We start from the raw sequence: 122,188 nt of genomic DNA, 5'->3' as shown, positions 1-122,188 counted from the left end.
TTGGGTTTTGCCTTTAATTTTTTGCTGAGAGAGAAGATTCTGCAGAGTTTTTTTTCCTCCTTTTTCCTACTCAATTGCTAACCTTGCTGTTGCATGTGTTTCTGCTGCTTCTAGCACTTTTCATTCTGATGGCAGTTTTTCATCTCTTCACTAGCTTATGGCTAAAACAGTCCTTGTAACAGGAATTTCAGTTGCTCACTCTCCAGAATAATTATTTCCATTTGTTCCCGCTCCGGTCCTGGGGCAAAGGGCTTCCTCGTGTCTTGCCGTGGGATCTGTCCTCCCAATTCCTCTGTTTTGTACAAATGTCTTTTCTGCAGGTGTTAACACCAGGTGACAGCACATCCCTGAGATGTATTTTAAGTCATTCTTAGCTAATACGTGGCCTTTACACATTAGGACTTATTACTAGGACTGGAATTTCCTACTCAATTAATAAAAATGCAGCAGCATACACATGCATAATTATGGAAACGTGTATAATTCTGTGACTTATTCAGTCTGAAAACTTTGCAGAATGCTTCACAGACGGGCTGTGAAGTACCGCTAATCACAGCGCAGACTCCAAACACGCACAGGGAATGGAGTGGGTTCTCCTCACAGTTACTCAACAAGTCCCTAAAATAACCAGGGAGACACATGCAAATCGGGATCTCCTCACCCACTGTTCTTTGTGTTAGCTACTACCTAGATCCAAGGTGGTGTTTCTGTAGCAAAAGATAGAACAGAAAATTGCAACTCAGACATTTTTACTGAAGCAAAGTCATTTGTATACTGAGTGATCGTCTAACAGCACAGACCCACAGCTTTATATGGTGCCTAGAGCTTTTCAAATCACATGTGTTAATGAATCTGAAGGATCTGAAGCTGATAGATATCAATTAATGAAAGAATCACTAAAATTAGAGAAAGAGTAGTAGCTTCTTATCTGCTCCCCCCACCTAACAGCTGAACACTGTTCTGTACAATCTTCTTTCCCATCAAGGTGTGTGGGGTGAAGGTAAAACCACGGCCGTTCTGTAAAGGCAGAGGTTGGGGTACAGCATGAGCACCTCCATGCCAACCAAACAGCCACGAGCCAGGGAAAGGAAGAACATTTGGAGCACAGGACAAGGCGCTGCAGAGGTGGCAGAGAATCCCTCTGGAGACAGAGCTCCCTGTGCTGTCCTCAGCCACACAGCTCGGAGATCATCTACAGGAGAAAGACACCTGCTACACCTAATCTCTAAATTTCAATCAATTCAAGTTAATATCAATTTTTCCTGGGTTGGTTGGGGCCACATTTGACTAACCTATAATGAGCCACTTTATATGGAAATCAGTGTCAGCGCAGTCCTCGCTCCAGTCAAACTGTATCAGTTTATGGATTCACATTAAGTTCTTCAGCAATACAACTTCCTTCTGCAGCAAACCCTCCGAGAGTCATCAGCTTCCTATGGCATCAAGGCGTGGAAATATAAAGTGAAGGCTTAGGACATTTCAGCTGTATCAAAGTTATGAATTCTGCCTGAATTCATGAGGCTGCTGTATTATTTAATGCCTCACTGTATAAAGACTCAGAGCTTTGTTTCAAAATTTATGTTGTCTGCTTCAGGTCTGAGCTTAAAGGGTTTTGAGAGGAACAACCCACTGTAATGATCTGCCGGAGGGAGGTGAGGATGCTGACCTGGGCAAAAGGCAGAGCGAATCGGGGCTCTGCAAGCGACTGACAGCAGTGGAAAAGCCCCAGCAGAAAGGAGTAAAGGCAGATGTGTGCTTAAGGGCTGTGAAGAGGGGATGTGTCTGGTGATGGGAGGAGTGGTTACAAACATGTTGCGGGCAGGAATCGTGACGCAGCCCGTGCCCATGGAGGCCAGGAGGCAAATGACAAAATTAAAGCAGAAACCAAGTGATGGTGTGGGTTCTGAAGGGCTCAGAATGCCTGGAGACATTTAATATGCCACTTAAATCTGTGTGCACACTCAGGCTGTGAGTGAGTAAATGCCTCATGAGCCTTTCTGCCTTCCTCTGAGAGCCCCGTGCACAGCGCGCTGGCTCGGGCTTTATTCCTCAAGGCTTAAACTGGAAACTGAAGGACCCTTGACTCAGAGCTTAAGTGAGGGTAGTTTTGAGTCTCCAGCAGTCTTATGGCAGCTGGAATGTGGAGTCTCGTTCCTGAGCAGTAATACCCTGCACAGAAACCGTGTCTGCAGAGACCCATTTACAGCAGCTCCGGGTTTATGTTGGTCATAAGCCCTCCAGTATTGATCAGAGGGGTTTCAAGGGTACTAACCTGCATGAAAGGAAAAGTGGTCTTTAAATACTAAATAAAATATCCATTTAGAGTTTCACCACTACGAGGATTTTTTGCTTGCTGGGAGCAATGTCTTGGCGCTCATGGACTATAGAGCTGCTTGAGGAATGAGCCACGATGGATGAGCACACACAAATAAAATACTGACCCCAGCTCTGGGCTTCTAAATTCTACCAAAATCCCTCTGGCTGGTGTTTTACACTGGTCAGGCTTTGCTGGCAATGGGCACAGGACCAGAGCAGACACTCCACACTTCGTGAGAAGTAAAATGAAAGGAGAAAGACTTCGCCCTTATGAGAAGTAACCACGTGAAGTCAGAATATTCCAAGAGCTCAGGCCTCCTTTGGCCATTTCCAACCAATTAATATTGTATAAATCAGCGCAGGCATCTTGGGTGGGAGATCTTCCTGGGGTGCAGGAGCTGGGCACTGACCTGTCCACACCCATCAGGAGCCAGGGCTGCTCACAGCCTCAGAGCTCACTTTACGTCTGGCCTCCATAAGACACCGATACAGAGGTACCCATAAAACCATCTGTCAGGTTATATTCAGTGAAAGGATGGTTTTCCTTCACCCTCCAGGGCTCACAGTGGGGATTTACACACCTAGGATGGAGAACAGCACGTTGTGTGACCCTGTTCACCAACACATCCACACATACAGACCAGATTTCTTTATTTTTGGCTGCCTTGTGGCCTTTTTTTGTCTGCAGTCTGCTGACTCTGTCCTGCAAAGGAAGTGTTTAGGGAGGTACATCTATAGCTGCAGCCTTTTCATCATGATCACATTCCCCTGTAGAGAATATTTAACTGCTACTGCTGGAATGATTCTCCAGTGGTTCACATTACTAATTATTGAACACCCATTACAAATCAAGTACTCTCCTCTTTGCAACCCTGGGGATAAACTTCAGAGTATTAAGATTTTTTTATTCTTTTTTTCAAAACCACTCTAAAGCTGAACTTTCTGTATTGCCCCTGGGTTTCACACTGTAAACTTGGTCAGCCAAGCATGCAAAAATCTGGTGAAATAAGCCCTGGAGACCAAGTTTTTAAATGGCCCTTTCACAATCCAGAATTCTCTTCTGCTGAAAGCCATTGCCCAAACTCAGCATACAAGGTTCAATAATAATTAATCACTTAAAGGCAGATAATGAAAAAAGTGGTATGGACAGACTCCATGTACACATACCAGTTGATAGCATTAAATTTATTTTCTTCTGTTGCAAACCATCAGTAATCAAATTCCCATTACCCAGTGATGGGTGTGAATGGTCAAGAAAAATACTTAGTCAACAAAATTCCAATTAGAGATCTGTGAGTATCCTGTTTTAAATATGGCAAAGTAAAGAAATATTTTCCCAAGAGGATGGTCCTCTGATGAGTAAGTGTGGTTCTGAGTATTTCACTGTAGCAAGAATTTGGCAGGAACAAGATCAGTGAAACAAACCTCTCTCAAGTGCCTGAAGAGAGGAGGAGAAGTGGTTTTCCTTTGTAAATGAGTCAGTCTTGCTCTGAAATTGTTCTATAAAACATGGAGAGGCTTAAAAGTATGGTGAGACTGCCAAACATGACTTTTCATGCTGTATTTACAGCACAATACTCTTTATTCCATTTCTTCTGATTTGGAGGTACTGCTCAGCTTTGGATGGTTGGTTGTGCCAGGTGAAGGATGCTATGAGAAGCTACAGAGCATAATCATTCCTTGGGAACACGTGAGCAGCCATCCTTGCAGCTGGGGAGGAGGCAGGGTTGGGTCTGGTCCCAAAGATGAGGGCGTCAGGAGAGGGGAGTTCTTCTGACTTCACTGCAATCTTCATGCCTTTCACAATCATTTAACTGAGGTTTGCCTCAAAACTGCACGTCTTAGCTACATCACACGTGAGTTTGAGACATAATTAATATTAACAAAGCCCATTATGTAAAATTAGCCATAGACAGGAGATTCTTTAAAAGGTGAAATCATAATAGTCATGATCGGAGCGTCTGTGTTGCTGGGAAACTGGGAGCTGTCCTGGGCTGCTCCTCAATATTTGCCTTTCATTACAGGTCTTTCCTCTCTGCTTGTGGAAAAGCAGTTTTACAAGACAGAAACAAAGATGACTACAAAGAAAAGTCTTTCTCTGAGCTTTGGTATTTTTTGCAGCTGGTCCCGGGTCTGGCAGGTAAAAGACATGTGGAGATTCCTTAGCAATGGTGTCCTGCAAGGAAAACCAGCAGCAGCACAGGCAGGTGTAGGGCACAATGCTTGTTTGTTTGGGAGTATTTTGGGGGGTATCCTCATTCTTCCATTTCGTTTTCAGAAACTGTGGGGTTGGTTCCCAATCAGGTGTCGTATCTGCAAATCCTCCATTTCCCAGCACAGACTCTGGCCATTGACCCGTGAGCACATCCTTCAGCCACTCCAGCATCTGTAGATCTGCCATGAGCATTGAGGTGCAGCCTCCAAATAAAGCAGCTACACACTCTTGAAAAATCTGCAGCAAAAGTACACAAGCTTAAAAATAATCACACAAGTGGCGTATCCAGCTAATCAGGAGCTGCGATTGTCTCGGTGTTTCTGCGCTCAAATCAGTTGTATTTCGGAGGCTGAGGCAGGGAGTCACCACTGGAGCCTGATTACATATTTTAAGTGCTGCCTGATTAAATTAAACTTGGTGCTGTTTATGGCTGATTTTGAGCAAATGGGAAAAATCAGAGATGCAATCCTGGCGCTTTAAGCTGATCCAGACTTTGAGAATTAAAAATTCAAGACTCAGACCTAGATCCAAGTTTTATCCTGAGGCCCCTGTCATCAGAGCGGACTGATTCAAAATCTTGCAAGAAAAGTCTCTGGGCTATTCCCCTGTAGTAAACTTATATTTGCTTAGAAATAAGTGACTTAATTCTTAAGGCCTCTGGAAGGCTTCTGTCCTCGGCACTGAGTTCACCAGAACAAAGTGCTAAACCCCTGAGTGGTTTACTTAGACACAGAAATAGGCATCAGAAGGTATTTCATCAGTTCCTACAGTACAATCCAACCTTTGCAGGTTGGCACATGTATTCTCTTTCAGCCTTTTGATTAACTGCATAGTACCAAAACCATACGTATTTATAGCTCGCAGAATTAGATAAATTCTCCAGATGTGGCTTCCTTTTAGTTATGCTGAGATGACTGGAGATCAAAGCCTTTGATCTTTAGCCTGACTGAAACCTGCTGCTGATATAAGTCTAGAAAATGATGCAGTGAGGGGAACTGGCCACTCTCAACTTGCCCCAGAAGCATCTCAAACAAAATGTATGGGAAGAAACCTTGTGAAGGATATTTCTATACATACCATTGTGTCTCTACTCCTGAAAGTGCAAGGCAGTTTTCAATGAACGTTTTAACTACATGTTTAAATAGATTGATTTTCTATTCCAGCTCAGAAATGATTTAAGACTTTTCAGTGCATGCATATCCTCTATGATACACAGGACTGGCAGGAAATGTCATCATGAGCTAGTTTATAACCTCAATTAAGGCCATTTCCATTGCTCCAGATGTGTAAAGCAGACTAATAGCTGAGTTCCTGGTATAGTGAACTCCCTGATGCATCCTAGGCTCAGCACTGCCAGCTCAACAACATCTTCTTCGTGACCCTTGGAAAAAATGATGAATAGCCAGGGAATTGGAAATTCAGACTGAATTCTGGCAACATGAACACTTTATACGAGTCTTAGCTGGTCAGGCAGATAGCACAGTCTGAAAACCCTTATCTGGTACCACAGGCTCTTCTCAGCCCCAGCTGCAGAGCAATGCAAAGTTCTGTGTGGCCACTTCTGCCTGTCCCACAGCAAGGCCAAAAACCCTCAGCTCTTTGGGTGATACTGCCAAGAGGGTTCTGACTCCCACGGCCACTTGCATGAGCTGTTTGCTGTAAAAGAAGCCGATAACAAAACAAAACACGCACAAAATAAACCCCAACCAACCATCTACAACAACAAAAAAAACCCACTCAAAAACCTTACATTGATGAGCACAGTAGAAAGAGTCAGCAGTAAGCAGAAAGATAAATGACAAGTGCACAGCTTACAAGCCAAAATATGGCCCTCTGGAGCTGTACAGAGTGAGTGATGGGCACTTGCACCAGGCATAATGTGTGGTCTGAGCCCTCTGACCTCTCTGGGCTGCTCAGCTGAACTGAAGCCAAGAGCAAGAGTGGTTTGTTGTCTTCTGCAGAGCTCAGGTATTGCCCTCAGCCTGCTGTTCAGCCAGCGCTCCTCTCAATGGAGCAGACTTTGCCCTTCAGCCTTTACGTGATGTCCTGCTGTCGTGCCAGACCCAGCAGCGTGCAATCACCTCTTGCGATTTTATCTCCCTGTATATTTTTATGGCATCACCCTCTGTCCCACTCCACCTGTCTGTCCTCATCCCTCTTGGCCTGCAGCTCTGGAGCACACAGCTGCCTCATCATTACCTCTATCCGTAATGAAAAAAGTTTACAGTCTCAAAAAGGCCCAAACCCATATGGTTCAACATCTGATTTGTTTCAAGTCACATAAGTCACAAGCAGCAAACCCTCCCTTGCACATATGCCTAGGAGTCAGGGTGTGGATTTCTCCAGAAAAAAGTCTCCTGTCTGCCTTTGAAGGGAGCAGCTTTGCCTTTGATGTAGCCATAAGCGAGGAGCTGGCCCTGTCTCACCGTGTGCTTCCTTCACTGACAGATCCCTTGTCTGCTGGGCATTATTTACAGTTCATACAGAAAACTAGAAGCAGAGTCTTACAACGCACTGCTAACCCTGCCCAGGCTGGATTTAGTAACATCTGAAGCACCGTACACATGCAGGTTTGGGTATTGTCACATATGACAGTGTCTACACTGTCACATATTCTTCACTTTTAAGGAAAGGGAATGTTCTCGCTGTTACAGGCACTAACAGACATCAGTGACCCGGAGCAGCTGGGTCCCTCTCAGCTGGGGATACCCCTCACCCTCTGCCAGGAGCCCACTTAACTCAGCCCAGGAGCCTCCATCTCCCCCTGAGCTCTGTCAGGGTGGTGCTGGGCTCCAGCTCAGCCACAGGCTGCACATCCCCTCCCTCAGGGTGATGGACCTTCTGCCACGATGGACCTTCTGCCATGATGGACCTTCTGCCACGATGGACCTTCTGCCACGATGGACCTTCTGCCACGATGGACCTTCTGCCATGATGGACCTTCTGCCACGATGGACCTTCTGCCACGATGGACCCTCTGCCATGATGGACCTGCCTGGGAATTGCTGCATGGTGTCTGACCTGGATCACCTTCCCTGGATCTCACCCTGACCTGTGGCTCGTCCTTTGAGCTGCCCCATCTCCAGGAACTTGCCTGATGCTGTGGGCTCTTGGTGGAGCCTGGCTGTGACCTGTGGGTCTGCTCTGCTCCCCTTGCTCAGGTCCTGAGGGCTTTGCTGGGTGTCTTACCAGGCTGGGCTCCTGCCTTCCACTCCTACAAGCACTTTTAAACCTTAAATCACTTGGTTTAAAGTTAAGTTTAGTAAAATGCCTGGTGGCAGAGGCAGAAGAACTCAGTAAAATATGACTCTTCTCCAGGACTACAGGGCTTGTGCTGGGGAGATGATGTTGTCCAGGGCCATCTTCTAGCTGGTAAATGAAAGTTTTATTTTTGGGCATAGGTGGATTAGGTTTGCTACTTCAGTGTGGGGTATGACATGCTCTTTTTTGGGTGCAGAAGGGCAATGGGAAGTTCAAAGGGGTGTGGAGTGTTCAGATACACCCACAGACTCCAGCTGACACAGGACCAGCACCTGCACCCAGAGCCCTGCACTCCTGAAGTATTATGAATTTTTAAAAAAACATTAAAATTATATTTATAGGTGATATGAATGGTTAAAACCACAGCTACTGTGTGTCTAGGTTGTCAGTCTGGAAGATGTTGCCTGACCCCCTGGCATCCCACCCAAGCCTGAAACCCAGGGATGCTGGTGGTACCAGGAAGGGAGGCAGAGTCAGTAACACCTGTGAAGCAGTCATCAAATGTCTGATATTTTCCTAAAGAAGGCTACATGATACAAAAGCATTGCATTTTATTTTGCTGGATGGTTGAACTGATCAATCCAAATAACTGAGGGTTTATCCCAAACTGAAGTTGAGTCTAAATCCTGACAGGTACTGCTGCCCACAGCTTGCTTTTATACTTTCAACTATTTCTATTTCTGCTGCCTTTGCTCCCCTCCCAAGCAGAGGCTTTCTCTGTGAGCACTGCACTGTTGTCTTGTGGTTAGTCAGTTGAGCGTTGCTCCCATCTTTCTGCACCTGATACACACCCAGTATTTTGTCTGGATTAATCACTAGCTGTAAGTTACAGTCTTCTGCATCCTGACATCGGCACTGAGCTCTGTCAGGGGGGAGAAAAACCTCTTTTCTGCTTATCAAATTGTCTATCCGAAGTTGAAAAGTGTTTTGCAGCTGAAATGCTGATAAAAGCACTAAATGTGGAGCTCGCTATAGCAGCAATTTAGCTCGTTATCAGGCAGTAAATAAGACTTACCTGCTCTTCTTTGATCAGCCGTTTTTCTGTTATGAACTGCATGTGTTGACAAATTATGCCACCAAAAAGAAATCCAAGTCTTTGATGAAATAACAGGAAACATGCACGTACTGGAAGTTTAAAAATGCATTGAAATAAACTGCTTTAGGATTTTGGATAGTGGTGGTGGATTTGCTTAAGGTGCAGGAAGAAGGGCTGAGCTGGACATGGGGGGCCAGGAGAAGCTGGAGTGGCCTCGAAGTCACCCTGAGCCCCACACGGGTTTTGAGCAGTGTTTCCAGAACACTGGAACTGCAGCCACCAGATGTGACTGATTCTGCTTCGGGTTTGTAACAGTAAACTGGCAGTTTCTGTAATGGGTGGGAATGGGTGCCCCTTCAGGGGAGCCCCGAAGAGAGCCGCACCGCGCAGTACCTCATTGTGATGAGCGACTCTTTAAGGGTGAGATTTGGATCCACGGCTCTGACGTGTGAAACTTTATCATTATTAGAATGCTAACAGTGGTGCTTGAAGGGTCCAGTGGAGCTTAGACATGAGTCTTGGTCAAATTCCAGCTTTCTGAACTGTTTCCCAGAATATTAGACAGAACTGAAACCAATAGGTTTCCACGGCTGCTTCTTGAAAAACACGGCTGGAGAGCCAAGTGAAACAAGATCCCACAACAAGGGAGAAGTGTGAAGTTGGAAAGCAGAGATTTGGACCTGGACTCCCCCAGAGTCTGGAGGCTTTTAGATCCAAATGCTTCATTTGCTCCATCTCAGAATGTGAAGCTGCCCCTTGCATCCTCCCTGCCTGGAATTCTTCCCAAGTGCAGGAGAGAGGCTGGGACTCTTTCTGAGGTCAGTTTTTTCTGCTGTAACTGAACTCTGCAGTCAAAATCTCTGAAAGCTGGTTCTTCCCTAACGATAGGCATGTGATTGAGATGGGCTTCTGTCAAGTGTGAAAGGTCTCAGACTGCACCAAGCTGGGGTCCAGCTGGCTCCTTAGCCTGTCTCCAGCAGGCTCAGTCTCACCCTGCCTCAGAGGCTGCAGAAGAGGACTCAGGAGATGTGGCGGGTGTGTGCACAAAAGCCTGGTCCCCAGGAATATTTTCTGCCCCCAAACATGTTAGTCTAATACTTAGGGGCACTGGCTCAAAACTTGATCTTTTCCCAGGCTGTGGCTCTGGACATACCGTTGTATTTACCCACACAGGGCTCGGGGCTCTCCTTGGCTGTTGCTCATTTATGAGCATCCAGGATTTCTTCCAGCAGAACTAAGAGCGTACTTTATCAGTTTTGAGTTCACCTCTTCACCTAAATGAACATTGATTGACCACTAGACCAGATATTAGAAAGAAATTCTTTCCTGTGAGGGTGGTAAGGTGCTGGAAGAGGCTTCCCAGAGAAGCTGTGGCTGCTCCACACCGGGAAGTGTTCAAGGCCATGTCGGAGCAACCTGGTCTAGAAGGAAATGTGGCAGAAGGGTTGGAAGAAGATGGGCTCTAAGGTCCTTTCTAGCCTAAACCATTCTATCATGATTAATTAAACAATATTACAGTTAAATTATCCTTTATGTAGTAATATATTCAAATTAATAAGAATTAAGCCCAGAGGAATTAAACAGGAATCTTTCACATATTTTTCCAGTGGCTCCAGCACTCACTGATCTGTGCTCTCATCCCCTTCTACTGAACATTTCCCATGTGAATGGGAGCTACTCTGCCAGAGTAGCACTTCAAATTGACCTTGTCCTGCACATTTTAACCATGGCTGCTTAGGAGTAAATTAATTTCTCCTTCCCCACTGACTGGCACATGCAGGATGGTCAGGTAGACCCTGCAATTAACAGGGAGAGACTTACAATTCATCTTAATCTCTCTCACATATAGTGCTCAATAAATACATTTGATTGCAGCTTTGATGGAGCTGCTGGAGCTCTAGAAGGCTCATGAAATCAGTGTGTTCAGTCAATTTTTAACCTGCAGAAGCAACCAGTGAAAGGTGTCGATCCATTTGTTGTGAAAACAGCTGAATTGGAGAAATGAAACATCTCACCGGGAACAAATATTGTTTGACAAGGTCGGGGGTAGCGGAATACTTTTCACGGTATTTTTCTGCCTGAGGCACCTCCCTTTTGCTGCCAATACAATATAGAGGAGGGATGATGGCAACGGTGGTGAGATGGGGTTATTGACAGCTTTCCCCTGTACTTTCTTCTTTGCCTCTCATCACAGCCACCAGTACAGCATGGGGGAAAAAAAAACCTCAATGGGAAACTCCTTTGCTGCCTTTTTGCTAAATTAACCTGCACAGAAGTGATTGCCATGGAGGAGGAAGGGGATTAGCCTTTCCAAATTCCTCTGATCTCCAGCTCTGCAGGAGTCCTGACATTCCTCTGGAGACATTTTTCACTTGCAGTATGTGCAGAGACATCCATGGGCTCCATCCAAAGGTCTGGGAAGGGTTACAAGGGAAGCCAACCTACTGCAGCCCCTTAGGGGAGATTCTGGGGGTTTCTAAGCTGGAGAGGATGCTGACCACCCCCTTGGGAGCAGAGGTACAACCAGGTGGAGCTGTGCCCCTGCCTGAGCCTGCTTCCTCCTGCCTCCGGCCCCGGGCTGGGCTGCACAGACTTGCCAGCTGTGGCTGCCCACAGAAACAGGCTCTATAACCTAAAGGGAGCTTTGTGATTCCAGACAAGCCTCGCTGCACCACCTGCGCTGGGGCAGGTCTTTCTCCTCCCTTCTCCTTAGAGTTCACCCATTTGTTTTGTCTACATCTGCTGGATCTGGCAGGAGAGTCTCTGAAAATCTGAGGAGTAGGTCACAGCTATGCAGGAACTGAGCACCTTTTCAATTTAGGAAAGGGCTGGAACTGCCGTGGGAAGCCTGGGATGGATTTCTTCTAAAGTTTTTTTGTACCGTTTGGGTGATGTGAAGAGGACTTGACACAAGCTGACTTCATGAGAAAGCCAAGAGACCAGCCCAACAGTGGGAAAATGTCTGTGGTCTCCGTCTCCAAATCTGCCCTAATTTGAACTTGAAAGTGAGCTCCAAAGCCCTGCTGCTCACCTTTGAAGCTACAACCTTCTCTTTGTGCAAGTGAGGTTCAAGCAGTCGCCAGCTTGAAGGCTCGTAGATCCCCATCCCTGTAAAGAATAAACTCTGCCTTCCCACCACCCTGCTCCACAGGGGAACATCAGCTCCTGTGGACGAAGCTCTGGGAGGATTTCTTTTTTAGCTCCCTGTAGTTATCTCAAACCTTCATCTCTAAAATACGAAGGCTTTTATAGACTTTGTATTCTATTAGTGTAACACCGAATGCCCTCGTTCTTCAGGTATTTATAGCAACTTCTGCAGCTCCCATAATAACTCTTCGTGGCTCAGCACCTCGCAACATGATGTCTTGTTATCCCCATTTCACAGATGTGGAAATAGGGCACACGGAAATCAAGTGATTTCTGCAGGATCTCCTATAGCCCACTGCAGTGCCTTGGCTGCAACACCACCTTCATCTGAGTTTCAGCTCAGGTAGGATATTGTGGGCTTCTGCTATTCTCTTCATTTAAGATTAAATAAAGAGACATAAATACTAATTCTAGAGCAATGCCCTGATTTTTAGCGGTTCTGAGAAACCTCAGATGTCTCTGGACTCAATGCAGACACCCAGGAACTCGGAAAATTAGGCTGGGTTTTAGGAGCTTAAATGCTGGTGGTGCACTTGCTGGCAGAGCAGGAGATTAGCAGGAGGTGGAGGGTCTGATTAATTCTCCCAGATGCCCTTGGTCTCAATCAGGAATTGAGCTGCAGGGGAGCCAGAGCCAGGCCCTGTGAACCAGGACAGAAGTGGAGTGCAGGGCTCCCCAGGAGCTGTGTGGGCACACCTGGGATCATGGGATGGAGCAGCAAGGCTCTTCCACCTGGCCTGATGAGGCTGCAGGATCTGCAGGATCGATAAACTGCTGCTGTGGGATGGTTTGATGCATCCAGACACGTTTCCTTCTTTTGTTGTGCACAGCAGGCCAGCGCAAAGCTTGTGCATCACCAATGTCCCTGCTTTGTTTGTGCCATCAGGAACAACTCTGGCTAATCACAGAATCCCAGAGCGGTTTGGGTGGGAGGGATGTTAAAGATCATCTAGCTCCAAGCCCCTGTACTGGGAGACTTACACTGACCAGGTGAAAAGTCTAATGAATGGCACTGGGCAGAGCTGGATCAGCAGGTGCTTAGCATCAGCCCTATCCTCCTCAAAAAACCATCCAATACTGAATCTTCAGCTTTTTGAGAAGGGTTTGCCTTGTCCTGAACCACACTGCACTTGAGGCTCTGTGGGGAAACTCCAGGAAAATGGCTTCTCCCAATAAAACGATATGAAGACGGCCGTTCGTAAGGTTTTCATTAACCTTGCTCTGGGAACGCTCATTGCTTCCAGCCACGGTGTCTGGTGCTGCTCGGTACTGAGCACACGTGGAACAAACCATTCCTGCCCCAAAAGAGCCGGCAGTGCAAAGCTGGGCCTGCTTTGGAGACCTTTGCTGCACACACAAACATCAAAGCTCTGCAAAACCTTCCGTGTCGGTGTGTTAGACAGATGGAATCTCGGAAAACTGGCAGGTACCAGCACAGGACGTTTTAAGAAGGATTACATTTGGTACAGCACAATGGTCCTTTGTAGCCAGGGCCTTAATGTGCTGCTGGTTCACGATGGCAATTAGTTGGATTAAGTTGTACCAATATTACAAAAAGTATTAATGAGACAGTTACAGTAAATGGAATGAGCAGCACTCATCCTGTGCCAGCTGCAGGGGCACTGTCAGACATTTGGGATGCAAAGCCTTGAGTGTTTGTGGCACTGGGGAGGACATTCACAGCCAAGCCATGAACATCCACCTGCTGTGGTGGCCTCTGCTGCTAAGTAGAGCAGAATGGGGACCAGCAGCACTGCTGGCATCCCAGCAGGCAAGCTGGTTCCAACCCCCAAACAGGCAATGACGAATACTTCATCGTGGGAGAGATGAAGGGCTCAGAGGAAAAGGTGAAGCAGCAAGGCTAGAAGCAGGACATAAAATCAGATTACAGCTTTGCTGTGTTTGAATTGCATTGCTTAATTCCAGTTTCTACTGCTCTAAGACTAGACATCAAATAGAATGTTAAAATTATTTGAAACCAAGCTACAAGTCTCAACATCAGAATGCCTATTATACTTATCTGTGACCTTCTTACCATTAAAACCACCATATTATCATTATTGTACATTTTCAGATTATTATTAGGCTTCTGAACTCTGCTGCAGCTTGATTTATAGAAACTGCTTAGTCACTGGCAGCAGTGCTGTGCTGGGAGTGGGAGAGATGCTCGCTTGCGTTTCAGCAGAGGCTCCTGCCAAGAAGCAGACACTGCCCTTGACAGATCATTGAGAGCTGGTGAGCATTCCCCTCTCATGTAAAACTTCTGGAATGGCTGCAAACCAAACCAACCTTCTTCCCCTACCAAGAGCAGGGGTGAAAAACTCAAGGCTCAATTAATGCATCCCCTCCAATGCTTTTGGGCACATTTACGTTGCCCTTTGCGTGGAAAGCGACCTTCTGGTTTGCTGTGTGCATTGCTGGGAGCCCTGCTCTGGATTTTGGGGAGGTAGAGCTCCTGTGAAATTGGGATTTAGGCTTTGGAAGGAGCAGTCTGAGGGCACAGAAGCCGTCAGCAATGTGGGAAGGAGCCAGGTCGGGATGGGAGGTGGGGGGGCTCAGCAGGTCCAGGCACCAGAGCACTGAAGAGCACATCCAAAATTAAATACAGTGGGAGGGCACCTGCTGCTTCATGACATTAATGAGGGTGATGGTTTCTGTGACCTCACTCATGGAGCAAACGCTCTGAGCACAAGGTGCAGGACAGGCCCTTACATGAAGGGTGTTTTCCCTGGGTTGCACATGCACCAGGGCATAGTAAATGCTAATAATTTACAATCCTCTGAACAAACCAAATTAAAAACCTGTTTCTTTTAGTTAACTGCTGAGTAATGACTATGCTGAGCTCTTTATAGAGTGTAGACAAAATCAGAGTCCTCATCCCTGTGTGCCCTGAACAGGTAGGGAGTGATGGCTTGCTCACCACTGCTTCAGTCAAACTGCACCATCCCTGGTGCTGGTGCTCCAGCAGCCCAGCAGGTCTGAGCCCTTTGAAACCTGCAACTGAATTGAACTGAAAATAAAACAATAGGTATCAAACATTTCCATCCCGATTTCTTTTGAGGAAATGTTTCAGCATCACTAATGAAGTGTGCCTGTTTGCAATATGCTGGTATCCTGGAGATTTAAATCCAATACTTCAAAGGACACACATTGGTTAAGTAGCTTAGTCTTTAGTTTTATTCACGCTGGAGTAAACCACTGCCAGGTATTTTCATGGAGCTAACAGGAGAGAAACAATGGGTCTATTTGGCAGAGTCCAGTGGGTGAAAAGTATCAAAGTATAAAGTTCTGAACTGCTGAAAATAGTGAAAAAGAATGAATTGGTTCTTCTCTCCTGACTCAATACCTTTATTATTTTTGACATTTATTTTTTTATTGCCTTTTCTCCTCTAATGCATTATGGTGACTCATGTGAAAGGTCTCTAATAACATTTCCTTGCTGTGAAGTCACTGGATAACCACTACTCCTGCTCAGGCCCTACAGAGTCATGTATGTTCAGAATATAGCCAGAAATGGGCTGACATTAATAGAACAGGGTAAAAGAAGAGGTAGAAAGAGCATTGAAGGAGTTCACACCTAGAAAACAATGATTTATATATCTGTTGGAAATCAGAAAGTGCGTGCAATAATCTGGGTGATATACAGAGCTATTTCATGGGATAGCTGGTGCCACAGCAGCTCACTTCTGTCTTTCTGCTGTTCAAATAATTGCACTTGCTCACAGATACAATGCTTGAGTCAATATTGTCAGAAACTTTGCAACTCCCTTAGGTCCAGACCATATCTGTCACTTTTTGCTCTCTCAAAGGGCAAGGACTGTTCCATGTGATCCTGCAGATGTGCAGGGCTGTGCTGCAGAGGCAGGGCTGAGCTGGGATGAGGCTCTGGAGAAGGGATCCATTGCTTGGTTCAGCCTCGGATTTGGTGCTCAGGAGGGAGGTGCCACCTCCCTTAAAGTCTCTGGGCCCAGTTCTGAGTTTTCTGGCCCGTTCAGATGCCTGGGCGCTGCTGTAAGGAGCAGAGAGCCAGTTCCCAGGGACTGACTGAGTTTCCTCTCCTTGCAGGGACATCCGAGGGCCATATTCCAAGTAAAGACATCATGGCTTTGCCTAATAGTAAACCTATTCACTTTGGGCATTTGGGAGCATGAATTCAATAAATCTGTGTTTTACCGAACATAGAGTCGGCCAAGTCCCTGCTAGCCAAAGGCCATCTCTTCTGAAGCAATCAGGGCCCTAAATGCAGCAAAATATAAAATTTATAACTAAAAAATATGAGTGAGGAGTGCTGGTTTGACAATGTTGCAGTCCTGTCCCAGTCTGCATCCAGTTCTCAGCTATTCTCTGCCCGCAGTCCAATAGTAAAGTCATATTTATTTTCTTGGCTCTGCTGTGTTAATGAAAAAGCCACTTAACAAAACAAATAGAAGGAAGGACATTTGCAACCAATTATGGTATTGCTGATCAGTCACATTGTGCTGGAAATTACACACTGAAGTTCAGCCCAGGCAGCTGATCAATGACCTGGTAGCTTGGCACTGGTGCACGCCATCAACTTAATAAATCAATGTAATTCCAGTCCCCGTGCCAGCATATATATGTGCAGTCAATATGACATCAATATTATATAATGATGGTTCAAACTAATTGCCCAAACACCGTGGTCTCTTACCTGCTGTGCAACCACACCAGAGCCTGAGAGTGCTCCAGCAGGCAGGGTGGAATTTGGTGCTGGCTGTTCCTTGAACTTACCCCTGGGGATCACTTAAAATCATGGGTTTAAACCCCTGGGCATCACTTAAAATCATGGGGTGAAACTTTTTTTTTTTCCCTTTCTTTCTTGTTTTCTTTTTTTCTTTTTTTTTTTTTTTTTAAAACCACAAGGGAAGTCAGCACTCCAGCATGTCGTTCGGGGCTGACCAAATTGCCAGCCAGCTCTCTGCCTCTGGGAGGACGTGGTGTGCACGCCGGGTCCTGGCACGCGCTGCAGGAACGGGGTTTCTCCTTGGTGGCAGATGCACATCTTGGCTGGTTTATGCATGGCTTCCTCTTCTTAATTAGCTCTGACATTTCAGCTGTTGTCATTCGGGTTTGGCTTAGGAGTTAAGGCTGAAAGCTCTGGGAGTTTTTTGTTGGAAACGAAGTTTGGTTTAAGTACAGGGAATCTGGGATGTTTCTAACTGTGTTTAAGCTTTGTGATGGGCTGGACCAGGGAACCAGAGGAGCTTCTGAGGATGCTGGTGGTCACTTCCTCCCACACCTGATGCCACTCTGTTCTTGGATTTCACTCTTGTCACAGAATCTACAAAGAACACAGAAACGACATCATTTTGTATTAACTGAGGTTTGTATTAGCTATTTAGAAACAGCTTTTTAAAGTGTACCTGGACACTGAAGGCATCCTAATAGGATATTTGTAAGTCCCAGTCCTCTCCAGCCAAGTGATTCACTCGTCTCCCCACCTCTAATGTTTTGTGCACAGCATTTTACCTGGAACCACAGCAGTATCCACTCTGGCACATACTCCAAGCCTCTCACTTGGCCATGGCTTCAGCTTTTCTGGGGACACACCTGGCCCTGTGTTATGTGGGACCTGCTGTTTGTTCCCACATCATGACAACAGGAAAAGGGACATTTGGGCAGTACAGACACAGAAATTTTGGTTGTGTCCTCCCACCTCAGCTGCATTTCTCAGATTCACCATGCCTGGAATCACTGGAAAGATATGTGAGGGATTTCGATCTCATTCCTCAGTGCTCAATTCTTAGTAATTCAAGTGTTTTACTACATAAAGGATACTTTGTAATATTGATTAATCAACCATCAATGAATCATGATAGAATGGCTTGGGTTGGAAGGGACCTTAAGGCACACCCTGCCATGGCCAGGGACACCTTGCACCATCCCAGGTTGCTCCAAGCCCTGTCCAATCTGGCCTTGGACCAGGGATGGGGCAGCCACAGCTTCTCTGGGCAACCTGTGCCAGGGCCTCACACCTCTCACAGAGAAGAATTTCTTGTAATAACCAAACTCTGCCAGTTTGAAGCCATTCCTCCTTGTCCTGAACACTCCAGGCCCTTCTCTGATCAGTCTGATCTCCTTTCCCCCTCTGCTCCGAGCCAGTGACAGCTGCAGTTCACTGCTGGTTCCCAGCTCTGCTGCTCCTTTCCTCCAGGGAATGCTCTGTTATCAGCACATGTTTATAGTCTGGGAGCATGTACAGGAACTGAGCCATGGCTCTGCCAGGTGCTCTGCAAGAGTGGAGGGGAAAAGGCAACACCTGCCCTGAGTGTCTCAGGTTCTGCAGGCACCAGGAGCCAAGGAGATACACAGCATGTGCACACACAAAAAATATTTCTCTGTGTGTGTGTGTGTGTGTGTGTGTGTGTGTGTGTGTATATATATATATATATATATATATATATATATATATATGGCAGTGACTTTTCTTTGGTAGCACAATTTGCTTTGGCTGAGAGCACAGATAGGGAGCAAAGGAAGGAGGGAAGAAAATCCTGATTCATGTTGCCCAGCCAGAGCCAAAGCTAAGTTTGGCTGGGATTTTGGCAGAGGTGAGTTGTAAGGATAGTTTTGAAGGAGGAGAAAGGAGTGGCTGCTCAGATTTTATCGGGAAGGTTTTCCCAGGCTTGAAAGAAAGCTGGGCAGAATGTGAGTCTGTGCTTTGGGAAGGAGCTGACAGAAGGATTATAGAGCCTGGTGGGGTAAAGGTTGTGGGCTGGCTGTATGTAGGCATGTTGTTGGTTCAGCCAGGTAAGAGGAGATGTGCAAAGGTAACAGGAATAAAGAGCAGAAGGCAAGAAGCTCATAAATTATGTAACTGAAGGACTGGTATGGCTGCGCAGTGAATTGATGTGGCCTTGGGGGGAGCTGCTAAAACTGAAGTTTGTAGTAACTGGTGTAAAAAGAAGGAGGCTTGGAGGAGATCATTTTAAAATAATAAAGTTTTAGGCGTGATAAAAAGAGTAAATTTGAGACTCAGTTCCAAAAAATCCTGCCTGGTATCACTTGGGTGAGAAAGAAATGGAGAAAAGAAGGAGGATGGCAGAAAACAACCTATTCCTGACAGATTGTGGCATAGGGGCTGATTGGGCTGCTCTGTAGAGCTCTTGCAGTCTTTTTGAATTATCTGGGTATTTCCCCAGTTTATTTTTTGATTAATGGATTTTTTTAAACATTATTACTGATTCTGGTAACTCACCCAGTGTCACAAACCATTGGTGACTGTGGGTGTACCCAGCCTGGTTCTTCCTCATGGGACACCAGCTTCACACAAACTAGGTTTCTTTCGATATTTCCAGAAGTTCAGAGTAGAAAAATACTCTGAGAAAATTTTGTCTTGTGGTGGCTTATCCTTTATAACTCTGGCCATCACTCAAATAAAAAATGGCAGTGGTCTGTGGAAAAAAAGAAAAATAATTGAAAAATAGGTTCTTACTTCTGTTTTTCCAAACCACCAGAGCAGTTTACCATTTCTGGGAAAACATGCAATCAGGCAGCATTTCCCTTAATGTCAGAATGTAGAATAATGCTCAGATGAATTTTTCAAAGAGACACTTTTATATTTGTCATGTCAAACGGAGAAGATAATCAGCTTTTTCTTTCTCTTACCTTAAATATTTACATCTAGAAATGTTAAGTAGATTTGTTTTCCTTCCTTAGTTTGCTTGGTTTGGGAAAAAAAAAAGGGGGGGCGTGGATTTTATTTTATTTTATTTTATTTGGTCTGTTTGTGTTGGAATATAAAACCAAGATGTAGAACAGTTGGAAATTGGGTTGGGGGATTTATCAGTTACACTTGGAGGGCAGCATATCTCAGTATGGTACGGTGGGAAGAAGGTGTGAAATCCTGGATCCAGTAGCATCAGCGGCGATACTTCCTTCAGCTTTCATTTCCTTTACTGGATAAGAATAATAGAATAATTTGTACTCTTTCAAGTTTTCTCCAAAGTAGGTGACCTCTTTGTGATCCCCTTCAAATCAGAAGCTGTTTTTTTCTCCAGGTGAGCTCCGCAGCACACCGGTAACAAGGGTGTTTCTGTCTGGAGGAACCTCCAGCGCAGCCCGGCGCAGGGCGCTTGTGTCTGCACGGGGAGAAGCCGGCTCCTGGCGCAGATGGGCGGGATGCTGGGGAGCAGCGCTGCTCCCGGTCTCCGGCGGGTGATGTGGATCACCCTGAGCTCCTGCGGCCTCGCTGAGCGGGGAGCAGCTCTGTGTGCTCGGGGCATCTCCTCCCGGGAGCTCTCCCCAGGTCTGCAGCAGTCTCGGCACCTGTCCCGCGGCTGTGACACACGTTTCCTCTCTACAGACGGCTGCAGGGGGAGCGCTCAGGAAGGCGAAGGGATGCAGGCTCAGACTCTGGTCCCCACCAAAGGCGCAGCTCCAGTTTAACAGTGACCCCACAGACGTGCAGGAGCACTGTCTGCCGGGAAACACGGCCCAAAGGAACCCTGTGGCTGTCCTTGGTCCCGGGGGACACGCACAGACACCGGGCGGCATCCCCAGCAGCCTGCATCCCAGCTCCTGGCTCTGCTGTCCCAGCGACGGCAGCACATCTGCATCAGGAGCCACTGCGTGAGGAATACCTGCCGCTGCAGACAGCAAAGCCTGCAAACGCTTTGCGGTAAACCTGCTGCTGCTCGGGCAGGGAGGATGCACTTTACTCCGAAAGCGGAGGATGAAAGGCTCTGTGGCAAGGGCTTCCTTTGAAAGGGCTGAGCCCAACGCTCTGCACAAGCAAGCGCTCATTATCAGAATCGCTCATCTCCAGAGCGCTCACTGCCCCTGCAGCTCACCCTCGCAGCCCTTCGCTGAGTGTCTCGGTCTAACTTCAGCAATCTTGCCGCTAATTGCAATGAAGTAGCGGATTTAAGGGATTCGCCTGCTTCAGTCACTCGTTCAGGTAGGCTCGGGACGGTACACGGTGACAGTAACAACGTGAAAAGGCAGTATTTGCCCAATTCCTAAGCTACAGGTGTAGCTGTGCCTGTCAGCGCAGAGCTGTCTAAGAATTAACCAGATTTGCACCTTGCCTATCTGTCTGCAGATAAGAGCTTTACCTCAGGGACAGCGGTGGATGTTGCTGACAGACTGAACCTGGGTGCTGGGTAACTCCTGACTTTGACCTTGGCCACTTCTATCACAGGAGCAAAATTCTGCATGCTTCTGTTTGCTTACGTGGAGATAAGGATATTGGTCTCTGGATTAAAAGTGTCATTAAGGAGGCACATTATGATTATAATTATTATTTTACAAGCTGAACAGTGTGCAGAAGCTGGCAGGGCTGCTGCTGAAGTTCTTCAAGGAGCGTGTGCCTTTGCAAAAGGCTGGAAGAAATTGTACAGGAGGATTTTCTCATACATAAGCTGAGGAAAAGGATTATCTGTGAAACAGCCAACAGTTTTTATTTACTGTGAAAATCTGAGTCTCACTCTCAAATTCCCATCAAGATAAAATGCAGGCATTTGGTTAAAATGGTAACTTAATGCTCCAGAGGTTTAATTACCACCACTCTATAATCAAAATCAACACAGAGTGCAAGCTGTAGCTCCCAACTCCAACAAGAAATGCAGCTTCCCACAAAGCAGTCAATAAAAAGAAGATATATTGCATGTGCTTAGATTTTGGGGTCCTTCCCAGCGCTGAACTTGCAAATCTGCTATTGCAAATGGTTTTCTTTCAAACCTCAGGTTCTCCTTTAGCTTTCATCAAACTCCAGAGCTCCTTACTTCTACATTTTAACTTTCTCTGTGTATAATATCTACATATAAGCTACTGAATTAAGGGAGTTCGCAGTGCTGGAAGGTAAATTTCAATATTTTTTTTTACCTGTACCAACAGAAAGCACTGAACTAATCTCAGTAGTGGTCATTATTGAAACTTTATAAGGGCCTTGGTTGGAGAAAGTGTCATGAAAGCAGGCATGTCTTCTGGGCTGGGGCTGGTGTGCTCCCTGGCATGGACCTCCACAGGTCAAACTATCCATCCTCCTCCACTGCAGTTCCTTCCTCCTGCAGCTCTTTAGGGATTTCAGGACTTCTGGATCATAGAACCAGCTTGGGTCTTGCTTAGGACAGCTCTCCCTCTGCAAGCTGAGATTTCTTTTCTCCAGTGCCTTCTCCCAGTGCATTTTCTGAATGAGGCCGTTGTGCTGTGCCAAGTGATGATCCCTGTGAAAACTGCACGTGCTCCATATTTTGGCTGTTCCCCTGCAAGTCGGGTTTCTTGTGAGCAAAGCTTTTACCTGTCCTGCAGCCACGCCCCTGCCAGGCACCAGGGCAAAGGTGTCCAGCACAGGTACAGGTAACAATGCAGTCCTCTGTCCTCTGCCAGGGGCTGAGCCCTGAATTTACATCCTGGGATGCTCCCAGGTGCTGCAATAGCAAACACAGATGTTGCTCTCCAAAAAAACTCTGCTATGGTTTCTGCCCTCTAAGCAAGGGTTAATTTTCCTCCTCATCAGCCCTCCATAAAAAGCAGCACATTTTGTGACCTGCTCCTACTGACTTGTGGAAATAAGAGATACCCTATTAGCAATCCTTGTCCAAACAGTGTTGGACTGGTTAGTGCCAGCACTTTCCATCCAGCACTAGTATTTGTTTTTCCATGCTCTTAATCTTAGAAATTGAATTGAGTCTGATAAAAGTGACTTCCTGAATATTGCATAACAGTTTACGTCTGTCAGGAGGGAAGACAAACAGACCTGACCTTGAACTCGGAAAGTTTCCTCCCAGCAGGTAAAAGCTTCCAAAAGTCTGAGCAAGTGCTCCTTGTCTCCTCACTGTCCTGGGACAGCAAGGAGGCTTCCCTGGCAGCCTTTCTCTCCGTAAAAAAAGCTCTGTAAAATGCTTTGGATCCTCCTCTGGGACCTGAGAATCCCCCAAAAAGAGCTGCAGCAGGAAGGCAGCTTCACGTTCTTGCTCTGAAAAGGAGGCAGAGGAGAAATCCTGTCCCTATCTGGCAGGTTTTAGCCTCCAGGGATTAATTAAAGGCTTTTTCAGTTTTTCTTTCAAACCTCACAACATTCATCCCCGCCTCACTGAATAGGGAAAAAGGAGAGGCATTTTCTCTGGTGAAGCACCAGCCTGTTTCAATCTTCAGTTTTACACTGCAGTAATATGCTTTTCCTAAGGGAATACCACAGGAAAGGCAAACTTTGGCTTCTCGCCATTGGAGCATTACGTCATTAAAACGAGCTGGATATCTGAGCAGCGGGCAAAACAAATTCCCTAAACTTAATAATTCCCCCTTTCCCTGGTGCTTCTGTCCCCTCTTCCCTGCCCACAGGCAGGGCAGGTGGAGGTAGAGCCTGTGTGGGATGGGGACCAGTGAGCAGGGAGTGGGGAGATGTCCTGCATCTTCTGAGCTGCTGGCACTAACGGAGCTCTGGGGCTGCAAAATCCTTTATTCATTGACTCAGGCTTTTGGTGGTGGTTGCACTGTGGGGAGAAGGTGCCACCTGACTGTCAGAACTCCCTGTGAAACATTTTGCACAGCTTTCCCACTACCAGAAAAGTGCAGGGCTCGGGACACTCTGGGTTTGGGGCAGCATCCTGAGGAAGCACCACAGTTCCCAGCTCAGCCCACCCCGAGTGCATGCGTGGTGCCCTGCAGTGTTTGTTTTCTGACCCCGTTACCTATTCCAGTTTGGTTTTCAGCTGCTTAGGCTTGATTGTTTTAAACCCCTCTATCTGATTATCAGCAGCCCAGCCAGGCCAGATCCTGGGGGATCCCCGGCAGTGTTACAGAAGGATAACTCGCCTCTCATTCATGCTTCTGAGGGTGCTGGTCAGCTGAGAGGGCAGGGGGAAGGGTCACAGGGATAACCCAAACGGGGTGAAGGCAGCTCCCTGTGCACCCCCTGTGCCACAGCCTCACAAATCTCAAACTCTGCTGCAGGATGGAGCACCTTGCTGCCGTGGCACATGTGTGGGGAAATGTGTCCTTGGCAGCACTCCCAGGAGATCTCAGTGATGGGCACCACAGCACACACTAACCCACGCTGGCAGGGCAGGATGCTTCTGGAAGCAGAGCAGCCCAGGGACACACTGGCATGGCAGGGAGCCGCAGATTGGTACCCAAAGCTCCCTGTGAAACCTTTCCAGAGCTGCCTTGCTCTTGCTTTTCAGCTTTCTATTGTTGTCCTAGAGCTGTTTTCCTCCTCCTCCCCCCAGCAGGATGAAGAAGCCTCCAGCTGGCCTAGGAGGCTTATCAGCTCTGTCTGGCTGGGTGTTAACAGTTTATTTGCATAAGTACCTGTCCCCGTCATATGCTGCTTGCCTTTGTGACTCACTGGAGTTGTTTGTTTTTCCTCCAGCAGCCAGGCTTTCGGCTGCTGCTCCCTGAGGTATGCCAGGGCAGATGCCACCACCCCAGGGCACTGCGGGATGCCTGGCACGCTTGGGGCAGCAGTTCACCCTCCCCGGCTCAGCCGGCTTGGAAATTAAATGTGTAACTGGTCGGGTCCTGATTTCTCCTGGCTGTCGAGATAAAATTAAATGGAACCCCCCCATTTCAGACCTCAGCAGCTGTCCGTGGCTGGGGAGAGCCAGGCTTCACCTGGGACCACAGTCCCAGCTCCTGTCCCGTGTTGCATCACGGAAGGGTGATGGGTAGCTACCTCCTCCCTGCTGACAGCACTCACAGAGTCACAGAATGCCCTGAATTGGAAAGGACCCACAGAGATCAGAGTCCAGCTCCTGGCCCTGCACAGAACAACCCCAGGAATCCCACCATGTGCCTGAGGGTGTCCGAGGGGAATTTGGACATTGTCCAAATGCTCCTGGAGCTCTGTCAGTCTTGGTGCTGTGACCATTCCCAGGGGAGCCCGTTCCTGTGCACAACCACCCTCTGGGGGAAGAACCTTTTCCTGATCCCTTTATCTCAAGGAGCTGAGATCCTTAAAGCGTTTTCTGCACTCATGTCTCAGCTCCCAAGGCAGAGGCAGTGTAACCTGCCAGACCAACTCTTGGGGCTGTGCTAAAGCAGGCAGTGTACAGCTCTGCTCCAAGTGTTGGTCGTGACCGCAGAGTCACCTCCTCAGCTAGGAGCCAAGCAATCTTGTTTCTGCTCATTAGCTCTGAGAGGTTTTCCCATCCATAATAAGAAAGTCATTAATGTTAAACTTCCGCTGCCAGGTAGGATTGATTTGAAGATTATAACCACTGTAAAGGGGGGATGCATTGCATATACAACGTGTTAAAGTCCTGGCATGCAGGAATTGTTGCTTCAATGGTCGCCTGTCATCCACGGAGCTCAGACAGACGTGGGGCTGCTCAGCAGCCTGGAAGGGCTAACGAAGGGTGGCCACTTTTAAAGGAAAAGGTAAATTTGAATCAGTAGCATCCTCTGCAGAAGGGCTGTAATCCTGTCCCAGGAGATGACAGAATTGGTGATCTAGCACATCTCCATGCTCTTGTTGCTGTGATATTTTACTAATATGGTGCATAGCCCAGAGGTCCTCAGTGCTCAGGGATGTGAAATGCTCAGTGTGGGACCCCCTCTCCAAAGCCCTACCAAGGCTGACATATCTTCTGAACGTGGCCCAGAAACCTGGGTGCTGCTGTGTGGTGTGTTCTGCTGATGTGTTCTGCTTCCCCTCCATGGCTGACGTGTCAGTGAATCAGCTGTCCATCCATCCAGACACTTCTTGGATGTAAAAGTTACTTCAGACAGGTATTTTTTGTCTTCATCATATCATTCATCATATAAAGTGCTTTGGACAAGCAGCTTTGTGCCAGATGAGCTGTGCCAGGTGTGCTTGGTGTGCTTTGCTCCTCTGACTGGGAGACAGGATGGATGGATGGATGGATGGAGGGATGGATGGATGGAGGGATGGATGGATGGAGGGATGGATGGATGGATGGATGGATGGATGGATGGATGGATGGATGGATGGATGGATGGATGGATGGATGGATGGATGGATGGATGGACGGATGGATGGATGGAGGGATGGATGGAAGGATGGATGGATGGAAGGATGGATGGATGGAGGGATGGATGGATGGATGGATGGATGGAGGGATGGATGGATGGATGGATGGATGGATGGATGGATGGATGGATGGATGGATGGATGAACTTGGTGAGAAGAATGAGGGATTTGGCTTAGCTCAGCACATCCAGCCTCAGCTCTGACTGTGTGATATTACAGGGCAGACCAAAGTGTGTGAGAAAGAAGTGAGCATGGAAATGCAGATAACCAGTAATTTGCTATGGGTACGAGCATTGAAGAGGATCAGCGGATTTGGTGTGTCCAAAGAAAAGTGCAGAGAAAACAGAGAGAGAGAAAGAAGCAACCAATAGACCATGTGCACCATTCAAAAAGTGGTTAGGATAAATTCATGAAGCCAGGAGAGTGCTGCAGGAATCTCATTACAAATATCATGTTCAGTTGTATATCAAGAAATCCCCGACTTTCCATCTTTATCTCTTTTCCTTAAATGCATTAGCAGCTGACTTGTCCTTCTGGCTACTCTCAGGTCTTTCTGAGATGTTGTTTCCCATTCCATGTGCATCCCTAATCCAGGCTGGGTTTGCTGCATGGGAACACTGATGGAGTGTCCATGTCAGCCCCCCTATGGTTAAAACCAACCCCGTAAGCAAACCTTCATAATTTTATTTATGACTTTTGGATGAGATAATGGTTTTCCACTTTGAAAAGAAAGCTCGCTACTTCAACATTTATTTTCTATAAATGCCGTGGCATTTATATTGCAACAGGAGACTATTCAGTGACATTATCTGATAAATATCGTGCTATACAGCTGCAATTTACAATGCATATATTTTTAACGGTGCTTCTAAGCTAAATTAAATGCTTCTAAAATACGGTACTTAAGGAAAACAAATGTCTGTTCTAGCAATTTTGTTTTTCAGAGTGCACTATTTTTTTAAAACCAGATACCATCTTCATCCTGTCAGGCAGTAAATTATGCACTTGCACTTTCATAAACTCTCCCCTTGGGAACTTAGTCAATGAAATGGAAATGTCTTTTTCATACCCTCCAACTCCAGAGAAATATAGGGAAATAGCCAACTTGGTTATAAACTGAATGTCTAGAGGGAATCCATATAAAATGTGGATTAATGCAGTCCTGATGCATGTATTGTTTAGCATATGTACCATTCACTCAAATGGTGCATTGAGTTGTGACTGGGATCAATAATGTCTCCCTTTATTTTTAATTTCATAGTCTGTGGTGGGATCTGCAGGTACAAAGACGTGCACTGGCACTGGACTGTGAAGCTCCCTGCCAAGGCAGGGCACGTGCAGGAGGAGGAAAGCTCTGCTGGCCTGCTCAGGGAGTAAAGCACTTGCACTTCAGTCGATCTTCGCTGTGGGGTGGGAATGGGCAGGACAAGGGTTTGCAAAGGTGTGTCCTGCCCATGGGATAGCCCTTCGTGAGGGAGAGCAGAGTTACTGAGGCAGCTGAATTCAATGCTCCTTGTAGATCCCTTCCAACTGAATTATTCTAAATCTACTTCTACTTTCACCATCCATCACCCAGAACATCACACAGAGTTTTGCCTGTAGCAGTCAAATGTCCTCACATGAAGCCCTGTGTGGTCCAAGGAGCTGTGTTATCCCCTCATCGCATCGTGTGTGGAAAGTGTGAAAAGCCAGAGAAAGGCAGCAAAGGAAAGAAAGCCAGGAAGGGAGCTGCAGAGGAGTCTGCTGAGATGCCCAAGGATCCCCCAGAAGCAGGAGGAGCTACAGCAGCTCTCTGTCCCAGGAAGGGCACTGAAGCTGTTCACCTGACTACTGATGGTCCTCCTTTCCCCCAGTCTACCTTTAAGAGCCCTCTAAAAGCCCCAGCTCCTCCAGTCCGGGGAATGCATGAAATGCAAGATGTATTAGGTGCATTCGGCAATAGCAGCAAACTTAGAGAAAACAGGAAAGTCAACAACAAGAAAAAAGGAGTCTTGAAATTTGGCAGAAAAAAATGCAGTGCAAACCCCACAAGAACAGGAGCATCTTTGCAAAAAGCCACTTGCGGATGCATTCCTTAAAGGTAATCCCTTCAGACAGTGTGAGGCTGCCATTTCTTTGAAAGATATTAAAGCAGCTGTTGCTAGAACACTGGAAATTACTGAGCTATCTGTCAAGGGATGGACATTTGTAATGCTATATCTACTTTTATTTTTTTTAATTTACAGTTTATTTTGATATGCAATTTCCAGCTACTGAAGGTAATTGAGACTGCAAACAAAATCTCACTATCCACTGATCTGCCAAATCAAATTTTTTTCTCCTGTAAGTATAGTTTTTTCCTTTGCTTCAGAGAGGAAAAGAATTATGCAGAATGAATGAGAAAGAAAAGGGATTAGTTTATATAATGACCATAGCAGCCATCTCTCCCTTGATCTGTCGTAGTTCATTCTCGAAGATGCGAATGATTATTATTGTAATTTAGAACAGAGCTTGTTCATTCTCCTTCTGCTGCATCTGCTTACTACTCTCCAAATTAACACATATTTTAATAAAAACTAAATATCCTGACTATAGCTGGGATATTGGATGACCCCAGCTGGGATATGGATGCAGCAAGATTCTCATCATCTTTGTGCTGCCCTCCTGGAATGCCTGTGCACTGCCCTGGTCCTCAAAAGGATTTAAAGTAGCCATGAGGCTATTTTTATGACTTCTGGCCACCAGAGGCCTCAAAAGAGGGCATCTAAGGCAGTAAATTAGCAGCTGTGTGTCTCCAGTGCTGTTTTTAAGTTGTGTGGTGTTTCGGAGGGATCTCTAGGATCTCTCTGTCACTGGAGCAGCTCCCTGCTCCATGATGGTCCTCCCACACCCAGCACCAGAGCTGGGTGGGTGTCACAGGAACCGGCTGAGCTGAGCTTCCCTCGGGTTTTTTCCACTAGGTAATGTCAGAAGATAGGATAGTTACAAAGTTCTAAGGTTCTGTTTCTCCTGTCCTATGGAAATCAAATTTGATGCCAACATGGGCAACTGGGCTTTCCTCCTTCTCTCTCTTGTCTGCACTGAGATTTTCACTGGTCTCAGCTCTTAGTGAGAGGGTTTTTTTAAATCAAAGTGTTGAAGATGAACTTTTTCATATGCCTGTTCTCCTGAAGTTGCTTTAACATTTTTGTAGCTCTAAGGTGAGCCTAAAATCCGGGTATTCACACCCAATCACTCCAGCAGGATGCTCCTCCAAGGCGGGAAAGCAGCCCTGAGGTGACAGCTCTGCAACATTTTGGGGGACTCAGGGTAAGTGATGCGATTAAACTCTGCAGAACTCACACAAAACTCAGAGACTCTGTCCTTCACTTCAAAACATCTGTTAATTCTACTTGTGTGCTCATCATCGAAAGGCTGCCTATATTTTTCCTTTCAGGTTTGAGAAAATAAGCGCCAGTGAATGAAGATGAAAGAGAAATGTTGCTGGTTTCTTCCCTGGAGATCGTATTTCTTACTTGTTGCATAACTGCTTATTTTAGCATCAATCAGCCAAGCCTTTGTTGTGCAGACAATTCTGTCCTTTTAAAGGATTTGTGCAGCATTGTTTCTTCCAAAATGCGCTTTTTTTTGTTTTTATTATTAGATTTATTTCCTCTCTTAGCAAACGCCAACTGCCAACACCCTGCAACACCCGTCAGAGCTCTTCATAAGTGTAACATAAATGTCATAGTATGTAAACTGAGCGTTGGATACAACATATACATGACCTTTCTGGAGAACCATCCATCAGGTGCCGTCTCTGTGTGTGTCACGTTTATGCATTTGTACACAAGCTGTGTTTAAGTGTGCATATATGGTAGCCAAAAACCTATCAAAAGGAGTACTCAGAAAGCAGAAATGTCCCAACTCTCGTCAGTGCAACTCATCTACACCCTCTTGTCGAAGCAGAACAAGACTTTAATTGCATGTTCAGATACTCTTTTCCTTCTGCATCGCCGTGTGTGCAGTGAGATGGTCAGCGAGGGGCTCAGCAATGCCTATTGTTCAGCACATGAGCCCAGGCAGAGCGCATTATTCAGCGCATTATTCACACGTCTGACCACTTTGGGATTTCACAATAGCAATAGGAAATACAGCTCCAATACTTCTCTGTGCAGTTTTCAAAGCAGAGCAAGGTGCTCATGCTCTGGATGGTAAAAATGCACTGAGGCTGTGACCAGGCACGCTGTGGACCTGCCGTGCCGTGCCGTGACCTTCTTTAGAGGGTACTCCAGAAATCCTGGAGTACAGAGGGTGGTGAGGCTGTAGCACACCGTACAGGACCAGAGCAGGGACCTGCAGGTTCCTCAAGACAGAATTATTAATTTCCTCATGGTTTTTTCTATAGCACTTTCCACTACACTGCCTCAGTGCTTCAGCACCTTCATTAATCTTCCCCAAACACTCATTCTGAAGATGGGTCAGAGTGACACATGGATGGATGAAGGTCAGTTTTGACTAATTCAGGGTACTCCATCTGAAAAGCATAACGTCTGCGTTTTCAGAGCATTTAACATGATACAGCACTTCATACGTGCAAGCACAGCACCCACTGCTTCCAGCTGCACAAAGATGGATGCCAGCAATTCAGGCTAAAGGTTTCCAGCCACGAATACGCAGTGTGGGCAATACAGCCATCAGCAGCCAAAAGTTTGGCTTAATGACTTGTAGTGTTACACAGCCTGTGGCAAGGGCACAGAAAGAATCTGTTTCTTTGGGAGGGTTTTATCCTTTTGTCACAGTCTGTCTGTGTCATGCAGCCCTTGCATGGCTCCTCAGGCAGTCCTTGGTTATGCAGATAAAACGAGGATCTGGCCAAAATTTGTTTCCTTTTTGACTTACAGAGCAGGTCTGTGCTGTGCAGGTGTCACAGAGAAATCAGATTGTGAGTGTAACTAAGAACTGCATTAGAGCCTGTGTGCACAGGAAAATCTCCAGAAATTGGTAGGGAATGCCTCACTTTGAACACTTCTGATGTCCGGACGGGGTAACACAGTGACCTTCACAATATCCCTCAAGGCAGACTGTGCTATAGATGAGGTGGGTTCTGTAGGAGAAGTCCTGTGAAGGACTTAAAGACAGGGGCTGTGCTCATGAATCCCGTCACTCTTGTAATCCCAGGAAACGCTTTTTAGCCATAGCTGATGTTTCCTGTTCCCTGGGGGCTGCTGAGGGGGCTCTGAGCACCTGAAGCAGCAGCTGCCCCAAGAGCAGCATTCTGAGATTTCAGCTGCCAGAACTGGGCATGTATATTGCTGTGTGGTGAACTGCTCTTCAAAACCCAGTAACATGACTGATTTGGGTGGATTTATCTAAAAGTCCATAAAAGGCTGCTTCATGCCAAGTTTCAAGACCCTGTTTCCAGTGTTAGTCCCAAGAACCACAGCAAGTCCAAGAATGACCAAAATGATGCTCTTCTCCTACTCTGCCTTCATCCTTGGAAGTGCCAAAGGACTCTGAACGTTCGGAAAACATCCAGCACAGGCTGCCAAGGCAGAAAGTTACAGCCTAATTCATTCAAGTTTGGTCATTTATAAAGAGCCACAACAGGGATGCAAGTTGGGGAGCATCTGGCTATTGTAGCTCTGCTTCCTAATGGTTTATAATTGGTAGTTTACAGTTTTAGGGCTGACCAGCTTAAGGAATTGTAAGAGATGACGGCAGATTGTCCCTGAAAGAGAGTCTTTAACTCGAGTTTTAATCTTCTGCAGCAATGGTTTAAAACACTGCAAGCCAACTTCTGAAGGGCCCCTGGGAGTTGGGGAAGACGTATGCTCTACATCCAATTATTATTATTATTATTTTAATTTAAGAAGCCGTTTCTATCCCGACAGCACGGCTGTCGTTGTTTTTAATCCTGCGGAAAACAGCTGGCAACAGGCAGCCCTGAAGCACCCGGAGCCCAAAGCACCCGTCTGGGGAGCGCCCAGCAGGGTCATCCCGCGCGGAGCTGGGCGGCAGCCGCGCCGCTCCGCACCTCTCCGCGGAAACTCTGCCAAGTTTTTTGGGGGGAACACGCACATACACACACACGCACGGCTCGGGGGGGCTCTGCTTTTGCAGTCGCATCCCCAGCCCCGCCGTTCCTCGCCCCTCCGGAGTGGCCGCGGTGCCGGCGCGGAGGCTCCGCGTCCCCCCCACACCCCCCCGGCGGTTCCCACGCCCCGCGGCCGCGGAACTTCGCTACGCGGGTGCGGGAGGGAGGGAGCGGCTCCGCACCGCGGCCCCCGCCCGCCCCGCGATGGGCAAGAGCCGTCTTTTTGACGCAGGAGAAATGGCAAATTTTAAGTACGTCATTAATATGGCGCCAAAAGCCTTGGTTTCTTTTTTTTTTTTTTTTTTTAAGTGTTAGCTTTTTTTTTTTTCCTTTTATTTTTTTTTTAAGGTTGGCGAAGCCGCCCAGTGTACGCGTGTGCACAGCGCGGAGAGGGGGAGCGGGCGGGCGGGCGGGGGGGGGCGGAGAGCGTGAGTGTGTGTGCGAGTGTGAGTGCGTGTGCAGGGCCGGGCTGCGGGGCGCCGGGGCTGCGGGCGAGCGGCGCTGGGGCTCCGGGCAGCGCCATGGGGCCCCGGCGGCCGGCGGGGGGGTGACGCGGGGCGGGCGGCGGCGGCGGCGGCGCGGCCCGCGATGGGACCCGCGCTGCCCGCACCTGGCCCTGCCGCGGCGCCCGGGGAGGGGAGAAGGCAAAGAAATTGAAGATTTGGGGCGGCCGAGGAGGGGGGTGGGGGGGGGTGGGTGGGGGGGGGGTGGAAGCACCGCCACCATTATCCGTCCCCGCTCCGAAAGTCGCTTCCCCGCCTCCCTGCCGGAGCCGGAGCCCGGGCGGCGGCGGGGCGCGGAGCGCCGGAGGAAGTGCGGGGTGAAAAAGAAAGAGAAACAGGCGGGCAGGGCTTTGCCCGGCCGCGGCGGAGCGGCCATCTCGGCTTGGGAGCGGGGCCGCATCCATGGAGTTACCGGGCGGGCGCTCCTAAGGAGGGCCCGGGCGGCGCGGCCCCGGCAATGACACCGTATTGAGCCGCCGAGGGGGCTCTCCCGGCCGGGGACTGCGGGAGCATCCCCCGCCCCCGCCTCCTCCCGCCTGTCACCCCAGAGACCGGCGCAACTCCGGGCGGACACTCCTGGCCAAGGTAAAGGCTCGGCGGGGTGGCGGCGGGAGCGGGCTGGCTTTGCAGCGGATGGTTATTTTGCAGCTCCCCCTGCTTTTGCCGTATTTCCCTCTCTCTCTCTCTCTCTCTCTTTTTTTTTATTAATTTTTTTCCCTCCCTCCCCCGGCTGCCGGGCGGGGGATGCGCAGCATTCCCGGGGCGGATGGCGCACGGCGGTCACTCTCCTTTGGAAGTGCGGGAGGGAGGCGGCGGGGACGTAAACAAGAACTTTTCAAGCCTCGGTTCGCCGCTTCGTCCCTTTATTCCCCGAATTAATGACTGCGGCAGCGGCCCCGCGCCCTGCCCTGCCCGCCGGGAGCGGAGGGGACGCCCCGCGGGGCCGGCGCGGGCGGCGGGGGCTCGGCGGGCGGCGGCGCGGGGCCGGGCGGCGCGGCCGGGAGCGGCGCGGCCGCGGGCGCGGAGCGCTGCGCGGGGCCGGGATGGCGGTGCCCGGGGGCGTGGCGGCTGCCGGCTCCCGCCTGCCCTCCCCTTCCTCCCCCCTTCCCTCCCCACCGCGGGGCTTTCCCCGCCGCCTTTCCTCGCCGCGCCGCACGGCCGGGTCCCGGGGCTGCCGGGCCCGGAGGCACCGCCGCTCTCTCCCCCGCGGCATCGCCCGCGCTCGGGAAGATCCCGCGTGTCGTCGTCCCCCCCCCCCCCCCGCGCCGTTGTCCCTTCGGGCCGCCCTCCCTTCTCTGCCCGGCCACCTGCCCCCTCGCCAGGCTCCCTGCTGCATCCTGCGGGGAAGCCGGCGGCGCCCCTGCCGCGCCGCTGCCCCTTCCCCACCTGCCGAGCCGCTCCCCAGTCAGGATGCGGGGCTGGGAGCGCCCCCCCGGCTGCCCCGAGCCCGGGGTGGGAGCAGCGAGCAGCAAGTTGGGAAGCGCTGCAAAGGCGGGAGGCTGCTCGATTGTCAACCTCGATCGCAATTAGGGGGGAAAAATTTTTTTCTGTCTCCATACGTATACATTTTGAGCGCTTTTTGAGTGGGAAGAGAAGGATGGTATGGCGTTCACAGGGAAAATTCTCAGTGCCTTTTCAGCCCCCACAGTGAAAATTGTTTTGAGGGGCTTGAGAGAGGACCCTCCGACCACTTGGACATTTCTAAGAGTAGATTTTGCTTGGGAGGGAAGAAAAATTATCTGATCTCTGCCTTCTCCCCAGGGATAAGGAGCCCAGCTTTTAGGAATGGTGTTTGACCTTTAAGCATTTATTGGCTACTGGGGTTAAAATAAGCTTGAGATAGGAGTAAAAATAGCTTGCAGAAAGGTTAAATCGAAGGTTAAATTTGTTTTTCTTAGGAAAATTGAGGCTGATGTTCAAACATGTAGGCTTGGAGCAAAGGATGGAGGGTACACGTTAGGGGGTCTGTAGGCAAGGACGTGCAATTCCTTTAAAGTATCGATGGCTGCGAATAGTGTTTGACACCCAACTTCTGAAAGTCGGTGGGTGGGTGGTCTTCAGATCGGGTCTGCTCTTTGCCTTTCTGTGGGCTTTCATCTTTCGCCGAGATTGGAGTGTCTGTAGCTCCTGTTGATTTCCTCTTGAGTTTTTGATACTCAGGAGACCTGCAGGATGGGGCAGCCAGCTGTGGGCATGGAGCTGTGCCCAGTGTCCCTCCTCATGCCCTGTGTCCCTGCCTGCACCTTCCTCCACAAAGGCAGGGGTGGCCCCAGTGCCCTCAGTAACCTTTCTGATTACCTGTGCTCTGTCTGGGCTTGCCAAAGAAAAAATAGATAATTAGAGGGTAACGAGTCAGAAGAGGCAAGTAAAGTTATAAATATGAGTAGCGAAGGGAAAAAAAAAAAAAAAAAAGATGTGGAGAAAGGCAAGGCACAGGAAGTAAACGAAGGCTTGTTTTGTTTTAAATTGAAATGAGATTAAATATTGCCCTGGGGAGCCAAGACAGCAGAGTTTGTATGGAGGAGAGGAGAGATGGCTTGCTCCTCACCTGGGCACCTGAGCTGTTGCTGGAAAGCTGGGGCTGGCAGCAGCCTGTTGAGGAGGCGAGGGACAGGCGAGCCCCGGCAGGCAGGGGCAGGCTCTTGCTGCCCAGAAAATGGTTATTCTAGGTACCAGATCCTGCCCTTTAGCTTTTACACTTTGCAGGGCTACCGGGGAGCTTAGGAAAAGCTTCCTCCCAGATGTAGGGGCTGAGCGGCACGATTTGCTGTGAGTCGTGTTGGCCCCGCTGCTGTGCATCCTTTGGTCCAAAAGTTTGTTCGTCTGTTACTATGAAATTGGGGCTGTGCCAATTTGGGGGATGCTGCTGCTCTCTCAGAGCCTCCTTTAGCAGCGCTTGGCTCCGGAGTTTGTTCGTGGGAAAAGGCGATGGGACGAGGACAGCCCTCCCACGGTGTTACCGGCCGGGATGTTCCAGCCCTCCACCCTTTTTATTACACTTTCTAACAACTGGCTGGCGTTCCTAGACAGAGGGAGAAGCGCATTTCGGGCGGGGGGGCAGCGCCGAGGGGAAGCGCCGGGAGCAGCCGCGGGGCTCGGTGTCAGCCGGCGGGCACAGGCACCGCCACGAGCCCGGGACGGGGTCCCCGGAGCGGGGTCGGTGACCGGAGCCGCGTGCGTGCCGCTGGGGGCACTATGTTCTGTTTGTGTTCCTATTTCTGGGCTGGAAGAACAAACAGGGAAGTGGTTTTTCTGCAGTCTCATTGCAGCTCACAAACAGAGCACATCATTCAGCCGGTGTTGCTCACAGCGTCAGAGGTGACGGCGCGGGGACCGAGCGCGGCGCATCCCTCAACCTGCGGGGAGGCTGGGAAGAGGTGATGACCAAATCCTTCTCCTTTTTTTTTTTATTTTTTTTTTTCCCCTTTCCTGCAACTTATGCAGGTTTCTGTGCCTATTCCCCGTGGAAGTGGGGAGCACAGGCATGTATGAATTTCTTTTATTTACTTGCCACAATTCAGACTGCTTCGTTCTCGGAAACGAACGGTGGAAACAGCCTCTGCACAGGGTGCCGGGATGCCTCTAAAAATCTCCAAATCGCACGTGGACCTGATGTGCTGAAGAGTTTGCGGGGAGCTGTGAAACGTCAGGGGGTTTCCCAGAGCACAGGGCTGCTGGAGGGGTCTGCAGAGAGATTTCTGTACTAGCTGAAGGCTGCATGAGGCATTTGGGTTTAGTGTGGATGGGAGCTGGTGCCTGTCCCTGGCGGTGTGCCCAGCTGAGCTCAGGATCTGGGCACAGGCATCTCTGTGTTCCATCAGTAGTTGCCTCCACCTCTGCCAGGTTGCATGGGCTGGGCAAAATTGCATTCCCAAGAGCTCCTTTCCAACCTTCCCCTGCTGTGAGGCAGGACCAGACAGCCTCAGGCTATCATCTCCCTTTTAACACCAATGGTGGTGCTAATTTGTCCAAGGACGTAGTGATTTACATTTGTTTAGGCTGATGAAGGGCCATCATCTTCCTTGGTTTAGTATTTATCTGCCTTGCTCGGCTTGAACAATGGCAGTGCTAAACGTGTTGGTTTGCAGGCAGTTCAGTTTTTGGTTTCCAGGCATTAGCCAGGGCTGTGCCTGTGGATTTGAGTTGCAGACACTTCAGGGGGATGTTCATTTGTTTATAAAAGAAACCCACATCTGTTTCTGTTTGAATTTTTTAAGCAAGCCTACATAGAAACCTTTCACTTGGTTTCTGGCTCTGTAAAAACTAGATTTTGGGCCAAGTTTGACCTAACAGTGACCTTTTCAAAGTATTACAAATTTTTTTGGTATTTGTTTATGACTTTATTAATGATGCCATGTGGGGAATGGGTCAATTAAAGGTGAAATTAACTTATAATGTAAACAAAGATTAATTTTGGAGCAGAGACCAGATTTTGTGGGGACTTCAGTTGCTCAGTAGTTCACCAGCTGAATTGCTCCTGAGAGCTTTTGGGAGCAGGAGTTCCAGCCCTGGGAGGGATGTGGGCAGTGGGTCCGACACCCTCCCCCTCCACGGGTGCCAAAAGGGTGGTGGGAGCTCAGCCACCATCAGACTTTATAACTCTGGCATACAGATGGGGAAATGGCCCCATTACCCCTCTACAGTAAATTCCTCTCCTAAGTGCCATGCGGTTTACTACTGTCTGGCTGCTCAAGATGAGTCCCTCAGAAACAACAGCATCTTCTTAGCATGGCCTGCAGTGTGACCATTTTCTGGAATGGCCTGGTTTTGGCCAGCACTTTTGCTCCCTTCAGGCACAGTGCCTTGTGTGCCATCCCCTGCCCAGCCTTTCAGCGCTGCTGTTCAGAGCTGTCCCTACTTTGCTCAAGCCAGAAATTCATTCAGAAATTTAATACAGTTTGGTTTGGAGGATGCTGCCTTGGATCCCGCCAAACAGTGGCAAAGTGATTTACTGAGGTACAGACGCTATTTTTACCTGCATTGTGAACCACTTCTGTATGTGGATATCAATTCATCTTGTTACGTAGTGAGTGTGTTAATTCTGTAGGACAGAAGCAGGATGCAGGGACCAAGTTCAGTCAGAGGGATGATCGGGGCTTCTCCTCATATATATCAGCCAAAACCAGTGGCAGCCTCCTGCTGCCTGTGCTGAGCATTGACTGTAAAGCTCTTTCCCTGCCTGGGAAGTAGAGTGATGTCAGTGATGCTGTCTTGCTCTAAAAGCAGAGATGGGAAACCTGGGAAATCTCATTGGCTATCAGTAGCAGTCCTTTGCTTCAGCTCAGGTGTTTATTTTCCTCCTCTTGGCTTTGGTTTATTTAATCTCTGTGATTAGGAGCTCAAGAATCAATAAAAACATTGCTCTCTCTTTCTGCTCCAAATGTCTGTTTGCCACTTCAGACCAGTAGGAACCAGTTTAAAAGGCTGAGGTAGGATTTTCACTAAAAGTAAGCTGCAGTTAGAGCTATCTTCAATTTCATTTCCCCCAAGCAAAATCTAATGGCTACTTGGAACAAGGCTGGTTTAATAACATCTGTTTCCCCTTGAATCACCAGGGGAAAAGTATTGATATTGCCATATTCTTAGGGAGTATTTTAAGTCACATTTTGGCAGGGCAATGCCTTACCACAACACTTGATAGTTAAAATGTTTAGGATATTTTGTAGTATTTTCCCTTATGATGCTGTGATAGCACATATGTTGTAAAATAGAGCTATTACAGGGTTTTTATATGCTTCTGTGGAACGTTTCCTGATCTTTGGGGGAAAATGTCATGCTCTAGCTTACTATCCCAGTCCGTGTGCTGCTTGTACCTGCTGTGACCACACAAACCCAGTCTTCCATTACCATTCCCACTTAATATTTGTGGAACCAATAGTGGATATGACGTATGAACACATTCAGATTCTTCAAAAATATCACAGAAAGTACTAGGAAGATTTCCAGGAGGTTAAGATTGTTTTCTGTGGATGTATTTTGGCTTGCAGCCTGTTGGATAGTTGTTTGGTCCACAAGTAGCCCTTTTCATCCAGAAGAGCCCAAGCCCTGTATTGGGGGCCACGTTGATCAGCCACCACCCACACTGGTAAAATTTGGATCCTCAAAAGTTAAAGTACCTTTCTTCTTTTTTTTCCCTGAAGCACCTACTTTGAGTTCCGAGCGCTTGGCTCCCAAGGGGTGAGTTCAGGAGAACCTGCTGATTTCAGGCACTCCTGTGGCTTGTTCAGAGTCTCAAAGCAAATCAGCTGAGCTTGAAACGGGTCTCCTCATCCGTGCAGCGGTACCCACTGCTGTGATTTTGGCTCTGAGAGGGTGGAGAAGTCACTTGCTCAGCCCCGGCGGCTCTGGTGCTGCCGGGGGGAGCTCCCAGCAGGGCAGGGCACAGTGATGGGAAGTGCTTCGGGCTGGCCCGTGTGACAGATACTGCCAGAGTCTTAAAAGAAGTAGATACCGGCTGGATGGGAAGATGGGTCAGAGGGTAAAACCCCGGGCTCGTGGTACACGGGGTTCCCTTCGGCTCTGGGATGCTCGTACTTCCCCCTGCAGACATACCGAGAGTGTGCAGTTTCCATTCTTCCGTCCTTGCGCTTCTCAGCTTCGCAGCTCAGATGGGTGGTTCACAGGACAGCTTTTCTCCCATCCAGCAGCACCACAGTCCCTGGTAGGGCATCCTCTGGTCCGTGCTGGAGCTTCCTCCCTTGGCAGTGCTCTTGCAGGGGAAGGGACATTTGGATGCAAATCCTGCATAGACAAATTTCTGTGCAAAGCTGAGCGATCCAGATGCACTCACTGTAACTACTGGGAGCGGGAAAAGCTGGTAGAAAGACAATTAATTTTTTTTTAAATCTGTGGAATTCTTTTCTTTTTTTTTTTTTTTTAATTTTTTTTTTATTTTAGCCTCTGGGTAGTTGTCTGTCCTGAGGGTGAGGACTGACAGATGCTGGGCTAAAAGGATGTGCAGATATTCAGATAGCCTTGCTTTGGTGCTGAGCTGGGTTTTCTGGACATGAAGTGTAATGTTCAATTTCTTTTGTTACAGATGGAAGAAAAACGACGCAAGTACTCCATCAGCAGTGATAACTCAGACACCACTGACAGTAAGACCTTTAATTCAAAGCTTTGAACAAGATTCACCTCCAGCAGTCAAAATGCTTGAATAATTACTTCCCAAAGCGTGGAGGAAACTGCATTTACTGGGAGGCCTCTGCGCAATGAATAGTGTGCAGGGCTGGGTTTGTCAGAAGTGCAGCAACAAGCTGATATCAATTTATTTAAACACTTGGCTGTGGCTCCTCTTAACTGATGAGAGTGTCTCCCTCGTGTGAGGAGTCTGGGCGAGGAGAGCTGCTGATTGCAGATCTGCTAACGAAGCAGCAAACACCCTTTGTAGATGAGTTGTCCTTTCCTGTGAGCTGCAGCCTGAGACTAGTTTGCTCTTGATTTGGGTTGCACCAGGGGAAAGGGAAGTTTTTACTGGAGTCAAACTGGAGCCGCATTGTTCCCTTCTTGCAGACTGAAGAGTGATGTGGGAAAAGGGATAAGGCTCAAACCAGCAAAACTTGCAAGCCCACGCTTGCTTTTCAACATCTACCTCACTTCATCCTCACTCAGGAAGGCACAGAAGCATGTGTTCAACAATAAACATGTGCAAATGTGCTGAATTTTGTCTATAAATAGAGCACTCTCCTCTCCCACTTACCCTGGGTTTCACCTGCTGCAGGCACACCGCAGTGCTTCGGTGTTCAGCACCCTCGAGGCACCAGCCTAATCCCTTGTCTGGACTCTGGAGTTTCTTACTAGTTACTCTTGGTTTCTTACAAATGTCACAGTAATTTCATCTGGGCCGTGCTGGGAATTTGCTCTCCACACTTTACGGGATCTGGCTGCTGGATATCGGAGAACGAAAGGGACTTTAGTAAAGACACTAAACTTCTGGGCTTTTTCCTAACAGGATGATGGAGAGATTACAGGGGGTTATGGAAAGGCTGATCTTGCTGGGTTTGGCTGCTGTTCCCACAGCTTTAGCCAAAAAGATTGTCAGTGTGAGTGGAGTTTGCACCACAACTGCTGATGGGAACCTGCTGTTGTGCTGCCAGCGGTGTCCCCCGTCCTGCCGGGGGGCTGGGGGACGAGCTGTGCCTACAGAAAGTGTTTCAGGCTCTGTCAACACCGCTCTCTTCTCGTAAAATGAAACACCTCTGTCTCAGAAAGGGGTTTGTTTTGGAAGCCATGCTCCAAACTTCCCATCTCCTAATCCCCAGATGCTCAAAGGCTTATGGAGCCGAGCTGTGCTCGCTGGCTTCACTGCCTTTCGGGGGTAAGGCATCTTTAATCATGGTATTAAACAACATGGCCTTATCTCTGTGGGGCTTGGATATTTATGCTGCAGGTGATATCTAAGCTGTTGACAAATGCTCTCCTGCAGGATAGTTGTAAACAGAGTGGTGACCTTCTTTTTCATGCCTCTGCCAGGAAAGGGTAGTTGTGGTGCGTTATCCAAGCCTGTGTAGCTGTAGCATCATATTGTAGCTTGAGAAGAGGGGGCAAGGTGGAAATTAGTGATGATCTCTCCATGAAAGCTGCTGCTGCTGCACTCCTTGGAGCAGCTTGATGAGTAAAGCAGCGTGGTCCATGGGCTGCAGCACAGGATTGTGTGCTCTGGGCTTCGTCTACACAGTCCTGTTACGCTCTGAAATGTTATAAAGAATTTCATTTATTTGGAACCCTCTTTAATAACATCTGGCCTGACACTCCAAAAAACAACCTGTCTTCATTTGCTCTTCATTTTGTGAAGTACAAGAAAGTGCACTGCACGTGAAGAATACAGGCTGAGCTGGTGCCTCTTCCCCTGCCAGGAAAAACAGGCATGTGAAATTCACCTGGGCCGGAGCTGGTGGAAGAACAGATGTTTCCCACTGCAGTGGTACCACCTCCTGGTCCCTGAGTCAGCCCAGCTCCTGGCCAGAGCCCTTCCTGAGATCCACATGTACATGGCTCCGTCAAGTTTGGATGTTGCTTGTGTGCACAGTGTTGTTTCCTCCTATTTAGCCCTCCAAGAATAAAACCAGTGTTTAATAGGCCTACTGATAGTTATTTTGTTGCAACATCACAGAAACATTTTTATATACTGGAATATGGAGGGGTCCTCCTATACAGAAGACTGAACTGTCATAATTATTGTACAGAAATTCCAATAATCAGTTTGTTATTTATTATTAACAAATACAGTCTTTCATTTAAGTGATAATGACGCAAATAGGTTGGAAGTCAAGAGCAGTAATGCAGTGGTTCCAGCACATTTCAGGCTTTAGCTACCCTTCCCTTTTGGGGGTGGCAGCAGTGATGATACTGCACAAAAAACAATTCATGTCAAGGTATTGCTTCACCTTAGTGCTGACCCAAAGCGTTGGTTGAGGCTGGAGCAGTGGGGCTGGTGGCAAAGGCAAGGAAAAGCTTTGACTCTTTCCCAGCTAACCCATCTCTGTTGCCTTGTTGCAGGTCACACCACATCCACCTCCAGATGCTCCAAAATTCCGAATACCAAATCCCCCTGGTCACGGCAGAAGGAGAAGAAGCCCTCTGAGGTACGTGGGCTTTTAGGCTTTTCCCAAAGGGGCGTTTTCCTGTGGGACTGTACTTGCCCAGATTGGCAGCCAGCGTGCCCATGGGTGTCTGTGGGCAGTGGGGGCCAGGACAAGGCATCCCTGAGCAGCCAGAGCCCGTGGTGCAGAGCCACAGCTCCCAACAGCGGTGTCAGCCCCAGCTCTCCTGGGGAGGGAGCTGATGGATACACCAGGAGCATCCCTGGTGAAGGGTGGGGGTCCCTGTGCCCACTCCATCCCTGTTGAGGCAAGTAAAGCAGAGTTAAATTGGAAGTTAAGTGTGGTGGGACTGGGAGGTCCTACAGTGCTTGGGTGTGTGCCTGCCAAGATTCCCTGGTTTGGGTGCCCTCCTGGGTGCCCTTTTATTACTGGCACAGGTCACAGCACTGATGGCAGGGGAGGGTGGTGTGGAGACTCCTCCCCATGAACAAGTGAGAGGCATGGAGAGCTGTGAAACGAGACCCAGCCCAGCTGAGCTGCAGACTGTGCTGAGTTGGTTTGCCCCTGTCACGGGGTTCCAGGACGCTGAGCTGAAGCCATCAGTCTCACCTTGCTGCAGGGTTTCCCCTCGCTGGCGTGAGCAGTGCTGCCCGTTCTGGGGACGCTGCCCAGGTTCACCTGCTGGCTCTGCAGGGTCTGGGCCTTGCATGGGAGGAGCTGTTTGTCCCCAGGGCCGTGCTGGAAGGGGTGGTGCTGTGTCCTGTTTTCCTTCCGTGCCTCGGATACATTTCCACTAGCCATGGAAACTATACCAGGCATGAGCTGCTGTTGTAGCAACCTCAGTGTTTGGCAGTGGTCATCTTCATTTCAGCAGCAGCATGAGCAAAGCCAGAGGGACATTGTTCTCACATTCCCTTCCCTCTGGACTGGGGTCTGGAGTCAAACAGTGCTAAGTTTAGAAGCAGATGAAGCTGGCATGGCTCATGTGAACTCCCCAAGTCCTCCCTGTTTCACCTCTCCTGACACTGTGGCCTGGTGAGCACAAACCCCTGTAACATCCTCCTTTTGCATCAAGCTGAGTAGAGATTTTGAGGTTTTCCTGTGGTCACTGTCTGAATTACAGCTGCACTTGGTTCTTACTGCTCTGACAGGTTTACATTGATATTTCTGTGTTGGCAAAGAACACAGACTGAAAAAGTCAAAGTTATTTGTGCCTTGGATAGAGAGTGGGATTGGAAAGCTGTTACTACCAGCTGAGTTAGTTGGAAATACTCCAGAGAGCAGGAACCAGGGGTGCAGATGTCACTGCTGCTAGCAAGGCTGTTGGTAAATTGAATATTAGCACTGGTAATGTTGGGTTTTGGTTATAGGTGTGTCTCTCAGTGTGTGTGCAGGGGAGATTGCTGTGAGCTGAAGCCTCCTTTGGAAAGTGAAGCATTTTAGGCATCTCCTCCTGCTGTGGCACCATTACCCCTCTCTGAAGTAACTGCCCATCCTTGTGGCTGATGTGTCCATACAGGCCTTGGGTGTTCCCTCTAGGTGCTGTCAGGGGTCCCTGCTACAGAGATGCCTCATGGTAGATGTGAGAGGATGTGACTCGTGTCACTACAGTGTCATAGGTGCCACCCTGCTGCTGCCCAGTAAAACCCTTCTGCGAGAGTTGGGGCATCTTTCTGCCTCACTGGTGCAGACAGATTTTTGTCCTTAATATGAATTCAGTCAGCCATCTAGGATTTTACCTGACTGTTATGGAATGTAAGTCCAAGATTCCAAGTGAAAATGCTTCTGGACTTGATGGTAAGACCTGGATCCAAGTTGCAGCTCTACAACAGTTAGAGTGAAAACTTCATCTTAGTCCATGGCACCTGGGGAGACATCAGATGCCTGCAGAGGGCTCATGCCTCTGCTTACTGCTCCATTATCCCCTGAGGGGGGTTCTCAGTGCAGTGTAGCTGTGGAACAAATAAAGTGGAGCAAAAGCTGAACTGTGCTCAGCTTAGCAGCAGTTGGGACTGAAAGTGAACCTCTGTGGCTTATCTGAACTGAAACTCCAGGGGAATTTGGGGAGGCGATGTGTGATTACTCAAGCTGGAGTTTGGCCAGGATGCTGAAGCTGACAAACCATCTTTTACAAAAGCATGGTGGGCACACAAGCAGATGGAGCAGTCCAGATCTCAGCTGTGCTCCCCTCACTCTGCATTGTCCCTGCACTTGCTGGTGTCTAGGTCTGCTGGAAATCAGTGCAGCTGAAACTCAGGGGTCAGGAGATTGAATTCCAGTATGAATTTCCTCTCCAGCAGCATCTTCTAAACTTTTCCATGAGTGACCCAACTTCTGCTCTTGCTGTGAGCACCCATGAGCACGTTTGGTCCATGTGTGGGATCTGCTGCTTGTCGTTTGTGGAGCACTGCAGGGTTTGGGACGTCCTCCCAGGAGCCTGGGGATTTCAGGCATAGGCTGGGACAGGCATCACGTCCTGTTGGAGCAAGTACTGAGAAATGTAAAACACAAACTGCACCACTATCAAACTACTGCACGTGAAATAGTGAATCACCTGTTCTTTTGTCCATCCTGCTGAGGATGGGAACCTCAGGAGGATAATAGGGAGAGCAGAAGGTAGGTATTAGCAGATATTGAACCCCCAGCCATTTTGGGTCTGGATGCACCTTTACAAACCATAACTCAAACTCCAGGTTTACACATGGCTTGTAGCTTTATCGAGAGCTGCTGTGGGTGCAGGCATGTCCTGAGGGATGGCCATGCTGGAGGATGGGCTGGGCAATCAGGGGGTTCATGTGTGTGTGGACCCACCAACCTGTCCTGCCCTTCTCCAAGTCATGTCCCCGTTTCTCCGGGAGCTGCTGTCCCAGAGAAGCACATTCCTCCTGACAACGGGGCAGGAGATAAAAAAAATGCAAAGCATTAGTGTTACATAGCTATTAGGCAGGTCAAGGGGTGATGTTTATTATGAAAGACTCTGTGAGAAGGGATTAACTATACACATTAAAAACCATCCAATACGAGGCATCTGGAAAAACAAGCTTCTTAACATGGAAAAGTACTGAGCTGTTTGTAAACATCCGCGAAGGGGCCATTGCCAGGGAGGGTGATTATATTTATCTGTGCCTGTCACGGGGCTCTGCCCGGGCTCTTTCCTGACTGTCCCAGGCACCAGAGCCTCTGTCTCGGCTCTCTCCCTCGCAGAGGTGACAGTTGTCCTTCCCTGCCCCTTGCCCGGGCAGCAGAGCCTCTGGGGCTGAAACCTGATGCTGATGGTGCCCTGGGCATGGCTGTGCTGCGCCGCTTTGCCTGAAGGCAGAGGATGAACGTGGGCAGCTGCCAACAGCTCCTCGCATCTGCAGTGATAGCAGTACCAATCTGGTGATTTTAATTAATCTCATTAGTGCTCGTTTGTCTCTTAACTTGTCTGCAAATGGAGCGTGATGGCTGGTACCCATCTCCCCGTCCCTGCGAGGAGCTGCTGGTCATGCTCCCCACGCTGGGAGCTGGAAGGAGGGAGTGCTCACTCAGGTTCCATGGTCTGAGTCTGCAGCAGGGAACACGACAGACATGCCTGCAGGATGGCAGGGAACACGACAGACATGCCTGCAGGATGGCAGGGAACACGACAGACATGCCTGCAGGACAGCAGGGAACACGACAGACATGCCTGCAGGACAGAAGGGAACACGACAGACATGCCTGCAGGACAGAAGGGAACACGACAGACATACCTGCAGGACAGGAGGGAACACAACAGACATACCTGCAGGACAGAAGGGAACACGACAGACATACCTGCAGGACAGCAGGGAACACGACAGACATACCTGCAGGATGGCAGGGACCACGACAGACATGCCTGCAGCATGGCAGGGAACACAACAGACATACCTGCAGGATGGCAGGGAACACGACAGACATACCTGCAGGATGGCAGGGAACACGACAGACATACCTGCAGGACAGAAGGGAACACGACAGACATACCTGCAGGATGGCAGGGAACACGACAGACATACCTGCAGGATGGCAGGGAACACGACAGACATACCTGCAGGACAGAAGGGAACACGACAGACATACCTGCAGGACAGAAGGGAACACGACAGACATGCCTGCAGGATGGCAGGGAACACGACAGACATGCCTGCAGGACAGCAGGGAACACGACAGACATACCTGCAGGACAGCAGGGAACACGACAGACATACCTGCAGGACAGAAGGGAACACGACAGACATACCTGCAGGACAGAAGGGAACACGACAGACATGCCTGCAGGATGGCAGGGAACACGACAGACATACCTGCAGGACAGAAGGGAACACGACAGACATACCTGCAGGACAGAAGGGAACACGACAGACATGCCTGCAGGATGGCAGGGAACACGACAGACATACCTGCAGGACAGAAGGGAACACGACAGACATACCTGCAGGACAGAAGGGAACACGACAGACATGCCTGCAGGATGGCAGGGAACACGACAGACATGCCTGCAGGACAGAAGGGAACACGACAGACATACCTGCAGGACAGCAGGGAACACGACAGACATACCTGCAGGACAGAAGGGAACATGACAGACATGCCTGCAGGATGGCAGGGAACACGACAGACATGCCTGCAGGACGGATTGCTGCTGCTGTTAGTGGCACATGAGTGCAGTCCAGCCCCCGGCTGTAGAGCTGCTGGGGATGTGAGCGCGAGCCTCGCTGCTTTGACTGCAGTCATCAAACCTCTCTCCTGCTCCTGACAGGGAGCAGTTGTCAGTGTCTAAGGAGAGAATCTCAGAACAAGGCACGGGTGTAATGATAGTCGCTGGTTCTATCTGCCAGCTCCCCGCCATCAGCGGCCCAGGGACTCCCTGGGATGCTGCCTCTGAGTCACTGCCTTAGCTGCTGCGTTAGTTATTACCTTCAGGGCTGGCTGAGATCCACAGTGCTCACCTGCACTGCTGGGGTATGTTTTGGAGGGACGAAAGCCTGCTTTTTTTGTGCAGAACACCTGCCTGCCAGCCCTCCAGCCGTCCTTTCTCAGCTGAGGAGCTCCGCGCGGTCTCGGCCGCGCTGTGCAGGTGCTGCTCATCCCACCGGACATCCTCATTGCCCTTCTCCCTCACTCCAGACCTTTGGGAAGTGAGGGGACTGCAGCTGCAGGCAGGGCTCAGGATGAAGGGGAAACCACAAATTTATACAATTTACATTATTTTCTGCTTGCCGTGTTTAGATATTACTTCCGTGTTTTGAAAGGCGCCTTTTTTTTATCTCTTTACAAGGATTTAACTCTTTTCCCTTCTGAAAAGTAATTCTTACTGCGTTGGATCATGTGTTTTTCCTCCTGCATTACATGTGTAATGACCCAGTGCAATATGAATGTAGTTCCTGTAGTCTTCCATGCTTGGAGAAGAGCTTTAATGGACGTGGCCAAGCAAGACTGGACATGCTTTTATGGGGCTGGATGGGGAGAAAATCCCTCTCTGTTGAAAGGTTTGACTGCAGTTTGGCTTTGACTGCAGTTTGGCTTTGTCATTTTTCCCTTGCCAGCATGGGGATAACAGATTAAAACCATTGTCTTCTGAATGCTGAGAAGGGCTGGACAAAAATGCTTCTTGTTCCTATTTTGAGTTCTGTTGTTCATTGAATCTTTAACATCCAGCATTTCTAGAGGAAACAAGACTAAATGAAGACGCAGGAGGCATCTTCCCAGGCAGATAATACCTGGTTGTACACACGCTCCTGGCACTGCCACATTTCAAAACCTTGCTACCGAGTATCAATGCTCCTCTCATTTTGGAAAGGGCTGGAAAAATGTGATAGAACAGCAGGGATGTAGAACTGGGAGGTCCAGAGGGGAGAAGGGTGGGGCAGCCTGGGCTGCACCATCAGAGGTGCCATCTCAAGCTGAGATCAAGACAGTTTGTACAACCAGAACCTATTCTCAGGGCTCCCATTGTTCCTGTTGTTTTCTCTTTCTCTAAAAATCCTTGTGACTCATGAGCTATAACAAACAATTTTATGCTTGAGAGAGTGAAGGGCTAACAGAGCTGGCTGGAAATGAGGAGAGAGTCCTGCGAATGAGGCAGCTGGAGACTTCCCTGGTCCCATGGAGGAAGGTGGTTATGGCTGGGGATATGCAGGAGTCAGCTGCCAGGACTGCAGTCAGGGAGGGAAAAAAAGCACTGAGCCAAAAGCTGAAGAAAACCTGTTACCTCAGTGTCAGGAAGCATCCCACACCCTGCCTGCAGCGACCTGCTGCTGCCCCTGCTTGGGAGCAATGCTCGGAGCACCCACCGCCCCTGCTTGCTGTGGAGGGACATCTGGGTGAGGTGTGGTGCTGGGTGAGGGCTGTCCCTGTGAGATCCCACGTGGCTGCCGTGGCTGTCAGGGCATCAGGGGCATCACAGCTCTGCTGGGTGATGGAGGGAGTGAATTCAAAGGTGAGATCTCGGATGCAGGCTGCGACCATCCCTTCTCACCTCTGCTGCCCGCCCTCACCCTAGCGAGCGCTGTGTTTTCTGCGTGCGCTTCATTTTGGGCTTTGCTTCTCTTACATTGTGTACCGCTTTTTTAGGGACAGCGACGTTACTGTGTATTAAAAAATGGCATCCCATCCTGGGGCTTGAAGGAGGAGGGACTGAGCTTTTTCCTCTGCCCCAAGAGCAAGCTCTGAAAGCTCCAAAGTCAGCTGGGTGCAGATGCAGGGGAAAACGCGTAACAGAATTCCTGCCAGCTCAGGAAGCCTGGTGTGCAGGGACCCGACCTGCTGGAGCCCATCTGTGTTGGGCCGAGGCTCCGGGTCCCTGTGGAGCTGTTTTCTCCTGGGCTGCTTTGCAGCAGGCGCCGGGAGCCCAGTACCCTTGCGGGGGATGCCGAGGCCGTGCCGCCTCGCCGGGCGCGATCCGGATCCGGCACAGCGCTCCCTGGGCTGGCTGCTGCTTTCAAAGCTAATTAAACCCAGTGCTAGACGAGTGTTTCTTTTCATTTCGGTTTAAAGCCCAAAACAGATCCGGCTCCTTGGCTCTCTCCCAGGAGCTGGTTTCGTACCAGTGGAAAGTCGTCGCCTCGGGATCCGCTTTCGGGTGGGTTTTTTCGAGACCCGCTTTCGGGTGGGTTTTTTGGGGCAGAGGGGATGTTTGGCAGGCTCAGACCTACAGTACAGTCACTGGAAAAGCCAAGTCCTTGACAGAGCGCATGGAGTGGGAACTGAATGGCGGGGAGATTGCCGGCCACTTCATTAAGAGGGGTTTGTGAGTGAATCTAGAGACTGATGTGAGAATTGCGTGGAAAGGTGGCGGAGAGGCTCTCAGAGGGGCTGGGTGGTGATGGGGAGGCAGAGGCAGAGAAGGAGGAGAGTGCTGGCAAGTAGCACAGCCTGGGAGTCCTTAGCTAAGGGAGGGATGGGGAGCAGCACTTCTGATGCCTCATGGCACGTCCATCGTCCTTCCTGTCGTGGCGTGGCACTGTGTGCCTTGGCATCTCCCAGGGGTTCATGTTGTTCTCTGAGGTTGTCCAAGTGTCCAGTTGATGCTGGTTCATGGAGAGCTCCAACAGATGCCTGAAAGCTGTCACAGGGCACAGGGAGAGGCTGTAGGGCTGTGTCCAGTGGCAGAAGCAGCAGATCCTCGCCGAGAAGGAGCAGCTGATGTACGAGGTGCCAGGGGCTCAAGGAGGAGGAGCCAAATCCAACCCCTGCCCTGCTGGTTTCTGCCATACCTGCAGGAGACTCCTTCCAGTGCCAGGCTGGATCTAAGTGACACATTGGGATGTGAACATCAGAGGATGTTACATTTAATTTGCTCAGGGTTTGTTTTTTTAAAAAAATGTTGAGAGGTAAAAGCAATACAGCTTTTTCTTACAGAAATTACAGAAATACCAATGTATTGTTGGGTAGCACCATGGTTGTGGCGTCCCAGTGACTTCTCATGTTGCTGGACTGCCAGGACTGGCTCTAGTGGTGAGTCAGTAGACTGGTGGGCTGCAGGGATGGGGAAGTAGTAGGGGTGGGTGGTCCTGGCTTGCCTGGCCTGTGAGCTACAAGGGAGGTGCAGGTTTTCTCCACCTTCCTTTTTTTGCCTGGAATCTGAGGCTGCACAACCACCCCGACCTGGTGTGGATTCCATGTCCGGTTTTTTTTTTTGGAAATACGGAGGAAGAAATATCTTGGTATTTTGAAATTTCGTGTTCTTTTCCCCCATCTTTAAAGTTGACAGTAACAAAGGGAGGGGCTGGCCCTGGGCACTGGTGTCACACATCTCTGAGCATCACTGAACCTCCATGAGGTTCCTGAGCAAGCAGAGGTAATAAAGGAACATCTTGCTTTGGCCTTTCCCATTAATGGCAGGTGGATGGACAATAACTCAGATGCCATTCAGGGCTGAAGGGGAGGGACAGTGCCTGGCCAGGGCTGTGGTGGTGCTGGGGGGAGTGGGAGCAGGGCAGCAGACAATCTGTCAGCTCCCACGGCCGGGGAGAAACAGTAAACACTCCTATTGAGGGAAAATTGCTTGTTTTCTGGTACCCAACTTTCTCTTCATCGCCAGGTCCTCGGTTCATCAGTGCCCAATTTATCCTTTATTTGGTTTTCATAAATAATTCAGAAGAGTTTTAGTAGAATAATTGAGTCTTTTCCCAACCCTAATCCCAGACAATTCAAAACAAAAAGACATTTAGATTACAATTTGGGCGTATTAGCTGTTGGGAGATTTCCAGACAACTGATCTGCTTTCCTTTACAATTTCTGCGCCGTTCTATCATTTCTAAAGTGTTCTGCTTTGATAGTTAATAATTTGAGCATATCCAGTTCTTCACGAAGAGACAGAGGCGTCGCTGTGATAAAGTGCGGGCGCGCGTGCTGCCGTCGGACGGGTGAGCTTATCTGTTTCCCAAGAAGGACTAAATAAATGAAGTAGTGAGATTGCAAATCCAGCCTTATCTTCAGGGAAATAGATACAATCGCGCTTATTTGGCTTAAAATTAAAACTAAGCTTCTATGCTGATGCGAACTGAAAAGCCAGAAGGGATGAATTTGGGGAAGGCTTAATGCAGGAAAACATGAGCCTGGGATCTGCGCCGTGCAGAGGGGAGAAATTATGCTGAGGGCTGGTCCCGTTGCTGTGCAGGCTCCTCATCTCCCTAATCAGCAGTAGGAGGAGGGTGATGGGCCGGGATTTTGGCACCGTTCCCTGGGTGCCCAGCCCTCGCGTTACCCCGAAGAGACAGGGCTTGTCACCTCACTGCTGTCTCCTGCTGCTGACCTAGCAGAAGAAAATGGGAATCCTTGCTTAGGGTAAGGCTGTGGGAAAGCCACAGCTGCTGTGGGTGCCTGGGGAGGCCTCAGGGAAGGGTAATGATAAGTCTGGACCCCTCCCCATGGTTGTCCTGGAAAGGGCAGTCCCGTGTTCTCCGCTGCTCTGGAGCTGGCTGCCGGGTCTGTGCGCTGAGGTGGAAGCAGGAGCGTGCTGCCGTCCTGCCCTGCGCTGCCACCGCTGCCCTGAGCGGCTTCCTGGCAGAATTGGGTGTATTTGCGCATGAAAGAGGGGTGCAATGCTCCTGCACCCCACAGCATCAAAGGAGGTGTCCTCAGGAGGCAACTGAGCTGGCCTTGAGGGAGGAGGGTGTTCACATATCAGCAGGACCCAGTCCAGGTCGTTCAGAAAAGCTTTTGGGTGCCCTGCACCTTTGGAAACCATTCCTGCTTGGCTTTTCCCACAGATCCCAAGGGGACGTGTCTTCGAAACAATGTTTTCTATAACAGTATTGTGCTGTTGCCAGGGGAGGGTTAGATTGAGCATTAGGAAAAAGTTTTTCACTGAAAGGGTGATGAAGCACTGCCACAGGCTGCCCGGGGCAGTGGTGGAATCACCGTCCTGGAGGGAGATAAAAAGACACGTGGATGTGGCTCCTGGGGACGTGGTTTAGTGCTCAGCTTGGCAGCGCTGGGTTGAGGACTTGATCTTGTAGGGCTTTTCCAAGTTCAGTGATCCTGTGGTTCAGTGACTGTGTGGTGGTGGTGGCCCGAGCAGGGAGGTGGCACTGACCCCCGTGGTGGCCTCAGCTCCATGTGGTTCCAGGGGAGCATCTCACCCACCCCAGCCGAGAGCTCTGAGGAGCGGGGGATGGATTACTCAGCTTTGTGCTGTCCTCGTTGGAGCTGGGCACTGGGACTGGGTGAAGGGGGTGATGTTGACCCAGGCTGTGATCTGTGCAGGGCTGTCAGGAACAGGTTGTATTTCTAGCCTTTATTTTAGAAAACACACTACAGTGGGATTTCTGCGCTTGTTTGGACACATAGATCCACACTGCTGGAGGGACTATGATATCTCACATATCCCTTCTCATGTTTAATTAATCCCTGTCCTAACATTTTTTTTAATTTCCCACACTGGCAGTGTGTTAAAAGGTTACTGTGGTGTCTGTAACCATGTCTTAAAGGACCCTGATCTTTCCCAAACTGAGCTGACTGTAATATATAAGCTGTTAATTACGTTTGTTGAAGGGTGTGCCAAGACTCTGTCTGGCCAACTCAAATCAGGTTTATATAGACACAGTCAAAAGTGTCTCCAAACAGCTACATCAGGAGGAGGGTACTGGTAAAATGCAGAGGTCCCAACATAGCAAAGGTTGTTTATATATTGTATTTAACTCTAATTGGGTTAGCAGCTGAGGCTCTGAGGATTAAACAAACTGACCTAAATACTGGTCTCAGTGGTCTTAGTTAATGTCTAGTTTCCCTCTTTGGGTTCCCAGATACTCTCCAAAGTGTGTTATCTTTGTATCAAAAAAGGTAAAACTGTATTATTTCTTGTGATCCTGACAAAGCAGTTCTCATTTGGAGAGCAGACTGTGAAGAGATTAAACAATATCCAAAGAAAACACCTGATCCATCCCAGCCTTGTGGAAGGAATGCAGAAGTAGCAGGGATGGAGCGAGATGGTGTCCAGGCAGGATTGCTGGCACTGGCAGTTATTATTCCAGCTAATAGCAGATGGTAGAGAGAAGAAATCATCCATTTTCATTTTCAATTTATTTTTATGCTGCAGGAAGCAGGATTGCTCGAGTCATTGCTGTCAGGCAACCCTCTGGAAGGAAAACCTTACTTACCGTGAGGGATATTTTTAGAATGAGTTTTTCATCCTTGTGTATTGGGAGAAGATGCTGCAGGGCCAGGAGCGAGATGGAGAATGAGCCCATTCACTGACTGAAGGACTGGAGGATATTCCTGCAGGAGGGGACCAGTGTTGATCTCACAAGGGGTTTATTGAGGCAGGAAAAATCCATGGATGTGGATGTGAAAGCAGCACCTAGATCACATTTTAGCTGGATAATTTCTGTCTTCAGCTTTTGTCTGTCCCTGTTCAGGACAGTTGAGGTGATGTGGGGGAGACATGAAGGTGCTTGGGGCAGTGAGGTGGCCTGGAGGGGACACAAAGGTGCTCAGGATGGTGAGGAGATGTGAGGAGGGTATGAAGGTGCTTGGGACAAAGTGGCTGTGTGTTTCCCACATCTTCATTCATGTCAAGAACACGATTTTCTTGTGGCCTGTGAAGGCCAAGTGCAGAGAAGCCCAGTTGCTGTACATCCCTTGCATTTGGAGTAGATTTGTGTGGCTGGGCTAAAACCATCAGTCCCCTAGGACAAAGCAGCCTGTTTCTTTAGTGTAAAACTAATTTTTGGTCTGCATCTTGTCCAAGCTCACACCCTGTGGCTGGATTTCCTGACTGACCAGTGTGAGGGACCTCGAAGGGGTTGCAGCTGCAGGGCTTGGGCTCTTGGCGCTGCCTGGCTGCAGGGGAGTCCCTGCCTGTTGCCATGTTCTCCTGCCCGGACTTACCCTGCAGGGGCTTAATTTGACACCCTGAAGCCGCTCCACTGGTGATGCAGACACCCCCTGTGCCGTCCCTTGGGGGCAGTTTCCCAAGGACCCCCTCCCTGGGCAGGTGTGCCCCCAGCCTCTGTGCACTCAGGATGGGTTTCTTCTGGTGCAGGTTTTCCGGACAGATCTGATAACAGCAATGAAGATCCCTGACTCCTTCCAGCTGAGTCCTGACGAGTACTACGTTCTGGCTGATCCTTGGAGGCAGGAGTGGGAGAAGGGTGTCCAGGTGCCAGCAAGTGCTGAGGCCATCCCTGAACCTGTGGTCAGGTAAGTGAGCAGGGTCTCCTGCATCTGGTTCTGTCCAGGGGAACCCTTCTGCCTGGTCCTCGCTGCGGGGTTCCCTCTGCCGGGGTTTGTTCGCACCATCTCAGGGAGCACACAAAGGTGATGCTGGGGATCCTGGCCTTGCACGGGAAAGTCCTTCTCATGCACGTGGCTTTTTTTGGGCAGTGGCCAGCTGGGACAGCTCCTTGTTTGCTCTCGGTCAGGAAATTTTTAAAAAGGTCTGAAAGAATCGAAGGGACGATAAAAAAATAACAGCAGAAAACCACACGGAATGCCAGGCTCTGCCTGGCTGCTCGGTGCTTCTCTGTCTGTGAGCACGTGGTTGTACCGCTGGTATTTTACAGTAGGGGAGCAGGAGTTGGCCCTTAAATTAAAAACTTCCCTCTTTACCGTGTTTGTGTGGATTGGAGACGTGCTGGGCATGCTGAGATCCAGGGTTTGGGAAAAGGAGCCCAGCAAACAGAGAAGCATCTCCCAGACCCTGTAGAGGCGACGTCTGTCAGCGGAGATCAGGGGCTCATTAGCTATTTTAAAATAGGGAACTGAGTTTTAAAATAGACACTTCAACAGCTGCTCGGGCGAGAAGGAAACATGGGGGAGCTGCTGCTCCCTTGACGTGTGCAGGGGATTATCCCAGGGCAGCGGCCAAAGCTGTGGGGGAAAGGTTGGTGCTGCCAGCGGGGGGAATGGAAAAGGCTGGGAAGGGACCCCAGAACTTGCTGGGTTGGATGTGAAAACTTGCAGGATCAGACCCAGAACTCCCCCCAGGGTTTACGGGAGCTTTGCGTCTCTCGTGTGTTCCCTGTGTGACGTGTGACACCGTGTGTGCATCCTGCAGAAACGCTCGTGAAGCATCGTGCCAGGGTGATGCTGGGGCTGCTCAAGGGAGCAGGGTGGCTGCAGGGGGATGTGTTTCACCCAGGGATTTGGGCACGGAGCAGAGGCTGGTGGAGGCTCCGCTTGTCCCACAGCAACAGCAGCTGCTGCTGCCGCAGCTGCCGACCCCGCTGCTGAAATAAACTTTTGTGTACACTCCCCTTCCTCCCCCGGGGAAAACAGAGAAAGAAATGAAACTTTAATGAGTCTGAACACATCAAAAGGGAAGTTGTAAAGGGGGCTGTTGAGTTGATTTAATCCTTGGGAAAAAAAAAAAAAAAAAACGCAACCAAAAAAAAAGAGAAGGGGGAAAAAAAAAAGGCCTGTGTGTGAAATATCTTTTTTTAGCTGTCTTTGATAGCTAACCGCAGTCTGGCCTCCCCAGTGTTTGCTTCCTAGCTGAGGGCTCGTGCTGGGGCTATTTCCAGCCGAAAAGTGATAGCTTGGCACTGCCTGGGCTGGTGGTGCCCATGTAGAGCCACGAGTGCTGCTTCCCAGAATGGGATTTGGCATCCCAGACCTCCCAGCCGGGGGCTTCTGGGGTGCAGGACAGGCTGGAAATGTGTCTCTCTGCTTGTCTCCAAGCCATTAGAGGTCTTGGAGCAGCTCTGCTGCCTGTTTTCATACATGGATATTCCTAGAGTGACACCTGGAACAGGTCCTTCCCTCCCAGGTCCCCATCCCGCTCTGGCCTGCTCTGGCACCCCCATCACCACACTGATACGGGTGATGTCTCCCTTTGGTTTCAGGAGGGGACATCCTGGTGCTGCCCAATCACCCTGAGCGTGAAGTTTCACTTCCAGTGTCAGGTTATCCTTTGAAGAATTTCCTAATTCTTGGGATTATTTTGCTTGTTCAGTTATTCTCAAAACTGGCACTTCCACAATCCTTGATGAATTGCCTCCTGAAATAGTTCCAGTTCTTTCTTCAGTACCTCAACGTTGTTTTGAGTTCAAGCCTTGCTCTACAAAGAGTTTGTTTTATTTTTAAAGCAACAAGTACTAGAAAGAAATTCTTCCCTGTGAGGGTGGTGAGGAGCTGGCACAGGCTGTCCAGAGAAGCTGTGACTGCATCTCTGGAAGAATGGCCAGGCTGGACAGGGCTTTGAGCAACCTGGTCTAGTGGAAGGTGTCCCTACCCGTGGCAGGGGACTGGAGCCAGTAAGGTCCTTTGCAGTGCACGCCAGTGTGTAATTCTGAAATCTGACCCATGCTCTGTGACCTCTCACAGATACTCATTGCTGACTCCATCACTCCCAGCTAATCCCAGGTGGATTTCTGCAGCCCCTCTAGTTTGTGTCATCCCCTGCTCATCCCAGGCTGCTCCTGGACTGCTTGGAGATTCTGCTGCTTGCCCACAGCTTCAGCTTCCTCTTCTTTCTTCTCCTGTTGCTCTCTCTTGCACTGTGTTTCAATTGCTTGAACCATCTCTCTTTGCCGGCTGGACAGCAAGCACGGCCTGGAGGGCTTTGTCCTTGGGTAGACACCTGTTTGGGATATTTTGCTTTCCTCAGTGTGATGGGAGTGAAATGAAGAGCTCATTTTACAGCAGTGTTAATGGTTGCACCTGGTTTGTAGCCGTGATGCACATCCCAGGGGGACAGGCAGTGACACTGCCAGATTTTTTTTAATCAGGACAGCGCGCGTGCCAGAAGGCATAGCAGAGAGGGTGTGCTGCTGCCGAGCAGCTCTCCCTCCCAAAGCATCCCTGCCCTCAAGGTTTTCCCACCTGGACCACTGATGTGAGAATGGGAGGTGGAGAGGGCAGCGCGGGAGGTGGAAAGGGCAGTGCCGCGCTGCCAGGGTCAGTGCAGACTGCAGTCATTATCTCCAGGGTTACACAACTCATTCTTGCATCTTGCCCTGTTTTGGAGAAATGTCAAATGTTTTTTCACAAGAGATGACTCTATTTCATCTGCCTTAAGAGAGCAGCCTTAAAAGGCCTTACAACTCCATTTACCTCGCCTGTTTAATGACTTTAATTCACCCCAGTCTCCATCCCAGGAGCAGGCACCTTGCTGGTCCTGCCTGAGCTGCTGTTTCTGCCCCACGGCCTCAGCATCGCTTTCCTCCTTTGCTTCCAAACTTTCCTTTTTCCTTGGTCTGTTGTGGCTTGGAAAGTGAATCGATTCACTGTCAGTTCGCTTCCCTACTCAAAAAAATTCATCTAAACCAAACATCCTTTCTTTGTTGGGTATGGACAATCCAAATTCCTTTAATCTGCTGAAAAACGTCCCAGCATTGATCTTTTTTGTAGACTGGAAATGTGGAGCCCAGCAGCTGAGGCTCTTCCTCGCTGTCAGCGCTCTGCTTTCCCCCGTCTCAGAGGTGTAGCAGAGCATCCTGCCCTTAGGGAGGGACGCCTGTGCTAATCCAGTCCTGATGTTGTCACTTCTGACAGCCACTTCCATGTGAAATTCCTAGAGGGAGGTGGGGGGGCTGGGGAGAAGGCACTGGAGCCCCAGGAGCTGGTGAGCAGACAAGCACTGCCTGCAGAACAGCAGCCAGCCCAGCGTGCTGGTGCTCAGGAGCTGTTTCCTGGGCTGAGCCATCGGCAGGCAGAGGATTGTGCTCCAGAGGTGGATGCTGTCCTCCGAAAGGGGCCGTGCACGCAGCCGCTGCTGCTCTTTTCATCCCCCTCCTGGCTGCCTGGAAACTGGCTCTCCCTGCCCGCGCCCTGCCGCTAGGTTTTGTGCCTCCTAAGCTCAAAATTAGATTTTTAAAACATTTTGTTTTACTGGAGCTGTAAAATGTCAAAAGCTGGGGGTGAAGCAGAAGGCAAGAGCTTTGTTTTAAGGAATGCTTTCCCCAGAAAGCAGCTGTCTCAAAATGCCTCCGCTAAGAGCCACCTTAAACTCGAGGGTCCTTTTTAGGTTAGCACAAATTGCAGTGCAGTTGTGAGGAAAGCAGGGAGGGAAGAGGTGCAGCATATCTTGGCTTGTTGTCCAGGAGGACGCTGCTGGCAGCCACCTGTGTGCCAGGGTCATCAGAGGCAGCACAGGAGATCAGCTGTTTCCTCCCCACGACCACTCCTGGCTCATGGCTCTTCAGGAGGGTTTTATTTTGTACGGGGACACGCCTGAGAGCTGCCCGGAGCTCGAAGGGCTCCTGTGTGGCGATAAAAGGCACCTGCAGTCAGATGGAAGCTATCAGAGCAGTGAGTAGTCAGGGCAGCTTTCCCTGCCCCTGTGTGCCCTGGTCACCCTCCTGCAGTGTGGGTGGTGGTGACGCTGCATCCCACTGGTACCGTGTATTCCACCTCTGCTGGAGCCCACGGTGGAAGGATCTCTGCTGGCTTTTTTGAACCAGAGCTGAGCCTTACAGCCCCCGATGTGAGCTCTGCGGTGTTTGCAGTTGTGTAAACACGGGCACGGAGATTTCCAGATACTAGGTCCCAGTCTGGTGTGGGGTGCAGTTGGGTGTTGGATGCAAAGTTGGCTCACCTCAGTACAGCTTCAGGATTAAACAAGGTAAAGTAAGGGTACAAGTTATCAGCAGTTTGGGAGCTTTGGGAGGGTGTTGGGTACCTTCTCTGTTGTAAATGGGAAGATGTTCCAGATGAAGTTTGTATTCCCAGAGTCACATTGTACTAAACCCCAAAGGATGTGGGCTTTCCTGGTTGATATGGGTGCTGATAGAATGCTGTGAAGCCATTTTTGAGCAGTGGATGTGCCAGGACCTGGCCTGAGCTTGTGTCTTCCTACTGATGATGATGCTGGCGGTATGTTGAGCTTGCACAGCAGAGCATCCCTTTGTAAAGCAGCGGCACCTATGTGGGATTTTATGCACCTGTGCAGGTCTTATTTCCTCCTTTATTTAACGATTTCATGTTCTTGGCATGTGGCTCCTTCCCCAGGCTGACAGGGATGCAAGCAGGATCTCGAGGTGGCTCTTGGATCTCACATTAGGCCACATTAGTATGTGCTGTAGATTCTGTTTCCTGTGAATTTGCACACAGCGGGAGGACGAGCAGGAAGGCTGCTTCTTGCTGGCAGGCTTCCCAGATATTCTTGGCGTTGCCGATCTATACTTGCATGGTCGCTGCGGCCCTGTTTTAACAGAAAACAGAAAGTGCTGTGGTAGCAGGAAGGCACAACCTCGGCGAGTACCGGCTCGGCGGCGGTGTGAACGCCGTCTGCCGCGTCCCTGGCGCGTCCTGCTCCCTCGGGCCCCTCTGCCCTTCTCTGATGGCCGCACACACGGGTCCGGCAGCTCCTTGCTGTGCCCGTGGGAGCACATCCAGCTGCTGCGGCGCCGGGTCGCGGTGCTGGCGCGGCCCCGTCGGTGTTCATCTCCTCCCAGCTGTGTTGTCCTTCACGGGGCTGCCATAAGGAGCTGTCCCCAGCTCTCCAGGGGTTCCAGCAGCTCTTTCCAAGGGTGTGTGGTTGCTGGCAGGTCGTGGTTTTGTGGTACCGGTGTCACTGGAAGAGGAGGCAGGCGGAGCAGGTCTGTCAGTGGGAGGCAGTGCTGGAGATGAGTGCGCTGAGGCGGGGAGAGGAATGCACTGGTGCCCCAGTAGTGGGTGTAGGACTGGGACGCGTCCCTGCCCCCATCTTCCCGTGAAAAGACACCGCAGCTCCTCCTCACAGGGCTGCATCCAGAACCCCCAGTGCTGTGAGGGAGCCACTCCAGCACAGGGAGAAAATCCCTCCAGGAGCAGTCTCGGCTGCAGTGTGGAGCGTGGTAGCCCGAGGGCAGGTGGCCAGGCTGGCCTGGCAGCAGGGTGGCACGATGCAGATGTCCCAGCTATGCCTGGACGTCACCTCTCCCTGTCCCTCGGGAGCGCTGGCCGGCAGCCAGGCTGGATCCTTGCGGCTCCCAGCTCGGGGAGGGCTTCCCGAGGCTGTGTTCTCAGTGTGTACTCGATGAACCAGCACACTTTGTTCTCCAGTGGTGAGATTGGACTTCCTTTCCTCGGTCGGCGACGCAGGCTGGCTGTTGACTCATCAGCTGCTTCCCTTGGGCTTTGCTGCAGAAGGGGCAGGCAGGATTCTGCAGCAGTTTGAGTAGCTTTTGGAGCAGAGCTTTTTTTTTTTTTTTAACATAATCTTTTTTTTTTTTTTTTTTTTTTTCCCCTTCCCTCCAGCTCATCAGGAAAAATGTGTGAGTTTGGAGCTTGCAGATGGCATGCTGGCGATTTTACAAAGGGCTATTTCTTGGGTTAGTTATCCCCATTCTGTGGCTGCCTGCCCTTAAATAATGCCTGGGTTCTGGTATGCTCCAGAAATACGTGTACACTTCCCTCAGAGCCTGTGCTTTGATCAAAAGAAATGAAAATCCCAGTTGCCCTAGGCCTGAATGTTTTGATCACAAGCTATGTGTGGGGAGAGGAAGGCTCCCTGCCTGCCCATTCCAGGGGACCCCCACAGTGGCACCTGGCTGTGGTGAGGATGGGCTGCCCAGTGGCACTGATCCAGGGCTGCAAAATAATCCTGGTGATGCAAAATAATCAGTGAATTTCATCTCCAGCTCTGCCACTGGGAAAGGGGGGTTGCCAGTCAGATCTGCTCAGGCAGCCCTTGTCCCTGCAGGCAGTGAGGGGAGATGGACTATGCACAGGGTGGGTTGTCCTGCCAGTGCTTCAGGTACCTGCTTTAGGATGGGATCAATCACACCCAGGGCAGCAGAGGGTCTGGGCTCTGCAGAAGGTGGTCCTGGTGCTGCAGAAGGTTCTTGGCTCATGCCCAGTGCCTGCGAGTGCTTCGCAAAGGAGCGAGCGTGATTTACTCTGCCTGGTGCTTGTCATCATTTCTGCTTTACTCTCTGCTTGACAAGTTCTTGTGTGGGCTTTCAGCAAGTCCTCACCTTTATTAGTTTGCTATGGGAAACGTGTTAATCCAGCCTGTTCTTACCTCATTCTGAGCCACTTGGACTTCTATTTTGAATGTTTGTTAATCCTCCCAGTGGATGCCTGTGGTTTATACTGGATCAAGCACACAGAAAGTCAAGTGTGCTTCAGCGGCAGATGTATAGAATGAGCGAGCTTGATTTCCTGCTGCTCTGTAACGAGGTTTACAGCTCTTGGGACCGACTCTGGTTTGGTACAGCCTTGGGAGCCTCCATATCTCACTCCATTGCCTCTGCTCTCCATCCAGAACCACGGATTTAGCGTGCAGCCGGGCAAACCCCGGCGGCTCTGATTGCTGCCCTTGCAACCACAGCACTACTGAAATCACCTCTTAGTGATGTAGTGCACCTTGGGTCCCCTTTGAACAATGCAAGGAGCTATTACTTTTAAGTGCTCTCTGGAGTGATGGGAGGAGCGGGATAGCCCAGCAGCAGGAATTGCTGCTCAGTTCTTGATGCTGCTGTGGGTAATCCTGCTGAATTTAGGTGAAGTACTGCTGGAAAGTGAGCGTCACCGTGTTGCCTGGACCTTGGAGAGGTGGAGGAGAGGTCGCAGGTCGTTTCTTTCAGTGCACTTGAAAAAGATCTGGAAAATCTGGTCTAGTTGAAGGTGTCCCTTCTCGTGGCATAGGGCTTGGATTAGGTGACCTTTAAAAATTTTTCCAATTCAGACCATTCTGGGGTTTCATGGAGTGCACCCAAACAAGCGTGGCTGCACGTGGTGGTGGAAGAGGCAGACGGATCCCTCCTTGTTTTCTGGGATGGGCTGCGTGCTGCTTCCAGTGACTCAGCGTCAGAGCTGTTCTCTGTTCTCATGTGTTTCAGGGTTCAGCCTTAGTTCAGTGATCCAGAACACATTAAAAGAGTCTGCATGCTGCCTTTCCAAATTCCTCAAAGCTTTGCTTTCGCTGGGCTGGGTTTCTTTAAGGAGACCCGTGTGAAGGCAGCGTGCTGGTGCATGGGAGTTGTCATTTTGTGCCCGTGTCTGCGTTCTGAGCTTTCCCATGCTCAGCTCTGTGAGGAACAGTGTCAGGGGGATTTGTCCACTTCTTGATCTGCCGTGGCTCATGCTCAGAGCATGGCAGGTGCAGAGCTGCCACCGTTGCTCATGTCTTCTGTTTCTGGTCTCCGTTAGTAGGTGGATACAAAGGCAAGTGGAGCTGTTTGCATTACTGAAGTAATTATGGAAACATTATCTGGCTGGGATAATTAATTCCAGGTGCTTTAATGTTAGTAGCTTGGCTTAAGTTACATAAAGAAGCAACTTTTTTTTTTTTGTCTTTTTACATCCAGAAAACACACACTCAAGTGTCCCTGACTTCTCCAGTAGCAATTCCAGGACATATATTAAATTGAATGTTTAATATAAATTGTAATACTGCTTAAGTGGAAATGAACAGAATACTGGCAGCCTGCAGGCTGGGTTTGGAGAAGGTTGCTGTGTGACATGGGTCCCTGAAGGGCCACCAAGTGGGTCAGTGATGCTCTGGGAGAAGGGGGAGAGCAGCACCTGTGGGTGCTGGGGCTGGCTCTGCCCTGCGTGCCTGCGGGGAGAAGGTGCTGTGCGAGCATCCTCTGCAGCTGCCCTAGAACTGGAGGCTGCTGCTTTTTGCTGGGTTTCAGAGCCAGAAGAGCAGCACAGGCTGTGTCCCCTCCCAGCACAGGTCCCCCTGCTGCCTCCAGCATCGCTGTTAGAGCTGAATGGCACAGAGAGAAAAGGGGGAAAGGGATATGGAGAAGATGCTTGCACAGCATCAGAAATTATGTGTGTATTTTGCTCGCAGCCCAGACACTGCTTTTGTCTAGTCAACCAGAAAAACATCTGCGTTTTGTTGTTCCAATCAGCCCACCAGCAAACCACTGCCCAGCCATTGCTGTGTCCCTGCAGCCGTGGTTTTCCTCTGACAGAAGTTGTGGAGATGAACCCAGCTGTGCTGTGGGGCTCTCCTCTGCCTTGGGAAAGCAGACACTGCTCTGCACCTGGATTCTTCTGTACCAAGTCCCTACTTCCATCTACATCAAAATGATTCTCTGGGCAGTGAATTAGAGTTGCAACTTAAATAATTCATTTGTTGAGCTAAATCTCAGTGAGATTTAGCCTGGAATTTAAACGTGAGAAAGACGGGGACATCAACACGGGTCTTTCTCTCGTCTGCTGGGTATCAGGCTTTTTATGTGGTGATAAACAGCTCAGAAATGGAATTGGAAAAGCTGTCTGGGTTTCACAAGATGGCTGTTTAGTGCCTCCTGTTCACTTGTTTTCCTCTTTTTATCACATCAAAGAGGAGTGAATCACTTTCTCCGTAGAGGATTATGTTATTCCAGGGGCCTGGAAGGACCCACTATGGTTACAGGCTGTTACAGAAGGAGATTTCAGATGGGGAGGGAACAACTAAGCATTTTTCTTACTGCACCTGTTAGTTGTAATTGGGATCTTCAGCTGCATTTCTGTAAGACTTCCAGAACCTGCCTGTGTAAATCCTGAACTGCCAGCAGCTCGGGAGGGGCCACCCTGCCCCATCCTGCACTGAAATGGGATTGTCACAGGGGGATTTCCAAGCCCAAAGAGAGCCAAAAGGAGTCTGATGTGCCGAGGCTGTGCGCTGCAGAGCTGTGCTGTGCTGCTCACAGATCAGATGCTCCCGATGGCTGGGGATGTTTTAAAAGCCGATAAGGAAAATTTCTGATATTCACTGGGTAGCGCCGAGTGTCGGAATCCAGCTGGGAAAGACAAGGGCTGCGGCTGAAGGGATGATGGGCATAGCTGCAGCACTCTGTCCTGGGCTGCTCCCTGCCTGGCAGAGGACAGCAGGGTCCCTGAGACACCTGGGGGTCCCTGAGACACCCGGGGGTCCCTGAGACTCGAGGGGTCCCTGAGACTCGAGGGGTCCCTGACGCACCCCCAGCCGCATCCCCAGCGCAGCAGGGATGGGCAGTGCAGCCTGCACAGCCACCCATGCATTACGTCACCTGGAGCTGCACTCACTGGCTGCTGGCACCCGAGGGCAGGACGCTGCTGCAAGCGGCATTAACCCCTTCCTGAACACCCCCAGTGCCACTGGGGTAACACAAAGGGAGCTTATTGCTAGCACCGATGTCCGTGCGGTCAGGGATGTGTTTTGGGCACAGCTGCTCCTGTTGGTGCAGCTTGGTGGATCCTCCTGGGGCCAAATTCAGCTGCTCTGTTCTCTCAGTACAGCAGCCAAAGCTGAGTGGAGCTTCATGGCTGGACTGTGTGTGTTAACTGCCTGGGTAGGTTTTTGGGATAAGCGCTTAAAGGAGGGTTTTAGGTTACAGCAAAGGGCAGTGCCAGCCCAGCTACCCCCTGTGCCCATCAATGGCACTGGGGACAAAGTGCACGGTGGCACTGAGCTGCTTGCTCAAACATGGATGTACAGGGGAAGGGCTGATGCTAAGTTCCCTCCATCAACCTTTTTTGCTAGGAATGTGCTTTAACAGCCCCTGCCATGGAGGTGGCTTGCAAATGGTGCAAAATGGGTGTCAGACCAGGCCGGGTCACGGGTTCCCCTTCCCAGACCCACAGGTTCCCCTTCTGTGGCTGCTCTGTTGATTTATGTATGATGAATTTTCAAGGATTTTCAGAGGCTGTTGCCAAATCTTGAGGGGGTTTTGGCTCCAGCAGCCAATAAGGAAATACTGCAGATCGTTTATTTTCTGCACAAAGTGGTCCCAGCGGTGCCCATCTCGTTCTGCTCAGGTTCTTGTTTGTTTGAAAACAAAAGGGTTTGATGACAGTGGCCTGTTAAGATAGACTGTGTCACCTCTCTGGGACCATCTGCCTCCAGCCCTCTCTTCTCCATCCACAGGAGGGTGTGCTGTCAGACTCTGGGTCCCCGTGGTCCCTCCTGCAGGGTCCAGGGGCTCTGGTGTCAGGGGGTTTATGCCACAGGTGACAGCAGGGTGCCCACAGGGCTCTGAACTCTCTGTGCTGGTGACCAGGGTGCTCCAGATCTCACCTGGAGTCTCCTCAGCCAAGGAGGGGAGGGCTGAAGTGCACAGGTACCTGTTAGCAACAGGACCTGGATCCTAAAGACCTTTTTAGGCTCATCCAGCTGGTCAGGCCAGCTTGCGTGCAGGTCTGAACATCAGGCCAGTTAATTTGAAACCTAAACATATATTACCTTCTTGGTGTTCCCTTTCATCCTTGAACCCAGCTTTGGGAGTATAATTTGTGGCTCATGGTTTTATAGCCTTCACTAGGAGCCATAAAAATGCAAGTAGGAGTAACATGGTCAGTAAATCTGGGTGTGGGTATGCTGGGGGTCACTTTGTGTGGGGGTTGTGGCTCATGATTGTGACCATCCACCACTATCTCCAACCCCATCCTTACACCCCCAGGCACTTTTTCTAACTTAAGTTCTACTCTGCTGTTGAGAGGCAGTAGCATCTATAAAGTCTGTTAGCTTAAGTTCATAAGAAAATGGGGCATCTGGTCCAAATGGCCTGCTAGATACTATTTTAATAAACAGAAAGTTAAAATCGTCCCTTTAAATTGCCATTTTAAAGCTGTTGTGTGCCACAGGAGAGCTCCCCCATGAGCAGAGCTGGCAGTAGGAGCAGTATCAGCATCCACTGAAGGTTGCTGGCAGAGCTGTCTTCTCACTGTCTTTCCCAAGCTGACTTTTTTAGGGACATCGGACAAGACTGATTTAGACTGGACTGGAGGTAAAGAAAAGATGACTGACTAAAGCCTTCCTTGTAAGAGAATTAAGTATTTTTAGATGAGAAACACTATGTAGGATTAATTATTTCTGTGTGATATATTAAAAGGGAGCATATAGAAAAAAGATGCCTTCTCCCTTCAGCCAAGTGAAGCATTCAGTTTGCAGAGATGATTAACCATGGGAATTTGCTGAGTATATTTTATTACTGTGTAATCTTCTCCAGGGATAGCTGTGATCCTCAAGAGTGTTGGGGTCCACATACTTCTTTTCCTCAAGTGCCCTTGAGACCCATTTTCAGACTAATGGCCTCAGGTTTGTTGTGATTTTTAGGCAGATCCCAGTTATCAGCCCTTCGTTTAAATGAGCCTTTGATTGATACAGGATATTTTTAAAATGCTATGTCTCTGGCTGGGTGATGTCTCCTGTGTGATGGAGCTTCTGTGAATGGTCTAGCTCTTGGTGGAGGCTTTGGCTTGAGATTTTTTGCCAGGATGGTGCAGGGAATTTGGGTGTAGACTCTTCATCACCCAGCCTGGGTATTTCTTGGTCCACCAAGCAGCTGTTTGGAAACGTTTTCCTAATGGATTGAGACTTGTCCCTGCACAAAAAGGGAGGAGCCCTGATGACATCCCCAGCTCTTGGAGCCCAGCATGAGGTGGATAGACACTGGTGAGGGCAGCCTCAGTGCTTTATTCCCTTTTTCCTGCTATGTCTCCCCTGCAGTGTTTGGATAGCACAAAGCTTTTGGGGTTCCAGTGTCTCGAAGCTGTTGGAGGTGAAGAACGGTGCCCATCTTGCTCTGTTTTCTGTGTTGCTGTGAGGCAGGGCATGGTCCTTCCCAAAGGATTACTCTCTTCTCTTAAACCGTAGGATCTCTTCCGTCCAGAGTTCCTCCTAGCCTAAGGCATTGTCACTGCAGTCACTGATCTTTATATCTCAGCACCAAGAAGCCCTGTGCAGGTGTGTTAGCATGTGTCAGGAAGGAGTGGGCTGCTTTTTAGGAACGTGATTTTATCCACCAAAGCAAACCCCGGAGTCAGTGGGAGGCTGTGCACCTCTGGGCATTGCATCCTGCTTGGTCTTCCCAGAGGCTTGGGCTGCCCCACGTGAGCCTCAGCATCTGGCAGCCTCCAGCTCCCCTCAGGGTGGGAGGAATGTTCATGGGAACAGGCACAGGCTCTCTTAGGGCTTGCTGTATTGTTTGCAAGCTATAAAACCCTTGTAGTTTAACTGAGTGCTGCAGATGAGTCAGGGAGTTAATCTGGACCAGGCTTACAACAGGTATATTTTTTATTTTTTATACAGTGAGAAGCTTGTATAACCTTCATTGGGTTATACAGGCTTCTCACTGTATAAAAAACAGCTTACCAGCTATTTCAGTTTCTCCATTTCTGACCTTCTCTGTTTGCCGATATTTGAAAAGGTGAGAAAATGGCACAAACATGTCCCAGCATCCCCAAGCCTGAGTTAACTCCAGGGGATCCCAGCCCATGCTGCCGGATCAGCACGCGGTTGTGGGGAGGAAACTTCAAAAGTAAAGTTCCGTGATCCTCTTAAGAAGATACTCCTCCTGTTAATACTTATTCCCTGTAGGAAAGTGGCTGCTGAGTGCTGCAGCACCCGATCATCCCTCCCTGATGTCTGTGTTCCCAGATGGGGAGAGGCAGCTGCCATCACTTCACTGGCACATTTCAAACCTTTTAACAGAGTGCTGGTGAGCTTGTTAGATGTTTGTATCTTCATTACCTTGATCTTCATCATCAGTGATATGGTGAGAGGCAAAATGTCACTCTCTAAGTGGCAGTTCCCTTTAAACCAAAGCAAACTGTATTGAATTACAGTGTCAGAAAAAGCTGGATGCTGAGTGCTGGTGGAGCTGTCACCGTCAGTGAGCCCCTGAGCTCCCTGTGGTCTGTGCATCTCCAGGGTCTGTGCAAAGCCAGGACCTGAGAGTCTAAACATGCATCCAGGTTTTTGGGGTTTGGGAGTGCTGGGGAGGCAGGTGCATGACTCGAGGGAAGAGTCACTTGTCTCCTGTCTCTGAGCATCAGGTTCAGCCAAACTTCTCCATGAGGTATCTGCAGAAAGGAGGTGGAGGCTGTGTGCCCAGGTGGGGGTGGACATGCCCAGGCTCAGGCAGGTGCTGTGTCCCACACACTGCTCTTGGTGGGCAGTATTGTGTGCGCTGTGTGAGATAACCCCAAGGGGTTGCTCCTGTCACGTCAGCATCCGTATCACACCGAGTGCATTTCAGCGCTGTCAGTACACTGAATGACCTGTTCAGGATACTCCTTTGATATGTACACAGAGCATTAATCTTTGCAGTTTTATGCCAGGGTAAAAATAGCAGCTCTCTCCCTCTGCCATCCCAAGCATCCGCGGCTGGCTCGGTGTCAGAGCATCACCTGTTGCAGGGGCTGTTGGGTGAGCAGCTTGTGTAACTCAGCTTAGTGAAGGCTTGTGGCCCCAACCTCGTGCCTGCTCAGGCAGCTCTTCCTAGCAGAAGTGCTCAATGCTGGTGGAGGACTGGTTTTTTCTCTCCCTTAACAAGGCTGTGCCCAGCCTTGGTTCTGTTTCTCTGCAGGGATGACCTGGACTCAGGCTCATGGGAAGGAGAGGTTCGGTCTGACATGAACCAATGCACCAGCAGCTCCTGCTTTATTTTTTGTTAATAGCATCTTCCAGTGGTGAAAGAGGCAAAAAGAAAGTTTAGATGGGGACTTTTTAGATGGGTATGTAGTGATGAGATAGGGGGGAATAGCTTTGAACAGGGCAGATTTAGATTAGATATTAATGAAAAATTCTTCCTTGTGAGGGTGGTGAGGCATAGGGTGCCCAGAGAAGCTGTTGACTGCTCCATCCCTGGAAGTGTCCAAGGCCAGCTTGGAGCAAGCTGGTTTAGTGGAAGTTGTTCTGCCCATGGCAGGGAGGGTTGGAATTGGATGAACTTTAGGGTTCCCTCCAAACCTATCTATTCTGTGTTCTCTGATTTTAGGGGTTTGGGAGCTCCTTAGATGCCAGTTCTGGAGATGTGGCTGGAGCATGCCTGGTTTCAGTGCTAATTAGTGCTGTATGCATTACAGACATCAGTGAATCCCCAAGTCTAGTCCTAGATTACAGTGGCATTGTTTTAAAATGTAGGGACTGCGAGCTGTCCTTCCATGTGGCTGTCTTTAGTTTATTAACTTAAATTTGGAGATGTACTCAGGACATTGGATCACATCTTTATTTTCATTTTACTGGTGCGGAAAGTAAAGCAAAAGAGATAATAAGAACACAGTTCTTGATGTTTCCATCTCTGAGCCATAAATTATTGCTTCTCCTGCTGGTGGCTCTGGAAGTACCTCCAGTGTTTGTGACCACAGAGGACAGCAGTTAACCTTCATGTCTGGGTCTGCAGAAACTCCAGGTTCATTTTCCTGTCCTGCCCCAGACTTCCTTCCAGACCTTGGGCAAGGCAGGTAGGGTCTCATTCCCAAGGACAGCTGGGCTCAAGTGTCTCGCCTTGGCACACACAGACCTTGGAGCATGTGGTATCACAATTCATCTGGTTTTGTGATGGGCACCATGGCTTTGCCCCAGACACATCACAGAGCACGAGGCACTCGATGCTCTGACATTAGCTTACACAGCAGGACAGAAGGCAGATAAAAGTCTTCCCAGGATGGGCGGCCGTAGCAGCTGGCACTGGTGCAGGAGCAGCGCTGGGTCCTGCTGCCTTGCGTGGGGAGAAGCTGTTTGGAAGAGGCTGGCGTGCTGCAGCGAGTTGATGTTTGGTTGCTGTTTCTGTGCAGCATCTTTCTGGCTGGATATCTGTGCCAGGAGGTGAATATCAGGGGAGGAAATGTGAGCTGTGCAAATACTGCAGCATCTCCAGTTCCCAGCTTCACTGAGATCTGTCAGCTGACACCACAGGCTGCTTCTCATTTCCAGCTTGTCCTCTGCTTGCATGTCGTTAGGCATGACACTGTTGACACGTGCATGGCAAGTGTCATGCATATTGCTGCAGAGTTGCCAGGGAAAGGCAGAAGAGCTGACAGCCTGGTCGCTCTCTGTGCGGGGAGTTTGCAGAGATGAGGCAGCTCCTCTCCCCACCCCGTGGTTGTGATTAGAGAGCACTCAGAACAAATGTCACAGGCCACCGTGGGATGTTGTCCAGTGCCAGGCGTGCCAGATTGGATGTGGCACTGCAGTGTACAGCACACTGGAGGTGTTCATGGGGGGGTTAATGCTGGGGGGCTTGCTGTCAGTACTTGGATCATCATCTCCAGTGCACCTCATTTTTCTTGTGTGAAGAGTTAATTTCTGTCGATGAACGGGAACACTTGCTGTAGTTGCTCTGCTGGGGCTGTCTGTCCGTGCTGGCCCGCGGGCTGACTTCAGGTGCCGTGGCTTTGCTTTCCTGCACAGCGTCGGGTGCCCAGTGTGGTCTCACCCCCATGGCAAGAAACAGAATATTTTTCTAAGTTGCAGCTCTTTCTCAACCTCCCCTTCTTTTCTTCCAGGATCATCCCCCAGCTGGAGAACTCACTTTCACAGGTTTCACCGAGCAGCCTGCCTGGCTGTGAGATTTCAGAGGCTACAAGGACCTACTTGCAAGGAATGAGCCGCTATGACCTGGACGAGCTCGATGCCTGCTGGTTGGAACTTGTTAACATGGAGCTCAAGGAGATGGGTGAGTATTGCTGGTTTGTTTGGTTTTTTTTTTCTTTCTGGCCTGGGTGTCCCACAGTGGGCATTCAGCTTTTTGAGTAAGCATGTGGAACTAAAGGCCTTGGAGAAGAAATGTCAGAAATACTGGTCCTGATTGTTTCGTGCTCCAGGCATCTCTGGATACCACAGCATAACACTGCCTGCATCCCTGCTGTTATATCACTGCACATTCTTCAAATCCTTTAGTGGATTTGGTCGAGTGCAAGTACCTGAGCTTGGAATTTGACCACTGGCACTAGTGCTTAGCATGGTCTGCTGGGCAAATTCGTTGGCACAGACCCACGGGTGTGTCGTCCTGCCAGACTGTGGAGGGATTTTCCAGTCCGTGCTAGGGAAGGGATGCTGCGGTGTGGCTGCTGCTCTGCAGGTGAGGGTGAGACCTCAGTAAAGCATTCACCTTGTGAGGTCAGTGAAGGCTCAAGTGTGCCTGCATGAAGGGTTAGTCCTGGTGGCAAAGGCCTTTCAAGAGTGGGAGTAAGGGTTTTACCAGGTGCTCGAGCAGATGGGATAGTGCACTGTGGAGCAGGAGGGTTGTGCTGGCTCTCACAGGCAGCTGGTTGAGGGCTGCTGCAGGATTCAGAATGAGGTCAGGAAGATTGCAGTTCAGTGAGGTGGGAAGTGGGATGGGAGCTGGTGCTCCGGGCTGCAGGACCACGCATCACCCATGGCAGCCGTGCCCTCCGTGGAGGCTGGAGGTCATCAGGCGTCTTTGAGGGGGCGCATCTTCCTGCCCGTGGGAGTGATGAGCTTTGGGTACTCGTAGAGGAAAGCTGGATTTGTTGTAGCAAATCTGTTGCTGCTCAGCTCCTAGGCTGGGCCAGAGCAGGGGCTTTGCTCCCTCTGCTTCCCAGATGGGAAAAGCCAGGGAGGTGTTTGGGTGCCCTTCAGCACCCGAGGCAGAGGATTGCTGCTGCCTGGGTTGGTCCAGAGGCAGTCCATAAATAGCGTTTTCTCCCGGAAGCCCTTGACATTAATGACACCGTTAATGACTCGCTGAGACTTCCAAACCTGCTTTGCCAATCTCCAAGATCATTAACATGACGGCAGCCTCTCCTCCCATTCAGAGGAGTCAGGAGTTATCTCCCAGCGTTAATTTAGGAGGTAGGCAGAAGTTGGAATTCCTCACGGGTGTTTGGCTGAACTGTTGTCACTGGGCTGTCCAGGGGCACAATATGTCATTCCCAAAATATTTAATGACAAAGAAGGATTCTGATCTCTGACTGGCGCCTGAGGATGTGTGGGGAGGAGGGCTGGAAAACACCTATGAGATCATCCAGCTCGCCTTTCGTGGGTCCGTGTAGCACACAGCACATGCCTTTTCCAGTCCTTTTTAGGTCACCCCAGGGATGGAATTTTATCACCGAGATCAGATAAACCTCCAGATAGCTCCAGCTCTCTGTATTCTGCCTGCTGACTCCTCTCCCAATTAAGTGGAATTGCTCCAGAAAGCAAAGGTTTTACATGAAAAGCAAAAGTTTTAAACATAAAGCAGCTTTAAATAATTTTAAACCCCCCAGTAAGATGCCTCAGTAGCTGTTGCTGTACTCGATGGAAATGTACTGTTTAAAGAACCTTTGTGTGCTAGAGATGAAGTCAATATTTTGGCATGCCAAAGTGTTGTATTTGTTGCTGCTGCAACGTGAGATTGTAAAAAAAGTGGATCTGAAGAAGACTGAATGAAGCCTGGAGCCAGATTAATGTCCGTGGCACTCCAGGCAGCGCAGGCCTGTCCTTATAGACAGGAGCCCTGCCGTAAGTCTTCATTTTTATATTAACATTTTATGCTGTATTTTGTGATCTCCACTAAATCCAAAGCTATTGTAAGAGTGGAGCTAGAGAGACTTCAAAGACCAAGGCTGAAAGATTCTTTTGCAGGGACCGGCACTTCATAAACACACGGCAGATCCTCAAGAAATTGCTGAAATTGTTGTCGGAATCAATTCTGCTGAAGGCAGAGTCGAAGTTTCTAAGTATTCCCTTGACTTAATCCATATGGTGTATTCTGCTCACATATGCCCACCACAGCTTCTATCTTGGGAGCTGGAGGTGTTCCTGGTATTTTATGGCAGGAACATGCAAAGGTCACATGGATTGCTTTTGAAGCTCGGGGGGGAATTCATCACTGCATACTTGAGATATGTCTGTGTACTAATGAGATGATACTTCCCTCGGCAGAGGTGAGATTGGTCAAGTAGATGTGAAATAGGCTGGAGTCAGTGGAGTACCCCGGGCAAGATGTGCTCGGTGGAGCAGAGGCTGCTGTCAGTCCTGCTCCTCACAGAGTGGCTGCTTCCCTCCCTGGCAGTCCTGAGTGTCACGCTCTCAGGCTGCTCCCATCCCACTGCATCCTTTTGGGATTCTGGGAGCCCCTTTTTTCGCCCTGAGGCAGCAGGCTGGCACTCCCCAGGCAGAGCCCGTTCCCAGGCAGCACCAGCGTGTGTCCATGTCCCACTGTGCAGGACCACCCCAGGATAGAATCACAGAATGGTTTCGTTTGGAAGGGACCTTAAAGTTCATCCCATTCCAAGGCTCCTGCCATGGGCAGAGACAACTTCCACTATCCCAGGTTGCTCCAAGCCCCTTCCAGCCTGGTCTTGAGCACTTCCAGGGATGGGGCAGCCACAGCTTCTCTGGGCACCCTGTGCCAGGGCCTCACCACCCTCACAGGGAGCGATTTCTTCCTAATACCCATTCTCACCCTGCCCTCTGCCAGTTTGAACCATTCCCCTCTGTAAAACACCACAAGCCTCTAGAGCTGAGCTTACTTAGCTCCTTAGAGATACAGATAATCAATACCACATGTAAATGAGTGTATTAATTGTTTGTATGTGATGTATTAATGTACAGATTAGCAGGGTTGGAGATCAGTGGGGGACTCTTAGGACATTTCCCCTCCACATTTTCAGCACAATCAGTTTTTACATCAGGTCTCTGTTTTGCTGTTTCCATAAATTCCTGGCAGTAATTGCGGTAGTTTCCAGCAGTACTCCAGCTTCGCTGCTGATGGGGTGAGGAGCCTTTCATCAGAGTGCTCTAGGACAGCCCTGTCAGAGCCAGGCGTCGCTGCAGAGAGGCAGCAGCTTTTAAAGTGGCTTCTGAAACATTTTGTCATCATCTTAAATTTGAGCAATAATTGATGTCGGTGGGTGGCAGAAAGGGTGATAATTGGTTCCTGTAAATCTTTTAAGTGCATTAGCAGGCTGTGTTTGTAACAAAATGTCTGGAGGTTTCACTGTGGATGCTCAGTTCACCGTTTGTGTGTTGGTCGCACTTCACACGCAGGGTCTGTTTATAAATAACATCGATGAAAAATTAATGTTCAACTGCTGCATCTTCCAAGGGCCGTGTGTCTGCAGGTGGTGGGCTGGAGGTGGCTGTGGCAGTGCCAGGTGGACTGGTGTTCAGGTGGTTGGCTGTCATCCCCTGGGGTCCCTGCGGGGTGCCGGGGGGCACTGAGCCCGGGGCAGGGTGCCTGGTGTCCCCAGAGTGCCAGAGCAGGCAGGTTTGAAGTGGCTTGCCCGGGGCGAGCTGGAGGAGCTCTCTGGAATCTGTGGTCCCTGCACCAGGTGTGAACACCCCCATCTCACCAGGGACTTGTCATCCTTTCGCCTCAGGTCTTCAAAGATAGTCAGAGACAAGCCTACATCATCTCGCAATTGCTTTCCCTTTTTATATCATAATTTTTAAAAGCAGTAATTTAGCTTGTTTTTATATATATATATATATATATATATTTCCTGAAAAGTAGACTCCCAGGTTTATAATCAGCTAATGGCACAGCCTGCAGTCCTGGTAGCTGTTTGTTCATGAGCTGTTTCTATCTCCAGGTATTCTCCACAGGGGGAAAGGATTTATTGTTTCAGTAAATTGATATTAGTGCAGCACAGTTCAGTCAGAAATGGGTCTTTATTTTGTGAAAGGTGGCTCTCCAGCTATTTTTTTCCTCCCCTTGCAGTGAGTTGGCTCACACTAACGACAAGGAGTAGCTGAGAATTTGTTTAGCAGAAGAATATTGCTCCTTCATGCCACATAAATTACGATATCACAGGAATAATTACAACGGAGGGCGGCGTTGTGTAAAGGAATGTGCCTGGTGCTTCTCCCAGGCGTGGTGCTGTGGCTGCGGTGCCAGCCCAGTCCCCAGTAATCCCAGTTCCTCTGGGACAGAGTGTTAAATTCTGTGTTTCAGGTGCTGTGTGGGCAGTGTCAGTGCTGAGCTGTGTGGAGTGGGGCTGGAGCCCTTGGGAGCCCCCGGGGATGGGTGGCTGTGGAGCTGCAGGGATCATGGCAGACCCTGATGCAGACACACAGAGAAAACTTTTTTGCTTGCGGCAAAGTTCCTTTGTGTTTTCTTTTCATTAATGAAATCTGGAGACCTCCTGTAGTGCATCATTATCTGTCACCTCTCTTGCTCCATTCTGAAGCAAGTCCCATTTTCTGGTGCATCCTTTAGCTGGGAAGGTGCTACCCTGCAGCATCCTGCCCTGTGCAAAGAGGGGACAGTTTTTCTCATCTGAGATGCCGTGGGAGGCAGCATTCCCTGAATTACAGCCCTTCCCACTGTGGGGAGATAGTAGGGCATTCCAGGGAGGCTGGGTGGCCACATCAAAACCCTTCCTCATTAATGCACTCAGTGTTAATGGGGAAAGGGTGTGGGTGGCCTCCTGGAAGGAGTGATGGGACGTATTCCTCCTGTGTTGGTGTTTTGAACGGGGCTCCAAATAGTTGAGGATTATATTGGCACAGGATTGAAGCCTCACCTCTGCCTGTGTCCTTCCACAGGGAAACTCTGAAGAAGTTTATGGCTATCACTGCTGTTCTCCGTGGAGAAAAGCTTTGTTTTCTTGCCTAAAGACCTTGGCACACCTTAACCAGGTCAGCAGGTAGAGTCTGCTGACCAGCTGATGGTCCCAGATGTGGACATCAGTGGATTTGTTCATTGTAGCCAAGACCAGTTGTCTGCATCTTTGCTTTCCTTCTCTAGGGACAATAATAGTGTCACTTGTGCACATACACAGGGAGTGTTTTGGTGGAGAATTTTCTTTGTTTGCTGTTTAGCTGGCCACGGTCAATGAAGAGAGGGTTTTTGCAGCCAAAAAGATGACAATTTTATGAATGGAGTTTAGTAGCACAAACTTGGTGTGATACAGAAGGAGATAAATGGAGCACAAATGGAAAAAACACTTCACCCCCAGGCCCCATTGCTTAGTGCTTCATGAACGATTAATCGCTTCATCCCCATCAAGTGCAATTGTCGATTCAATAAGCTCCGAGGTATTCGGGATGACGCTTGGCGAACGCATTGCTAATGTAATTACCCCTCAGTGGAGTGTGAGAGTGCCTCTGTGTGTGTGTGTGTGTGTGTGTGTGTGTGCAGGAGGCACGGATCCACACTCCCCCTGCACTGCTGGCACAGGGGCTGGGAAGGGAACCCCCCCAGGCGCTGCTCTGCCTCTGCCTCTGGCCTTCCTCTGGAGCAGGAGTTTTGGGGTCAGCGTGAACTTTCTTCCCAGGGTTAAGCAGGTGATGGTGGAAAATTCAGGAAGTGGGATGGGTGCTGGTTCTTTCCACTCGAGGTGAAGTGGAATGGTGGCAATGCCAGCGTGATCCTGACCCTGGGCAAGGTCAGAATCATGATTCCTGTGGAAAACCCCCTCCCTTTCCTTCCTCATGTTGCCTGCAGCTGCCTGCTCTCTGCCTGCCCTCTCCCATGAGCACAGGGCAACTCTGGAAAATATGTTGGGAAAAGTACTGGGATTGATGATCGTTTTGCTTTTCAGAAGAGCAGAGCTTGAAATGTTGGGAGGAATGGAATAACTCCAGACTGGCACTCCAGTGCCCAGGCTCACAGTCAGAGATGAGGAGTTGAAACCCTGACCAAGAGGAGGATATTCTTGCTGGACTGGTTTAATACTCACATAAAGTCATGTTGAGCAAGTGCACCTCGGGTGGTGATTTGTAAAGGGACTCCGTTAAGGCAAAAATAATGCTCTGGCTTCTCTGTAACATGCAGGCAATGAAAGGACAAGAAGGGATGGCTTTGAGTTGAAAGAGGATTGATATAGATTAAATGTTGGGAAGTTTTTCCCTGTGAGGGTGGGGAGGCCCTGGCACAGGTTACCCAGAGAAGCTGTGGCTGCTCCATCCCTGGAAGTGTTCAAAGGAGCACTTGGACAGGGTTTGGAGCAACCTGGGATAGTGGAAGTTGTCCCTGCCCATGGAAGGGGCTTGGAACACGAAGATCTTTAAGATCCCTTCCAAGCCAAACCATTCCACATTTCCATGACATCCAGCCGGAACTATGCCAAGAGCACGATGGTGGCTCCATCGCAGCCCTGGTGCTCAGAACTCGCTGTGCTAGTGCAGGATGCTTCACACTGCTGAGCTCCAGAGGCCCCAGGCAGCCTGTGCCAGCCTGGGGCCGAGTTCCCGCTCCCGAGTCCAACAGGTATCAGCAGGTTCCTCGGCGTGTTGCAGCACAGCAGCCCGAGCTCTTGAAAGGGCTGTGATAGGGAACAGTGTTGTCTGGCTTAGATGGTATCTCAGACTCGACATAGACGTGTAAAATGCCAGTCTGGATGTTTGCAGAGACTTGTCAAGCCAAGGGAAACCGTGCCAGTGAAACTTTGGGGAAGAGCTTAAAAAGGCAGACAATGGTGTGTTTGCTTGCCGAGCTTGCCTGCGTGTTGCTTTCCCCCCTTGACAGAGTTTTTGCAGTTGATCAGTGGTTCTGGGGGAAAGATGCAGCCTCTGCCAGCCCCATCCAGCCAGAAGTGCTGGGACCCCTGCAGCCAGGGGCCTTTAGAACAGCCCAGAGTTCAGAACAGGAACATCACGCTGTGGCTTGAGAGATGACCAGGATGCCAAATTTTTCCCTGAACATTTAATTAGTAACTGCTCCTTATGGGTTCTTTCTCAAGCCTTTTTTTCTCAATCTCTGCTCATAAATGAGGTATGTACTTCCATTGCTTTGCATTCAAGGAGAGTGGATAGCAGTTTGGGTCACACTCCTCCACTGTCTGGCCAGTTGTGGATATTTCACACTAATGAACTACAAAGTCTAATTGATTTGTATTGCATTCTGCTGGTACTTCTGTTGTCCCTGTGCCTTCTCCTGTGATGACGTGCTCATGGGGAGACAGGGTGTGATGGGGGCTTAACTCTGCCTCTGACCCTTCATGAAGAACCTCACTCCTGCTCCTGACAGACTTTTTCCCTTGCTGGAGTGACCTCATGTTGCATTGGTGGCACCAGGATTTTTGTGCACAGGTGGGAGGCAGCACCTCTGGGACCAGCCTTCAGTGTGATAGCGTTTTGGGGCCGCTGAGCTCCTGGCAACAGCATGCTCCATCTAAAGGCAGCTGGGGTATCCCACTCCTGGAGGCTGCTGCTCTAAAAAACCTCTCCTAGTTATCGACCTTGTATTCCTGATTGTGTCTGTGGAGAAAGCTCTAGTAGAGCATCTCTGCCACCTCTCTCCATTAAAGATCCTTGTGTGGGGGAATTAAAAGACCCACCTGGGGCTGACCTTCTGATTTCACTAAACCCAAACACAAAAAAAACCCCTAATTTATCCTCAGTTTTTGCCTTTGGCTTCAGTTTTGCATTTCTGTTTAATTTGCCTTAAAATGGTCAATTTTCAGTCTTAACAATTAAAGCGCTGACTTTGTATTGCCAAAGCTTGTCTGAGCCCTCGCTGCAGAGAGCATCTTTGCAAAACTTGTCTCCTTGAACGTTTAAACTGTCAGCCCCAATTATCCACATTCCTTCAGCTGAATGGGTTTCCTTCCTGTCAGCCAGCAGCGATATTTTGTTACTGTCTATGAAACACAAACTGCATCCCGAGTCGGGAGCAGCCCTTTTCGGAATCGCCGCTTTTACCGCGGCTGTGGATTTGCTCTCGAGTTGCCGTCGGAGACGCTCATTCCCTGGCAGAAGGCTCCCCGAAGGCGGGTGGGCGCCCGTGCCGGAGCTGCGTCGGTGCCTTTGCCTTCATGCTCTGCCCTCTGCCTTGCAGAAAAGCCCGAGCTGGATGAGATCACCCTGGAGCGGGTGCTGGAGGAGCTGGAGACCATGTGCTACGAGAACATGAACATCGCCATCGAGACCGAGGAGGGCTTGGGCATCGAGTACGACGAGGACGTGGTGTGTGACGTGTGCCGCTCGCCGGAGGGGGAGGACGGCAACGAGATGGTGTTTTGTGACAAGTGCAACGTCTGCGTGCACCAGGTGAGCGGCTCCTGGCCCTGCTCATCACACCCTGGTCCCCTCCTCCTCTGGGTTCCTCCCATCCCCACCCGTCCCTTCCCCCGGGCTGCTGTTCAGCTTTCCTCCTGGATCCCAAGAGGAGTGGGGATAGCAGAGAGGTCTTGGATAGCTGGCAGGCAGCAAACTTGCTTTTCTTAATTTCTTAACCCCCAAGCATTTATAAGTGCCCGCAGGAGCACACAACCAGAGGTTAAGTGCCCTTTCCTCCTTATTCTCTGGTCTCTGTGATATTTTATTTTATGTCTCCTTGTCCTTTAATATGCTTATTCTTTTTACCCCGTTTCTTGAACCCCTGTGGGATCTTCAGCTCTCTGAGGTGACCAGCACTGTGTGCAAGACTTGGCTGGGTGGGATGTGCAGTCCTGTGCTCCCCAGAGGGGTGGGCTTGCACAGACCCCCCAGCTTCCTCCTCCTCCTCTGCTCTATCTAGGAAGTGGTTGGACCTTCCAGCTCCATCAGTGCAGTCTCACATCGCAGGGTTTCTGTCCCAGCTTCCCCACTGTGTGAGCGTGGGATTTCATTTTGTTTTGCTGCCTGGAGGAAAATAATTTTATTTTTAGAACTGAATGCAAATGCTTCAAGCACTTGCTGGGGGGAGTCTGTGGGCCTCCTGCTTTAGGGGAAACCTTGACAAGGGGAAGGCAGCCACATGAGGGTCTTCTGGGTCCCTCATGGACCCAGGGAGGTTTTACTGGTCGTGCTTCAAGGGGAAGCGCTGTGTGGTGCTGGGATGGCAGCAGCAGCACCTGGGCTTCACCCCCTGTGTGAACAGTTTTGGGTTTTTTTTTTAGTTCTAAAGAGAGCCATTTGCTCATCTTTTGGGCAGCTTTTCCATGAGTGCTTCCTGGAGGTGGGAGAGCACTGGAGATATCTATAGTTGCAAGAGGTGGGTGTTTTGAATGGTTTCCATCAGTGAATCAGATTCCACAAAATACCAGAATGATTCAGGATTGGGTTTGGGGTATTTTTTTTTGTCTTGGTTTCTTTTTTAACAAGCCCAAGTGGCAATGTCAGGCTGTGAGCTGGCATAAGCCACAGCAGGGACTCAGGGAGCCATGGCACCGTGTGGGCTCCACTTTAAGCAGCAGCCCCAGTGCTGCAGAAGGGGACACAGCAGCCTGCATTTCAAAGTTGTTGAAAGAAAAGAGGGATTTTCAGTTGTTTTCAGGGAGCAAAGTCCAGCCTTAAGCCCTATGCCAGCCCATAAGCTGCCTGTGATTTAACCTCTGCCCCGATTTACACCCTAAGCCACAAAGTCCAGAGGCACAGTGCAGGGTGTTACGTGGCATCATGGTTACCTAAGCTGCACCGTGCCTTTGCCAGCACCACATCCTGCCAGCATCTACAAAACCTGCTGGGAATTAGGCTTTCCTGCAGGCATATGTGTGCTGGTGCCGTGGGCTTCACCAGAGCCAGGCCTTGTCCTCCTGCATCCCATGGGGAAGGGGCTCAAGACACACTCTGGTGGGTTATGGTGCCGGGTGACATCGTTGTGCTCACTTCATCTGCATAACACTAGCCATGAGGCTTGCTATTAATTGATTCCTATGAAGTGAAGCTTTAAGAAAGCACATGCACTTGTTCCTTTAAAATTGTCAGCGAGGTGGAACCATGTCCCCCGCTGCTAAATCACAGTTCATTGCTCTCACAGTGACAGCATCACACTTCTGTTCAGCATGGGAATGATCCACCTTCAGATTCCAGCCACCATGCCATGGGCCTGTCATCACTGAATTCCCTTTCCCTGGTGTGGGCACATGGCTGAACACGCCCTCTGTTCCACAGACCACACCAAGCTTGGCTATGGCTTGGCATCCTCCCCGGTTTTTTGGCATCTCGTTCTCAGTGATGTTGCACCCCAGATAGATGCAGCAATAAAAATAGCTGTGCTGCTCCTATTCAGCATTCCTCTGGCTTCCTGTTTCTGGAGCACCTTCTGCCTGGTGCTGGACTTGGAAGAGTGTGTTTAGCTGATAATGCACCTTGTTTCTAGAGCTGCTCCTTGTCTGGGACAGAAGCCCTGTATTTGCCTCTCAGGAGTAGAATTGCACCTTCAGCTGCTCTAAAATCACTAGAAATAAATAAGCAAGATCCAAGAGTCTGCTAGAGATGGGCACCTGGTCATAATTCCTGCTTTCCCCTGGATTTTGAGATGAGTCTGCCAGTTCATTCTGCTGCTAGTACATATCAGGCTGATTCTTGACTGGTACTAAATCACATGTTTTATAAAACTGTGTTTCAGAAATGATTTATCTATCAGATTTGGAGGCACTGTGAAACACGCAGTTAAGTCTCTTCGAACCATGAAGACTCGCAGCAATAATATTTCCCCTCTTAATTCCTTGTTATCCCAATAACCTGTTCACAAAGTGGCTTTTTCCACTTGGAAACCACTGTCAGGGTCAATTTGTGATTTGGGGCAAGTTAAAGTCATGTTGTAGTGTGTTCTGGGCCAGTGAAGACTGATGATGTAGTTCTGCCAGGCTCACACATCTCCGTGTGCCCCCTCTGTTCCTGTCCCCACCCACAGCACTGTCACTTGCGGTGACAGTGACCTGCAGCAGCAGGAGAAAAAGCTGTTCTTCTTGGGGGGGTAAGCTTCAGGAAGTGGAGCTGACGAATGCCTGGGCTCAATTTGCAGCCACCAGTGCTGGGGGTCCTTGTCAGCACTGGCTGCTTGTCTTCTGCAGGGATGTCAGAGCAGCCAGATGTAGAATTAATTGCGTCTGCTCACTTTAAATAGGGACACAGCCCTGTGTTAGTGCCCAAGGCAGTGTGCTGCCCTCTGAAAATCCTTTTAAGTGTGAGTTATCAGGCCCTGCCAGTTCTAAACTATCTAGTTTTAGTAGTAGCTGTTTAATACAGTCATAAATTATGGTCAAAGTGGAAAGTATTTATCATTATGTGATATGGCTTATCATTTGGCTCTTCCCCAAGTAAGGAAGAGAAATATTTATGAAACACTTTGGCTTCTCGGTGTTCTGCATTACCACAGCAGGTCAGGGAGCTCCATGGGCAGCCCAAGTCCTTCAGTTCTCACCCTCTTGGCTGGAGACTTGTCTGTGCCCCCTTTAGATGTGTCATCCTTAAGGTTTATTATCCTTTTTGGTTCCTCCCTTCTCATTTACATTCATGACTATTGGCTTCCCCTTTTTAACTTTCTGTAGTTACTTTTGCTTCCCCTTTGGGCTGTGCTGGGTCTGTAACCAGTGTGGTCAACTTTCTCAATCGTGGGCTTGTGGCTTCTCAGCCCTCAGTGACCTCAGAAGATTTCTCTGCACAGCATTTCTTACTTTTCCGAGTCACCACGGGTCAGGAGCGGGGGCAGGACACGAGCGGGCAGATGTCTGCGCCGCAGAGCTGCGGGTGGCGGGAGCTCTGCCCACCTCCAGCCTAGAGCCAGGCGGGTGCTTGGCACGGTGAACAGCACGTTCTTATACTTAGCTTTTAATTAAAAGGACACACTGATCCATGTGCAAACAGGGAAGGTGGGAAGGAAGAGCTCCAGCTCCCTGTCTGTGGCCTGGGCGCTGCGTTGTGCCTGCTGTTCACTGGGATGCAGCGGCAGCGATGGAGGAGGTCTGGGAGGATGCTCATCCTGGGCTGCTGGGGTAACCCTCGTCCCTCATGTCCCCACAGGCGTGCTATGGCATCCTGAAGGTGCCCATCGGGAGCTGGCTGTGCCGGACCTGCGCCCTCGGAGTGCAGCCCAAGTGTCTGCTGTGCCCCAAGAGGGGCGGAGCGCTGAAGCCCACCCGCAGCGGGACGAAATGGGTCCACGTTAGCTGTGCCTTATGGATACCTGAAGTAAGGTGTTTTCCAGCCTCCTCCTGACACGTGGGTGGGCACACTCCTGGTTTCAGGTCTTGGCCTGGGGTGTTTGTTAATGGTGTTGTGAATAACAAACACAGTTTGGCTCGTCAAGCTGTGCCAGAGCCACGATGCCGGGCAGTTATCACGCCGTGTGTTTAATTAGCAGCCAAGGGACACCCTGTTAAGGGAGGGCAGAGGATTGGGGTGCAAGGCCACAGAGGTGGGGGCTTGCCTTTGGGCACAGAAGCTAATTTCATATGCCCATCTGAGATACACCTCAGATGAGGAATTAATGCAGAGGAAAAACCAACATAGAGTTTTCCTTCTTTGTCAGATTTGTTTCTGGTTTTAGTGGTTTGGGGTTTTTTCTGAATTACAACTGACCCTGAAGAATAAGAAATATAATCCATCCCTCATTCAGATTGCCATAGACACTCTCTTGTAGGAGTTTGGGGACTGTAGCTGATACTTACAACTTGTCTTCTATCTTGTGGCCAGGTTAGCATTGGATGTCCTGAAAAAATGGAACCCATTACGAAGATCTCACATATCCCAGCAAGCAGATGGGCTTTGTCCTGCAGCCTCTGCAAGGAGTGCACTGGGACATGCATTCAGGTATGGAACTTGGCACTGAAGAAGCTCAGACCTCCGAGGTTGTGCCTGTGTTAACCACTGGAGAGTCTTGAGTGCTGAAGGGCATGGCCTGAATGACGTTTATTTCTGTTTTGAGTAAACCTAATGACAAGAGCCTGTCAGGCATAATCAGGTGTTGTTTGCAATCATTTAATGCACTGAGTGCTAGAAATCTAGATTAACTTCCTTTGCATAACACAGAGGCGTTGCTGTAGTGACACTAATTACTGGGACTGCAGATGACCTTGGTTTAGATCAGAAACCTCCAGGAGAAGGGCTTGGTGAGGCTGCCAGCAAAGTGAGGTGTTCATGGGATACATAACTCAAGTATTTCACAAACCTCAGGGGGTCAGCCTTTCAGTTGTGGGGATATCAGGGTGCACCAGGGTTGGATAGTCCTCACTGACCTGCTGGCTTGGAAAATAAAGTACTTTCCATGTACTACATCTCCACATTTTCTGTTTTACCACACCTAGGCAAACCACTGCAGATACATGATTGCCTGCCCTCCCAGGATTGCCTGCTCTCCCAGGAGAGACAGACATTCTCTTTTCAGATAGGAAGCAGGATTCTCCAGGCTTTTCTATTGCAAAAGTGGGACATAGCTTCCCACGCCGTGATCTCAGTTCTTGGGGAGCAGAGCAGAAGCTCCCTTCCAAAATGCAGCACTCTCGGTGTGAGGGCATTTAGGGAGCCCTGCTGAACCACGTGATTTCCTCTACTTCCACCTGGTTGTCCAGTTTGATGTCCTGATGGTCCCAGAGAATAGCCATTAAGCTTTGAAAATTTGGAGAGAAATTTAGGGATGTGTCCCGATCCCAAGTGGTCAGGTGCGGTACCTCAGCAGGAGCTGCACGGTGTGGGTCAGTGTTTGCAGCAGTGACTGTGGAGCAGGAGCTGCTGGCTGGTGGCACAAGGACAGCAGGGATAGGAGCTCTGCAGGCTCTGCTGTGTTTGTGCTGTCGTCTTGGGTTTAATACTTTAAAGGCAGCTATTTAAAAGTAATCCCCATAGTTTGAAATGAAATCTCACAATACTTCTTTAAATCTGTCGCGCTGACTCATTTTTTTGATGGCTCTGGGTGCTTATTCACCCTGCCAGATGGAGATACTGTGTCAGAATGGCAACTGCTTTCAAAGAACAGAGGGGCAGGGAAGGAAGCAAGCAGGCTTGGCAGCGTCAAGAGGAATTCAGTGTCTCTCAGGCTTCATCCTCTTAGTGCCATCATGACATGGGAGCTGTGAGATCCCGGGGGCTGGATGGATTTGCATTAAAGGTGACCTGAGATGGAGCAGGAGCTTGCCTTGCTGCCTCTTGTGCTGGCAGCTCATGGTTTATAAGTCTTCATGAGATTGCCACTGGAGCATTTGCCGAGGCCACCCTGCCGTGTGCAGGATGGTTTTGCTTCAAGGAAAAGGGGGAGAAGTGGAAAAAAAAGCAGCCAGTGCCTTTATTTAAGGATTTATGGGGTAAATTAACACCCATAGGTAAACAAATACACTCTACTCATCCATGGTACAGAGCTCTGTTTCGAAAGCTTATGTTTATGGAACATATCTTGCGGAGCGTATTTTATGGAGCGTATTTTATGGAGCTCATTTTTGCTAGTGCCTGTTTATACAGGTGGGATCTACCCTTGTCAGAAGTTTGGGTTTGTGACCCAGCTCTGAAAGGAGGATGTTGTTTTCTGCAAAGGCACTGAGTGTTTGTTCCTGGCAGCAGCAATCAGGTGCTGCAGGTGGGCAGGTCTGCGGAAGGAAGGAACTGCTCCCAGGAGGGGATTTTCCAAGTGGCCGAGAGAGTTTTCTGAAGAACAAAATCTGGGAGGCAGGCTGGAGGAATTGAAGACTGTCATCCCAGCAGGGCATGTCAGAGGCAGCACTGCAGCTTGAGAAAACACCCACCTCAGCCACATTTGCAGAGACAAACACGAGAAGTCTTAGGAGGGACTTCTGTGTGTGGAGGTGTTTTTCCTCATCCAAATTTGAGCATCAAAAGGGAAAGAAACTCAGAGAAGCCCAAGGAAGGGCTCCCCACTGCTGTCCACACCTTTGCCCTTGCTGCTGCACATAACTCGTACCCCTTTCTGGTACAGAGCTGTGAGCCTGGTGTAACTTGGTGTGACTGTAACTCAGCCTAAGCTACTGCGTGCTGTGCAGGGATGCAGCTCTGGAGACACCCTTTGCTTCACTCCTGCTAAGGGGAAGTCGTTACTTCATGGTGGTTCTTGTGGTCAGACATCAGGAGATGCCAGAGAGCTCAGAATGCAGGAGGAATTTTCTTGTTTGCATTTCTGAGATGGAAAAGAGAGTGCCAGGAGCCGGGCTCTGGTGCAGCCCGAGTCCTGACCGTGCTTTTTTGGGACTCCGCTCCCTCCTCCGTGCTTGTCAGAGCGACTGGAAGAGCTCAGCGAGGCAGCACAGAATGGCAGGGCTCTCTTAGCTGCTGGCAAGCTTCTCCAAAGGGCACAATCTTCTGCTGTCATCATCTTCCAGCTTCCTTTTTGTTGTAGCTTTTTGGAGAAAAAGCCCTTTGAAATGTCCTTCATCTCTCCCCCATTTATCGTCACTTCTCTGCCCACTGCCGCCCGCTCCCATTAAGCAAGCAGTGCCGCTGGTGCTCATCCACTGGGATAACTGGAGGTTCCCAAAACTGCCTTCTGCCTGTAGTCCTGAAAAGGCAACACTTGGCATCAGGGATAAGAGCAGAGTGTGTTGCCCATGCTGCCCCAGTCCCACCCATCCTCTGCCCCACATCCTCCCAGGAGTCTGTGAGGCTGAAATTGCCTTTTTCAGCTGAGAAGCTCTACCAGGCTCCAGACCATCTGTGGTCATGAAAAATCACATGGTAAAGGATGCAGAAGTGTTGTGTCTGATGGCTTGGCCAGTGTTCAGCACCGGTAATTAATTTTTCCTTCCTGAGCTCCCCTTGCAGGTCTGTTGGAGGAGCTGCTTCCTTCCCCTCAGCCCCAAACTGCAGCAGAGCACCAGTGCAAGCTCCTAAACTTCTGTTTGAATGTCCTTGGCAACTAAAATCATCTCTCTGTTTCTTCCAGTGAGAATGATTTTAGGACTAATAAAGAGCCTACGTTAAATCTCTGGGGCAGTTTTTACCCTCTCTTGCAGAATGTTGTTTGGGAATGGATTTTCCTGGATAAGCAAAGTGTGCTGAAATCCTTGAATGAAAGGTGCTGTAAGATAATGAAGAACAATCGATAACAAAGCGAGGATTGCTCCAGTCTTTTGAGCCTGGTTTATTCTGTGTGGCAGATCCCTCCCTCCTGCCACAAGTGGCTTCATTCCAGCGCCATTCTGGGATGATCAATATGTTTTTGTAATTCATTTATCCAGGGTCCCTCGGTGGCTGTGGCCGACCAGGTATCTTTCTTTGTCGCCCTGTCAGCTGAGCTGCCTAATTATTTTCTGTTTGCATTTTGGGCACAGCTTCTGACAAGTGCTGCTTGCCATCTGTTGGAGTAGAGAGATCCAGGATGAGTGTCACTGGATTTGCTTTATTCCTAAGGTGGAGTGGTGGTCATTCCTGTTAGCAGGACGCTGTCCTGGCAGAAGACATGGGCGTGTTGTTAGTGCTGTTTTTAGCACTGATGGCAGAAGCAGAAGGGAAGGGACAGCACTGCGTGTGCTTTAAAAGCCAGCATGTGATATACTGACTGCCCTGAGTAAATCTGGAAGCTGTAAGTCAGGCTGGGCTCCCTCTGTCCCTCCTTCCTTGCCAAAAATAAATACTTGAGAACGGAGCTGGTGCTTCAGCTGCCTGTGTGGCTGTGACAGGACTTGTCCCAGGGGATGGCCAGGGTGGCAGGGCAGGCACCTTCTGCTGCAGTGGTGAGTGCCCTGGACTGGCACAGGGAGCATCAATGGGTCCCTCACAATGCCAGGCTCCAAGCGAGTGCCAGCAGCATAGCAGGAGGAATTGAATTCTGCAAGTTACCAGATATTTTCGTGAACCGTTGCAGACTGAAATTAGGACCAAATGGCCATTTTTAAACAGGATAAACACAGTGCTGGAGTTCATAATCCCCTTGCTTGTGGTGCCTGTGGGAGTTAATGCCCGGCATTGCTGCCCAGAGCCATGCTGGTACAGCCAGAGCTGCATCCAGCTCTTCCCACTGCTCTCTGAGGCTTTGGAGCAGGGCCTGGAGAGCTCTGGAAGTGAAGGATTTGGACAATGCTTGCCTATGCTTTTCTTGGTCCTGGCAGCTTCTTAAGCACCAGCAGACTCATTAAAACAGTCAAAGGAAAATATCTAAAAGCAGCAACGTCAAAAGTTTGCCCCTGGGTGCCTGAGCAGGATTCAGGGCTGATGGATGGGATGGTGATAAAAAGCTGTAACTTCTGTTCTTCAGCTACTACCAGAATATATTTTTCTTTTTGAGAATTAAGGTGCAGCAGAGCCCCAGTAAAACTAAATGGTTTGCCATCAACATTCAGGAAATTTCACTTGCCTCCACCTGGTCCTTCAGGCCACAAGTGCATCTTCATCCCCTACAAGAACAATTCTTCTATTAACGCCAAAGTAGTGCCTACAGTAATAGCCCACTTAAAATGTCTCGTTATTGCAGTTTAACTGGTCATTAGCAGCTGGAATAGACTGATTTCTTACGGGTTATGGTTGAAATAATTACCTGACACTGAGCCATTAAAAACAGTTAATGAGTACAGGGGGAGAAGGTGCTGACATGGACACGGGCACAGTGCTGGCTGGTGGGAGTTCCTCCGTCAGACGCCAGGCTGAGATTTGTTGCCTGTGGCATCCAAAGGAATTTAAACCTGAGGTAAGTTGGGAATATCATTAAAAAATTGATCTGAGGCAAGTTTGACAACATTGTAGCCACTGTACAAGTTCTAAAGCATTCATTTTGTGCAGTGTTGCTCCAGTTGCATTTTTCTTTCTTTTCTGAATGGAGCTAGGTAGAGGCTGTGTAATTTCCTGAGGAGGCAGGCGTTTAGGAGCACTGGCTGCTTCTTTGATCCCATGTTCACGCCTAAACCTTGCCATGTTCTGTGTGCTTCCAGTAAAAATGTCATTTTGGCTTTAGATGTGGTAACAGAGGGGGAGTAGCTCGAGGGTGAAATATGAGGGAGCATTTCTCCATCAGGAGAAATCCACTGACAGTCTTGGAGCATCCTGTCCTGTTCTTTGGCTTTTGACGTCTTTTCAGGAGAACCATTGGAAGCTTCTGGTTATGGTAGGTGAGAGCTGAGCAGGACCCATTACAGAGGTGGATTAAAGAAGGTCAGGTGGGAAAATGTCACTTCTTGAACACTGGGGTTCTTCTGCCTGTGTTTGTGGTGTTGGCCCTTGGGTCTCTGCCACTGGGGCAGTACAGGTGTTCCTCCATCAGGAGTTCCTGCTGTGGAGCACCCATCACTTCATGGCAGGTATCCCCCTGGGTTTGTGGCATGCCCTTGTGGCCTGTTGTGTTGGTGAGTGTCCCCTCGGTGACGGTGCCTTGCCCTGTCGCTGAGCCCTGTCCTTGTCCCGCAGTGCTCCATGCCCGCCTGTGTCACCGCGTTCCACGTCACCTGCGCCTTCGACCACAACCTCGACATGCGGACTATCCTTGCAGACAACGATGAGGTGAAGTTCAAGTCCTTCTGCCTTGAGCACAGCGCCGGGGCCACCAAATTGCCCGAGGAGGCACGGACAGAGCCCGACCAAGCCCAGCTGGACTTGGAGAAGGTCACGCTGCGGAAGCAGAAGCTCCAGCAGCTGGAGGAGGACTTCTATGAGCTCGTGAAGCCTTCAGAGGTGGCAGAGAACCTTGACTTAAGCGAATCGCTGGTGGATTTTGTCTACCAGTACTGGAAGCTGAAGAGGAAAGCAAATTCCAACAAACCGCTGCTGACACCAAAAACGGATGAAGTGGACAACTTGGCTCAGCAAGAGCAGGATGTTCTCTACCGACGCTTAAAGCTCTTCATGCACCTCAGGCAAGACCTGGAGAGGGTGAGTACAGCTTCTCCTTCAATGGTGTACCTGTATGCTCCATCAGGGCTGCTGGCACCCACAGACAGCACAAACCCTGTTCCCCCCCGACTCAGTTTGACTCCCCTGCCAGTTTTGTTCTTTCATCTTCATTCAGAAGCATAGCAGTGCTCGGTGTGTGTACATGATCACTGCCAAAACCCTGACATTGACGGAATAAGTCAGTGTTGGCCTCAGCTGGGGGTTCAAAAGAACAAATGTCTGCAGGGAGAGGTGCCTTGGCAGGGCTGGGTGGATGGGAAGCAGATGATGCCACAGCTTATGTCCACTCTACCTAAATAGCTTCAAACCATAAAATTACCCCATTGCCCCTCAGATGCTTTGCAGCAGCAAGGCTTGGGAACACATCATTATTTACTTACATTAAACATCAAAGATGAGTGAAAGGCAGAGTGAGAGCAGGGCCGGTGGGACTGGGCATCCCCTGCCCTGCTGCAACCAAAAGTGGGTCAGCTCCTCAGGGAGCTGCTGATGGAGGCAGAGTCAGGGCAGAGGATGCAGGAGGAGGATGCAGGCATAGGATGCAGGCACCTGCAGCTCCCGGTGGTGCAGGACATCCTTGAATCCTCCCACCCACAGCAGAGGAGGCAGCAGCCTCCACAGCAGCTTTTTGGGTGAGAGGGAGCATTGGTGGAGCGGCAGTGCCCAAGTGGTGCCAGAGCTCCCTGGGCTGGGCTTGCTGCCACGCCCTGCAGCTGCCTCTGGATTTGGCTGTCATGGCTGCACGGAGGGCAGGAGCAGGGATGGGGCAGAGGCTGGAGAGGAGGAGCAGCGGTGAAGGTGAGAAGCAGCGAGAGGAAGAAGCACAGGGGAAGAAGAAGCACACACAGAACCTGGGGTGAGATGGCAGAGAGGGGACGGGTGCAGTAGTGCTGCTGCTGGGGCGGTACGTGGGCACACGGCAGCAGTGGGACAGGGACAGGCAGGGCAGGGATGCCGAGCTTGGCAGGCACAGCCCAAGCTCCTTATTCTTTGCTTAAGACCCAAGGCCTGCCTGGTCCCCTCTCTCCTGTTCCTGCCAGAGGGGTGAATCCATTGCCCTTGCCCAGGTCACTGTTAGACCAACCACTCACAGTGCAAAAGCCATGGAAGGGCTCAGGGAGTCTCTAGGAGCAAGGAAAGGTGGTGAGGATGCTGTTCCTGCGTATCCCTGAACCCTCTCTTCAAGCTGCTGTGGGTCTGTGGCATAACTGAACCTGTGGGGAGAAAGGCAGTGTGGGTGGGCACTCTGTTCATGTCCAGGTGGAGGTTCAGCTTTGGACCAGCCCACCCTGGTCCCTTGCTGTACCCACCTCCAGTGTGGATCCTGGAGCCCAAGATCCTTCTTCTGTGTAAAAATAGTTGGGTTTGAACCTATTGGTCTCTTTTCTATGATCCTGTGGGCCTTCATCCCCATGGTCATCATTGCCATCCCTCTGCCAGTCTGTTCCCCCTTTGTTCCTGCCTTTACTTATCGCATTTCCACCTCTGTGTTGGGCTGGGCTGATGCCACCATTAGTGGGTCGCCAGCAGCAGGCTGTATCTGCCTGATCCGAGGGTGACAAGTTCCACTCACTTTTTCCCCTCATCTCTCTATATCGTAAATCTGAACCAGGCTGCTTTGCCTCCTGCTGCTTCCTCTTGTTCCCAGCTTGGCTTTTCCAGCTGCCCTGAACCACTGTGCATCCCTGGGTACCATGCTTTGCTCACGGCAGCTTCTCTTTGATTTCTTTGTGTCAAAACTACATGTTTTACCAGATTTCTCATTTTCCAGAGTTGCCTTCAGGCTTTGTGGGGTGTGCCCATCAGCATTCAGTCTCTGCTTAGCAGCTCCCTGCCAGGTTTCACTGCCTGGCCCTGGAAGAGCTGTTTGTTTGTTCAGCTTCCAAGAGTGGAACAATAAACACCAGCCAGATCAAAGTCCAGTGCTCAGATGGGTAATTGGTTTAAATCCAATTGTGGGCAGAGCATCCCAGGTATCTGATCCTGCACCTGGCAGGTCACAGCCACCCTGTTCCACTTGCAAACTTGTGAGGAGTCACATCAAATTGGGACCAGAGATGAGCAGCCTGGAAGGCTCTGAAGGTTTTCAGAGGGTGTCCACAGGACGTCATGTGGGATTTTAGCAATTTCAGCAATTAATCTGGCAGAAGTGATTTTGGAGCTGATAACGGTGTAAGGATCCGGGAGTTGGGGAGGCAGAAGCAGAGAGCAGATGACAGCCAGAGTGATGGTGCTTCCCTCTGTCATTTCTTAATCCCTGACATTTCTGCACTTTACAGTGTCAGCAAATTAAAGCTGTTACCTGGTATTACCTGGGAATCCTAATACAGTCCCCCCATTTTATTTTTGGCCTTTTTTAACCCTCTTTGCCTTTTTAAAAAAGCTTTTTCCAAGGACTAGGTGTTTAAATTAGCTTTAACAAAAAGCTGTGGTTTCCAGGCTTTCACACCAGCATCTAAACTTGGCTTGGGGAAGCAGCACTGGGTAGTGTTGAGCTGTGTGTGGGTAAATACCAGCAGTCTCTAAGCAAAGCTAAAGTAATGTTTTCTTCCAGGAATATCAAATCATAGAGAAGAGATGTGGCCAGACTCTTGGAGGTTCATGTTGCCAGAAGCAGTTGTTTTCTTCATAAAGAAATAGTTTGATGTTTTCTTCAATCCGGGAGGGGAAAAAAAAGAGGACATAGTAAAATATGCTATATAACTCCCTGCCTTGTGTTTACAGCTAGGGGATTCAACAACAACAACAACAACAAAAGAGCAACTTTTTCTCCTTTTTTTCCTAAACATTCCCAAATTGTCCTTAAGTGAGACAGTCTTGGGGGTTGGCTGCCGTTGTCCTGCTGCCCTCACAGCCTTCGGTGGCAGATGGGAGATAAGCGTGGGATGATGTCCTGGCTTTCTGTCATTGTGAGAGGCACAAAGGCTCCTGGCCACACTGGGACAGTTCCCCAAGCCTGGCAATATTCTCTGCAGGGAAGGGTGTGAGCATGAGGAGGGGGAGGAATCGAAGACATCAGGGTCACACGTGAGTGTGGACATACCCATGTGCATGCTCCTTTATTCAGGCCACCTCCTCCTTACCTTATTACAGGCAGCTTTGCTCTTTCAGAGCATCAGAAAGCTGAGTAAATGCTGTCAAATCCTGTTAGCTGCCATTAGCATTTTCTGCTCTGCAGCTGAAAGCTTGTGCTTGCTCCAAAAGCCTTGGTGTCCATTGTGGCAGCAGTGCCGGAGCCTGGCTCTCCAGCCACCCTTACGTGGGGCTGGCAGAAGCGTGGCGCTGAAACACGTCAAGTGCCAGGTGCCAGGAGTTATCAGCAATAGCTCTGTCATCTTGTGCTCCTGGGGGTGTTAATCAGCAGCGGGGTTTAGGTGCTGCTGCTGCACTGGCTCACGTGAGCAGTTGTATTTTGTGCTTTGCTGTTTGTGTTTAGAACTTCAGATAATCATAAAATGGGTTGTGTTGGGTTGGATTGTGTTGGGAGGGACCTTAAAAGATCATCTTCTTCCATCCCCACTGCCATGGTTCATGAAAGTTCTTGAGCTGGGACAAAATGCACCAGTGATCTGCAGGTAGATGTGGAGCAAGTGTGAATAACCATATGGAGGGGCCAGATTTGAGGCAGGGAGCTGCTCCAGCTGCTGACCTGGGTCAGCATCACCAGGGTATTTTGCTGTATTTTCTGTGCTTTTTCCTGGTATCTGCTTTGGGTCAGTTCTGTGAGGCTCTGACATCCCCATCCCAGCTCAGCCCCTTCCCTGCACTGGCTGTGGTAAGAGGGTTTATCCCTCTCTGCAAAAGGTGTAATTTGTGGATGAGAACTGGTGCATTGACTCAGGGCACCAAGCTGCTTCATAAAACTCAGCATTTTTTTGTGCAGGTGGCTGTGTCAGGCGTGAGCAGGACTTGTGCATGATGCAGCTGCTGGGCCAAGCACTCAGCACAATGCTCAGATGGTTGGTGCTGGACCTTTGCATGACCTTGTTGCAGTGCTCCCTCTACAGCATCTTCCTTTCCCAGACTTCAGTGCCGTGCTGGAGAAGCCAGCCCGCCCTCCTTGCCCACCGTGGGCTCCGGGCCGTTGGAGCCAGCACAGACACCTTTAGGCTTGGAATTATTCACTGCCTGGTTCTTCCCATATGTATCACACCGTTTGGATCAAGAGCCCTCCCTGCTAGCCCTGCCTCACCCAGAGGGCCATGGTGGGAGTGCAGCGCAGATGGGGAGGTAAAAAGGATGGAATCCCAGGGAGTGGGGATTTCCCTGGGCAGCAGGAGCAGCAACACAACTTGAGGGGACCTGCTTTGACCCTGCCTAAACCAGACACTCTTTCTTGTGTTTCTGTAGGTTAGAAATCTCTGTTACATGGTGACCAGACGGGAGAAAATGAAACACACCATTTGTAAACTGCAGGAGCAGATCTTCCATCTCCAGATGAAGCTTATTGAGAAAGATCTTTACCCAGGTCAGTACCACAGAGCTCGTTCTCACAGACGCTGTCCCCACTGAAGCCAAGCTGTGTGCCCCAGCTCCCCTCAGCAGGGAAGCCAGAGCTGCCCCCTCCCCTGGTATTTTATTTTGGCACAGTTCATTTATTGACTCAGAAACACTCAGCAAAGCCAGACTCTGGGTGACTGGAATGCTGGAGCTATTTGTTTTCACAGATCCCTCTTGATCCTCCCCTTCCCAGAACAGTCAGAAGGACCAAGCATTTGCTTAGGTGGGGATGCTGAGACAGTACGTGGTGACTTTTGTGAGCTGGGACTGCTTGGGAGGAGATGGCACATGCTGGGCATGGGGCTGCTCTGCAGCTGGCTCCCTGGCACAGTGGAAGCCCTGCTTCAGGCTCTTTGCAGATGCCTTTGAGCATTCTGTCAAGAATCAAGGGTTAAGCTGTTGCTGCAGACCAGCTCCTTTAGCTGTGGTCAGCTGCAGCTCCCTGCTTCACATACCCATTAGTGGAGATCATGCTGCTGACTGCAAAGCCTCTGCCAGCTTTTAATAAGGAGCTGAAATAAAGCTCGTTTCCTTTTGTCCTACTTTTTTTTTCCTTTCTCACAAGCCCACAGCTCCTGCTCCCTCCTTCTCCTCCTCCTTTGCCTCTGGTGGCAGGGCAGACCAGACCCCATGGCTGCAGAACAGTTTTTCCAGCAGCAGCATCTGGTGCTTTGGCAGCTGCTTCCGAGGGTTGTTGTGTTTGTGGCTTTGGAGTTGTGTTTGAAACCATCACATGGTTGGGGTTTCTTCAGGAACTGTCTGGGCTGAGCTTTCCTTGACAAAAGTCTCCTTTGACTGAAGTTTTGGAGGCTGAGGAATGTGTGTGTTGAGATGTCTGTGGCTCAGGCCCATGCAAATTCCTCTTGATAGCCAAAGCCAGGCAGCGATGGGGCACAGGAGTGGCTGGACCCCAGGGTGTGCTCTGGGGTGATGTGGGTTCTGTAAATCCCAGTCCCTGTCACTCTGTGTTGCTCTGCACGTCCTTACTGGACCCGAGGTACAGCTCAGCAGCCTGAACACACACAAATGGTGTTCCCACCAGCTGGAGACCCCACACTGCACATCCATTCCCTGGCACCCAGGGTTTTATGCACACGTTACTCCTGAGCTGGACCCCCAGCTCACTGCCCCAGCACCTCACTGCCCCCCCCTCACTGCCTCACTGCCCCAGCAGCATCCCTGCCAGGAGCACCCTCTGCCAGGTGCTGTCACTGCCGGGTTCTGTGAGTTTTGGAGCCATCGCAGGGGACTTTGGGATGCTCTTCAGTTCAGCTGGGCAAACCCAGCCCAGCATTTGCAGCTCTCAGAAGGAAATAGGCACGGGAGAGTTTGCCAGGATGGGTTTTTAAGCTCACCTATCTTGCAGACAAGGTGTCAGATAGCTGGAGGTGCTCTTGGGGATCTGTGTTCCCTGAAGTGCCTAGGGGGTACATGTCCAACCCTCTCTGATGCAGCAGTGGGATGGGAGCTGGCAGTTCCTCCCAGGGAGAGCTGGAGCAGGTGAGCTGGGAGCCTCACCAGTGGGGTGCAGATGCCAGCCAGTGTCAGGGAGCTGTGTGGGGGCTCTGCTGATGTTTTGGGGTTGTCTGCACTGCCCAGTGCCGGTGTTGTGCGATTGCCCTTCCTAAAAATGTTATGGGTGTACTTGAGAATAGCATGGCTGCTGTTCCCCTGATGTTTGTTCTGCCTCAAGGTGAGTGATCAGACACAAACCCACAGTGGGAGGGTGCCTTGGGTGGGGATTGATGTGCAGGGATTACTTCAGACCTTTTGATGCAGATGCTCTTCTCTCCTGTCCACCTGGCTGGCCTTTGCATTTTCCTTCTCCACTCTGACCCGACTGAGCTGAGCTGCTTGTCTCTCCCAGGAAAGATTTACTGGCTGAGCCTGAGCAGGGACTGACTGCTTCCTCTGGGACCCAGCTCCTGTGAGTCCCTGCTGCCAGGGAAACGGCCCAGCTCCAGGAATTTGGTCCTGGTCCTTCCCATGCCAGGGGGACCTTAGGGACCTGAGTGCCTTTTGGCATCGGTCCATAGAGTGTCCCGAGCTCAGGAGGAGTTCCCTTGCCAAGTGACCACACCAGGAGCTGCAGATACTCAGCATCCAGTGGAACTAAAGCTTTGGAGAACTCACTGCTGCCTTTTCCAGCATTATAAAGCACTTACTGGTTTGGAAGTGGGGGATGGTTCCATTAGCATCCTCCCCCACGGCTCCTGACTGGGATGCTCTCCACACCTGGGGTTCCTAGGAGAAAGGAAGAACTCTCCATTATTTCACCAGGATGAGGCCAGTTTTTAACTGCTGTTACAGTAGCCATCAACCGAGATCTGTTGGGGTTGTTCCAAAGATGGTTTTGGCACAAAGGTTTTTTTGGACCGGCTCCCACACAAAACTCAGAACAGGAGGGGTTTATTTTTCCTGCTGTCAAATGATCATTTAAGCAGGAGATTCTTAATAAAATCAGTGAGAATGCCCGTGTAAAATGAACCCTCCTCTCTTCCCTGTATTTTTCTTGCACAGAGTGGAAAGTAAACACTGTCTGCCTTTGAAACACGGCTACTATTTTGACAGGTTCCTCTTCAAAAAGTGCTGCTTGGGTTTCTCTTTAGCCCCGTTGTGCTGTCTAAACAAAGTTAGATTTTGATTTTGTAAGCGAAGTGAAAAATGTCTCTGCCTTCCTCCCCTTACTTGGCAGGAGCATAGCAAATACCAAATTTGCTTCTGCATTTCTTTCTTTCTGTAAGTCCTTTGGTCAGGAGGGGTTCCTGGCTGGCAACTCCAGGACTGTAAATCCTCTGTTAATTCAGACTCAGGCAGGTGCAATGCAAATTCCCTCCCCTGCTCACCCAGTACATTTCCACTGCTGCTGCAGGGGGAGAGCTGAGGTTATTCCCTCTGACTCGTCCACCCCATGGCCTCTCTGCTGAGGATTTGCTGCTGGCTGACACAATAAACTGATTTCTTCCTTAAGATCATTGTTTAGCCTGTGGGTCAGACTCTGAAACTCTGCCTTGAAACTCTGAAACTCGCCTCCATTTGCATGAGCCACCCACATTTTGGTTTAAGGGCAATATCCTTCCCTCTTTGAAAATTAATAAAGGTTTTAGCATGAACTTCTGGGGGAGAATGGCCTAACAGAGTAAGTAAAAACTGTTGGAAGTATTTTACTTGGCAATACAAGTTATACTTTTGTACGGTATTTGTCCTATTTACCCAAGAGGAATAAATCCAGTAGAAGTTCAGCTAATTTTTAGCTGAATGTCTGTATAGCTAAGAGTTAGATCCCTGCCTTTCCATAGGCAATCCTGGTCATCTTTCCTACTTCATGTACCTATATCACTTTGGGGTTTTTTCACTCCTGCACAGTTTTGCCAGAAGGTCAGATCAAGGTTGGCTTTAAAACTGCTGGTGCCTTTGCTCTGTCAATTTGGCTGAATCCCTTCCTGGAGATGCTCTTCTTGGTGATGGGTGACACAGCACCAGGTTTGTAGGTTGCCATGGCTCCTGCAAGGTGTCTGAGCAGGATTTGGGGTTACTCCCTAGTGGGTCCTCACCCCAAAGTCCTTGTCCAGGTCTGTGGCTGTAGAGTCTCCAGCAAGTCACGTGCCTTCAGTGGGGCTGCTCCTGTGGCCTCTCCTCTCCAAGGCTAAAATCTCCTTTTTTTTATAACCTACAGGATTCAGTTTTCTTAACATGTAGAGACCTTAGCCTACAGCTGGCCAAAGAATGGCCCTTGTTCTCCCTTTGCCTTGGAGCTGTTTGCAGGTCTGCTCCAGGTCTCCACTGCAGGGGTGTGCCCAGGGGAACTTGCTCACCGCAGCATCCCTGATGCCTCATCTCACACGGCGTTTTCCTTTTTTCCTAAAAAATGCCAGAACAAACTGGGAAGAGGACAAAGGGTAAGAAAAGTGACCCAAGAAGGAAAGGAAGAGATGGTAGAAAAAATAGTCCTGAGAAGACAGAGAAAAGGAAATCGGTCAACGAAACTGTTTTGGGACAACTGGGTAAGTCTGATTTTATGGCGCAGAGTTGACCCGTGATTCTGGAGGCTCCCTGTTTTGGGGATGAGAGAGTCCCAGCCCCTGATCCCTCCTGCATGTAACAGGGTGGAGTTACACCTTCCATCTCTCCTTTGTGGGAATCAGCCTGAATTATCCAGGTCCTCTTAGAGAGACTGGGTCAGAAACATGCTCAGTGGCAGGGCAGGGGATTTAAAATTCCCCCCCTGTAGCTCCAGGATTGGGAGAAAGTGTTTGCAAAACCTGTGATGGGCTGCTGGAGCAGGATTTCACCTTCAGGTGATAAAATCAGACTTACCCAGCCCATGGCAGGGCTGCTCCCCCGTGCCTTCTGTGCTGTGCAGCACTGGTGAGTACAGCACGTGGACTGTGAGGTTTCATGTACTGTCCATGGCATATGTGGCCATGCTGGTGGTGCCAGCGGTGCAGGAACATCCAGGAGTCAGGCACAAAGTACATCCATCTCTTGAATTTGCTCAGGGGTTGAGGAGCCTGAACCCACCGATGCTTCAACCACCTCCAGCTCAGCCACATCAGCTACAGCAGCAGGCACTGGGGGAAGAAAAAGAAACAGAACAGAAGGTTGTTTTGGACAACGTCCTTGACAATTACCTATGGTTTTTACATGGCATTGGCTTGTTGCTTGGCTTTTTGGTGCTGCCACCTCCACCAGCAGAGGCAGAAGGTGATGAGTTCATGTGTGCCTAGCTGCCACAGGGGCACAGGGGAGCACTGGTCTTGTGAGGCTCTCAGGCAGTCTGGAGATGCTGTAAAATCCTCCAGGGGGTACAGAGTGTTTCTGTGGGAGGTCTGGCAGTCTGCACCACCCTGCCTTGCTCTGCTTTGCACGTTGCTCACCTCACTGTGATGCTTTCTGGTCATCTCCGAGTTGTTGGGTTTGAAGACTTTTGGAAATGGGGCTTTTGCACTCATTCTGTCTCTGCTCTGTTCTTTCTAAAAGAAGTTTTGCATTTACTGGGGCAAATGTCAGCAAACAAAGGAGGCTGGAGAATCTCAGAGGAAAGCTGCATGGCTATGAGCTTGGGAAACCAGGCGGCTTGACCCAAAGCTTCACCAAGGTCTTGCAACCTCCAGAATTTTCTGAAGGGTTTGAAGCATCCTTCGGGGCTGCTGTCATCAGAGAAGGGCTGGAAAAGGTGAACTGGGCAGTGCCCTTGCCCACAAAACTTGGTCTTTTCCGTGTTTGGGTACTACGCAGTGCCTTAAGTTCAACCTTGCTCCTGCTTCACCTTCCCTGCCTTGGGCTGGTGTCAGGGTGGGGTGCTTGCTTCTCCACAAGGGCCGTGGTGAATTGCAGGAGGTGCAGGGTCACAGCCTGTGTTGCTCCTCACAGAGGATGTAAAGGGCGATGTAAAGCTGTCACTGCTACCAGCAAACACTATGGGTGTGTGTCACCCTGCCCAGGCCACTGCTTTTTCTCTCTGTGTTGCTAGACTGACTGTTTCAAAGGAAAGCTCTTCCTGAAATCCAAAATCAAACCTCATTTTTCCTCCATCCATAAAACCAACTCAGATGTTGAACCTGTGGGTTTCTGTTTCAGGGATTAAAACTGCCTGTGCCTGTGTAGGTGTGTGCTTTTCCCATTGCTAATTGGACGCAATTAGCCCAGCCCACAGTGGGCCTACAGTGGGCCCAGCTATTGCTCTCAATGATCATTATCAGGAATTTTTTCAGCTTTTTCCATTCCAGCCTTCATTATGCTCCTCTTCAATTTCCATGCCTTTTGAGATGTTCTCAGACCTGTAGATGTAACAGTGGTCCCATCACTATGCTGGCTGCTTGGCTCTGGTGGTGGCCTGGCAGCAGCTGCTTCCTGGGGAACCTGTCATCCCTTGTCTGGGCATGAGTCTTGATCTGTCACCGTAGTTTAACTTACACTTGAATTGTTTGTCTTCTGCCTTTGCACGAGAATGTTTCCCCCTGTGCTGGGATTTGTCGTTGCTTGTCATCTTCGCTGAAGGAAGAAGTTTGGTTTGGATTCAGGGAGGTTTGTGGAGAGTTGGATGTGAGGGACTGCTGGGGTTGTTGTGCTGTGAGCTCAGTGAACCCCAAGTTCAGCACCAGTGCTGGAGTAAACCCTGCTCTGTGTCCCATGTGATGCGTTGTGGTTGATCTTTTGAGTGTTTCTCCAGTACCAGGGAGTTTCGGTGGAGTTGGTGACGGTGAGAGAGGGCAACGTGGCTGTTCCTGGCTTCTGAGGCAATCTTCCACTCTTGTTTTTCCCAGGCTTGTCAACCTCCTTCCCCATCGACGGGACCTTCTTCAACAGCTGGTTGGCACAGTCGGTGCAGATCACCGCAGAGAACATGGCGATGAGCGAGTGGTCACTCAACAACGCCCACCATGAGGACAGCACCCCTGGCCTCTCCGAGGAGCTCCTCCAGGATGAGGAGACCTTGCTGAGCTTCATGATGGACCATTCCCTCAGGTCCCCATTCAGGCAGAGTGAGGCCACAAAGAAAGCGAAAAGCAGAACGAGAACGAACACTAAGAAAAGGCTGCCAAGGAGCAGCCCCTCTGCCGTGGGTGGGGGCCACCCAGAGGGCTCAGAGCCCTGGACTAACAACGCCAGCAGCTTGTCGGATGACCCCTCCAAGCCCTTCGCTCTGGATTCCAGACCCAGCAAGTCGGAAAAAGGGGCAGCAAAGCTTCCTAACGACCGCAAAGGGACGGGCGAGGCCAAAAAGGTGGCCAAGAAGGGCTCTCTCCAGAAAGCCAGCGAGCCTCATCCCCCCGCTGGGACGCGGGGCTGCGTCAGCAAAGAGGAGGAGGAGGAGGAGGAGGAGGAGGAGACGCCGCGCTGCGCTCAGACGGAGCCCAGCCCCGCGGCCAAAGTGCCTGACTCCGTAGGTAGCCCCAAAACCATCGTGCGGTTCAAATTACCAAAGGAGAGCCGGGGGGCGCGGCGGTCGCAGCCCCCCAAGGCCGACGGCGCTGGCGGAGCTCCCTTGCGTCGCTTCGACGCCGACACGGACGGATACTTCTCCGACGCCGAGATGAGCGACTCGGACGGGGAGTCCCGCGGCGGCCGGGCGCAGCGGGGCCAGCTGGACGCGGCCGGCGAGGACATCGTCAGGATGAGCATCCTGGCATCCTAACTCCTCCCACCACGCCGGCTGGATGAGGCCTCAACCCAGTTCCAACTGCCATGTCCAATTTCTGCCTGGTATCACAGCGAGGGGGGGTTTTAATATGTGTACATAGTTGGAGATTCGGCACTGTTGTCTTTCTCTTCTCGATACGTCCGAGATACAGCTTCAGCTTCACCGACATCGATGACTGTGACAGCAGTGGTCCCTCCCCGGCTCCCTGCCAGACCCCACTTCCTGGGAATGTGGGCCGGCACCTGCTAGGACCGATGTCGAGGGTGCTGAGAGGGTGGAGGGTGCCCGTGCCCATGCTTTCTGCAGGGATGACAGTTCAATTAATGGGCATTATTTAATGAGGGGCAGATTTCTGCCTGGGACGGTTGCCCTCAGAGCAGGCAGCGAGTAGAGGGTCCGGCAGTGGCCAGCTGTGGGAGGGGAAATTCCCACCTGTGTGTGCAGAGAGAAGGAAGCGAAATAAGCGATTCTAAAATAAATAATGACTAAAGCACAAAAAGCTTGTTGGAGGAAAACACTTGGGGTGGAAGAGAGCGATGTTACATTTCTATTTTTCGGGAAAGAAAAATGTTGGTCATTATTTTTCCCCTCACCTTTCCATCTGGTTGGGATCCGTCCAGGGGCCAGGATACAAAAGTCCTCCCCGCCCATGCCCCCATTGAGGTTCTTAAAAACACTGAAGTGTTTTACTCAGGTGAATAGATCAGCAAGTGGAAAATGGCAATGTGGGGCAGGATGGAGGAGGAGAGTGTCCTGTAAAAACCACCGTGGGGAGTCAGGGTTGGTGTAACCCAGGAGGCTGAGCAATTTTTTTTGCCCATGCTTCTCTCCATTGCTGCCGTGGTCCCACCGTGCCAGGGCAGCACATTTGAAATCCCCCCTGCAAACCAAAACCATGGCCCCAAGGCCAAATGTGCCATCACTGAGGGGAAATGGCAGCCCTTGCCACCACCATTGTGTTTTCCTGCTAAATGCTACAATGGAAATGGTAAATTTATTCCTCTCCATCCTTTGTTTTCATTTGTTGGGGTTTTTTTTACCTTAAATCCTGGTTACAAGCTGTTGACTCGTTGTGGAGGGGTGATTCACAGAAGCTGACATTATAAATATGACAATAATTTAATGCATAAAATGTCCCCAATAAGCCTTAAATGTTGTTTAAAAGCCCATGTTACCTATAAGTCAGGCGAATTTCCATGTTTGCACTTAATTGCACCATTACTTCGGTTTTGGCTTCAAAGGTCACAGTTAAGTCATGCTATGTGTTTTATTGGAGTGACCCCAGTGTGAGCTCAGGGAACAAAAACAAAAAAGGAATTCACTGAAACTTTTGTTGTTGTTGTTTTTTAAAAATAAAAAATGTTTAAAAAAAAACTAAAAAAAAAACCTAAAAAAAAAAACGAAAAAAAAAAAAAAAAAAAAAAAACCCAAACCTGGGACACTTCTGCAACCGGTTAAACCCATCACTAAACAAAAAAAACCTTGCAATTGTCAAACCAATCAGTCAAAGAATTTTGTGGATGCCAAAGAAATATTTTGACAGTCAAGCAGCACAGCCAGAAACCGGAAACTTGTCATTCTGAAAAACAATTGGAAGTTATTTAGCAACCAAGGACTAAAGACACACTCATACCACACTGCTGCGGCGTTAGGTTCCAGGCTTGCTCCGAGGGATGCTGCTGCTCCGAGACTGCATCCTGCCGTTTTGGTTTCCGATGTTTTTTGCTCATTTCACTGTGAGCTTTCTTTTTGAAATTCTGAGACTATTTCGATTGATGTTTTAGAGTAGATCATCATCTTTATCAGCCTTCCAAAGTCCTTACTATTGATAAAATTGCAGCAAAGATCAGCGATGACAGCCCAGCTGATCCCAGACACGGCGACCGATGCGGGCTTCGGGTGGGATGCCCAGCCCTGCCTAAGCCCAACACTCACCTGGCTGAGACTGACCGTGCCTGGGAAGGAATCTTCCTCAGATGGGAAAAATGTGACACAAGTTATTAGTAGGGGGAAAAAAAAAAAAAGAAAACAAACAGCAAAATACCAACAAAACAGGAACCACCTTTGTTATAAATTAGCATAATCCGTTGAGGTTGGAAATGAAAATCTGCTCATTAATTAAGGCTCAGTATGTTCAGATAATGTTAAATACAGTAAATAGGACTTAGTTTATCTTATCAGGCTTGCTAGCTTTAGCTCCAGTATCCTAGTATACGAGTCATAACAATAATCAATATGCTGCCTTTTAATGAATCTTGCTTCCGTGTGCTTCACTCAATTATGGTTAAAAAAAAGCAATCCACAAATTTCACTGTACACAGTTCCATTCATCAGCTTCTGCACTACTTGTCTTCTCAGTACAGGAAAGCAAAAAGGGGGAAACTTTAAAGAACAACCGACCTGGCGCCTCCAGCACTGGGCAATAACACAGTTTGAAACACTCCCAAAACATCAGGCATCGTGTTTTGCATCAGGAGACGGGGAAAAAAACTAAGGGAGCTGGTGGGGCGCAGGGAGAAGAATGGGATGGCAGGAATTGAGAGGAGGAAAAGAGCTCTGGTGAGCTGTGGGGCTGAGCAAGGGCTGGACCATGGCAGGATGGCTGCAGCCACCCCAGAGCTTCCCCTGCCTGGAGCATCCTCAGAGCAGGGGAGTCTGGTGTTCTGGAGAGAAAATGCACAAGGAAAATATTTTTGATGTTAATGTAAATGTATTTTGAAATGAATAGAAAGAGAAGAAGAAAGAGGTTTATTTTAGTACAGAAATGTTATCTTTTAAGATGTATAAACTGCAGGAATTGACATTTGCACTGTAAGAGCACCTGTTTCCTTGGAGAATCAGCCGCTGTTGAGATGAGGATGCAGAAAGCATCATTCCCTGATGGAGCACAGCCTCACACCAGCCCCAACCCTGATGGCTGAGGGAGTTTCCCCAGGACAGCTCCCATTCTACATGCTCATTTTCCCCACACCCATCTCTTGATGGTTTTTTTCTTTTTTCTTTTTTCCTTTTTTTCTTTTTTTCACTTGTACCTATTTTATGGGGTTAGGATGGCTGCTGTCCCATGGAACTTGCCCCAAGGTTGGATGCAGAATGGAGCCAGGATGGATGCAGGCTGCAGGAAGATGCTGCTACAGGGCAGGCCATGAGGTTTGGTTGTTCTTTAAGGAAATCCCCTGCAGTTTGCACCATTCCACATTCAAAACAACCCACTTCACATCAGTTACAGGAAACGATATGAATGTCACAGGAGGAGAAACCCTTCTGTTTTCTTTGTTTCAAAGAACGTGATGTGCCATTTGTTAATACAAAAGAGAAATATTGAAAATATATTGAAAAGAGCAATTTTAAATTATTTTTGGCTTATGTTGCAATATTTATTTTCTTGTATTAGAAATTCCTTTGTAGAGAAAAAATGTATTTTTCATTAATGCAAAAACCTATTTCTCCTTTTTGTACATTTTCCATGTTAGTTAATCCTTAAAGCAATATAATGTTATCAAACTTGTTCTGTGTGAGACTGTATTATGCATGCTATTTGTGTTGCCTTGGAATAGCTCTGTCTGCCATTATTTTCATCCTGTTTAGATACAGTGTATGCTTTAATACACATTGGGACCATGGCCCATTGCTTATGAGAAAAAAACCCTTTGCATTCCTCAATGTGTTGGCAAATGCAGTCAATAAAGCAGTGTTTTCTGTGTACCTCGTGTCAGTGTAGTGAGCATGGTCACAGAGCAAACTCATCCCGGGGATGCAGCTCTGGGGATGTAGGGCTGGTCCAGCCCTGCTGATGCAGCCACTCTGTCTGTGAGTAGCAAATTTTTGAATTTCTGTTGCATTTCCATTGACAAATCTTAGCCAGCTCTTGGGAAACGCAGCTGGAGATGTTTGGCACAGCTGGAAGGGCGAGCCCAAACAAGAGGATGTTCAGAAATTCCCTTATACTTGAGCGTTTCTGTAATTCAAGGTAGCCACCTTTCTTGTGGAGATTTAAGTCTTGTTATGCAGACCTGGAGCAAAGTCCGCAGAGGAGGTCCTGCTGCAAGACAGGATCCTCAGAGGAACAGCTTCTTGCACCAGGAGCTGGTTTAACAGGCTGGGAAACACACTGCTAGATTTGCTATTCATGGGAGCAAAAGCAAGCTGTGAAATCCAAAATACTCCAGCAATGTGTTCCTGTTTGTAAGACACTCTTTGTATCCCTCTGATACCAACCAGCAACCTATTTAGTGAGTGGTATCCCTGCCCAAGGAAGGGGGTTGGAACTAAATGGTCTCTAAGGTCCCTTCCATCCCAAACCATTCTGTGACTGCTGATACGGGCTGTGGTTGATGGCCTGACCTTGTACCTGTGAAGTGTGGTGGAAGCACAGGGCTCATCATACGGCTTTAAAAACTTGAATGGGATCCACAGCTTGTGCATGCTCGGCTGGTTTGGAGGCAAGGGTCACAGGCTGGCCACAGGCAAGGGTGCTGCCTTGCTTCAGCAAGTATTGGAGTCATCAAGGAGTGGCTCTTCTACATTTTTGGCCTTTACTGGCACATTTGTCTTCTGTAAAATTGCCCAAGTGCCCAAGCTGAAGGAAAATGAGCTATTTAGTAGACATCCTTCATTCAGTTTGATGGTGAAGTGATTAATCAGGCAGGTCATGGTGCACAGTGAAGGCAGAGCAAAACCATTCATCTGGGATGGGTCTTCTGGGGGGTGGAGGCAACTACCATGGCCTTAGATTTAGCTCTTCAATGAAAAGGCAAAGGATTGGTTTTTTGCAAACTAAGGATTTTGTTACTGGGCTGTGTTCTTGCTCTCCAGGCACCCCAGTGATGAACTCAAACTCCAGTCTAGTCCCCAGAGCCCCTTGGAGCAGGTGTGATGCCCACAGCAGCCTGCATGAACCTGTCAAAAAGCCAGTTCAAGAGTTGCCTTCTGTAGCAGGTTTTTCACTTGTTCTGGGCAAGGAGATACTCAGGAGTTTCAATGCCAAAAAGCAGAGAGCAAGGCCAGCCTGACTTATTGTTTAACCTGAAACAGCTACCCCTTTCCCAGCCCCAGAATGTCCAAGAGGATGATACCAAGCCCAGATGGATCTCAATGCTGAGGAACATGAGGCACCATCTTTACAAACTGGCAAGGATTTTGTCTCCAAAATATTTAAGAGCTCATGGAAGAGCTAGCCAAATTCCTGGGAAGAGGCAGCCCTGCCTTGCTGCTTTCTGTAATGTATCTGCATTAGACCAGAGATGGCTGGGATGGTCTAGCTGGATGTATCGTGGAAATGGGCACGGGAAGGGAACAGAAATCCCTGCAAGCAAAGGAAGAGAGAATTTTGGGCTGCTAAAAAGACTACATCACTTCTGTATGTCACCTCCTCTCCCAGAGATCCCATTTCACAGGAGCTAAAATAACCAAGCTGACAACAAAGCCAACTCACCAAGAGCAGCCCAGCAGCTCGCATTTGACATCCTTCTGTTTAGACAGACACCTTGTAAACCCCAAGCCGGCTTTTGAAGGAGTGAGGTGCAGGAGGGAGTTCGGCAAGGCCAGGATCCAAACCCTGAGTACCAAACTCAGGCAGCACTCCCTGTGCCCATCACCATCACCAAAGGAGAGCCACCAGCCACGAGGGGCACTGCTGACAGAGCAGGGACAGGAACACCTGCGGCTCCACCAGCACCACACTGTCCTACAGCCCAGCCTGAGAAATGATTCCTCAATAAAGTTACAAAAAGCTATCATTAAACATATATTTATAGGCAGCAGAGCACATAGGTCTTCGCCATGGTGCTCACTCAGGGCTTGCTTATGGTATCCTCATCACAGATGGTGCTGAATGCCTCGGTTTGGAGCGAGTAGCCAAAGAATCATTTCAGTTTAATTGCAAAATAAATGTTAGGCTAGTCCCTATATGTTTTGCATACGGATTGCAAGTGCCACCATAAATACTAATGGGTCAAATAGACCCCAGTGTCAGTAAATCATCAGCAACAGATGTGGAAAGTAATTAATTTTCCTTCAGCTTATCCTGAAAGAATTGCAGTAAGACCTTGTTTTATTGTGTTTGATTAAGTGCTGGTGGTATAACATAATTTCCCCTAACCATTAAAACCGCTGGCGCTGTACTTCTGCATAAATGCCTCTAATGTGATGAGACCATATTTAATATTTACTCTTCCAAAGTTAATACATTTAGGGGAGACATTTTGTGCACTAAAAATAGTTCCTTGGTCTTGGATTTCCATATAGGGCTGTGAAGTGATGTGTCTGCTGTGATTGCAACAGATGAATAAGAAAAAAAATCTCTAAAAAAATAAACCTATGACTAACCCACAAAACAAGGGAAAAATCCCGCTGCAGCAAGTGTCAACCCTGGCTGATCCAGAGGGTTTCACAAGCACTGCCTCTGCCATCTCACCCATCCCAAATTCTATTTGACAAACTCATTCCCTGTTCCTTTAATGCACAAGTGAAAACCAGACTTGTGGAGGGTCAAACTGGGCATTTTTTCGTGGAGGGTTTAACCAGGTACGTTTTCCCACGGCAACTGAGCTTGGGGATGAGTTGGAACTGATACTGGTTGCAGGCAGCTCTTCCTTCTCCTGAGGTGGCCAAATATGCTGGAGATCCACCATGAAGTCATGGTGGGGAGGTGCCCAGCCCCCAGGCAAGTTTTGGGGGCACAGGATGGGCCCAAATCTTTGCCCATACCCATCCCTCATCCATGAGAGGGTGCTGTGGACATAGATCCTGGACCTTGACTGCCATTAGGTATAAATCATGCAAACAGCAGAGTTTATAGGGGCATTAGGTGGTGAGAGGAACACAACTCCCTTCCAAAATCAGAAGTCAGGTGCTGGTGGTACTGTTTGTGCTGTGGGTGCCCTGAGAAACGAGCCCTGGGGGAGTCTGAGCTCTGCTGGTGTGTGCAGTGCTGGGGTCAAGTTTCCCGGAGTGGTGGGATTTTGGCATTTCCCGAAGTTCTGGGATGGGGTTTCCCAGCTAAACCCACTGCTGGGTATCAGATGCAGTGTTTTTCCTCAGGAGTAGCTGCTGTACATTCAGATGTAATAAAGATTAAAGTAATAGACTGTGCTTATATTTTAAGTGGTACTTTATAATGCTGCCATTGGGCATGAGGAGAAAACACGGAGTTTAAAATACTGCTGTTCCACCTGGTCATTAGCAGCCCTGCAATGAGCTCCAAATGGTCAGATCAATGAAATGGAGCTTTTCCAGGGAAAACAACAGCAGGTCAAGAAAGCAAAATAACACATCTGCAGCCATAACTCCTAGGAAAATTATTCTCAAGAGAGAGATGCTGAGGACACCAGCCATCCATGTGGGAATGGACCTGCCACGTGCTCTGCCTCCATCCAAACATCTCCTTGTGCAGGCTGGAGTGCAGTACCCTGCAAGAGAGAAAATTCCCCGCAGAAAACAAGGTACCAAAGCCCCTTCCAAGAATGCTCAGCTATAAATAGGTGTTTGTTGTATGGGATACCACAAATAACACTGACACTCCAGAGAGCGACCGGCAGGCGGGGGATGAATTCCTGCCCTTAATAAGAAAGCAGGATAAATAAGGCATTTCTAAAAGAGTGAAATCAACAATTTTTGCAGCTCCAGCTTTAAAATTAGCAAGTTTGGGAGATAAAATGCAGCATCAGGGATGCCTGCTCTTTGTCCTGCATTCCCAAAGCCAACTTGAGCCAGGTGCCATGCTGGGGGACACAGGAGTCCCCGATGCACAGAGACTAGCACACAGACCTGGCATGGTCCAGCCCCCCTGAAGGACTGTTCTGGAGAGCTGTGGGGAACACGCTGGTTCCAATCAGGTTTTTTAATCCAGCACACAGGGAGCAGCTCTGGAGCAGCACAGGGCCAAGCAGCATTGCTGTGTGGCTGGAGGCAGGTTGGGGACACTCATCCGTGTGCCACGAGCATCACCTGCTCGGCAGCAGCTCTCCCCTAGCAGCAAAAGGAGCCATGGCTGGTATTTCAGGCTGAGTCACAAGGATGCCAAGGCACAGGCAGCCACAAGGCACATTTATTGGCATAGCAGGAGCCAGATGTCTGCTGAGCCATGAGGACTTAGGTCACTGCTCTGATCTGAAGCCTGCGAGCATCTCCCGAGCATCTCCTCTGTGTGTGGTGCATGACAGCTCCAAAACTGGCTCATACAAGCACACCAGGAGGAAGAAGGAGTATAAATAAAGGAGTATAAAGAGCTGAGCTCCGGGAGCACAGGCTGGGAGTGGCAAGGGCACGGCACGGCACTGGCACAGCCAGAGCTGAGAGTGTGCCAAGAGAGGCCGTGCCTCCTCCACTCCATCAACAACCACAGCTCCCACCCAGCATCCCACCAGCCCCCCTGACAGGCATCTGCAGTGTTTTCCATCCCAAGCATTAGAGGACATTCAGTGATGATGAAGTAACAGCTCCACCTGACACCAAGGGAGATGTCACTGCTGGCCCTGGCTCACAGCTGCCCGTTGGAAAACATGACCTGAGAACTGAAACTCAGAATAACTCCGCTTCCTAATGGGTGGAACATAGGATGCCATTACTGGCTTCTGAGACTGCTCACTGGCGCTTTTTTTATATGGTTTCATAAAGTCTTTGGCTTAGCTAAGGGTTTTCACCTCGATAATTAAGTGGACAACAGCTGCTTCAGCAAACAGGATTACCTTACACTGAGGCAGGTGGCAGCACTGTCTGATAGCCAGAGGAACCACACTGGGGCCCTCACAGAAATCACATTTCAGCTGATTTTCCAGTCTGAGGTGGTGTTTGCTGGCTGCTGGAGAGCTGTGATGCTGGGGGCTGGCAGAAGTGAAATTGTCATGCATATACAAATTCATTTTGCCTTTTGGTTTCTGTAATATATCAATGAAAGCAGTTTGTTGGAAATTAGGGAATCAGGGGAAAGGTTTGTAGACCTGGAGGCTGTTCTGATGGGGTGAATAAGCAAGGAATTGGCTCATTACAGAATGACTGGAAAGAACCAGGAGTCTGTTTGCAGCAGCAACTGAAGCATCTTCCAGACTCAGCCTTAGGCTAAACCCAGCTGGAATGAGCATCTGCAGCCTTCAGAAGGGAAGCAGCAGGAGCAGGGGTTTTGCTGACAAAACATATCCATCCCCTTCTCTTAATTTTGTACCTCTTTGTCTTTCCCAGGGAGACTGTGTGGGGCTGTGACTGTGTCCCCCTGTAGGACATGACACTCAGAGCAGGGCTGTCCCCACCAAGGGTGTTCCTGTGATCTGGTACAAGTGGAAGGCTAGACACAGGCAGCGATTTTATTTACATTTTGCTCTTAGAGTTTGACTCACGACAGACTGAAAGTCAGGACCCTGAACTCTTGGGGAAGGGGAATGAATGACACCTGTAACACCGAAAGCGGGGGGAGGCTCGTACCCACACCGGGAGCTGACGGCAGTGGGCAGCTGACACCGGTTCACTGCCTGCACCTCTGACTGTCAGGCCTCTGCTCCCAAGCCTGGCCTCCCGTGGGTGCTGCTGCCCCTTTTAGGATGTTCTTTGCCCCCATCTGAGCAAGTGGACTGACAGGCTCAGATCCTCCACAGACTAATTTGTTTCACGATCAAACAAACTGAAAGAAAAGCCTGGACTGAAACACCTCTGCCCCCCACTCAGCTCTGTTCCTCTCATCACGAGCCCCCAGGCCATATGCTGGCTTTGATCCCACTCCCCAAGTGCCCCACACAGCTGAGTTCTGGTGCAGCTCAGTGCAGCTCAGCAGCACTGGGGGATGCCCAGTTCCTACTCCAGCATGAGTAACTGCGTCCTCAAATCATCCCAGCAGGGAACAAAACTCCCTCCTAATGAAGAAGAGGAGCTGTGGTGCTGCTGGTCCCATGCCGGGCTCAACCCCTGCTTTGCTATCCCCCAGAGCCATCAGCTGCCCTCGGTGCAGTTTTCGTAGCGTCAGTTTGAATGGGATTGGAAGGAACCTTAAAGCTCATTTACAACCTTCTTCCATGGGACACCTTCCACTATCCCAGGTAGCTCCAAGCCCCATCCAGCCTGGCCTTGAACACTGCCAGGGATGGAGAGGATATAGCTTCTATGGGAAACCTGTGCCAGTGCTCCACCACCCTCACAGGGAGGCATTTCCTTTTAATATCGAATATAAATCTACCCTCCTCCAGCTTAAATCCATTCCCATTTCTCCTGTCACTCCATGCCTTTGTAAAAAGTCCCTCTCCAGCATCATCGCAGCCCCTTTAGCTGCTGGGATGCTTTTGGCTCCTTCACCTGGGGAGGAGAGGAGAGCAAAGGCATCGCTTGGCGACACCGAGAGCATCATCTCTGCGAAACACATGAGTCATCTCCGCAGCAGCAGCCGGCGTGGGCCCGAGCCGCAGGATCCCACACGCTGCCGGGGAGAGCCGGCCAACCCCGGCGCGCCCGGCTTCCGCCAGCGCGGCCCTCGGCCCTCAGCCCTCAGCCCTCAGCCTTCCTTCCTGCCTGCCTGCCCCCCCACAGCCCCCGCTCTGCTCCACGCTCTGCTGCTCTTCGGAAGGCTGGGTTGATTTGTTTTTTTTGGTCGATCTGGGCCAGCTGACTTCAGGAAGACAAACCGGGCCCGGTGTCCCGGTCCCTGACGCAGCTCTCCGAGCAGTCTGTGTCGGGTCTGCTGCAGGGGAGAGGGGCTTTGGCTCCAGGAGAGCTTCCCCTCACTGCTGCACAGGCAGCACAGCCCTGCTGAGCTCCTTCCCACTCCGGCAGCGGGGACGGGGACGGGGACGGGGACGGGGACAGGGACAGGGACAGGGACAAGGCGTGCCCCGAGGCATGGCAGGATGCTCAGCACTACTGCAGCCTGAGGACCACCAGCCTCCTCATGCTCTGTGCGTGCAGAGTTTTTGCATAGTGATGTAAACAGCATGAAGATGATACCACAATAATTTTGTGACTTTTCGAGACTAGTTTGATGGCGAATTGGCGCTCCAGCCCCATGGGCGGGTGGTTGTGCTGCAGAACACACCAGAGCCATCGCTGCTCCTTCAGGTGACACTGGGCTGTCCCCGTGTGCTTGTCCTGGTGGCTCATCACCCAACAAGCTGGTAGGGAGGAGCTAGGCTGGACCTGGCAATATACTTCCATAAATAAATAAAACCTTCTTAAAAGAACAACACTCAGCCTGCTGCACACTGGGTTTTCCCCAGCCCTCTCCAACTCACCCAGACCAGGGAGCAGAGGTGACCCAGAGCGACACAGGGCTGTGCATGAAGGAACAGCTTTTGTGGTCGGAACAGCATGTGGGAATTGCTCTTTTCTGCAGGAATATGAGGCCCTAGCAAGGCCACTGCCAAGATCCTGATGATGAACACCCCACTTGTTCATGCTCCTGTCTGGACACTGCTGACTCCAGGCAGGCATCCCAGCGCTGGGAAGAGCATTTTAGGGAGTGCAGTGCCACTGGGCTGGTTTAAATTGCCACACTGAGTGCCTGCAGAGTGATTTCATCCCCTAGGATAGCCTAGGAGCAGCTGAGGAAACTGCCCTACTGCCAGCAGTGACACTTACTGTGCCCATAAAGGACAACCCTGCTGTGGCTCTCAGCTGTGGCACTTTTAGTCAGCTCCACGAGAACCACTAGAGCAGCAAACAATACAGCAAAGCCACAGCAGAAGGGCGGAGAGTCTGAAATTGTGGGTCTTGTCAGGTACAAGCACTGCTTGGCTGTACAGCAGCTACTTCCCTTGTGGTTAATGCAAAGAAAAGGTGAAAATAAATAAAAGCAGCATTTGCTGTAGTGATGTGGCAGAATCAATCTGACGGAGACAGAGCCCCCATTTCAGCTGCCCAGTGTCGGGGGCTTACCCCAACATTGAGGTGGTTTCAGGGTCCTTTGCTCCCCTGCACAGCTCCGAGCCGAGCCGAAGGAAGAGACGGAGTTCTCAGGTTTAGATTTTTCAATGTTGCATACTTCGTTTATTGTTTCTTATTTTACAATTTTCTCGGAGTCCGACAAGATGTTCGCAGCTGCATGGATTCCTCACGTCTCCCCCCGAGCTGGGCTGTCCTTATCTTTTATACTAATTGCTACGTATTTCTTATTTACTATTTCTTACCAATGTCCATCACTATTACTAAAAAGGTCATCTTTACTTTGACCCAATCCTCACTAACTGATTTGTGCCACGTCAATGCAGCAATGGAGTGAGGGAAGGAGAAGGAGAAGGAGAAGAAGAAGACAACGCCCCATATTCTCCATCTTGTCCCCATTCACTTCAATGCTATGAACTTAAAGCTATTATTTTCTCATTCTGTGATAAGCTAAACTACTATTTCTCACATTCTTGTGGCCTGTAAACCTTCTCTCAGTGTAGGAAGTTTTTCCCATGGATTGAAATCAAAGCCAGTGTCTCTCTGAGCTCTAGGCTGGGGTCCCAGACCCCCCTGCCCAAGTCCCTGACCCTCCAGGGCAACCAAAGGAATGCCCTGGACTCCAACAGCCCAGAAGATGCTGTATCTCCAACTCAGAGTCAAAAAGCACTTGGAGATCTTTTTTGGATAAAGGCATGGACCGCTTGAGCCAGAGGGGAGTGGCTGAATTTCTTCTGGAAGTAATCGGTGTGTTGGAGCAGCAGGACACATGGAGGATGGGAATAGTAGATCAGAGCCCAGCCTGAGCAGGACGGGCTTAAACTGTAAATGTCCCCTACTCACCTGCAATTCCTCTCTGGGTTTTCCCAAGGCAGATGTGGACTCCAATATGAAATGCCTTTAAAACACAAACATGGCCTAACACCTGCCTTAACGTTTCATACCCTGCTCTTGCTGAGAGAGCAACCAAACCAGGCTGGATGGCACCAGCCACCACCAAGGAGCAAATCTGTGCTGAAGCTGTGGGGTTAAAGAGCTCCTCCTTAGTCAGCTCCCGCCCATGGGCACAGAAGCTACTCAGGCATTTCAGCTGAGCACCCCACCAGTGCCAGCATCCACACTTTCCTGAAATTACAAAGGTTTTTTGTCTTATAAAAGTATATTACAGGCACATCTATAATGAATATCTTGAGATATCTATGTATGAAAATCTATATGGATAGATACCTATAGATATATAGCTCTATAAATACAGTTTTTCATCTGCAGATAGTCAAGATATCTTGAATATCTATAAATGGAAGACTATATTCCTAGAATTTAAGGCTTAAAAATCCAGTTCCACTTGGGAAGAGAGCAAAGGATTTACTTGTGTGCTGAGCTGTACTCGATGATTCTTGTAGGTCTCTTCCAACTCAGAATATTCCCTGATCCTATGTGATTCTGTGTGGCACCAGCCACCACCAAGGCTCAGTTTTGGGGTGCTCACAGCTCAGGGGGTTCACTGCAGTCCCATGGCAGGTGCTCATCCTGGATAGGATCCAGCCTCTGAACTTTTTTGGTAGCTACCAAGAAACTGGGGTATACATCGGTGCTTTGAATAGTGGTTTTCTTGAAAATATTTTTCTTTTTTCTGGTGTTCCTGGGTATGGGAAGCATGGCAGGGTGCTGAGGACCAGGGGAATACAGGCTCAGGGCTTCCCCCTTTCCCAGCCTGGCAGCACAGGATAGCCACTGCCTGTTTCATGCACAAAGTTGCATTTTATGCTACAGCAGATGAAGAACTGCTGTTCTCACAGCTGTCTGACATGGAAATCATTCTTTGGGGAGTTCCTGAGGAGGGAAAGTAAAAAGCCACCCAAATACAGGCAGAACACTGCAGAAGCCCAGTTTCCTGAGCAGCCTCCACTGCCCAGGCAAGACCCCACTCCTTAACCCTCTTTTTCCCCCAGGATTTCTGCACCCACTCCCACCCCCACACTACTGGTTTCTTACCAAAGGCCACTGCAAACTAGAGATCACCAGATCATTTTATGTTAGACACTAAACAGACATGAGATGATCGCTTCAACTTAATTATATCATAATTAAGCCTTCATATTCCTGTCATCTGGAACTGTCAACGGCAGCCTGAGTGGAGCTGCTGCTCCTCTCCAAGAGCCGTCACTCAGTGCTCCTGAGAGGTGTCAAAATAGGGGTAATTTTGCCTGCAGAGCCAGCTCGTGGCTGTAAACAAGCAGTCGTGCTTCACTTCAGAGCTCTGCAGTGCAGCAGGGGCTGTGGGCATCCCCTTGCCAGTGGTGGGGGTAATGATTGCCCAGGGAATGTGGCAGCTTCGATCCCCACATCCCAGCACTGGTACCAGCATTGCACCCCCACATGAAATCACCTCCTTGCCTTGTGCGAGCCAGCTGTGTAAAACATGTATTTAATCATGTTATTAGGAAAAGTCAGCATGTACTTTTTCCTGCAGGATCAGAAAATGAGGCTGAGGATATAAAATTGGGGAAGATGCCTTTCCCTGAAGTTCAGCTGAGCACAGCCCCCTGTCCAGAACACGCAGAAAGCTGGATGGCCTCTGTCTCTGCTGAAGGAGGCAGCAAGGGAGCCATGTCCCCTCCCAGCCTCTCTGCTCGCCAGGCTTGATCCTGCCCCCTCACAACCTTAAGACATTCATCCACAAACCCAGGTCTTCTTCTTTGGATGCCTCCCCTCCGGGCCAAATCACAGAGCTCCCTGTACATGTAGGCAGTACTGTAACTACCATTTTATTACCAGTTAATCTTACAAGCACCATGTAAAGCTTGCAAGGTTTTATTTAGGATTGTCTGTCAAAATTCCTGTCACCTTTGTGGTTTCCAAGTGAGCTATTACCACTGTTCCAGCAACATCCCATCAGCTACCGGGCAGGTGGAAAAGAATATCTCCTTCAATTGAAGCAGTGATTAATTTTTGCTGAAGTATAACGACTTCCATGGAGGGTTTCCCTCACACTTGGCCAGTGCACCTGCTGCTGAGCTTTTCTTCCTTCGTGCTTTAACAAATTCCCAATTAATCACCCTGTGAGATGCTGTGGCAGGGGGAGGCATCAGGGTGGAGATCCCAGGCCCTGGAGATGCTGAGCAGCCTTTGGAGCTGGAGTTAACACCACCGTGGAGCAGATCACTGTCCATGTGCTGCGGGAGCAGGAGCAGCCAGGCTGCCCCTTGCTGTCCCTGTGTCCCCAGCGTGCAGACCTGGCTCTGCCACCTGCAGCTGACCCGGACAGCAGCCAGGCAGCACCACGGCAGAGAGGAGAATCCCAGCTGCAGGCAGAAGAACACGGGAGCAAATTAGAGCAGAGCTGCTAAAATCCACATTACAGCTTTTTGCATCCACCTACTTTTGCAGGGGAAAGCTGTTAACCACGTTAGTCTTCCTGAGCTGCTTATCTGATGAAATTGCTGCCCTTTGCAAGGCTATGTTGGCCCCAAATAGGTGCCTGTTTGCCCTTTCTTGCTCCCGAGTTTGACTTTCTGCTGCTTGTCTTTACAATTCAGCAATTCCGTCAACAGCTGCAAAGTATGTTTCATTCCTTGAGAAGAATCTGTTCCTTTTACACCAGCTCTGTGCTCAGTAGTTCTGGAGGTCGTTGCACAACTCCCTGAGCTCTTAAAAAACATCAGCGTTGAGAGGTTAAAGATTTTAAAGCCTGCTGCCACCTATGGATGGAAGGAAAGCAGCGAAAGCAGGAATCCTCCCGGGAGCATGCCTGGCTGGAAGGAGACCTGAACTGTGGGTGAAATCCTTGGCAGTGGGGAGATGCCAGCAGCCCAGAAAGACACGAGCTTTCTCCTTCTTCTGACAAACCCAACAAGGTGCAGGACACAAAGGGCTGATGAAAAGTATTGGGAAATTTGCTACCCATCATGAGATACAGAGAGGAAACGAGCCTGGTTTTTGGCTTGCTGGATTAATCTGATCATGGTGTTTTCACTGACAGACTGTAGCTTGTCTTCCTCTTTACCTATTTGTTCTGTTCTAATTAAATCTTAAAAAAAGGTACATATTTGCATTCAGATTTCTATGGTGATAATTTCTGCGATAATACTCTACAAAACATCTGGAATGGATATTTGTGGGGCCGTGCAAACGACAGAGCAGCATATTCCACCCTCACTGGAGGAAACAGGGATATCTCTAATAGAGATGTTATAGATAACAACACATCTATAATATAGGTGTGATATTTTATAGCACTGTCCCTAGCAGAGCCCTTAGCTCATGAAGACGCTCTTTGGTCCACGGCAGGGGACATCTCCCATCCCGAGAGAATCCCACCAGCCCTCACAAGGAGCCCTGCTGCCCTGTGCCCAGCAGGACCAACCTTTACTTCACACTGGGCAAAGAGGAGAGGGCAGGGACTGTGGTGCAGACAAAGGACCACACTCAGTGTTAAATGAGATGTTGTTAGATACACGGTGCTCATACACATGGTGCTCATACACATGGTGCTCATGCACACGGTGCTCATGCACACGGTGTTCATTGGGTTTTGCTCTGGTTATCCCCACGCATGCTCTGGAAGTAGAAAATGAGCTGAAAGCAGGTACAACCTGATACCCTGATCTCAGGCACCCACCACCTTACCCTTTAGAAACAGAGATACTTCCAGCACAGGGTTAAAGATGTCCTGTTTTTTTATTATTTTTATTTTTTTTTAAATTTGTAATTTCATCGGCTTCTTGAAAAACCTGTTTTTCTTTTATCCTGAGTCATTTCACATGAAGAAACTATTGTTCTAAACTGTGACTCATCAGTTTGCATCACCACTTTCCAAACCCCTCGGGGGCACGTGGGCTTCGAAGCAGGGAATGGCAGCCAGCCTTTATTTACCAATAAATAGGCACTTCATTTCTGCATTGACTCATTGCTGGTTAAGCCTTGGTTTGTTCCTATTCCTCAGTGAACCTGGAGTGATGGTTCTGTTTGCTTTTGTAATCGTTTTTTATGAGGAGCATTCACATGAACCACATCTCACTGCCAATCTGTCTGCTGTTTAAATACAAATGCTTGCAAGGAGAGTTCAAGTATCTAAACGATAGAACTGAAATACCTGGAAATATCAAGCTTCCATAAACTGCCACAAGACAGAAAACACAACTGTTGGTTAATGAGACACCTCTAATTACAAGAATTCATGGGGAAAGGAGGCCCTCCAAATCATCCACGTCACTGAAGCTCTTACACAGATCCTAACTATATATTTTTTAAATCTGAATCAAAGGAATCCTTTTGGAGCTAGAATCCTCTCTATCACTCAGAGATACATCATCCCTGCCCAGCAAATGCAGCACCAGCAGCATGTGAGGAGTGAACAAATTTTGCACGAGCAAACCTGAGCCTTTGAGAGTTTAAAGGTGCAAAATGAAAGGCTTGATCCTGCTTTTCCTATGCACCAAAACCTGAAAATTTCTCCTCCTGTCCTTCTGCAACTGAGCAAGTACCAATAAAGAAAAGAAATGAAGACTTTTGGCAGCATATGTCCCTCTAACCCTGTAGTTGTCAAGATCAAATTATGCTCAGCACCTTATCCTAAATACCTGCTGCTGCACTTCCCTGTGGGACATAAATCAAATCATGGCTCAGATCTCCTGCAGCTGTAGTGTTGAGTGTTCCAGCAAACCCTTGCCATGGTCCAGTTGGGCTGGGATTCATCTCAAGGGCAGGAGGAATGCGCAGGGCACAGAGCAACCTTAACACTGATAATTGTGTGAATGGTTGCACTTGATCTTAGAAGGCTTTTCCAGCCTAAACTGTTCTATGATTCTCTATGATTCTGTGTGTCCAAGGCAAAAGAAACACAAGACATAACTTGAAAGCCAGTGGGAATAAAATGAACTTTCCAGCTACAACTGGGATAATTTCTACTAAGTACCCCAAAAGTAGGTTGCGCACCATGATAAGCTTAAACTGGGGCAAACATTTCTGTTTTTTCCTAACAGCACGTAGCCAGCTGATGTGAAATTTTAACGATTTCTTTTTCTTGCCATCTTCCTCTTCTATGCTGCCCTTTGTACACATTTAGGAAGCTCATAGGAAAATAATTTAAAGGTAATTTCTGGTCAAAATCTTTGCAGCAGTCACCAACACTTTGCTGGCAAAGCTGCTCAGCCAGACAATAGGGGGTATGGGTGCATTTGCAGAGGGAAATGAGCTGAATTTGGGGCTTTAGGATTTTCTTTGGCTCTTATACAGCAGTGACATACCAACCTAGGCTCCTCATTGAATCCTTCCCATCAGGCACAGCTTTCCACTGAGAACCTTTCAGTACTGTGGAAGGCTTGTGGGCTAGAAGACTTGCTCTTTGCAGTTCACCTGATCTTTTACTCAGCTCAAAAAACACACAAACTTTCTAAAGGTCAGGACTGGGAGCAGGCTGTTCCCCAGGGATTTACAGCATCATAGGCTACAGGGCTCAGATGCAGTGTTGCATCGCACGCCCTGTAGGCTGCGTTACACAGGAGGGAGATGAAGGCACATGCTGCTCCAGGAGTTTGGGGGGTGTTTTGTGTGAATGGAGGGGCACCATCTGTTCATGAAAGGACTGTGCTCAAGCATTTGCTGAAAATGAGGTGGGAGTTCGATTGCCTCTTCTGCAAAATGAGAAAATCAGAAATGGAGTAAATAAAAAGGACGCAGATTTGTTGGAGCAGCTCCAAGTTAGGACACAAAGATGCTCTGAGAGCTGGAGCATCTCTGCTCTGGAGACGGGCTGGGAGAGCTGGGATTGTTTATTCTGGAGCCAAGAAGGCCCCAGGGAGACCTTACAGCCCCTTCCAGTGCCTAAAGGGGCTCCAAGGGACCTGGAGAGGGACTTCGGACAAGGGCATGGAGTGACAGGATAAGGGGGAACGGCTTCAAACTGACAGAGGGCAGGGTTAGACTGGGTATTAGGGAGAAATTCTTCCCTCTGAGGGTGGGGAGGCCCTTGCACAGGATGCCCAGAGCAGCTGTGGCTGCCCCATGTTCAAGGCCAGGTTGGATGGAGTTTTGCTCTCCCTCCTTGCATGACTTTTTCACCCAGTTCCCAGGGCAGGCTTTGGGTCTCCTCCCACCTGGCAGGACTCCTGTGCTTGCACAGACAGGCTGCTCCTTGTCCCAGCAAGTGCCTGCCCAGTGCCACCCTCCTACTCACTCCCTCTGGCCATGGGCTGGATCCCAGAAGGCTCCAGCCAAGGACTCAGGGTAGGAGCAGCTCCTTCCCAGCCACAGCCTCGTGCTGTGCAGGTCACCACTGGAACCCTCGAATGAGTGCAAAAGCAAAGTCTCCATGACCCATTTCTCTCACAACTTTTTTTTCCTTCTTTTGCAATCTTGAGATTTGCACTTTAGATTTTGCAGAAAGGATCCAAGTGTCAGCCACACATCTGTTTATTTCAGATCTGGAACATACCAAAAAAAAATATTTTTTGTGATTTTTTTTTTTCTAGATGCTGTATTTGTGAAGTGCACCTATGCCCACAAGGTGACTAAGATATTATTACAAAAACTCACAGCATTTTCCCTCTTATCTGGTAGCACACAGGATGGCTTCTTTGCTTTATTGAATGAACCTGCTTCCCTTTCACTAAACGTGTTCCAGCAGCACAATGTTCTGCAGCAAGTTTAAATTTGCTTTGTACTCCCAGAGAGGTGCAAGCCAAATGACAGTTGGCCAGGTCAGCCAAGGACGTCACCAGCCCCATCTCCATGGTGTGCATTTCATAATTTCATGTTTACAGAGACATAAATAGACCCATCCCACAGTCACATGTGTGAGGATCTATTACATTCTTCACTGCAGTCAGACTGGCAGCAGCTCAGTTAACTTCAGCTACTCACAGAGAGTAACTTCTTGGGTTTTCCTCGTTTCTCACAAAATAATAATGGCAAACAACTCGTGTAAACTTCTTACTGCTTCTCTCTTGCATTGTGCCTGACAACAGCTCTAAAAACACAAGCAGAATTTTTTCTCTGATAGAGGTCTCTCTTTTTCAGGATTTTTAAGCATCAAAGTGTTGGAAAAAAGCTCCCCCCAAAACAGCCAGGGACAAAAAGAATCAATTTTTTTTTTTTTTTTTTTTAAGCTGGGAGGCAATTTAAATTAGAGATTAGGAAACAAAAGGCTATTACAGAAGTGGTAATTAAGGAGATAGGAGGGCTAGATGGGAACTGGAAAAAAATGCTATAAATCAAAAAGAAGTTCTCTTTACGAACAAATCTTCAGGTCCAAGTGTCAAATCATCATAACCTTCTTTTGGGGATGTTCATCAGAGCTCCTCAGAGACAGCTGTCACTGACAGGGCAGTGATTGGAGCAAGTGGATAGGACACACTTCCAAAACACATGCTCGAGTAAACCTCTTATTTTGAAGGAACACCCATCCTTCTTTAAACCAATGCCAAAAGCTTCTCTAATGCCAGTAACAAAACATAAGCTCAAAAAAGGGAAAACTTATTACTAGCTCTGCCTAACCACTGTTTCTCCACACAGCACCCAGAACTCCAGCTGCTGTCCCTACTGTAGCTGCACATCTCAATTTTTCCCACACTATCTTCTGTAATTATTTATTTGCCAGTGAAGCAGAAGCTCTTAATTTTCTTTCCTGAAGACTCCTGATTTTTTTTATCCTTTAAAACCTACTATGAGTGCAGACTTGTAGTAATTGTCCTCTGCAAATTCATGCTAATGCATCTCGGTAACAATATTTTGCACAGGTTTATATTAAACCTCTTCTGTGTGTATATATGTATACATACATATAAACATAGATCTATTACATAGAAAGCAAGGAATAGAAGATTTAAGTGGCATGTACAGGAGTTTTCCTTTTACAGTTTCAATTTACCTGAACCTAAAGCAAAATCCTGCTCTAAGAGAGCAGCATTCGGGTACTGGGGCTGGAAGCCAGATCCTGGGCTGAACCCAAAATCTCTGAGTGCCAATGGGCCATAGAGGGCTTTAAGTATGGTTTAAGTTTTGCTGCTTGTGCTTGTATCTGGTCACAAGTCAAGTGCATTAAACAAGTGACCTCAGCTTTATTTTTGGGGAAGCTGCCCAAGAAACAGCAGTTTTCAGCGACTTAGCAAACCCCAGCTTAATTCTAGGATACTGGATAGATTTTGAAATAACCTGGCATCACCACAGCACAGACTGACTGAAATACAGCTCCTGTCACTCCCTAAGTTCTCTCTCCCTTTTGCTATCACAAGTGCCAGCGTTCCCAAACACTCGCCCTGTGGTCAGCCCACACACGAGCTGTGGCAGAGCAGCATTAGGTGCCCTGTCTGTAATTGCTCTCCCTTTTACCTCACTGGCAAAAGGACATTTTTCAACCCAACCAATTCTTCCCTTCCTCGATTACACAGGGGAAACTTGGTCAAGTATTTCCTAGAGATGCCCACAATGACCTGCAGGGCAGGTCCCATGCCCCCAACACTGACCCCTCCTGCTCAGTGCCCATTAGCAAACTTTTAGCTTTCACCAAAATTTGAACAAACTCGAACTTAACTTCTGCCCTTCCTCTCAAGAGGCACATTCACACTGAAAACCAAGTCCCTTTGCTCAGAACCCCTGTGTGCTACAAAAGCTGAGCTGCTCAGACGTCTCAGCTCAGCTTTGCCAGTGGCTGCTGCAGCACCAGGC

At 49.5% G+C, this 122,188-nt stretch overlaps 1 protein-coding gene across 1 annotated transcript; it reads left to right on the top strand.

Annotated features, from left to right (window-relative positions):
* Positions 1–35,682: 35,682 nt before the first annotated feature.
* JADE2 (jade family PHD finger 2) lies at positions 35,683–104,371 on the top strand. Its single transcript, XM_040077994.1, is given in 13 exon segments — positions 35,683–35,760; positions 35,763–35,864; positions 39,527–39,584; positions 41,986–42,071; positions 54,022–54,179; positions 70,110–70,279; positions 78,335–78,546; positions 82,225–82,392; positions 82,897–83,013; positions 88,540–89,001; positions 93,373–93,490; positions 97,398–97,526; positions 99,789–104,371. Coding segments are annotated over 13 exon segments (2,730 nt in total). The 3' UTR covers positions 100,661–104,371.
* Positions 104,372–122,188: the final 17,817 nt, after the last annotated feature.

Source organism: Hirundo rustica, chromosome 14, assembly GCF_015227805.2.
Source record: "Hirundo rustica isolate bHirRus1 chromosome 14, bHirRus1.pri.v3, whole genome shotgun sequence".
NCBI lineage: Eukaryota > Metazoa > Chordata > Aves > Passeriformes > Hirundinidae > Hirundo > Hirundo rustica.
The sequence above is the reverse complement of the archived record's forward strand: the minus strand, read 5'-3'. Positions and strand labels throughout refer to the sequence as shown.